We start from the raw sequence: 104,331 nt of genomic DNA on the forward strand, positions 1-104,331 counted from the left end.
CTAAACAAAGTATTTTAAGTGTGGCCTTGTTTCTTAATGTTTGTGGTAAAATGTGATAGGGAAGAGATAAACGTAGGGAAGAACTATTAAACAGAAAAGACCCCAGGACTTTATGATTTGGGAAATTCTTATTCCATCTTAATTGCAAAAGACATTGAAATGAAGTGGTTCATGGTCAAGAAAGCATGTTCTGGAGAAATAGCCAAGGGTGTAGCTGTACAACCTTTTGTAATATCTCAGCAAGATCAAAAGACCAGATTTAGTCACATAAAATTTCTTTGAAGAGATTGTGACTAAGCAGGTCTCAGTATAACCAGAGACCGACCATCTAGGAAGTTTAAAGGCATCCCTTGGCCATCTCAGCAAAAGCCAAAAAAATGGTACGGGATTATCCAGGGGAAAAAAATGTGTGAACCAACCTCTTGTCTGATGGAACGAATCTCTGTGGTATATACAGAAGAACCACAAAGCTCTTGAAAATTCCTTTCTAGTAGAAACACCTTGAATCTTAAAGGGACAGAATATGAATTAGGAACTACAATATTCTGCACACATTGAAACCACCTGAGAAAATTACTAAGCTGCAAACCTTTGTTACCTGTCAGAGAAAAGGAGGTGGAGGACAGAGTAGAACACAGGGTGGGGAGCTGAGAGCCCAGTGGCCAGAGCCCTGAACCATAGAAGGTATTCCCAGGCCTTGATACCTAATGTAGTTTGCTAAACTTGATTTCAAAATTTCTTGGAACTTGTGGCTATTTATTTTTTCATTTTCTCCATTTGAAACAATGTATATAACTATTATCCTAGGTCTCTTCCAGCATTTTATTTTGGGAGGCAATACCTTGTTTTCTATTTTTACAGATCCACAGATGGAGAGCATTGTGTGCCAGGGTGGAGTATATCCAGAGCCTCAGCCATATCCATGTCTGATTTAGACAATTTAGATGATGAGATTTGGGATTTTTGAGCTGGTGAGATTTGGGTGTTGAGTTGATACTGTAATGGAAGGAGACATTTTATGATCTTGGGATGGGTAGCATATATTTTACAAGCAGGTCAGATAGGAATCTGAGGACTAGACAGCAAACTGTAGTAGATGGGATCACTGCTCCCAAAGATGTCCATGCTCTAATCCCCAGAAACTGTGAATGTTCCTATAGATGGCCAATGGGGCTTTGCATATATAATGGACTTTGTCATTAGACTTACCTAGGTGGGCTCAATCTAATCACACGAGTCTTTTTTTTTTTTAATTTTTAATTTTTTTTTTTAAAGATTTTATTTATTTATTTGACAGAGCACAAGCAGGGGGAGCAGCAGGCAGTGGGAGAAGCAGGCTCCCTGCTGAACAAGGAGCCCAATGTGGGGCTCGATCCCAGGACCCTGGGATCATGACCTGAGCTGAAGGCAGATGCTTAACGACTGAGCCACCCAGGCGCCCTTCACACGAGTCTTTAAAAATAGAGAACCTTTGGGGCGCCTGGGTGGCTCAGTCGTTAAGCGTCTGCCTTCGGCTCAGGTCATGATCCCAGGGTCCTGGGATCGAGCCCCGCATCAGGCTCCCTGCTCTGCGGGAAGCCTGCTTCTCTCTCTCCCACTCCCCCTGCTTGTGTTCCCTCTCTCGCTGTGTCTCTCTCTGTCAAATAAATAAATAAAATCTTAAAAAAAGAAAAAATAAAAAAATAAAAATAGAGAACCTTTTCCAGCCGTAGGGAGAAAGAGGCAGAGAGAAGAGTCAGGCGTGGCTGTATCAGGCCCTTGATGCCCCATTGCTGGTCCTGAGATAAAGCTAGGAACTAAGCTGAGCACCACACATCTGACAGCATCTTTAGTTGGGGCTCAGCAAGATCAGAAGGTCAAAGTACTGATCACACACAGAGCCCTTTGAAGAAATTATGTGACTTTGCAGATCACCTCATTACAGAAAGCATCCCAGAAGCTTAGAAACCTCAGTCCTACAACCACATGCAGCTGAATTCTGCGAACAAAGCACACAAGTAGGAATCTGATTTCCCAGAGCTTCCAGGAAGAAACAGCCTGCCAACTTCAGGCACAGGTGGAGCTCCACAGGGGAGAGCTCCACTGGCCGGTGCACTGCATCCAAAGGTATGAGGGAGCTGGGGCCTGCCAGGGTAGGACTGGCCTGCAGAGAGGCTTTGGTTCAGAGGGGAAGGAAGCCAGAGCCTTAAACCCTGAACTGCTGGCTCAGAGGTGGGGTGTCAGGTGGGTACCCAGGCAGAGTCAGAGAGAGCTCTGGTCTAACTGGCTGTACCTCTCTGGGCTTTCTGGCCCCCAGGCACCAGGTTCTGCTGCCTCCCACCTCTGCAGTCCCTGGCAACCCAGGGCTCTCCATGTGCCCTATTGGCCCTAGGAATTCCCTCTTCGCCTAATGGCTCCTTGGCAGCAGCACTGACTTCCTGGACCTCTTGCACTATCAAGACACCCAGCCCTGTGGCTGCCCTGTTCTGCATCCTTGGCAACCCACTCCCTCTATGGCCCGGCCTCTATGCTGGCTTCTGTACCCCCTATCCCCATGCTCTCCTCCTGCCCACCCCCTGCGTCCTCAAGGCTACTTCTCTCACCTGCTTCTGCACTGCTGCCTACTCTGTGCCAGCCCCTATAACCCACCTCCTTCCATCTGGTCTCAGGCTCAAGCTGCAGGCCCCTGTGCCCTATCCCTGGAACCTCGAGGTTTTAGCTTCTCTCTGCCTGCTGAGCCTGCTGCAGAACCACTCCCTCTCTGGGGCGCCTGGGTGGCTCAGTCAGTTAAGCGTCTGCCTTCAGCCCAGGTCATGATCTCATGGTCCTGGGATTGAGCCCCACATCAGGCTCCCTGCTCAGCAGGGAGTCTGCTTGGCCCTCTGCCCTCTCCCCCTCCCCCTGCTCATGCTCTTTCTCCCTCTAAATAAAATCTTTTTACAAAAAATCACTCAGAGGAAACACTGAAATAAGAAGTATAGTCTGGGGTGAGAGGAGGTATTCCAAAGGGCCCAGGAAGCTGTGGACCTCCTCTGGGGGTGAGATCATACTGGGGTTTGAGGGAAACCCTAGCGTGTGCAGTACAGTGTGAACAAGAGGGGTGCTTCTCAGCCAGGGGGCACCTGGGTGGCTCAGACCGTTAAGCATCTGCCTTCAACTTAGGTCATGATCCTGGAGTTCCAGGATTGAGCCCCAGATGGGGCTTCCTGCTCAGCAGGGAGTCTGCTTCTCCCTCCTTGCCTCCCCCTGGTTGTACTCTCTCTCAAATAAATAAAATCTTAAATACATAAACAAATATCCTGCATTTGTTCTTGGAAGGATGGGAAAAAACAAGAACTTGATTAAAAGAGAAATAGATGTAAAAACTGATACATGGCAGAATCTTTAGGGTTTTCTATATATTGTATCATGTCATTTGCAAATAGTTTTCCTTACCAATTTGGATGCCTTTTATTTCTTTGTGTTGTCTAATTACTGTGGCTAGGACTTCTAGTACTATGTTGAATAAAAGTGGTGAGTCGACATCCTTGTCTTATTCCTGACCTTAGGGGAAAAGCTCTGTGTTTTCACCATTGAGTATAATGTTGGCTGTGGATATTTCATATAAGGCCTTTATTGTGTTGAGATTTGTTCCCTGTAGACCTACTTTGTGGAGGGTTTTTATCATGAATGGATGTTGTATTTTGTCAAATGTTTTTTCTTCATCTATTGAAATGGTCATGTAGTTATTATCTTTCTCTTATTGATGTGATGTGTCATGTTGATTGTTTTGCAAATATTGATCCACCCTTGCATCTCAGGAATAAATCCAACATGATTGTGGTGTAAGATTTTTTTAAGGTATTGTTGGATTTGGTTTGCTAATAATTTGATGAGGATTTTGCGTCTTTATTCATGAGAAATATTGGCCTGTTCTTTTTTTTTTTTTTTTTTTTTTGTGTGTGGTGTCTGTCTGGTTTTGGTATCAGGGTGATACTGGCTTCACAGAATAAATTTGGAAGATTTTCTTCCTCTTGCATTTTTTGGAATAGTTTGAGAAGAATGGGTGTTAACTCCTTTAAATGTTTTGTAGAATTCATCTATGAAGCCATCTCTTGTAGGCAGCATATAGGTGGGTCTTGTCTTTTTTTATCCACTCTGTCACCCTATGTCTTTTGATTAGAGTATTTAGTCCATTTACATTCAAAGTAATTATTATTATTTTTTTTATTATTATTTATTTATTTATTTGAAGAGAGAGAGAGAACAAGTAGGCAGAGAGGCAGGCAGAGGGAGAGGGAGAAGCAGGCTCCCCACCGAGCAGGGAGCCCGATGCAGGGCTCGATCCCAGGGTCCTGGGATCATGACCTGAGTCAAAGGCAGCCGCTTAACCGACTGAGCCACTCAGGTACCCCACATTCAAAGTAATTATTGATAGGTATGTATTTATTTCCATTTTGTTACTGTTTTGTCGTTGTTCCTATAGATTTTCTCCGATCCTTTTTTCTCCTGCTCTCTTTCTTGGTTTGTTGGCTTTCTTTAGCGATATCCTTGGAATTCTTTCTCTTTATTCTTTGCGCATCTATTACTGGTTTTTGATTTGCAGTTACCATTAGGTTTGTGTATAACATCTGCATATAGCAATCTATGTTAAGTTGATGGTTGCTTAAGTTTAAACGTATTCTTTACTTCTTTCCCCCTCACATTTTGGGTGTACTGTCTCATATTTTACATACTTTTATTTTATGGATCCTTGGGCTGATTTTTACAGAAATATTTATATTTGCTGCTTTTGTGTTTTTTACTTTTCATACTCTCACTTACGGTCTTTCTTTCCAGTCAGAGAGTCCCCTTTAATATTTCTTATAGGTCTGGTTTAGTGGTCATGAACTCCTTTAGTTTTTATTTGTTTGAGAAACTCTTTATCTCTCCTTCTATTCTGAATGGTAGTCTTGCTGGATAGAGTATTCTTGACTGTAGGTTTTTCCCTTTCAGTGCTTTGGATATATCATACCACTCTCTTCTGGCCCGCAGTCTCTGCTGAAAAATATTCTGATAGCTTTATGGGGTTTCCCTTGTATGTAACTATCTTCTTTTCTCTTGCTGCTTTTAAATTTTTTTTTATCACTACTAGTTACAAAACACAAGAAGCAACAGGTGTTGACAAGGATGTGGAGAAAAAGGAACTCTCTTGCACTGTTGGTGGGAATGTAAATTGGTATAGCCACTGTGGAAACAGTATGGAGGTTCCTCAAAAAATTAAAAAGAGAACTACCCTACAATCCAGGAATCACAGTAGTGGGAAAGTGAGAGATTACACTTACTATCATGATAAAAAAATAAAATAAAATAAAATGATTTTAAAACTATCTGAAGCTAGGCAAGAGGCAAGGAAGGAATCCTCCCCAGAGCCTTCAGAAGAAGCATGACCTTACTGACATCTTGGCTTCAGATTTCTAGCCTCTAGAGCTATGATAGAATACATTGCTGTTATTTTATTTTATTTTTTATTTATTTATTTTTTTAAAGATTTTATTTATTTATTTGACAGAGAGAGAGATAGCCAGAGCAGGAACACAAGCAGGGGGAGTGGGAGAGGGAGAAGCAGGCTTCCTGCCGAGCAGGGAGCCCGACATGGGACTCGATCCCAGGACCCCGGGATCATGACCTGAGGCGAAGGCAGACGCTTAACGACTGAGCCACCCAGGCGCCCCACTGCTGTTATTTTAAGCCACTCGGTTTATGATAATTTGTTACATCAGCCATAGGAAACTAACACATTAACCAACTTGGTCTAATGGACATTTAGAGAATCTTCTATGTCCACATAATCTTTATGTCCACAAAGGATCTTCATCAAAATTGACCATAGGCCATAAAATAAATGTCAATAAATGTAGAATGATTAAAACCATGAAACTGTTTTATAAGGGAATTATACTAGGGAATTCTGACCATAAGGGAATTAAACTAGACATCATAAAGGAATACTCTGGGGAAAAAAATGCCCACATATTTGGAAATTTAAAAAAATTGATAATGTTTGAGTCAAAAAAGAAATCACAAGAAAAAGTAGACAATATTTTGAACTGTGTGAAATGAAACCCAATATATCAAGATTTGCTATAGCTGAGATTAGAAGAAAATGTATGGATTTAAATACTTATTTTGGAAATAAATAGGAGATGAATAAATACTTCCAACACTCAAGCTAGGACACTGTAAATATAAAACAAATTAAAAACAAAGTAGGCAAAAGGAAAGAAATATTAAAGAGCAGAAATTAATAAAATATATCATAAGAACAGAAAATCAATGAACTCCAAAGCTGTCATTTAACTAGATCAATAGAGTTGATCTGTAGGTAGATTGTTCAGAAAAAAAGAAGAGACACATAACCAATATATATATGAAATGAAAGATAGTTTAGCACTAGATATATTAAAGACATTAAAAAAGATACATGATAGGGTGCCTAGATGGCTCAGTTGTTAAGCGTCTGCCTTCAGCTCAGGTCTTGATCCCAGGGTCCTGAGATCGAGCCCCACATCGGGCTCCCTGCTCAGCGGGAAGCCTGCTTCTCCCTCTCCCACTCCCCCTGTTTGTGTTCCCTCTCTCGCTGTGTCTCTCTCTGGCAAATAAATAAATAAAACCTTTAAAAAAAAAAAAGATACATGATATTTTAAACAACTCTATGAAAATTAGAAACTGACAAAAAAATTCCCTTGAAATACTTCAACTACTCAGGTTCACTGAAGAAATGAGTAATCTGAAATGCCCTCTATTATATATAGACATTGAATTGGTAGTTTTAAATTTTCCCACCATAATTTCATGCCAAGATGGCTTCACTAGTGAGTTCTTTTAAACATTTAAGGAAGAAATAATTCCAATCCCACTAAAACTATTTTTTAAAAAAAGAGGATGGAACTCTTCCCAACTAGTTTTATGATTTTAGCTTTTTTGTTTAATTTGATACCAAACACAGGTAATACTATTAATAGAAAACTGCAGACCAGTACCCATATGAACACAGATGCAAAACATCCTTAATAAAAATTTAGGAAATAGAATACAATGATGATACATAAATAGAAATTACATTTTAACTCGTGAGGTGATACACACACACACATATACACAGGCATATATATATATATATATATATATATATATATATGTTTCCTAAATAAATGGGAACTATCATAACATCAATACAGTGATCAAAATGAGAAAGTTATGCTGGGTAAGAATAGGATATACACATGAATAGAACAAAAGCATTTGAAATAATAGCATTCTAAAGCTTTGAAGCGTTTGGGAAAAGGGGTTAAAATAATTACTAATTTTAGATACTGACACAACAATGATGAAAGTTAAAATATACAAGGTAAGCTCCAAGGAAAGTAGGAAAAGGGTTTTCTATACAGGTGGGAATTAAATTGATTTTAAACAAGTCAAAAGGTAGAAAGAAAGGACAGAGAGGTACATAAATTTATGACTATGGAAAAATAACAAAAGTTAGAAATTAATCCAACCCTTAAGCATTTAAAAACTAAAGTAGATTGACTTTTTATTTAAAAGTCTCTTGTTAGGGGTGCCTGGGTGGCTCAGATGGTTGGGCGTCTGCCTTTGGCTCGGGTCGTAATCCCAGGGTCCTGGGATCGAGTCCCCCGTTGGGCTTCCTGCTCAGCGGGGAGCCTGTTTCCCCCCTCTGCCTGCTGCTCCCCCTGCTTGTGCTCTCTCTCTAATAAATAAATAAAATCTTTAAAAAAATTTAAAAAAATAAAAGTCTCTTGTTAGACTTGTATGGATAGTAGTGGTCAGATGGGGCTTAATTGCTAAAGAAGCCTCACATGATTCAAAACGACTGACACCAAACGGCAGTTTATTGAAGGGAAAAGAATAAAATATAACAACATTTAAGTAAGAATATCTATTCCAAGCAAGGCCTGTCTCACAGCAAAGGCTAGAGAGGCCAGATGTAGCTCAGGTTGTCTTCCCTCTGTAAGTAGCTCTGCATGACTTTACTCTCAAATCAGGAACCACTAACATGTAGACAGAACACCTGGGAAGCAGGGAACCCAAAATGAAGTTTATACTCTTCTGGTCCTGTAGGCATATTCCCTCTGTATAATCAGCCTCAACAGCAGAGAGCCTCAGGCACTCACAGACCCCTGGCGAAAATCATCAATGTGATAAGTATCAATAAACACTATCAATAAACTTGTAGAAACTGCCCCAATACTCACCTCGAATTTATAAGTACAAAGCAATACCAGTCATCACTATGTGGCATGCTTTGACTATGAGTCACTGTTGTGCACTGTTTTCAGCAAAACAGCTCAGGCTAGTTCAGACCAGCTGGACTGAACTCACAGAATGGTTTACCCATGTAACCCTTGGCCTTTTTATGACAAGACAATCATTCTTTATTTTTTTTTTAAAGATTTTATTTATTTATTTGCCAGAGAGAGACACAGCCAGAGAGGGAACACAAGGGGGGAGTGGGAGAGGGAGAAGCAGGCTTTCCACTGAGCAGGGAGCCCAATGTGGGGCTCGATTGCAGGACCCTGGGATCATGACCTGAGCCGAAGACAGACGCGTAATGACTGAGCCACCCAGGCGCCCCTCATTCTTTATTTTTTTAAAAATTATTTCAAGGGGCGCCTGGGTGGCTCAGTTGGTTGAGCGACTATCTTCAGCTCAGGTCATGATCCTGAAGTCCCGGGATCGAGTCCCGCATCAGGCTCTCTGCTCGGCAGGGAGTCTGCTTCTCCCTCTGACGCTCCTCCCTCTCATGCTCTCTGTCTCTCATTCTCTCTCAAATAAATAAATAAAATCTTAAAAAAAAAATTATTTCAAAATACTTTATCTTTAGGTCAACACTAAACTCTCACCCCATTCAATGTACAAGCTACAAATGCTTGCTCAGCAGCTGAGGGGCACTCTTGAGTAGCATGTTTGAAAAGTGAATAAAAATCCAACAAAAAATCCAAAAAATCCAACAACAACAACAAAATATTCAGATAGTTTCCATAGGAACACAGATAAGCGACCCCATCTCCTAGTCTCCCATATTGTTGCATCCATGCCAACCCTACTTAGGAAGACATTTAGCAGTTATTAAGAAACAGTTAGCAGTAATTAAGTTAAACAGTCCCCCCAAAGCCCATAATTCAAGATAAACTCGAAGTTAACAGCTACAGGAGCGGCACGTCCGTGTTAATGCTAGCTGAAGCACAGATAGCAAGGGGACACTTCATCCCCCTCTTCCAAGCACAGAACACAGGCAGAGTGCTGACATGCTGCTCCTCCACTTCAGGTGAGAAGTCGTGGTTCAGGATTTGCTGCATTAGGTGCCATGTTGGCCCCAACATCACACAGTGGATAATTGGCCTCTGGAACCCATTGAAAGTAGAAGCAGCAGCAACAGCAACAGCGTAAGCACGCATGTTTTCGAAGAGCATCCAATTGCCTACATGCATCTCAGGCAAGTCATAGCATTCAGCAATGCGATCAAGCCTGTCACATGTCTGTCCCCACAAACTGGTTGAATAATTCTCATCACGTGTGCATGGTCAACAACATCGCATAACCAGACAACTAAATGCACAGACTACGCATTTATAATCAATAGCGACTGATCGGTATGGGATTAAATAGAGAACTGAAGCATCAAATATTACCAGCAAAAGCATTTTCCATATTCTGTTCTAATTTCACAATGACTTTGGCCACCTTGCTCTACATCTATCTATACTTTATAGTATGCATATGTGGAGCAGTTAAGAACTGTAACTAATTTATTATTAATTTAAATCCACAGGTCAATGCTCCTGCATAGAGACAGCATCCTATGAAATAACCAAAAAACATAGCCACATCATTATGTTCCATATAGTCATAGTCAAATCAAACAAAATTCTGTCCTATGAGTTTTGAAAGATACTATTAAGCATGAAGGCAGGGGAATCATAAAGCTAAAGGATGGAAATAGCTATACCAGGTAAATATTTACTAGAATATAGCTGTAATATATCATAAAAGAAAAATCCTTCTTTAAAACCCATGTCAGGATAGACATGATTGCTCTCAAGGGATTAAAAATTCAATCTCTTGTGAAAACCTGGTACTATAATACTTGCATGCATCCAGACAGCTCACACAGGAGGTGCACAAGGGATAGAACTTCCAGGAGAAAAGAACCCACCTGAATCTGACCCTGAAGTTGATTGAATCTCTTGGATGATTTGAGCTACCGATGGTGTGTTTTTTTCTTTTACAAGTTGCATTTAAATACTGTCTTCTCCATAAATGATAGTCTCTCCACTGACTCCTTGGATGAATATGCTTCCTGCTTCTTCCGTGTCTCTTACTTCTGTGCAATGGGTTCTCAGGGGCATTTTCTGCACTTCCTGTGTTCATATCCTGAACTCTTATTTCATTTCTGTGGGATCTCGCCCTGGCTTATGGCTGATGTACCATCTGGGAACTAACAGTTTCCAATTTTATGTATTCAGCCTGGTTTCTACTCCCAAATTTCAGACTTAGAGCTAATTCTGCTTGACATCATCCTTAGGTGTCTGGTAGGCACGTGAGACTGAACAGGCTCATGACCAAATTCCTGATCTTCCCTAAAAACCTACTCCCAACTTCACCCTTCCCTATTCCTTTTGATAGCAACTCATATTCAAAGTTGCCCAGGCAAAAATTCTCAGACTCACCCTTGAATCCTCTCTTTCTTACTTTTCACCTCTGTTCCATAGGCTTCCTCTTGGCTTCACCTTCAGAATTTACCAGGGTTTAACCACTTTTCATTGTCAACCCCTCTCTCTCCAAGTCAGAACCATCATCATCTCACACTCAGAATCTTCTTTTTTTTTTTTAAATCTGTTCAATCCAGATTCCTTTTTTTTTTTTAAGATTTTATTTATTTGAGGCCCAGAGATAGAGAGAGAGAAAGAGAGAGCATGAGCAGGGGGAGAGGCAGAGGGAGAGGGAGAAGCAGGCTCCCCTCTGAGCCAGGAGCCCAATGTGGGGCTCAATCCCAGGACCCTGGGATCATGACCTGAGCTGAAGGCAGACGCTTAATTATCTGAGCCACCCAGGCGCCCCAACTCACACTCAGAATCTTCTAAATGGTTTCTGTGCTTCCATGTGGTCCCTTCCACATTATATTCTCAACAGAGCGACTGCATACCACTTCCGGTCAAGGCCTTGTACAGGCTCTGGCTTCTTCTGCAGTGCGCACAATTCAGCACTTGTTGCCCCTCTAACTTTCTCTCCCAACCCTCTCCTCCTAATGGCATGGCTTTAGACGCATCACCCTGCTTGCTCTTCCCTGGACACGCCAGGTCGGCTCTTTATTCTGCCTGAAAACAAGATACACACCTGGCTCAACCCCTTACCCTCATCTTCATCAGGTCTTTGTCAGATACCCTCTAATTTGGGAGACCCCTTCCCCTCCCCTTACTATTCTAGTTACCATGGCCACACATGCCCACCTCCCTATAGCACTCACCGCTCACTCCATATTCATTGTCCACAGCAACATTACTTTTTAGAATGATCACCAAATGATCTCTGTTTCTGTTTGTCATCCTCAACCAGAATGTGAGCTTTATGAGGGATTCTTGGCCTAGTTGGTTTCTTTTTATATCTTGATGGCTTAGAAAAGTATCTGGCACAGAGTAGTTACTTACCACGTGTGTACTAAAGCAAAACATGAGTGGTTTGTGCCCTCTAGCAACTTTTCCTTGCTGCTTTCTCTTGCTCACTTCAAGGCCATTGTGTGGGTTTCTTAGGAGTGAAAAATAATAATTTTGGGGAATGGAATAAAGACACTCAATATAGGGGCACCTGGGTGGCTCAGTCGTTAAGCGTCTGCCTTCAGCTCAGGTCATGATCCCAGGGTCCTGGGATCGAGCCCTGTATCCGGCTTCCTGCTCAGCGGGAAGCCTGCTTCTCCCTCTCCCACTCCCCCTCTGCTTGTGTTCCCTCTCTCGCTGTGTCCCTCTCTGTCAAATAAATAAATAAAATCTTAAAAAAAAAAAGTGTGAAAAAAAAAGACACTCAATATAGGCAGTAAATGAGGCATGGAGTCGTAATCTGCTTCATTCTCTTACTTCTTAAACTTCAGTGTCTCTCCCACTCTTCCTGCTTGTGCATTCTCTCTCTCTGTCAAAAAAATAATAATAATAAATAAATAAATAAATCTTTGTATTTATTTTTAAATTTCTTTCTTTTTAAAGATTTTATTTATTCATTTGAGACACAGATACAGAGAGAGAGAGAGAGAGCATGAGCAGGGGGAGAGGCAGAGGGTGAGGGAGAAGCAAGCTCCCCGCCATGCCAGGAGCTCAATGTGGGGCTCGATCCCAGGACCCTGGGATCATGACCTGAGCCTAAGGCAGACGCTTAGCCATCTGAGCCACCAGGTACCCCTAAACAAATCTTTTTTTTTTTTTTTTAAGATTTTATTCATTTATTTGAGAGAGAGGATGAGAGGAGAGAGAGAGCACATGAGAGGGGGGAGGGTCAGAGGGAGAAGCAGACTCCCCGCCGAGCAGGGAGCCCGATGCGGGACTCGATCCCGGGACTCCAGGATCATGACCTGAGCCGAAGGCAGTCACTTAACCAACTGAGCCACCCAGGCGCCCCCTAAACAAATCTTTTTAAAAAATTAAAAACTTCAGTGTCTTCTGCTGCCCTTCCCGTGACACCTTATCATTTTTGACACCTAAAATAAGACCGTCCTCTAGTTATTTCTGTTCACCTCACCCTCTTGGATAACTTTTTTTTTTTTTATATTTTATTTATTTATTAGAGAGAGAGAGAGCACAAGCAGAGGGGGAGCAGCAGGCAAAGGGAGAGGGAGAAGCAGGCTCCCCCGCTGAGCAGGGAGCCCAACACAGGGCTCAATCCCAGGACCCTGGGATCATGACTTGAGCCGAAGGCAGACGCTTAACCAACTGGGCCACCCCGGGCGCCCCTCTTGGGCAACTTTACAAATAAACGTTAAGAGCTATCAGTGTTATGCACAAATCACAGATGTTTTTCAGAGATAATCTCAAATCCCTGTGCAGATACTGTCAGCGCAGTTAGAGATGAAATGGTGATTATTTCCCGGCAAGGAGGTGAGTGCACTGAGTCTCAAACCTTTATCTTATGGTCCAGAAGACCCCTTTCTACACCTTTGTGAATGCTGCCCCTGCAGTCACTGTCCTGGCATCAACCATCAATTTGGTAAGTAGCTGTTCTTTTCAAATAACTGTTAGACTCTTAGGAGGAATAGAATCCATCTCATCATCCCATATTTCCAGTAGGAAACAGTGTATGGATGAAACCATTCCGCCTGCTGGGGCTGGAACATGGACACATAAACAGAGGCAGGATGGCGGGGTTCTGAGGAATTTAAAGAAATGCTATTGCCAGTGTCCAGCTCCTCTGGGACTGCCAGGCCTTACCCCTCCATCTTTTCTGTGCCCTGAAATCTCCTCCATCTTGTTGCTGACAAACCCACTGACCCTGAAAGTATTTCCCCTAAGACGCTTCTCTGTAGACACACGAAGGGCAAGGAGATACGTTTGTCAGCTCCCAGCCCTGAGGAGACGCCTGGCATCTGCTAATACTTGGTGGTGCTGGCGTTTGGTTTCATCATCTCTGGGAGCCAGTGTGCCTAAGCCTAACTGGTCTGTAACAGAACGTCTCCAGAATTTCTGTCCTCAGTGGACGATAGTACACTTCTAATTCCCCTTTACAGAAATAAGTCTCTTTAAAGGAAAAATGACTCAAAAACTGCAGTTTTAAAATGTGCTTTGATGTTCCTGTTCATTTAGTAATGTATTAACCTATCAGTACTCACAGGACCTCTACATCAAAGGGCACTCTAGGAGTCACGCCACCTGTCCACCCACAATTAATAAGATGGTTTATTATTCCTGCATTAATAATTCTAACCAGCTGGGTGCTTTCCCTTCTTCCCAAGAGCAGGATGCTTTTCATGAAGTTATCCATAGAATACCTGTGAGGAGAGAAGAGCTGAGCTTTATCAGTCCTTAGTGGACAGATGGGATCAGTAACCACAGTAGTTTTAGGATTCACAGGCTCAGTTGAGTTCTAGGTGATGCAAACTTTATTCGTTTTCCCATCAAGTCGATTGACCTGTTTATTGTCTAAATTCATCACGATTTAGAATAATTTTACTCTTTCCCTTCTCCCTTAACTTAGTTTGCCTCATTGATTAATTCGATTTATTTTTATCCTAAATGTGCTTCCCTCTTTCTTTTTAAAGAGTCTATTTATTTATTTATTTATTTATTTATTTATTTATTTATTTATTTGAGAGAGAGGAGGGAGGGACAAGCAGACTCTGCACTGGGCGCGATCCCACGGCTCCTAGATCATGACCTGAGCCCAAATCAAGAGTTGGAGGCTCAACCAACTGAGCCACGCAGATGCCCCTCTTTTTAAGTGCTACTATGTGAATTAAAATATCTTCCACGAAAGTTCTGTATGAGCCGTGTGTGTGTGTGTATGTGTGTGTGTGTGAGAGAGAGACATTGGAGTAGATACTGCTTTCTGAAGCCATCTGCCATTCCGTGTCTCCTCTATATCCATGGGGTGAGTACTCTTGTCAGCAGTGTGGGCTCTCTGAGAAGCATTTGGTTTACTTAGAAATACATGGTGCCGGGCGCCTGGGTGGCTCAGTTGGTTAAGCGGCTGCCTTCAGCTCAAGTCATGATCCTGGAGTCCGGGGATCGAGTCCCCGCATCGGGCTCCCTGCTCAGCGGGGAGTCTGCTTCTCCCTCTGACCCTCCCCCCCTCATGCTTTATCTCATTCTCTCTCTCTCAAATAAATAAATAAAATCTTTAAAAAAAAAAAAAAGAAATACATGGTGCCTTCTCTCTTACTTGCCCTTCTGTCTTAGCTAATCATTTTCTCATTAGCTCTATAAAATACACTCACTGAAGTTCCAGAATGCAAATCATTGCTTGGATGATGTGTTCTCTCATGCCCTCTGTTCCCACCAGAGGGTCTTATGTTTGTCAAAATTCAGTTGATTTCCTTGCCAAATTCTTAATTCTAATGTTACTTTTAAATTTTATCAATGGGGATTAACAAGAATAAAAAATAGATTATTAAAAAAATAAATAAATTTTATCATTTATTTAATATAATGTATACCAGTGGAATGCAATTGCATGTAGAAGTTTCTATTTAAGAGATTCCTTAAAAAAAATAGTGTTCTGGGGGTGGGAGGATGGGTTAGCCTGGTGGTGGGTATTGAGGAGGGCACATTCTGCATGGAGCACTGGGTGTTATGCACAAACAATGAATCATGGAACAATTCATCTAAAACTAATGATGTAATGTATGGGGATTAACATAAGAATAAAAAATTAAAAAAATTAAAATTAAAAAATTTAAAAAATGTTCACTTCATCAGCACATATGCTTAATAAATAAATAAATAAATAAATAAATAAATAAATAAATAAAAATTAAAAATTCCTCACTTTAAAAATTTTAGGTCCTTACAATAAAATTCGACATGAGGGTTAAAACTATAAATGATTAGGATGTAATATATAATCTATGACATTCTGTACTCAGACGATTTGTGAAACATTTTGAAATTTTCAGTCCACTAATTTTTTTTAAGATTTTATTTATTTATTTATTTACTTACTTACTTACTTACTTATTTATGAGAGAGAGAGAAAGAGAGAGGGAGAGCACAGTGGGAGAGTGAGAGGGAGAAGCAGACTCCCCAATGAGCAGAGAGCCTGATGCAGGGCTCCTTCCCAGGACCCTGAGATCGGGACCCCAGCCAAAGGCTTAACCTACTGAGCCACCCAGGTGCCCCTTTAGTTCACTTAAAGAACTCTAGTAGTTAAATAGCAGTTGTATTTAATTCACTTTTTTTTTATAGACACAAAGGATGATATAAAATATTTATCAGGAGATCCATAATAAAAATTGGATCATATGAGAAATTATAGAAAATTAGGTACCTTAATGGTGAAATATCGAATGTCATTTATTTTTTTTTTTTTAAGATTTTATTTATTTATTTGAGAGAGAGAATGAGAGACAGAGAGCATGAGAGGGGGGAGGGTCAGAGGGAGAAGCAGACTCCCCGCCGAGCAGGGAGCCCGATGCGGGACTCGATTCTGGGACTCCAGGATCATGACCTGAGCCGAAGGCAGTCGCTTAACCAACTGAGCCACCCAGGCGCCCTCAAATGTCATTTATTATTTAACTTCTATTTTCATAAACATATATGAGATGAGCATTTAATATGTGTTTATGATTATTTTCCTCCTAAAATACTTTTTTAATAAAATTTGCTCGAATTTTTGTCTTTTATCAAATTGATTAATAGGGGTACTGAAAATTGTCAGGACAGCTTCCTCTATATAATTTATGTATCCAATATTTTAATTGGGTTGCATTAAAAAAAAACTTGTAGTATCTTTTTTTTTTTTTAAGATTTTATTTATTTATTTGAGAGAGAGAGATTGTGCACTAGAGCACAAGAAGGGGAGAGGGAGAAGCAGACTCCCGGCTGAGCAGGGAGCTGGATGAGGGACTCCATCCCAGGACCCTGGGATCATGACCTGAACCAAAGGCAGATGCTTAACCGACTGAGCCACCCAGGCGCCCCTCAAATGATGTATTTCTTTAATTCACTGGAAATATTAGTAGCCAAGTTGGACCTGATACGATTGGTGACCGAAAGTTTCAGAATGCTATTTTATTGACAAATAAATACCAAAAAAGGCCAAATGCTTTTCTTTGTCCCTGACCCAACCGACTGAAGCTCACAAAAATGACTTTAACACGTCAGGCTGCATGTATTTAAAGAGCGGTAAGCTTATTCGCTTCCAGCTACCAGTGGATGTCCACTAGAGTTGGCTTCATAGAGTCTGAAATAATGTGGAAACACTTCAGTGGATCAGTAGCACCAAAGACTTTAAAGGGCACTTAAGACTCCCCAGAAGTTGGCCCGCTGCCCCTTTAAGAAGAACCGAAGTCCTTCCCCCACCCTAGAAGTATAGGAGGGTCATTTCCCTTAGGCCTCGCCTTGCCATTTGATCACTTCTCTGAGAGTTCCTGGTGTTGGGCGCCCCTCTTCCAGGCCTGAAGGACGAAGGAACTACATTACCCAGAAAGCTTTGCGTTGAGCGGCAGCGGTAATAACCCAATGAAAACTCAGAAAGGGAACATTCCCGGCAGGACGAACCGCCTTGAGGCGGTGCTTCCGTCGTTTCCGTGGCGGTCGTTTTAGCGGTTCGGGGGTCTTTGGGCTCGGTCAGAGGACCCGGAACACGGGTTGGAGCCCAGGCGACGGACAGGGAAGGCACGAGAGGAGGCTTTGTCCCCACTGTAGGGAGGCGGGTCTAGGGTCGGGGGTATCGCCGCCTGCGAGGACCGCCTGGAGACCTCGGTGCCCGCGACTGCCCGGGTCGCTCAGCTGTCATCACCTCACTCCGCCCAGAGGCTCCGATGGCGGCGGCCGCGCGCAGGGACCCGGCTCCGGTAAGCGCTCGTCCCCCCACCCAGACCCCCGCGGCCCAGGCCCCGGCGTCCGGGACAGGCAGGCGGCGGCGGGCGGGGGCCCCGTGCGGGAGCGGGCTCCGGGCCGAGGGCGGCCGGGGCCGAGGCTGGAGGGGGGCTGAGGCGGGAGGATTCTGCCCTCGGGGGACAGAGAGCGTGAGGCCGAGTCGCGCCTGGACTGCGGGCCGAGGTGCCGTACCTTCGTTCTGAGGGCCCTGGGACCCGCGGAGAATTTTGAAGAAAAGAGAGACATGGTGTACGCTAGGGCTTGAGAAAGCCTCCACAGTCTGTCCAATAGAACAGATTGTAGGGGGTGATAGGGGGAGCTCGAGTCTTTTTCCAAGGACACACAGCACAGAGGTTGGCCAGTCTGCCCGAGGTTACCTGGCTCTGGTGCCCCCCAGGGACACAGGGAAGGCCTGAGCCCCTGGAAAGTCGCCATGGTCACATCCCTCGAAGACCTGCCTCTTCCCACAGGTTTCCATGGTTGCAGAAGTGCTTTTGGAACCTACACAGGTGAGTGGAGGTGTACCAGTCCCTCACTGGTCCCGTCCCACATTTTGTCCAGATTTGGGGTGTCATGAGACTCTTCACCTGCCATTCTCCCAGCCCTTGAGTTTGGGGGCCCTGAAGAATCCTAGCTGAGGGTCGAGTCTAGGCCAGGGTTTATATGGAGGGATTCTCATTTGGGGCCATCAAAGGAAAGAGATGTGGAAGCTTATTACAAAAACAGGTGTTGGTATGTGGAACTGCTTGGAGGTGAGGCTAAGCTCATTCAGGTAATGGGCCTCCTTTCTTTCTGGTGAGAACAAACTGGGGCAGTGCGCCAGAGTCAAGCTCAGAATGACGGTGAAGTTAAACATCCATCTGGAGGCAAGGGAAGGTCTGGATCGGAGGAAGAATGTGATTTTTTAAAAATTTGATTCATTTATTTGAGAGAGAGAGTGTGAGAGAGAGCATGAGGCCAGGGGTGGGGGAGGGCAGAGGGAGAGGAAGAAGCAGGCTTCCCACGGAGCGGGGAGCCCAAAGCAGGACTGCATCCCAGAACCCTGAGATCTTGACCTGAGCCAAAAGCAGACACTTAACCAACTGAGCCACTCACGTGCCCTAGAAGATGATTTTATCTAGGTCTTAACACACTCCATCTGGTTGCAGAGTGGGGCACAGAGTGAACACAGCGATTAATGGGAGTATAAGGAAAGTGCAGACACCAGTGACACCAGAGTCTGGTATCTCCTCTGATTTGGGGATCTTGGGAGGAGGAGGGACATGGGGTAGATGTGTGGGGATATGGATTATGGGTCTTCAGGAGTGAGGCTCTTCGTGGTTTCATCTTTCTTTATCCTGGCAGGGAAGTGTGACTTTTGAGGACGTGGCCCTATATTTCTCCTGGGAGGAATGGGATCTCCTAGATGAGGCTCAGAGATGCCTGTACCATGATGTGATGCTGGAGAACTTTGCACTCACATCCTCACTAGGTAAGGCCCTCACATCTACCCCTGTGCCCTGGGCAAGGCTCTGCCTTTCTCTTTTCTGTAGGGGCAGCTCTGTCTCACATCAGAACGATGGATACTGTTGCCTTCCCCAATTCCCTGGGTAGGTGCTGTGGTTTCTAGAGCTGTACTGAGTGCATGCCTACTGCTCTTCCTTTATTGCCACAACACCTGCTGTTTCAAACCCTCACAGGAAAGGATTCAGGATCAGTAGCCTTAATGTCAGCCTAATGGATCTTCCCCATTGAATGGTCTAGACTAGAGTCTTGGCCTCCTTGTAGAAAATCATTTGACCATATATGCAAGAGTTTATTTCTGGAGTGTTTATTCTATTGCATTGGTCTATATTTGTCTTTATGATATTATCACAGTGTTTTGACTACTATAGCTTTGGAGTAAAATTTTAAATTAAGAAGTGTGACTCCTTCAACTTTAGTCTTTTTCAAGATTGTTCTGACTATTTGGTGTCCTTGAGATTCCATGTGAATTTTTCTTTTTTTTTTTTTTAAAGATTTTATTTATTTATTTGACAGAGAGAGAACACAGCAGGGGCAGTGGGAGAGGGAGCAGGCTTCCCACAGAGCAGGGAGCTTGATGTGGGGCTCTATTGCAGGACCCTGGAATCATGACCCGAACCAAAGGCAGACGATCAACAACTAAGCCAGACAGGTGCTCCTCCATGTGAATTTTTCTATTACTACAAAAAATTTCGGATTTTGATAGGGATTGTATTGAATCTGTAGATGGTTTGGGGTAGTACTGATATCTTAACAGTATTAAATCTTTCAATCCATGAATATAGATGTCTTTCCACTTATTAATTTCATTAATTCCTTTTAGCAATATTTTGTAGTTTCTTGTGTTCATATCTTTTACTTTCTTGGTTAATTTCTAAGTATTTTATTCTTTTTTTTTTTTTTAAGATTTTTTTATTTTATTTATTTGAGAGAGAGAGAATGAGAGACAGAGAGCATGAGAGGGAGGAAGGTCAGAGGGAGAAGCAGACTCCCTGCTGAGCAGGGAGCCCGATGCGGGACTCGATCCAGGGACTCCAGGATCATGACCTGAGCCAAAGGCAGTCGCTTAACCGACTGAGCCACCCAGGCGCCCGTAGTATTTTATTCTTTTGATACTATCATAAATATAAATGTTTTCTTAGTTTCCTTTTTAGATTGTTCTTTTTTTTTTTAAGATTTTATTTATTTATTTGACAGAGAGAGACACAGTGAGAGAGGGAACACAAGCAGGGGGAGCAGGAGAGGGAGAAGCAGGCTTCCCGCAGAGCAGGGAGCCCAATGTGGGGCTTGATCCCAGGACCCTGGGATCATGACCTGAGCCGAAGGCAGACGCCCAACGACTGAGCCACCCAGGCGCCCCGATTGTTCATTATTGTACAGAAATAAAAATGTTTTTTTTATGTTCTTTTTGTATCCTGTTATTTTGCTGACTTCATTTATTCTAAAAGCTTTTTAAGTCTTTAGGTCTAGTTTTCTGTGTATAATGTATTTACAAGCAAAGATAATTTTACTTATTCCTTTCCCTTTGGATGCCCTTCTTCTCCCTCCTCCTCCCCCCCCCTTTTTTTTCCTGTCTGGAGCTTCCAATACCATTTTGAATAGTAGTAGTGAATGTTGGCATCCTTCTTCCTGATCTTTGAAGAAAAGCTTTCAGTCTTTCACTGTTGAATATATTAGTCATGGGTTGTAATCTTTTACTATGTTAAGGTAGTTTCCTTCTGTTCTTATTTGTTGACTATTTTCATCATGAAAGGGTGTTAAATTTTGATAGATTATTTATTTATTTATTTATTTATTTATTTGACAGAGACACAGCGAGAGAGGGAACACAAGCAGGGGGAGTGGGAGAGAAAGAAGCAGGCCTCTTGCTGAGCGGGGAGCCCGATGCGGGACTCAATCCCAGGACCCTGGGATCATGACCTCAGCCGAAGGCAGATGCTTAACGACTGAGACACCCAGGCACCCCCGATAGATGTTTTTTATGCATCAGTTGAAATGATCATAAAATTTTTTCCTGATTCTGTGAATGTGATGTATTACATTGATTAATTTTTGTATGTTGAACCATCCTTTCGTTCTAGAAATAAATCCCAGTAGGTCATGGTGTATAAGCCTTTACTTTGCTGAATTCAGTTTGCTAGTATTTTGTTGATGATTTTTTACCTTGATGAATTGTCAAGTATATTGGTCTACAGTTTGCTTGTAATGGCTTTGTCTGTTTTTTATAAAAATAGGTGTGTGTTCTTCATTAAGTGGTTGGCAGAACTCACCAGTGAAACCATCAAGTCAGGGCTTTTTCTTTTTTTGCTTTTTCCAAAGGAAAATGGAGTTTATTTTATTTTTAATATTTATTTATTTGAGAGAGAGATATCACGAGCAGGGAGGAAGGGTAGAGGGAGAAGCAGACTCCGCGCTGAGCAGGGAGCCTGATGTGGGACTCAATCCCAGGACCCTGGGATCATGACCTGAGCTGGAGGCAGATGCTTATGTAAACAACCGAGCTATCCAGGGGCCACAGGGCTTTTCTTTGTCAGGAGGTTGTTTTTGTTTTGTTTTGTTTTTTTAAGATTTTATTTATTTATTTGACAGAGAGAGACATAGTGAGAGCAGGAACACAAGCAGGGGGAGTGGGAGAGGGAGAAGCAGGCTTCCCGCGGAGCAGGGAGCCCGATGTGGGACTCGATCCCAGGACCCTGGGATCATGACCTGAGCCGAAGGCAGACGCTTAACGACTGAGCCACCCAGGCGCCCTGTCAGGAGGTTTTTGATTAGTGATTCAGTCTCCTTACTAGTACTCTTATAATCTCTTTTAGTTCTGTAGAATTGGTAGTTATGTTCCCACTGTAATTTTTCATTTTACTATTTTAGTTTTCCTTCTTTTTTTTTTTTTAAGCCAATTTAGGTAAAAGTTTGTCAATTTTCTTTTTTTTTTAGAGATTTTATTTTTAAGTAATGGGGCTCAAGCTCAACTCCAAGATCAAGAGTCATGCTCCACTGACTGAGCCAGCCAGGCACCCCAAAAGTTTGTCTAAATTTTGATAGCAGTTTTCAGTTTCGTTGATTTTTCTTTATTGTTTTTCTTGTCTCTATCTCAGTTCTAATCTTTATTATTTCTTTTTCTGCTAGCTTCGGGTTTCTTGGATCTTTTTGTAGTTCTTTAAGTTGTAAAGTTAAGCTCTTGATTCAAGATCTTCTCCTTTTTAATGTAAGTGTTTATAAGTTTCCCTCTTAGTGCTGCTTTTGCTTCTTCACATAATTTTTGCTGATAGTGTCTTTTCATTTTCATTTGTCTCTAAATCTAAGTATTTTCTAGTTTTCCTTGTGACTCTTCTTTGACCCATTGGTTGTTTAAAAATGATTTAATTTTCATAGGTTTGTGAATTTTCCAGTTTTCCTTCAGTTTTTGATTTCTAACATCACCCATTGTGATTAGAAAGATACTTTGCATGACTTCTGTCTTCTTAAATCCAATAACACTTAATTTGTGGCTGAGCATATGCTTTCTCCTGGAAAATGTCCCATGTGCAATTGAGAAGAATGTATATTCTGTTGCTGTTGGGCAGAATATTCTGTATATTCTGCTAGATCTACTTGGTTTATTGTGTTGTTCAGGTCCTCTATTTCCTTACTTTGGTGTGTTTATTCCATATTATTGAGAGTGGGGCATTGATGTCTTCAACTATTATTTTAGAACTATTTCTCCCTTCAGTTCTGTCAGTTTTTGCTTCATAGGTTTTGATGGTCTGTAATTTAACAGAGGTTTTATCTGGTCAAAGGTGCCTAAATGTTTATAATTATTATCTTTTCTTGTGTCTTGAACCTTTTATTAGTACATAGTGTCTTTCTTTGTTTCATAACCTTTTTTGATGTAGTCTCCGTTGTCTCATATTAGTATAGCCACCCCTGCTCTCTTTGGATTACTATGTGCATGGAATGTGTTTTTCCATTTTTGCTATTTGCTTGCTATATGCCTTGTAGCTTTTTTGTCCCTCATTTTCTGCATTACTGTCTTTTGTATTCGGTTGGCTTTTTGTAGTGAAATGTTCTGATTTGTTGGGTTTTTTTGGGGGAGCGGTTTTGTTTCATTTTGTTTTGGTATACTTTCTAGAGGGCTTTGTTTTTGTTTTTTTTTTTAGTTAATCATGGGGTTCACATTTAACATATAAAATTACAACAATTAATTTGAATTTATGCCAGCTTAGCTTCAATCATATTTTTTTAAACTCTGCTTCTATATGACTCTTGTCCCCATCCCTTTTAGTTATTGATGTCATGAAATTACATCTTGTGTGTGTTGTATGTCCAAAAATTTAGGTCAATAATTGTTATTTATGTGTTAATCTCTTAAATGTAGAAAACAAAAGGTGGAGTTATAAACCCAAGTTACTAGTTTTTATAATTGTCTGTGTATTTAATTTAACAGAGATCTTTATTTGGTCAAATGGCTTTGAGTTACTATCTAGTGTCCTTTCATCTCAACCTGAAGGACCTCCATTAGCATTTCTTGCAGGATACATCTAGTAGTAAAGAACTCCTTGGCTTTTATTTATCTGCAAGGTCTTAATTTCTCTCTCATTTTTGAAGGACAGTTTTGCTTGTTACAGGATTCTTGGTTTTTTTCTTTCAACACTTGGATATATCAACCCACTGCCTCTGGCCTCTGTGGATTCTGATGAGAAATCTGATAATCTTTGGAGATCCATTGTATGTGATGAGTCGCTTCTGTCTTGTTGCTTTCAAGATTTTCTCTTTGCTTTTGCTTTTGACACTTGGGTTATAATGTGCCAAGTGTGAGTCTCAGAGTTTAGCCTGGTTGGAGTTTGAGCTTCTTAGATGTTAATATTTGTGTCTTCCATCAAATTTGGGAAGTTTTCAGGCATTTTTTCTTCAAATAAGCTCTCTGTCCTTTTGTTTCCCTCTTCTTCTTCTAGACTAACACATTGCATATATTGGTTTACTGATGGTATTCCATAGGTTCTTATGTTCTGTTCACTTCTGGTCAATCCTTTGTCTTTCTTTTCTTCAGATTTGATATCTTCAAGTTCACTGATTGTTTCTTCTGACTACTCAAAGCTGTTTTTGTATCCCTCTACTGAGTTCTTTCATTCAGTTATTATACTTTTCAGCTTCAAAATTTCTTTTTGATTATTCTTTATGTTTCCTATCTCTATTGATATTTCTGTTTTGGTCATGCAACATTTTCTTGACTTTGTCCACATTTTCTTTTAGCCCTTTGAGCATCTTTTAGACAAATATTTTAAAGTCTTTGTCTAGGGGCACCTAGGTGGCTCAGTTGGTTAAGCGTCTGCCTTTGGCTCAGGTCATGATCCTGGGTCCTGGGATCAAGCCCCACATCGGGCTCACTGCTCAGTGGGAAGCCTGCTTCTCCCTCTCCTGCTCCCCCTGCTTGTGCTCTCTATCAAATAAAATCTTAAAAAAAAATAAAGTCTTTGTCTAATAAGTACACAATGTGGTCTTTCTCAAGGACAGTTTCTCTTGATTTTTTTTTTTTAGAATGGGTTAACTTTCCTGTTGCTTTGTATGTCCTGTGACTTGTTGTTGTTGTTGTTGTTGAAAACTGGACATTTGGAGGTTGTTTGTTTGTTGAATGGTTGTAGGGTGTCTATACTGGAGATCAGTCTGGGGTGTAAACTTAAGGTCTTCTGTTTTTTTTCTGAGACTGTGCCTGTCCTTGGGCATGTATGATGATTTTCTCTATTCCTCCATGTATGTGATTTTGAATATCCTAGTCCTTGAATTTCTGCCTCCAAAAAGGGGAATAAGAGAAATGTGAAGGGAGGGTGGTAGAGGGATAGACATCTGCCCTTTAAATCCCCTGAGTCAGGGGAGGGAGAGGTTTTGCAACAATGACTGCCCACCTGTATGTCACATCTCCACCATCAGAAGCACATATCTGTGTTACTTGGAGGACAGAGTCCTCATTGCCCACCCTGGCTCCAGCAACCTCCTCCAGGAAAATGTGCATGGCTGCCTGCTGGGGCTCAGAGTTAGACAAGTTGGGACATGGATAACTTACACAATGCTAAGAGCTGATATTGACCCAAATTAAAGCAATTTAGCATGTTGCAAGCCTTCATTAGACTGTAGAGTTGCAAAATAGTTACATCAGATTGATTCTGTCAGTGCATTTGTGATCCAGGTGAGGAGACAGGCTCCAGGTGCTTACTCTCCCACCATCTTCCCTCTAACTCAGCCTGGAGGTACTTTTTGTAGTATCTTTCCTGTGATCCGTTGTGTGCTGAGTTGTTTCAGGCCAATATTAACCACTGACCTGTCCTGTCTTACCCTTAGGATTTAGATCTTCCAGGTCCCATGCAGTTGCTCTGCTGGGGTTAGGGGAAGAGTCCCCTATGCTTCCAGTCTCCACAAGATGGGCCCCCAGAGGGCCTAACCCAGGTGAATGATAGCTGGGGGAGAATGTGATATCAGAGCTTTGTTCAAATCATACCAGGAACCTGTCATGTTTGACTTGTGTTTTGGTGCCATTGCTGGTGGCCAAAATTCACTTCTATCTTCCCTTCTCCATTCTTGACACTTTGCTGACTTGTCATTTTTATTCTTTCTCTAGGCCCAGGCTAATCCCCACCTCTGTGGACCTTTTTTCTCACTCATTCTTCACACTCTTCTCTCCACAGTGATTTTCAACATTGTTGTACTCTAAAATATGCACATATCTTTTAAGAATTCTTTTTTTTTTTTTAAGATTTTATTTTTATTTATTTGACAGAGAGAGGCACAGTGAGAGAGGGAACACAAGCAGGAGGAGTGGGAGAGGGAGAAGCAGGCCTCCCGCCGAGCAGGGAGCCCGATGCGGGGCTCGATCCCAGGACCCTGGGATCATGACCTGAGCCAAAGGCAGATGCTTAACGACTGAGCCACCCAGGCGCCCCAATTCTTTTTTTTTTTTTTTTTTAAGAGAGGGGTGGGGGGCAGAGGTTGAGGGAGAGAAAGAATCTTAAGCAGGTTCCACACGCAGCACGGAGCCTGCCATGGGGCTCGATCTCACTACCCTGAGATCACAACCTTAGCTGAAATCAAGAGTCAGATGCTTAACTGACTAAGCCACCCAGGCACCCCATCTTTTATTTATTCTTAAAACCATTTATTTTTTTCCAGTCAGATTTTCCTACATGTGGACATAGACTTCTGCACAGCATCACATGTTACCAGCAGATGTAATCCTGCTAAAAGCCATTAACATGAGTTGTAAAACATGTGTTTCACCCTGGCCCAACCCTTTCCTTGTATCCTGTGCCCAGTGAGGACTTCCCAATTCTTGACCTTGGGAAACCCAGTAGTACAAAGCAGCTGCTTTCAAAACCTAACCCCAACTTCCTTTTCCTGAAAACAGTTCCGTATACTGGTTCTTTAATGTGTCAGATGTACATTTGTGATGGTTTTTGCTCCTTCCCAATAAAGTCAACATGTATTTCATCATCACTTCTTTGCTTTCAGGTTGTTGGCATGGAGTGGAGGATGAGGATGCACCTTCTGAAGAGAGCATTTCTATAGGAGTGTCACAGATTGGGGCTCTCAAGGCAGTTTCATCTTTCCAGAAGGCCCAGCCCTTTGAACTGCATGGCCCAATCTTGAGAAACATTTTGTACTTGGCTGAGCACCAGGAAACATATCTTGGGGAAGAACCATATACATGTAGGAAACAATTCTGTTTAACTGCCAATCTTCAACAGTTCCAGGGGCAGCACACTAGAGAGATACCCTTCAGAAGTTATGTGGACAGAGCCTCCTTTATAAAGAACTGTACAGTCCACGTGTCAGGGAAGCCCTTTACCTGTGAGGAGACACGGAAGGACTTCTTAGCCAGCGTGGGATTTCTCCAACAACAGGTCACTCACACTGGGAGGAACCCGAACAATGAGTGTGAGGCTGTCTTTCACAGTGGTAGAAGTCATCACAACTGTGGAGAATGCAAGAAAGCCTTCAGCTACACAGACACACTTGCTCAGGACCAGAGAGTTGTCACTAGAGAAGGAATTTATGAGTGTGGCAAATGTGGAAAAGCCTGTACCCGAAGATGTAACCTCATTCAACACCAGAAAGTCCACACTGGAGAAAGACCTTACGAATGCAGTGAATGTGGAAAATTCTTCACCTATTATTCCAGTTTCATTATACATCAGAGAGTTCACACTGGAGAAAGGCCCTATGAGTGCAATGAATGTGGGAAATCCTTTAGCCAAAGCTACAGCCTCAATAGCCATAGGAAAGTTCACACTGGAGAGAAGCCTTATGAGTGCAGGGAATGTGGAAAATCTTTCAGCCAAAGGTCCAACCTCATTCAACATCAGAGAGTTCACACTGGAGAAAGGCCTTATGAGTGCAGTGAATGTGGGAAGTCCTTTAGCCAAAACTTCAGTCTCATTTACCACAGGAGAGTTCACACAGGAGAAAGGCCTCATCAGTGCAGTGAATGTGGGAAATCCTTCAGCCGAAGCTCCAGCCTCATTCACCACAGGAGACTTCACACTGGAGAAAGGCCTTATGAGTGCAGTAAATGTGGGAAATCCTTTAAGCAAAGCTCCAGCTTCAGTTCACATCGGAAAGTCCACACAGGGGAAAGGCCTTATGAGTGTGGGGAATGTGGAAAATCCTTTAGCCATAGCTCCAACCTCAAGAACCACTGGAGAGTTCACACTGGAGAAAGGCCTATTGAGTGCAGTGAGTGTGGAAAGTCCTTTAGCTGCAAATCTAACCTCGTTAAACACCTGAGAGTTCACACTGGAGAAAGGCCTTATGAGTGTGGGGAATGTGGAAAATCCTTTAGCCAAAGCTCCAGCCTCATTCAACATCGGAGAGTTCACACTGGAAAGAGGCCTACTGAGTGCAGAGAATGTGGGAAATCCTTTAGCTCCAAATCTGACCTCATTCAACACCAGAGACTTCATACTAGAGAAAGGCCTTAGATGTACAGGGCTGTGCAGTTTCCTTTTAGATAATTACACTGGAGGAGAGATGTTGTGAGGAAGCCATCTACCTAAATTTAAGCCTGTACATGTTAAAATCCACAATGGGGAGATCTCCCTTTAGTTGAAGTATGTGTGAATCTATAACTGTCTAGGGATCTTGCCTGATTTATGTCACTACCAGTTTCCGTGGAAGAGTTTTGTCACCTCTACCACTCAGCACGTTCATACAGTGTGCATTAGTACATTAGTTAACCACCACAATGTGCTCAGGGAAGCTGCCTCTTTCCCTCCCCTTCTGCTGGAGGAAATCATGATTATTCTTAGCCCTTATAGGGTCTTCATTCTCTTCTCATGTAGAAGTTAGGGCATGGCCCAGTGGACCCAATCTGAGTTCTGCTGGTAACTTGCCAAGAAGGACCGCATTTTCACGGATGTGTTAGTTTTGTGCGACACTCCTCTTGGATTTTCCTATCCTCCAAGTCACCAACCTGGGATCTCCCTGCCTCATATTGCTTTGGATTTTATAGTAATAAAGACATTATTGTTGGGGTTCTATTCACTGTGTGAGGTGATTTGAAAATGGCTGGGCTCTGCCAGCATAAAGGAGTGAACAGCTTTGCTGGGGTTCCCAATGCTTTGTGTGCCTCAGAGATGACAGTCTGATGAAAGAAAATAGCTCTCTTTCCAGCTTTGGCCTAATTTACATGGTTGCCTGAGGTCTCCTAGGAAAGACTGCAGGGCCTTGTCCTAATTTATGGACTGGGTATCAGAATTTTTTTGTGGGCTCAGAGAACACTCCGAAGAGTCAGGAAGTTGTGACAACCTCCAGTGCTTCTGAGAACTACACGAATTGTTTTTCTTTCACAGTGGATGTCATATAATGCTCAGTAGTGTTGAGGGGAATCTCTACCCCATGTCCTGCAAAGGAGCCATGTGCCCTGATACCCAGAATTCTCTAGGCTAGTGTCATGGTGAGAACACAGGGCCCTGGGGGAACTATAATCGGTACAATAACACTGCAGTGGAGAAGACTGCAGCAAAGTAGATGGCATGTGCCCCTTCTAGCATTGCGTCAACAAATGCTCCAGTGACTGACTGTGCAGGCTCAGTGTGCCCAGAAACTCTCAGGACCTCCAGGTATGTGCATCTTTTGTGGCTGAGATCTTTGTCAAAGAAAATAAGCTGTTGGTTTTGTGGATTCCCATAGCCTTTCTGGTAGAGTTCACCTAAAGGCCAATTCTACACAGATAGGAAAACAAGCATACAGAGAAAGGAGATCCCTTAGTCCCTCAGTGTGGCTCTGTGACCTAGCCAAAATTCCTGTTCACTGAGTGCAATGGATTTACTTGCTCATAAATATTTGCTACCACTAAGGCAAGGCTGCTCCTCCAAGGTCATCAGGAAAGAGACAGAGTCAATATAGGGCTGCCAAACCTGATTTTATGAAAAGAGTGGGAGACCTAGGGTTTTGTATTTTTCGTTTGTTTGTTTTTTTGGAACTATTTCATAGAACTTTATTCAGGTATAGTTGACATGCAATATACTGCACCTATTTGAGGTGTACAGTTTGTTAAATTTTGACATACGTATAAACCCACAAAACTTCATCATAATCATGATTATGAACATGTCCGTCACCCCTAATTTGCCTCATGTCATTTTATAATCTGTCTTTCCCGTCCCCAGGCAACCTTTGATTTACCTTCATTTATAATAAATTAGTTTGTATTTTCTAGAATTTTATATGATCTGAGTCATAAAGTGTTTATTTTTTGGTTTCATTCATGATTTATAATTATTTTGAGATTCTTGAATGATGCTTATATAAATATTTCACTCTACTGCTGCATAGTATCTTTTCTATGGATATACCACTTGTTTATCCATTCATCTGTTAGGGACCTTTGGTACTTCGTTTTGTCGATTGCAAATAAAGCTGCTAGAACATTTGTGTATAATTTAATATATATATATATAGTTTTCATTTCTCTTGTGTTAGTAATTCAAAGTAAAATGCCTGAGTCATAAGATAGGTGAATATTTAACTTATTAAGAAACTGCTCAAACTGATCTAAAATGATTTTTTGCTTTTGCATGCTCACCAGGAGTGCATGAGTGTTCCAGTTCTTTCACATCCTTGCCAGTACATGGCATCAGTCTTTTGGTTCAGTCTTTGGAATTTACCCTTTTAACAAGCAAGCAGTAAGTTTAATCGCATTTCCCTAAGGATTTATGATGTTGAACATTTTTTTCTTGTGTTTGTCATCTGTATATCTTCATGATAAAATGTCTATTCATATCTTTTGCCTGTTTTCTTTTTTATGAATTGTGGCTATTTCCTTTTTTATTAACAAAGAAACAGCTTATTTTTGTTCCTCAGGTGTTTTTGTGCTATGTACAAGGTAAGATTACATACACCACACACTTTTAAGTTTAATCTGCATTATTTACATATTTTCCATTACGTTCTGAAGTCTAGACTTTCTGTAATACATGTAAGTCCTGGTTTGTAGTGTCTTTCAAGTTCTCTGGTGTAAATACTCCCACTATGGCCAATTTCAGGCTGTCAATGTGATGTCACTGAGCTCAGTTGGGAAGAGTCACCACAGGCACAGCATTCTATTTCCAGCCTTCTGATCCAGTAGCTGCAAATAACCTGTAGAACATAGACGATAATAAAACATACTAAAATGATTAAGACATGGCAAGTTGAGAAGATTTATTTAAGAGTTATAATTAACAACTATAAACTGCACATAGTTAAGATGTACATTTTCTTTATTATGTTATGTTAATCACCATACATTACATCATTAGTTTTTGATGTAGTATTCCATGATTCATTGTTTGCATATAACACCTAGTGCTCCATGCAGAACATGCCCTCTTTAATACCCATCACCAGGCTAACCCATCCTCCCACCCACCTCCCCTCTAGAACCCTCAGTTTGTTTTTCAGCGTCCATCGTCTCTCATGGTTCATCTCCCCCTCCGATTTCCCCCCTTCATTCTTCCCCTCCTGCTATATTCTTCTTCTTTTTTTTTTTTTTTAACATATAATGTATTATTTGCTTCAGAGGTACAGATCTGTGATTCAACAGTCTTGCATGCTTCACAGTGCTTACCATAGCACATACCCTCCCCAGTGTCTATCACCCAGCCACCCCATCCCTCCCACCCCCCACCACTCCAGCAACCCTCAGTTTGTTTCCTGAGATTAAGAATTCCTCATATCAGTGAGGTCATATGATACATGTCTTTCTCTGATTGACTTACAAGGTACACATTTTAATGTTTTGATATTGATACATCCTTAACATCCCTGAAACCAAAAATTTCATTGAAAACATAAAAGAAGATCTGTAATACTGATGATAATTCAGTTAAATACTTCAACTGTCCAAGAAACAAAATCAAAGCAGGCAAGATATCTGAAATACAGGAAATTCTTGGAAAAAAGTCAAACTTTGGAGATGTTTTTCTCACAAAGGATCAGCAAGAATACAGATTAACAGTTGAGATGCAATTTGCCAACATTTTATTTTGGGGTTAAAGTGTGTTTTTATTATGAGCCCTCTGGAAATTTGTATCTTTGTTTTTGTTGACAGAAAAACCATGAATAATCCAACATAATTCTCAGGTCGGGGTTCCATAAAATGATTGGCGGATTTCAGTAAATTTGAAAACATCCAGAGGGAACATTTAAAGTGTTACTATGCTCTCCACATTCTTGATATTACCACCTATATTTAACTGAGGAACACGTCTTAGCCTCTAATTTCTAAAGTTTTCCAGTACATATAAATTAAGGTTTATTGAAATCTCTCACATTTCGGTTACCCATATTTGGTATGTTTTTAATAACAAGAATACAAGTAGCACTCGTGTTTGGAGAAGATGATAGCTGTCTGTTGTCTCCCTGCCTCAGATCTAGGGCTGGATCTCAGAACACATCTCACTAGCTATAATCACAGCTGTCCATAGGCATCTGGCAGAGGCTAAATGCATTTGTGTAAATATAGCCTCATTTATTTAAATGAAAAATTTAAAGTAAGTTCAAAGATGACATAAGAACAAAAGGAAGTAGTAGGCAAACGTCAGTAGGCAAAACAACAATTGAATCAATTAAATAAAAGAAACTGGAAAAGGGCCAGGAATCATTTTGAAGATGTATCAAGAATATATTTAACATACAAATTAGGTAAGGTTCATTGACATGTAGGAGGTAACCAATTTTGTTAACATCTGAGAAACCACAGTAGATATCTAAGAATCCTCAGAGGAATGTCATTTCATGGTAAGCTACTGCTACCTTGGTCCCACCTATTAAAGTCCTTATACTCACATAATTGAAATGAATGAAGCCATTCATTCGTCTGCTTGCAAATATTTTGCTGTTCTGTGTGCTCTATTCAGTGCCTATTTCAGCAACCTTTCAATCACATTCACTCTCAAAGGTGAATTCAACAGTGTATCACTTTATTCAGTTTCCTGTGGGATACCTCAAGTTCAGCTATCACATACAACCTCTACTGGCAAAACCCTAATTGGTTTTAGCTATCCCCAGGCACCCATGTATAGCACTACATTGATGACATCTTCCTCCGAGAGAACTTACTAGACAAACAGGATATGAAAACAATCACTGTTGCACTTACAGAGAGCAGATGGGCTCTTGCCCCACTCCCCATAAAGTTCAAGGTCATGCCACCTCAGTGAATCTTAGGTTCATCTAGTGTGCCTAAGGGCCACTCTACTCCTGATGTCATTAAGAGGCAACTTCTAATTTTGTCAGCTTCAGTAGGTCTCAAGCAGGCCAAACTGAGTCTTTCTGGCTTCTGAAAGCAACATATTCTCCATGTACAGATACTACTAAGGTTTATTATGCACTCACCCACAAATCAGCCTACTTTGGGGATCTTTACAACAAAAGGCCCTGGATTCAGTTCAGATGGCCATACAACAGGCCCATCTCTTAGTTGCCTACTGGCAGCTACGTGATGGAAGTTCTGGTGCTCACCTCCTATGTTTCTTAGAGTTTCTGGACCACTCATGCTGGCATAATTTACCTATAAGCTTTTCTGGTGCAAAAAGCTGCCTGTTTCAACTCCACATTACATGCCCTTTGAGCAACAACTGCTGGCTGTATGCTGAGCCCTTTTAGAAATGGAGGCTCTCACGGGACCTGAACCTGTGACCCTCTGCACTCAGTTACCCATCATTTCCTGGGTCATGAAGGCAACATCCCATAAGCTTAGCCTGACCATCAAGGCTTTGATAAGGGATGGAGCCAAACCTGGACCCTCTGGTGTATCCCACCTAAAGGAAGAGGGCCTTACCTGTCCTCAGTCTCTGGCCAGAGGCCACATTGCTGAAGGAGGGCACCCTCCTCCTGGACCCTTGATTTCCTGGGGATACCTTTACGATCAACTAAGTGAACAACAAAAGAGGATCACATACTTTATTGATAATATTGCCACCAGTACATGTGATGGAATTCTCTGGAGAGCTGCTTGCTTTTCTTCCTCTAAACAGGACATCCCTGAAAATGGACCCAAGAGTCAATACAAGTGGCTTAACTCCAGGCAGTCATCTTAGCATTGGGGGATGCCTGGCCAACAAATGACTCCAATGACACTTCACAGACTCCTGTGCAATTGCCACTTCTTTGGTGCAACCAAGGGCAATAATTTCTCATTCGAGACTTCCCCTTCTGAGGTGAAGACCTTTACCCCAAAGATGCTAATTAACGTCACCTATGTCTGCCCATGCCAAATTTCATGCTTTTAGGGCCTTGTTTAATTCCCAAGCTGATAGATTGGGATAACTTTCAAAACCTTAGGTGGCATCTTTGTCAGATGACCCTCCAGATCCCATTTGTCTTTCTTTGGCACAATGGACCCATGAAATATCAGTCACAGAGGAACCTCAGCCCTTGAAGCTTGGGCTAAATTCAAAGGGCTTCCCCCACTTTCCTGTCATGGCCAACATGGTGACAAATCAATGCACTCTATATGGGAACACTGTCATTGGCAATACAATGGAGGGGTGCCATCCCAGAGGGATCTCACTCCTATAGTCACCAGCAAATCAGTTTTATTAGGCGTCTGCTTGCCTCTGCCAACGCCACTTATTATGACTTCACATTAGTGAATACCTACCCATACATCTTATTTTCCACCCCACTAAACATGCCACTGATGCAGCTACTATACAAAGCCTTACAAAAACACTCCATTCCCTTTAGATTCCAGACATTACCAACATTGAATGAAGCTCTCACTTTAGAACAAGGCGTTCAACAGATATTTCCCTGTCAGTCCCAGGCTGCTGGTCATATAGAATGCCTCAACACCTTACTTAAATCTTCTGGAAATTACGAACAACAAATGATCTTATAAATGGGTCTCCCTCCTACCACTGGACCTCATTATACTAAATTCCCAGCCCTTGGGTCCCTCTACTCAATATCAGAATGCACTGAAAATCAGTTGCCTTTGCTTTCCTTCTGCAGTGACTCTTCACATATCAGCATCTACAAAGATCATATTGATTAGGCATTCCTCCTTGTTCCTCTTTTTAAAAAAGATTTTATTATTTTTTTATTAACATATAATGTTTTATTTGTTTCAGAGGTACAGGTCTGTGATTATCTGTCTTCTGTCTTTTTTGGTCTTGCCCCAGTCCTGAGTGGGATGGAGGCCAGGTCAAGGCTTGAGTTACTGTGAGATATGATCATCTCACTATCAAATGTCCCTTTGGCTATCTGCCAGAGTTATTTGGCAGCCTAATAAATGTTGATTTGCTTAGCCTACACCACAAGCTTTGCCAAATATTCCTGGCTATAAAAGATACTTAATTTTTAATGCCTGTAATAATCTCACTTAGGAAGTAGAGATCATGTGTCCAGAACTCACACCCACAGCAGTGTGAATAGCAGAGAGGCCAAGAAAGACTAAAACTGGACTTACCTAGTAAGATATTCTACTGAGGAATGCAGGTTCCCTCCAACTACATAGACCTGAAATGGGAACATCACCCAGTCCACCATAAGCCCATGTGGTCAGTGGGCCCTCAGTGCCTCGGGTTATAGCACTCACACAAAACAAATAACTATTGCCCAGCCTTCTGGCTTCTCATAGCTTGGCTATACCTACTTTGGGTAGGTAATAGCATGGGCCTGGAAGACAGCAGGGCATGAGCAGACCCCACCTGGTAATGCAACAGCCATCTGGCTATATTTTGGCACACTCACACCCATCCCCTCTTAAACACCACTGCCATAGCCAACCGCTAGTTAGCACCATAATTTTGTTCCCATCTCACTGGCAAAATTTTGTACAATTGGACATGCCATAAGTTTCCCTTCCAACTGCCCGACCATGTTGAAGCCTACTCAGATGATCTTAAACTTCGGCCACAGCACTACGCACACCCTATTGATCTATTTGGCTGGACACATTTCCATCTCTAAACCTTGATAGTTCTCCTGGCCTTCCCTTTAAGAAACAACTCCCAACTACTCAGGATGGTCATGACCAAAATTCTTACTGACAACATAGAAATTCTTGGTTGCTCATGTCAAATGCTAAGACCAAGATTTTAGCCCCCAAGGACTATTTTTATAAATACCCCTCATTTCTGCAAGCATATATTGCTCCACTTGAGACTTCTCTTAATTTGATTTGCACCATCTCCATTTGGGGGCTAAATATAACCTTTTGAACTCCTGCCAAAAAAAGTTCTGTATCTTGATTGTGGAGGTTGTTAATGAATCTATCTACACATATGATAAAAATGCACAGAACTATACACACACACAAGTACATGTAAAATGGTAACTTTGAAAAAGGTCTGAAGATTGAACCAATGTTAAATTCCTGGTTTTGATAGTAAGATTATGTCAGATGTTACCATAGGGGAAACTAAGTGAAAGGTATTCTGCATTATATTTGCAACTTCTTGTGAATCTATAATTATTTCAAAATAAGACATTTTTAGGGCGCCTGGGTGGCTCAGTTGGTTAAGCGACTGCCTTCGGCTCAGGTCATGATCCTGGAGTCCCTGGATTGAGTCCCGCATCGGGCTCCCTGCTTGGCAGAGAGTCTGCTTCTCCCTCTGACCCTAACCCCTCTCATATGCTCTCTCTCATTGTCTCTCTCTCACATAAATAAATAAAATCTTAAAAAAAAAAAAGACATTTTAAAAAAATCATGTGTCTGTCTTGCTAACTCCTTCCCACAACTTCCCAGAACAGTCAGAATAAAATCCAAATTTCTCATCATAGCCTGTGAAACCAGCCCCTTTCCCCTCATCCCTCTAACCATCACTCTCATCTTCCAGCCCTACTGGCCTTCACTTGATCACAAACAAGCCAAGCTCTCACTAGCTTTGGAGTCTTGGTACATGCTTTTCTCTTTGCCGAGAATCTTTCCTCACCTTTGCACCAGGATCAGGTCTTCACTGGGCTGTATAATATCATCTGTTATTTAATGTCTGCTTCACTTTCTGGGCTGTACAGTTTTATGTCCATTTTTCCACTTTTATAGACATGAATCCTGAAGCCTGGGGAGAGTATACATGACCAAGGTCAGCCAGTTGGTAAGCTGAGCTGGGCACAGCTCAGATGATTTAGAATCCCAGTCTGTCCCCAGACTCAAGCACTTAGCTACTAGCCCCCCTACCCCTCTTCACACATGAACTGGAAGAAGATAAGAAGATAAAGAGCTAAGAAATCCAGTTCTAAGCTTCATCTTTAGTTTTGTTATGAAGACAATAAAATTTTGAGGTTGTTTACTTCAAAAAATAGTGAAATAAAACATATATGGAAATGCAAAAGACCTATAAGAGTCAAAATATTTTCTTTAAAATACAACAAATTTGGACCTTTAAAGATCTGATTTCAAAACTTATTAAAGCTATAACAATGAGTGTGACATTATTCTGAAAAAAAGTGTGATATCCTCATTCACTAAAAAAAAACCAACAAAAACAAAACACAAAAAACCTCAACTCTTACCTCAAAACATTCACAAACTAACCCCAAACGGAACATAGGCCTTAATAAAAGAAACAAAAATATACACCATCTCAAAGATAACATAGGAGGAATGCTTTTCATCCTTGCTTTAGGCCAAGATTTTTTACCTAGGAAAAAACAAACAAACACAAACCATAAAAGAAAAGTATAAACTAGGCAGCAGCTCTTTCTGCCCATGGGTCTTGTCCCTATCCTTTAATAAACCACCATTTTGCACCAAAAAAAAAAAAAAAAGAAAAGAAAAGAAAAATATATGGGGCACCTGGGTGCCTCAGTCGTTAAGCGTCTGCCTTCGGCTCAGATCATGGTCCCAGGGTCCTGGGATCGAGCCCCACATCAGGCTCCCTGGTCTGCGGAGAGCCTGCTTCTCCCTCTCCCTCTGCCTGCTGCTCACCCTGCTTGTGCTCTCTCTATCTCTCTCTCTCTCTCTGTCAAATAAATAAATAAATCTTTAAAAAAAAAAAGGAAAAAAATAAACTAGACTTTAATAAAATTAAACATTTCTTGCAGTTCAAAAGATACTGTCAAGAAAAAGAAAACTACATGGGGCGCCTGGGTGGCTCAGTTGGTTAAGCGACTGCCTTCGGCTCAGGTCATGATCCTGGAGTCCCTGGATCGAGTCCTGCATTGGGCTCCCTGCTCAGCAGGGAGTCTGCTTCTCCCTCTGACCCTCCCCCCCCTCTCATGTGCTCTCTGTCTTTCTCATTCTCTCTGTCTCAAATAAATAAATAAAATCTTTAAAAAAAAAAAAGAAAGAAAGAAAAAGAAAACTACAGCCTACAAAAAAATATTTGCAAAACCTGTATCTGATAATTGGTAGGTATCCAGAACATGTAATAAGATAAACAACACTATTAAAAATTAGGCAAGAGCAAAAAAAAAAAAAAATTAGGCAAGGGCGCCTGGGTGGCTCAGATGGTTAAGCATCTGCCTTCGGCTCAGGTCATGATCCCAGGGTCCTGGGATCGAGTCCCACATCGGGCTCTCTGCTCCTTGGGAGCCTGCTTCTCCCTCTGCCTCTCTCTCTCTGTCTCTCATGAATAAATAAATAAAATCTTTAAAAAAAAAATTAGGCAAAATATTTTAACACATATTTCACTGAAGATGATATATGAATGGTAAATAAGCATATGAAAATAAGTTCAGTATTATTAATATTTAAGGAAATACAAATGAAAACCACTACACATACTCATTTTGATGGGAAACATTAAAAGACTGACAAAACATTAAAAGTTGAAGGTATTAAAAAAAAAGAACTTGGGGCACCTGGGTGGCTCAGTTGTTAAGAGTCTGCCTTTGGCTCAGGTCATGATCCCAGGATCCTGGGATCGAGCCCTGTGTCAGGCTCCCTGCTCAGAGGGAAGCCTGTTTCTCCTTCTCCCACTCCCCCTGCTTATGTTCCCTCTCTCGCTATGTCTCTCTGTCAAATAAATAAATAAATAAATACATAAAATCTAAAAAAAAAAAAAAAGAAAGAAAGAAAACCCAGAACTCTCAGACTATGCTGATGGGAATGCAAAATAATAACAATACATTTGGAAAACACTGGCAGTTAACAAAGTTAATCATCCACTTATTATTTGATGCAAACTTCTTCTTCATAACCACAAGAGAAATGAAAACCTGTATTTGCACATTCCCAGCAAATTTATTCTCAAAGCCAGGCATTAGATAACAAAAACAAACATCCATCCACAGATGAATGGTAAGAAATTATGTTATATTTATAAAAGGAATACTCCTCATCAGTATAAAGAACTACTGATTCAATGAAAAACCCATCAATATCAAAAGCATTGTAATTAGTATGGATGTGTGCATCATCTTTATCAACAACTGTCTTAGAGAGACCAAAAGCCCTCCTACTGAGAGGAGATGTTAACAACTAACAAGAAAACCACAAGTAGCCTGGGATGTGGCCCTGGGTGCCCAGTTTTGATGGGACAGCCTGAGGTGAAAGAATCAAAAATTTGTTCCTCTCCTCTGAGCTGTACTAAATGGAGAAAGATTGAGGACCAATGGGAGTTGGGAGAGAGCTTTTCAATTCACACCATGGTCTCCTCCACCAAAGTATAAATCTTCCTTTCCCCCCTGTCCTGTCACAGACCCTGCCCCATCTGCTTCACTTTAAATGAGCTGCACCATTTCCCAGTGAGGAAATTCTGGCTTCTCTTTGCCATTCCTACCAGCCTCTATACCTATGCCCTCTGGTCACATTGTCATGGTGCCTGCAACAATGGTCACTTGTGCATCCTTCTTGTCCCCTGAGTGACCCATAGTGTGTGTCTTCCTGCCTCATCCCTGAATGTCTTCTGCCACCGCCTCCTACATGCCTCAGAGTCCAGCAACTTCAGGATCTTGTGTCCATGCCCAACTTAAGCCATTGAATCTCCTACCCATGTGTCTTCTACTGGGTCATCACATACTTTCCCCCTCATTTGGGGAATACTTACAGCCAGATTTTGGTAACTCTACTTTCATTTCTTTATATATTCCACAATGATGCTTAGTGGCATTATGTGTTAGCCACTGTTTCAGAAGCATAAAGCAGAAGAATATCCCTTCCCACAAGCTGGATCACGACCTTAGCTCTTTTATGCTTTCTACGTCATTCTTGTGTCCTTTGCCTTTCAGATGTTATCTTCATTCTGATCATCTGACTCACTAACTAATTCTTTAAGTATCTCATTCTATTTATTCTACGCAGTCCTATCTTTATAAATGTTTTCCATGACCAGTATTTTCTTAATTTTTTAGCATATCTTCTTCTTCCTATAGCTTTTGTCTTTCTTCAGCTCCTTATTTTTTTTTAAGATTTATTAATTTATTTTAGAGAGAGAGAGAGCGAGCAAGCAGGGAAAGGAGCAGAGGGAGAGAGAATCACAAAGCAGACTCCCTGCTTTGTGCAGAGCCCGATGCAGGGCTCCATCTCACAGCCCTGAGATCATGACCCAAGCAGAAACCAAGAGTTGTTAACCAACTGAGCCACCCGGGCGGCCCTCCTTGATTATCTTATCTGCTTATTTGAATTTCTTTGTACTCTCTTCCATCACTGTTTTCCAGACGTCAGATGTTGTTTACTATGATTTTTTGTGATTTCTGTGATTTTTCCATATCTAATTACTTTCTCTGGATGTATGAGGTGCTCTGTCTCACATGTGTATGGAGGAAAGGCCAAAGTCAGGCCGTGTGCTCTGGCAGATGCAATGAGTATGAAACAATGGGAGGGGGTTGGGAAAAGAGCCCTGCCCCCCCTTATACTAGGCAGCCAGGTCATCGGTTTTCAGCTTACCTTGGCCCAGGTGCGGGCATCACCTGCACTGTCATCCAAAAGGTCTGTTGGATGAGAGAATATGGCACAACAGCCCAGGGACAGCCGATCAGCCTGACTGACCGCTCCTCCAATCCTCTCGCCCTGATATTGCTGCCTATCCCAGCACCATAGATAGGGGAGGTACATGAGGGTATTGGCTGCCCTAAGGCCCTGTAGGTGATAAATGAAATAGCTTTCTTTAGCTTGTCCTCAGCTCTGGGCTCTCATCCAAACAAGTCTGAGATGGCCTAGATTTCCCCATATTTCGGAACAGTCCTCTGGAAGTTGCTCTTACCTGTGCTTCCCACTAACTTCTAATTTCTCTTCCTTGATTTTGAGTTGTAGGCAGCAGCCCTTGAGAGAGCACCACCTCTCCTGGATCCTGAAGCCATCTTTACGTTTCTGCTCTATACATCCTTCTATGGTTCATCTGATGCTGCCCTCCGTGCAGCTGCCATATCTGTTTAGGCCATACTCTCTCACATCTGGAATATTTATTTCAAACGGACACATATTTAATGAGGACTTCCAAGTGCCCAGCTCTATATAAACCACTCTAGATACAGTATAGACAAAAAATTTTCTGTCTGTGAGTTGGTTAAATTCTATGGGGAGTGACAGATAAGACAAGTAAGAAAAATATAGTTTGTCTGATGAAGATCATTGCTATAGAGAAAAATAAAGCAAAGAGGGTGACTAAAGACTGCCTGGTAGGAGTGGGGCACTGAGATGTGAAGAAACACGTCCAGTGCAGCCCCAGAGAGAAGTTGAGGAGAGCTGTGGGTCCCTTTCCCAGGAGCAAAGGGAAGGGGGAATAAAGACCCAAGGTGGGAGTGAGGCTGCCGGTGGGAACTGTGGGAGCCTGTGAGGCTGTGATCTGAAGCCAGATCAACAGGGTCTCCAGGCCACTGTCAGGAAGCTGGTTTCACACTGTGTCTGTGACACTCAGAGTGGTCCAAGGGCACTGCTGTTCTCCACACTTGCTCCTGTCTTTGGCGAGGAAAGTACCTAAGCAGAAAGTAAGTGTATATAAACTCAGGACAAGTTACAGACATTTTATGTCTGTTGAATCTGATGACATAAAAGCCCTTGCACTTGGAATGCCTTTGTTTTCTTGTTGGTTTTGCATTTCTGTTAATTCATTTTTGTTGCATTTTGTGAAACTGTGAGTCTGTGACATTTTGGGGAGTGGGGAGGTCCTTCACCAAGGGTGGCTTGCACTCTGGCAGAGTGACTCTGGAAGCCATCGGGGAGCTTCTGCAGAGGAGGGACATGGTCCTCGTGAAAGCTGCTTTGAGGATAGAAAACTGGCAGGAGGAGAGGAGGTCAGACAGGAGCCGACCCGACCAATGAGGCATGATGGGGGCTACACAGTAGAAGGTGAAAGTGGTTTGACTCTGGATATGACTTGAAAGTAAAGGACAGACAAACATGGTGTTTGGATTGCCCCGTAGGTCCCTTCCCTCAAAAAAAGCCATTCCTCCTTCCCCAACTTTCCCTCATCTTGTACTGGGTGGTCATTCCCACTACAAAGAGTCAGGAAACAGAAATGCTAAGTTTCCAAAATCTATTCCTGTCACTTTTCCCCAGTGAGTACAGGGTGCCCCTCCCAGTTACATTTCAAACCAGGGATCTCTCACCATTGTAACTCCTCCATCTCTGACAGATGAGTCTCAGACATCATGCACTTTCTCAACATAAGATAAGAAGCCATCTCTCCCTTCCCATTCAAATGATCTTAGTCTCAGCTCCTGTGGTCTTTTTTTTTTGGACTAGAAACCCCTCCTGGAGGTCCAGGTCCCCTCCTCTGGTGGGTCAAATCACCCTCTGACTCACCAGCCTGGGACTTAAACAGGAAGAGAGAACAGTAGCCTTGTTCTCTGCCAAACTTGTAATCCACAAATCTCAGAAAATTAGAAAGTATTAGACAGTTTGTGTGAGAGTCACTTAAGACAAAACTTGGCCACAATTTATGTGAGACTAATGTTAATCTTTGTATTCCCACTCAGTGTGAGTGTTGTTACATGTCACTGCAGAAATAGTGTGTTCCAGGGCACCTGGGTGGCTCAGTCAGTTAAGTGTCTGCCTTCAGATCAGGTCATGATCCCAGGGTCCTGGGATTGAGGCCCGCATCAGGCTCCCTGCTCTGTGGGGAGTCTGCTTCTCCCTCTGCTTCTCCCCCTGGCTTGTGCTCTCTCGCGCGCGTGCTCTCTCCCTCAAATAAATTTTAAAAAGATCTTTTAAAATTTTTATTTTTTATTTTTTTAAAGATTTTATTTATTTATTTGACAGAGAGAGACACAGCGAGAGAGGAAACACAAGCAGGGGGAGTGGGAGAGGGAGAAGCAGACCTCCTGCTGAGCAGGGAGCCCGATGCAGGGCTCGATCCCAGGACCCTGGGATCATGACCTGAGCTGAAGGCAGATGCTTAATGACTGAGCCACCCAGGCACCCCTAAAATTTTTTTGAAAAATAAATATTAGTGTGTTTAGAGAGGATAGTCCATATGGCTGAGGAATAGGAGACCTTAATTTTGTCTGGTCCCAGGAATTCAGCTAGATAGCTATCAAATCATTCTGAACACTTGGGAACTCAAGCAGAGATCTAAGAAAAGAATACCTGCAACTCTACAAATAGAAAAGTGACCACTTTCTGCAAGGTAGGAAGTGCAGAGAAGTGAATCCAAGTTGACATATGGGAAGATAAACTGCAAGGGGGAGGGAGATTCCATAAGCTGGCAGTTCTCAGATGTGCTGACCAAGTGGAGAAAATGCTTTCACCAAATGGCTACAGAGCAAGGAAAGGCTGGTCTGGCTGCCATGGATACGAAGTTGGAGGTGGCTGTGCTACAGGAAAGTGTGGAAAAGACGGGCATCACATCCAGGATGGAGTTTGAGAACTGGTTCACTGCAGAGACCCTGGGTGTTTCTGGCACCCTGTACCTGCTGAACTGGAGAAGCTGCATCAATAGCAGGACCAAGCTCTCCAAGCACCTGGTGGACCCTAACATGCAGACAGGACAGCTGGAGCCTCTGCTGTCACAGTTCACCGAGGAGGAAGAGCTGCAGGTGATGAGGATGCTGCAAAGGATGGACATCCTGGCCAAGGAAGCCACTGAGATGGGCATGCGGCTGACAGTGGACACTGAGCAGCCTACTTCCAACTGGCAATCAGCTGCCTGACACTGGAAATGCAGCACAAGTTCAACGTGGAGAAGCCACTCATCTTCAACACTTACCAGTACTACCTCAAGGATGCCTATGACAATGTCACCCTGTACATGGAGCTGGCTCACCATGAGGGCTGGTGCTTTGGGGCCAAGTTGGTGTGGGGTGCATATATGGCCCAGGAACATACCTGCACCACAGAGATCAGCTATGAGGACCCCATTAACCCTATGTACCAGGCCACCAAGGCCGTGTACCACAGGTGCCTCAACTATGTCCTGGAGGAGCTGAAGCATAACACAAGGCCAACTTGAGGGTGGCCTCACACAATGAGGACACAGTTCACTCCATGCTGTGCAGGATGGAGGAGCTGGACCTGTACCCTGCCAATCGCCAGGTGTACTTTGGACAGCTACTGGGCATGTGTGGCCAGATCAGCTTCCCAGTAGGCCAGGCGGGCTTTCCTGTGTACAAGTATGTGCCCTATGGCCCTGTGATGGAGATGCTGCCATAACTGTTCCGCCGTGCCCTGGAAGACAGTGGTGTCACGAAGGGTGCCTGGTGGGAGCAGCAGCTGCTATGGCAGGAGCTCTAGCAGAGGTTCCGCACAGGCAGCCTAATGGTTCCACCATCCAGCCTAATGTTCCTAGGCTACCATCATCACCCACCTTCAGACTCAGCCTCCGGCCCTTGCCTGGGCTGAGGGCTCCCAAGGCTCTCAGGCTAGGGTGGGACTCTGGTGGCCCCCAGGCCAATGCCACAGCTATAGCCCAACCCCAACCTCACATGGATTCACCTTTTTATGCCCAAAACTGTGAGACCTGCTAGAAGTGGGGCCTTAGTGCCCCTCTGGCCCCTGCTCAGGATGTGGGCACTCGGGCTGTGTCTGATGCCTGCCAGGGCCACTGGGAACTGTCAGGAACTGCCTTTCAACAAGTGGACATGACCCTCATCTCTGTCTGCCCTCATGACCTTGGACCTGAAGGACCACCTTCTGCCAGGGTTCATCCAACCCACACCCCTTGAGCCCCACAGGTGGGCAGTCACCAAACTGGGGCAAGCTGGCCTGGTCAATAAACCACTACTTCTGCAGCCTTCAAAAATAAAAAAGAAGTGAGAGTGATCACATCTGAGAAATGATACAGCAGCGGAGTGCAAAATCAGAACTTTCACTCAGGTGGTGAAGCAGGGTAGAATCCTAGGTGGGACAGTGTGGTCTCGGGAACCTGGGGTCACAGAAAGAACGGGGGTGCCTGAGTGTGGCAGAGATCCCAGACACTGGAGTGGGGAGGCTGGCTACAATCAGCGAGCCCAGGAGTGGGCTTTCAGCTCAGTGTTGCCATAAACCATGAACCAGGGCTCGGACAGGCGACCGCTTTCTGAGCAGGGGCCCAGCAAGCGGCAGAGCCACAGCGAGACCCCCCTCCCTCCCCTGGGAGAAGTGGCTCAGGAGTGCGCCACTGGAGTTTGCAGGGTTTGGAGACTTGAAGCAGGGTGGTGTGCCTGAGATTGAAACGTTACGTCACAGGCTGGGTGAGCACAGAGTGTGGATGGAGACAGGAGTGATTGATGACTTTTCCCTGAGGGTGCACTGAGGAGTGGGGCACTGAGCTTTTGGCCCCAAGCTTTTGGCTCCAGGGCTGCAGGTTGGGAGGCTGCTATTTTCATTCTCATCCTCTAAAGCAGCTTGGAAAGCCTTCAGGGAACAAAAGCCGCATAGAACAATTGGGATGAGCTTGCTTAGCCTGGCCCCCTGGCAAGGGCGGTGCAATTCCGCCTGGGGCAAAGACACCTGGGAATCAGCACAACAGGCCCCTCCCCCAGAAGATCAGCAAGAACATCTGGCTAAGACCAAGTTTACTGATCACACAGAACTACAAAACGAGCATTAGGGGAAAATAGTATATACAATTCATGTTTTTTTCCCCCACAATTCTCTAGTCTTCCAATTTTATTTTTTTTCTCTTCCCCCTTTCAACCAATTTCTTATTTTATCAACTCTTTAAAAAATTTTTTTAATTTATTTTTATTTTTTAAAGATTTTGTTTATTTATTTGACAGAGAGAGACACTGTGAGAGAGGGGACACAAGCAGGGGGATTGGGAGAGGGAGAAGCAGGCTTACTGCTGAGCAAGGAGCCCAATGTGGGGCTCGATCCCAGGACCCTGGGATCATGACCTGAGCCAAAGGCAGATGCTTAACTGGCTGAGCCACCCAGGCACCCCTTAACATTTTTTTAAATTTTCATTTTTACAGTTACATTCTATCCTTTCATTGTATTTAATATTACTGTGTGTAATGTGTGTGTGTGTGTTTTCCTTTACTTAAAATTTGTGTGTGTGTGTGTTTCTTTATTTACAATTTTGAGTTGTAGTTTCTTCTAACAAACAGACCAAAATACACCCAGAATCTAATGTATTGCTCTGTTCTGTTCACCTGTTTATATTCCTTCCTTTCTTTGTCTTTTAATTTTCATTTTTATAGTTACATTTTATCCTTTCATTATATTTAATTTTAGTTTTGTACATATATAAGTTTTTCTTTCTTTACAATTTTGGGATCTAGTTTTCTAACAAACAGACCAAAATACACACAGAATCCACTGTATTGTTCTGTTCTCCTGTGTGATTATATTCTCTCTCTTTTTAATTGTTTTTTTTTTTTTTTTTTTTTCAGTTTCAGGTCTCTTCTGATTTACTTAGTGTATATTTCTCTGGGTCATTGTTGCCATTTTTGCATTTTGTTCTCTCATTTATCTATTCTTCTCTGGACAGAATGACAAGACAGAAAGACTCACCACAAAAAAGAGAACAAGAGGCAGTACTGTCAAGGACCTAATCAGTATGGATATAAGTAAGATGTTGGAACTAGAGTTCAGAATAACGACGATAAAGATACTAGCTGGGCTTGAGAAAAAGCATAGAAGACACTAGAGAATCCCTTTCTGGAGAAATTAAAGAACTAAAATCTAATCAAGTTGAAATAAAAAAGGCTATTAATGAGATGCAATAAAAAATGGAAGCTCTAACTGCTAGAATAAATGAGGCAGAAGAGAGAATTAATGATGTAGAAGACAAAATGATGGAGAATAAAGAAGCTGAGAGAAAGAGAGATAAACAACTACTGGGATCACAAAGGGAGAATTTGAGAGATAAGTGATACCATAAAGTGAAACAATATTAGAATAATTGGGATCCCAGAAGAAGAGGAAAGAGAGGGAGGGGGTAGAGGTATACTGGAGGAAATTACAGTGGAGAACTTCCCTAATCTGGGGAAGAAAACAGGCATTCAAGTCCAGGAGGCACAGAGAACCCCCTGCAAAATCAATAAAAATAGATCAACACCTTGACATATAATAGTGAAACTTGCAAATCTCAGACAAAGAGAAAATCTTCAAAGAAGCCTGGGACAAGAGGTCTGTAACCTACAAGAGTAGAAACATTAGACTGGCAGCAGACCTATCCGCAGAGACTGGCAGGCCAGAAAGGCATAATATATTCAGGGTACTAAATGAGAAAAGTATGCAGCCAAGAATACCGTATCCAGCTAGACTGTCATTCAAAATAGGAGAGATAAAAAGCTTCCAGGACAAACAAACTGAAAGAATTTGTGATCACCAAACCAGCCCTGCAAGAAATACTAAAGAGAATCCTTTAAGCAAAGAGAGAGCCCAAAGTAACATAGGTCAGAAAGGAACAGAGAGAATATACAGTAATAGTAACTTTACAGGTAATACAATGGCACTAAATTCATATCTTTCAATAGTTAGTCTGAATGTAAATGGGCTAAATGCCCCAAACAAAAGACACAGCGTATCAGATTGGATAGACCAATCAATTTGCTGTCTGCAAGAGACTCATTTTAGACCCAAAGACACCTGCAGATTGAAAGTGAGGGGGTGGAAAACCAGTTATCATGCTAATGACATCAAAAGAAAGCTGGGGTGGCAATCTTTATATCAGACAAATTAGATTTTAAACCAAAGACTATAATAAGAGATGAAGAAGGACACTATATCATACTTAGAGGGTCTATCCAACAAGAAGATCTAACAATTTTAAATACCCATGCCCCTAACATGGGAGCAGCCAATTATATGCCAATTAATAACAAAATTAAAGAAACACATTGATAATAATACAGTAATAGTAGAGGACTCTAACACCCCACTCACTGCAATGGACAGGTCATCTAAGAAGAAGATCAATGAAGAAACAAGGTCTTTGAATGACACACTGGGACAGATGGACTTCACAGATATATTCAGAGCATTCTATCCTAAAGCAACAGAATACACATTCTTCTCTAGTGCACACGGAACATTCTCCAGAATAGATCACATACTGGGTCACAAATCAGGTTTCCACTAGTACCAAAAGATTGGGATCACTCCCTGCATAGTTTCAGACCACAATGCTTTGAAACTTGAACTCAACCAGAAGAGGAAATTTGGAAAGAACTCAAATACATGGAGGCTGAAGAGCATCCTACTAAAGAATGAATGGGTCAACCAGGAAATTATAGAAGAATTAAAAAAATTCATGGAAACAAATGAAAATGAAAGCACAACTGTTCAAAACCTTTGGGATGCAGCAAAGGCAGTTCTAAGAGAGAAATATGTAGCAATACAAGCCTTTCTCAAGAAACAAGAAAGGGAGCACCTGGGTGGCTCAGTTGGTTAAGCGACTGCCTTCTGCTCAGGTCATGATCCTGAAGTCCCAGGATCGAGTCCCGCATCGGACTCCCTGCTCAGCAAGAAGAGGAGAGATCACAAACAACACCAAAGAAATACAAACAATTATAAAAAACATATTATGAGCAACTGTATGCCAACAAATTAGGCAATCTGGAAGGAATGATGCATTCCTAGAGGTGTATAAACTACCAAGACTCAAACTGGAAGAAATAGAAACCTTAACAGACCCATAACGAGCAAGGAAATTGAAGCAGTATAATAAAAAATCTCCCAACAAACAAGAGTCCAGGGCTGGATGGCTTCCCAAGGGAATTCTACCAAACATTTAAAGAAAAATTAATACCTATTCTTGTGAAGCTACTTCAAACAAAACAAAACAAAAAAAACACAGAAATGGAAGGAAAACTTCCAAACTCTTTCTACGAGGCCAGCATTCCCTTGATCCCTAAACCAGACAAAGACTCCACCAAAAAGGAGAATTACAGATCAATATCCCTGATGAACATGGATGCAAAAATTCTCACCAAAATACTAGCCAATAGGATTCAACAGTACATTAAAAGGGTTATTCACCACGACCAAGTGGGATTTATTCCTGGGCTGCAAGGGTGGTTCGACATCTGCAAATCAATCAATGTGATACACTACATTAATAAAAGAAAGGACGAGAACCATATGGTCCTCTCAATAGATGCAGAAAAAGCATTTGACAAAGTACAGCAAGCACCCTTTCTTGATTAAAACTCTTCGCAGTGTAGGGATAGAGGGAACATACCTCAATATCATAAAAGCCATATACGAAAAGCCCACAGTGAACATCATTCTCAATGGGGAAAAGCTCTCGGTTTTTCCTGAGGTTCCTAAGGTCAGGAACACGGCAGGGATATCCACTCTCACCACTGATGTTCAACATAGTACTAGAAGTCCTAGCCTCAGCAATCAGACAACAAAAAGAAATAAAAGGCATCCAAATAGGCAAAGAAGAAGTCAAACTCTCACTCTTTGCAGATGACATGATACTCTATGTGGAAAAACCCAAAAGACTCCAGCCCCAAATTTGCTAGAACTCATACAGGAATCCAGCAAAGTGGCAGGCTATAAAATCAATGCACAGAAATCAGTTGCATTTCCATACACTAACAATGAGACAGAAGAAAGAGAAATTAAGGAGTCGATCCCATTTACAATTGCACCCCAAACCGTAAGATACCTAGGAATGAATCTAACCAAAGCAGCAAAGGATCTGTACTCAGAAAACTATAGAACACTCATGAAGGAAACTGAGGAAGACACAAAGAAATGGAAAAACATTCCATGCTCATGGATTGGAAGAACAAATATTGCTAAAATGTCTATGCTACCTAGAGCAATCTATACATTCAGTGCAATCCTATCAAAACACCATCAGCTTTTTCCACAGAGATGGAACAAATCATCCTAAAATTCGTATGGAACCAGAAAAGATCACAGATAGCCAAAGGAATGTTGAAAAAGAAAACCAAAGTGGGTGGCATCACAATTCTGGACTTCAAGCTCTATTACAAAGCTGTCATCATTAAGACAGTATGGTACTGGCACAAAAACAGACAGACAGATCAATGGAACAGAACAGAGAACCCAGAAATGGACCCTCAACTCTAGGGTCAACTAATCTTCGACAAAGCAGGAAAGAACATCCAATGGAAAAAAGACAGTCTCTTCGGGGCGCCTGGGTGGCTCAGATGGTTAAGCGTCTGCCTTCGGCTCAGGTCCTGATCCCAGGGTCCTGGGATCGAGCCCCATATCGGGCTCCTGGCTCAGTGAGGAGACTGCTTCTGCCTCTCTCTCTGCTCATGCTTTCTCTCTCTCTCTCTCTGTATCTCTGTGTCTCAAATGAATAAATAAAATCTTAAAAAAAAAAAAAAAAGACAGTCTCTTCAACAAATGGTGTTGGGAAAATTGGACAGCCACATGCAGAAGAATGAAACTGGACCATTTCCTCACACCATACCCCAAAAATAGACTAAAAATGGATGAAACACCTAAATGTGAGACAGGAATCCATCAAAATCCTAGAGGATTTGCCTAGAGGCACCTCTGTGACCTCGGCCGCAGCAACTTCTTGCTAGACACATCTCCAAAGGCAAGGGAACCAAAGGCAAAAATGAACTATTGGGACTTGGTCAAGATAAAAAGCTTTTGCACGGCAAAGGAAATAGTTGACAAAACCAAAAGATAACCGACAGAATGGGAGAAGATATTTGCAAATATCTTATCAGATGAGGAGCTAGTATCCAAAATCTATCTATCTGCTAGTAACTTCCTTGTCCCACACCTTCTGCCTATAAAGTTTTCCATTTTGTACAGCTCTTTGGAGCTCCTTTCTATTTACTTGATCGGCTGCTGTCTGATTCATGAATTGTTGAATAAAGCCAGTAAGATCTTTAAAACTTACTCAGTTGAATTTTGTTATTTAACAGATCAAAAACCTTAAATGTGTACACAAATGATTTTGTTTAATATTTTATAAACCCATTTAGGATTGAAATGAGACATTTAAGAAATCATGAGTGGAATGAAATATATAATAGACTGGAGCAGTGAAGCAAAATAAAAGGGGAAAGGGAAAGTGTAGGACTAAGTTAGAAATGAAACATAGAATGAATTGAAATAAAGACAGAGAAATCAGTAGATGTGGTGTGGAAATTAATAGTTTATTTGATTCATTCATTATTCATCATCAAATAGTTTATTTGATTCATTCATCATTCATCATCATCATTCATAATGATGTTACCAGACTTGGGTCCTTGGACCCAACGACAGTAGAAATGAGGCTGGACCCACAATTTAAAGGCAGTCAAGGCTTTATTGGGGCACCAGCTGCAGCTGAAGGGAGATACAGCCACAAAAAAGGTGTCAGACTGGCTCCCAGAACAATAGCCCAGTGAAAGTTTTAAAGAACCTGAGGTGGGAAAGGAGTGATGTGTAAGCATGTGGGGTGGGGAAATACAGGGATTTGGGAGCACAGGCGCAGTTGACAGAACATGCTTCTTCATACATTCTGTTTCATTTGCGTGTTAAGTCTCCACCTCTGGGAGTGATTTTTAGCATTGTAAGGAGGGGGAAAGTTGGTGAAAGGTCGAATTTGGCATCCATCACGTCTCATACTAGTTTGAACAGGTCTGAGACTGCTCTTTGGCTGGTGCTTTGCTCTGCAAGAAAAATGATAACAGCCAGCAGGAGGTGTCCTGGGTGCTTGCCTCCAGAACCCCCAGTAGGCCGGGGTCTTAGGAAACCCCCACCATGTTTCTGGGGTTCACAGAAGGCCCCTCGCTGGAATTGCCTCTGGCCATGGGCCCTTATCAGCCCCTCTGGGGCACTCTGAAGTCACATGCCCCCTTCCACTTTGCTGAGGGCCCCCCACTCATATTTTCAGGGGAACCTAGTGCTGATAGGCTCTCTTGAGGATTATCTCATTTAACAGCCCGAAAACCATACTGTGTGGAGGGACTGTTATTCCACTTTTCAAAGGAGAGTTCTATCTCTCAGAGAGGGCAAGGGACTTCCACAAGGCTGCACAGCTGTTATGCAGCTGAGCTGGGAATGGTTAGGCTACACTGTGCTGGACCTACTCACCTTGTTCCCTTCTGTTCTTCTCCAGCGGGAATTGCCCAGGACTCGGACCAGGACGCCCAGACACCTCACCTGCCAGACTGTCCATGGAGCCTGGGACCAAGTAACCCCACCCCGACATCTCCATGTGAGGCTCTCCACATCATCAGTGTCACCATAGACCATCCTGTCCCCTTACCACCATTGCCAACAATTCCTCCCCAAGGAGGGAGGAAGCCTAAATATGGCTTCTGGGTGACCCCTCCACTCTGTGCCCCCATACTGAGCTGTCACCCAGTTATCACCATCACTATTATGGTGTGAGGCCCTGAAAGACTGAGAGTAGCCACTGAGACCCTCACATATCCCTGCCCGCAGCTCTTGCAGGAGACCTTAGTGCTTACAGCTCTTCCTCACCATTGTTAGTAAATTGCAAATTGTTCAAACAATGGCTACTAACCTGCTAGAAATTTCCCATCCCTCCTATAAAGCCCATAAACCTCCCACCTTCCTCTCCTAACCAGACCAAGGCTTCTCGGCCCTAGGGGCAAGTATTTCTGTGTAAAGACTTCTAGGTTCCAGCTGGTTTCCCCCCACCATGTGCCAGTCTTCAAACCTGTGTGAGCCTCCAGGCTGTACCAAGGTGTGCACCCAACACCCATCCCCCTCATCACACTTGGTCCTTGGGGACTGTGCAGTTCTGTGTGTTGTTTGGGTGTCCCTATGACATCCCTGTCTCATGAGTCTCTGTATTTGTGCATTTGTGTTGCCAGGCTATGGTGAGGTCTGGAAGGGTCCCCAGCGCAGGAGTTTCTGTCCCCATGGACAGCCTGGAATGTGGGTGTTCACCAAGTTCTCTAAACTCTGTGTGGTATGACTGATCATTAACTCGATCTCTATCTCCTCTCCAACTCGTGGAGGATGGGGCTGAAAGTTTCAAGGTTCTACTCATGATTTGGTCTTTCTGGTGACCAGTCCCCATCCTGAAGCTATCCAGGAGTTGTCTCACTGAAATGAAAGACATTCCTATCACCCAGAAAATTCCAAATGACTTAGGGGTTCTGTATCAGGAACCAGGGTCAAAGACCAAGTATTAGAACAAAAGATGTTTCTAGTGCTCTCATCACTTAAGAAATTACAAGGGTTTTAGCAGCTCTGTGCCTGGAACTAGGGACAGAGACCAACATATGTTTTCTATTATTTCACAACTCACCTCACAGAGATCTTTCCAAACAAAAGCTTTCCTTTGTACCAAGAGGTATGTGCAAGGATATTCACAATAGCAAACACCTGGAGACAGCTCAGGAAAGAGGACAGATAAATGGGCTTCTCCATACAGTGGAGCATTATCTGCAGCCCCATTATCCTCTGTATTATGGATGCAGTGAGAGAAATGTCATAATTTACCCCACAGAATACCCCCTTCCATGATTCAAGCCATTTCCACATGGTACCTTCTAGTTTCTCAGTGTAAGTGAGCCCTAATTTCCTAGTGGAAACTAGCTCACAAATGTATTCCAAGTAACCAGCGTAAGTGCTTTTTGCCTCTGCTGTGCACAGAATATTTTCATTTCCTCCAAACTGCCCTTTCAAACTAGTTCTGCAAATAAGCTCCTCATCCCCCAATACCTGCCATCTCTGGAAGAAATGAATGGAAAGCATTTGCCCTTTTTTGGTATTTATTTGTCAATAAAATAGCATTCTGAAACTTTCAGTCACCAATCATATCAGGTCCAGTTTAGCTATTAATATTTCCAGTGAATTACAGAAATATATCATTTGAATATAAAGGTTCCCTTTTATAGGCTAAGGCCTATTTCTGGGTTTCTGCCTCTGCTCTCCACCTTTTTAGGTGCATGTGGCCCAGTAAAGATAAACTGTGTGGACAGAGGACAGGGGAGCAGGAGGGAAAGCATCACTTGACCACTGGAAGCTGGTGTTTGTGTCCTGGAGTTGGACATTCCTGGATTTTAAAGAATAAACACCAACATTACACATTCATCCATTTATTGAGCAGATTATTTATTGGTTATTTGAAATTTGTCAACCAAATATCAGTACCTGAGATACTCTAGTGAACAAACTAAGAAATTTCTCCTTAAACTTATATTTTAGCGAAGACAATAGATGGAAAATATAATCAGGAAAGTATATGTTCTAAATAGGGAAGTACTATAGAAATATACATATTTGCATACATATTTATGTATCATTCCATTGGGGCTGCACCCAAGGAAGCTTCTGGTGTGGAGGGAATACCTCTGAAGGCAATTTTCTGGTGAGTTCTCAGGTGGCGGTGGTAGGTGGACGACTGGCGGTACCTTCTATGGCAGAGGGAACATTCATAGGGCTTCTCTCCTGTGTGGATTCTCTCATGTGCCAGAAGGTTGGTTTTGTGGCTGAAGGATTTTTCACACGTGCTGCACGTGAAAGGCTTCTCTTCTGCATGAATCTTCTGATGCACGTGTAGGTCTGATGCTTGGAAGAAGCCTTTGTTACACTCAGCACAAGTAAATGTCCTCTCGTTATCGTGTCTTCTCTGATGGGCTTTTAGCTGAGAGAAATACCTAAAGATCTTGGGACACTTTTCACATCTGTATGAGTTGTGGGCTTCATGGCATCTTCCTTGGTGTCCCCCACATGTGGAGCTCCCCTCAGTTCTCTGGTGGGTAGGAACAGGCTCAGGGATGACCTGGATTGACTGAGAGAGAAACCCTGGTCCCCCCTCTATAAGGACATCTTGATATAAGGGTCCCTTCAGGGACCCTTCCTTGGACCTGGATGTGCCTAGACCTGCTCTTCCAGAGCTGAGCAGATTCTTCAAAGAAACACTGTCCTCTTCAAGCCTAGGACAGTCCTCTTCCTGGATAATGAGCAGGGAAGGTATTTCATTGCCTTCACTAGTAATACTGTCATTCATGTGATAAATATAGTCTCCATTTTTTTTATCTTTATCTCCTGTGTGGGGATAAAGTGACTCAGTGAAGTTGTACCCAAGAATGAGTCCACACACAACATCCCTCTAGTACCTTGGCTTACCCCACTCACCTTGTCCTGTTTCCAGGGAAGTTTCTTGGGGAATCCAGGAGGGTGTCCCCATGTTCTCTTCTGTTGGGGTCCTTGCTGGCAACTGTTTCATGAAGTGAACAATGACTTCTCTTAAGGGCATATTCTCAGAAAAGAGGGCTTCCTGCCCCTGCATGTGGACGTGAACCTGTAAACAAAGCCTGATCACTATTGTATATGGATCTGTTGAGTGCCAGAAGCCTTTGTGGAAGACCTGCTTTCATGAGGCTTTCCCAAGATCCCTCTACTACATGCTGTCACACCCACTATTCTGCCCTTATCCCTGCTGGCCTTAAAAATTCATGGTAATTTCTAATTAGTGTGTCATTTTCAATGAGAAAAGACTAATACTAGGGTGTTCTGAGGGAAGAATGAGGTTGTGTGAAGTCATTTCTCCCCATTCTTGAGGTTTCTGCTCTATTGTCAATTTCTTTTTTTTTTTTTAAGATTTTATTTATTTATTTGAGACAGAGAGAATGAGAGAGAAAGAGCACATCAGAGGGGGGAGGGTCAGAGGGAGAAGCAGGCTCCCTGCCGAGCAGGGAGCCCGATGCGGGACTCGATCCCGGGACTCCAGGATCATGACCTGAGCCGAAGGCAGTCGCTTAACCAACTGAGCCACCCAGGCGCCCATCTATTGTCAATTTCTTAGTGAGCCCTCCTACCATCTCACTGGTGAAAATCACTTAATATGTTGGCTCTTATATGTCCTACTGAATAGATGCCTATAAAACATCTGCTTTCATTTTGCTTACTTAGCATGGTAAAGAGTCTCTTTGGTGAGAACTAATAAGTGGGTCTACAATAACCCTTCTTTCTCTACTTCCAGGCAATTCCAACAGGCTGTAATTAATCCTTACACACCTCTGACCCTCACCCCAGGAGTTAAGACCCTCTACTCACTAATCCAGGTGGCTTCATGCCGTCGTCAGTCAGATCTTCCATGAATTTCTCCAGGTTTCTGCCACTTGCATTCCATTTCTCTTTCAACATGGACCTGTCACTGCAGTGGCCATTGATCATAAACTGTTCCAGGACCAAACGAGAAATAATTTCATCCTTGCTGTGTTTTTCTGGCTGCAGCCATGAGTAAAATAACTTATAGAGATTTTGCAGTTCCTGCCTTGCACATGAGTTATTACTGTTTTGTAATAAACTGAGCTGAGTGTTCGGGAACTCATAGATCTCCTCTTCCTCCTGAATGGCTGGTCCTTGACTGGGTTTATGCTCTAGGTTTTCTGACCCAGGATCATTCCTAGATGGTTCTCCCTGAAATGAGATTCTGAGATCTAAAGCCATTCTTAACAGGACTTCTCAGAGAGATTCAACTTTAGATATTCAATTCCTACTGATTTGTTTCTCCGGAGATCTGTTTCACCGGCTCATAGATACCTAAAGAGTGCAAGCTAGAAATAGAAGAGATATATAATTAATTACAGCACTGGCATAATTTTTAAAAATTCAGTATCAGATAAGTTCATGGATTAATTCTACTAGACTTTTAAGAAAGAAAGAATGCTAATCTTACACAAACTCTCCCAGAGCGTAAAAAGTGGGAACACTCCCCTTTTAGTAAATGAGTTCAGCAACTCCCTGATAAGAAAAGTTTACAAGTACATTAAAGAAAGGTACACTATAGGTCAGGGTCTTTCACAAATGGTAGGTGTAGAAATGGAAAGCAAAACATTTGCAAATCAAATCCAGTGACGTATATAGAGAATAATAAATCACAAAACAAGTGGGGTTTACCTTCTTTAAAAAAGATTTTTTTTTAATTTATATATTTGAGAGAGAGAGAGCACAAGCACGGGGAGCAGCAGAGGGAGAGGGAGAAGCAGGCTCCCCGCTGAGCAGGGAGCCCACTGAGGGGCTTGATCCCAGGACCTGAGTGGAAGGCAGATGCTTAGTCAACTGAGCCACCCAGGTGCCCCAATTGGGGTTTACTTTCAAAATGAAAAGTTAGGTTAAAATTTAAAAGTCAGTTACCACATGAATAGAGTTTAGAAAAACACAATATAATCATCTCCTCGGGTACATTAAAAGTGTTTAATGAAAGTCAGTACTCATTACCGAAAGACATTTAGTAAACTAGGGATAATGAGAACTTCCTTGATGTCATAGAGTATACAAAATACAGCAAAACTTATCCTTAAATGTTTTCTCCTTAAAATTGAGAGATGGACGGCCACTGCTAATTCTATGCAACATTGGACTACTCTTTAATCAGTAAAAAAGGCAAGAAAATATATCAAATATCATTATTTATACATGTCCTGATTTTGTTTCCAAGAAAGTATCAAACATTCTACAAATATTAGACAAGGTGAATTTTTGCAAGATGTCTGATCCAAAATCAATTGGATTGAATTATGACACTAGCAGCTGAAAATTAAATTTAAAAAATACTCAACTGTATATATTGCCGTTAAACATCAAATATCTAAGAAAAATCCAATGAAAATGTGCAAGCCCTCTACAGAAATACACAATATTATAAATATTATATGTATAAAGGATAGCCATGTTTGTGGATTGCAAAACTCAATTCCAATTGGAAAATATCAATTATCCCCAAGTTGCTGTATAAACTCAATGCTATGCCATTGGAAATCCAGCAAGTGCTTTGTGTGTGTGTGTGTGTGAACATTGACAGCTGATTCTAAAATTACACAGATATAAACAGGCTAAGAATAGCCAAGACTAACTGAACATAATAAAAAATAAATAAAATAAAATAAAAATAAAAAATAAATTAGAAAAAAAAGAATAGCCAAGAAAATTCTGAAGAATAATAATATTTCAGGATTTATATAACCACAAAACAAAACTGATTATGAAACTATATTCATTAAGACTGTGATCATGGCACAAGGATAGACAAATAAGGCAACAGAACAGAATGTTATCCTGATATAGATTGTTTTCTATATTGTCACTTGTTTTCTATAAAACATGACACTGAAGTGCATGTGCTGACAGGAAAGCTTATTTTTTTCCTTTCAATAAATGGTGCTTGGTCAACTGAATATTCATAAAGGGGAAAATTCATCCTGATCCCCATCCTACCCCATTTACAAAAATTAGTTCTAGATGGGTTTTAAAAATCTCAGAAATGTAAAATAAAGCTCCCAGAAGACCACCTGGAAGAATATATTTAAGAACTTGTAGTAGAAAAAGATATCTCTTATACAATAAGAAAGAAATAAGCAGGAATTTCCTTTTCCAAGGAAAAGACTGACATACTGAACTACATAAAAATGAGAAGTAGTGCTCATCAAGTAAAGTCATTTATTGATTTAAAAAATGCAGCAGAGTAGAGAAGATATTTTCAAGACATATCCAAAACACAGAATGAGTTTGCAAAAACTCTTTCAAATCAATGAAACAGAATATTGATTTCTAGAAAAATGATCAAAAGTACTTGTCAAAAGCAGATATAATAAAACTACCATAACATGCTATGAAATACCTGCCAGAATGACTAAAATCAAAGAGACTGTCAGCATGGATTGGAACACCTAGAACTCTCAGTCACTACTGGTGAGTACTCACTGTGGAAATGTTTTGACTGGTAATTACTGAATCTGTATTTATGTATTCGGGAGGTGACTCATCAGTGTTACTCCAGGGCATTTATTCAACAGAAAAATGTACTCATGTACCTCAAAGAAACATATAAGTGTTTATAACATCGTAATGCATAATATTCTCATTTTGCAAACAATCAAGTGTCCAACATTAAGTGGAAGAGATTATCATTAACTCATTGAGTCATATTTGATAGTAATGAAAGTGAATGAACTGATTCCTGCAACACGGAATAACCATAAATCATAATGTTGAATGAAATAATGCAGAAACCAAAAAATACATTTTGTTGATTCCCATTTATGTTTCAAAGGCATACAGATATTATCAGTATTATTTAGGATGTTGGTTACTTTTGGAAACAAAAGTAGATACTGGGGTAGGTACATATATGGAGGGCTCCATAGGAGAACCCCATCCCAGAATGAAATAGAATTCCTGGGATGTCATACTCCCAGTTTCAGCTGGCAATATTCCATCTCTTGATCTTGGAGGTGGTTATGCAGAAGTGTTTCTCTATAAAAATCCACCTAGCTATCTAATATCACTTTTTCATTTTCTGTATGTGCATTCCACTTCAATAAAAATTTTCAATTTTAAATAGCAAGTGGAGTCTAAAATTGTGATTGGACATGTAATCGAATGAAGGCAATGATCTGGTACAAATATGTTCCCCCAGTTATTGTAAGAAAACAAACTATCAGAAAAAGTTGAGAATCAAGTGAATGAAATAGAAGAGACAGATGGGAATCCATACAAATGATCTCATCCTGTGTTGAAACCCCTCCTACATCAGACACAAGCATTTGTACAATGCACCCACCCCACCCACCACCCTCCAACTATGCCCACTGTGTCAGTCCAATGATAGATTCCTTAGGAAACTTTCTCTTCACTGTTTTTTCTCCTATCAACAATTACCCTTCCTTGTGAAAAACATTTGTTCTTGCTTCACTGCTTTTATCAAAGTTACAATTTTATGTTGATTCATTTCTAATCCCTGTTCTCTTCCACCCAAGTGGAGGATCCAGTAGAGATGAAATTGAGTTTGCATTGCTCAGTATTTATTTCTGACTGCATATCACGTTACCTGGGCAACTGTAGGCACACCACTGGGATGTCAAATGAATAACAGATTTAATTCTACTTCTATATTATTGCTCTATTTTAGTGTCCTTCGCCCATTTTGTATATAGTTAACATTTCGAAGACTTGTATTTTTTTTTCTGTAAAGCAAATTTCAGGGGTGCCTGAGTGGCTCAGTTGGTTAAGCATCTGCCTTTGGCTTAGGTCATGATCCCGGAGTCTGGGATCGAGCCGAGCCCACCAGGGTGTCTGCGTCTCCCTCTTCCTCTGCCCCTCCCCGCCACTCATGCTCTCTCTCGCAAATAAATAAATAAAATCTTTATTTAAAAGAGGAAATTTCCGGGCACCTGGGTGGCTCAGTCATTAAGCGTCTGCCTTCAGCTCAGGTCATGATCCAGGGGTCCTGGGATCGAGCCCCGCATCGGGCTCCCTGCTCAGTGGGAAGCCTGCTTCTTCCTCTCCCACTCCCCCTGCTTGTTGTGTTCCCTTTCTCGCTGTGTCTCTCTCTGTCAAATAAATAAATAAAAGCTTTAAAAAAAATAAATTTAAAAAAATAAAAAAGGAAATTTCATGCCACAAAAATCAGAAAAATATGAGTGGTAGGATTGATATGTGGGCATACAAAGACCTAATTAATTGCTGTTAGTCAATGTCATTTCATGCTTTGTGTCAAGCTCTGATCAGACTACCCACCCTGATCCCCTCAGTTAATGAGGCAGCGAATTCTGGAAAAACTCAAGAGGAGAAAGTTGAACACATTCTTGCCTTTTCCTAATTCATTTATCACAAAGCTTCTAGTCAAACTTTCTAAAATCCGCAGCTGCTCAGGTCACATTCCACTTTACTCCCTCTATGCCTCCCTCTTTTAGCCCTCAAGAAAAATACCAAGTCCTTCCTTGTCTCAGGAGGCCTTCCCAGGGCCATCTCACCCCTCCAGCCCCATCTTAGGTGTTGTGGCTGGTTCTTTATATTCAGGTACATCAGCCTCCCTCCCTCCCTCTCTTTCCTTTCTTCTGTAGAATCCATGCCCTCTTCTTCGTCTAGGCCTCCCCACAAGTTCTCTTTCTGGATTACTCCAGGTACACAGGGGCCACATGCTCACACTTGTAGACATGCACTCAATCCCACACAGAGAATGCTGTGCTTAGCCATAGCATTTTTATGGCTAAGATCTTGGAATTAAAAACCTGACTGTCATGTTAAAAGTTCTCATCAGGGGCGCCTGGGTGGCTCAGTTGGTTAAGCAGCTGCCTTTGGCTCAGGTCATGATCCCAGGGTCCTAGGATTGAGCCCTGCCTCAGGCTCCCTGCTTGGCGGGGAGCCTGCTTCTCCCTCTCCTTCTGCCTGCCGCACTGCCTACTTGTGCTTTCTCTCTCTCTCTGTTAAATTGATAAATTAAATCTTAAAAAAAAAAAAAAGTTCTCATCCCAGGGACCCCTGGGTGGCTCAGTCAGTTAAGCGTCTGCCTTTGACTCTGGTCATGATCCCGGGGTCCTGGTATTGGCCCCAGTCGGGCTCCCTGCTCAGCAGGGAATCTGCTACTCTCTCTGCCCTTCCCTTGTTCATGTTCCCTGTCCCTCTTGAGCACTCTCTCTCTCAAGTAAATAAATAAAATCTTTAAAAAAGAAAGTTCTCATCACAAGAAAAAAAAATTGAAACTATGTAAGGTGACAGATGTTAACCAGACTTACTGTGTCGATCATTTTGCAATATATACAAATATGGAATCATATGTTGTACACCTCTAACATAATGTTATACATCAATTATATCTCAAAACAAAGCCCAGGATGCCAGGGTTCTTAATCTGGAGTCTGGCATTTGCGAGCTGTGTGACCGCAGACACATTACCCATCAGGTCCTTGTCTATGTCATGGGGGGTCTGATCTCTGATGACACCTAGCACCCAGAGTTTTGATGGGAGCTAAAGGAGTTAATACATATGAAGCCTATTGGAGCATTTGCTGGTGCATGATAAACACTCAGTAAAATCTGCTAAATACCTGATACCTCACTTTTAAATTTTAGCTCCTACCCACTCATTCCAATCTACTGTGGGCCAACATGTTCACAAGATGTAATAAAAGTGAATTACTAGAAACATAAAATTCATGAGATAACAGAGCCATATAAAAAAACTTTCACAGGGCGCCTGGGTGGCTCAGTCGTTAAGCGTCTGCCTTCGGCTCAGGTCATGATCCCGGGGTCCTGGGATCGAGTCCCACATCGGGCTCCCTGCTCGGCGGGAAGCCTGCTTCTCCCTCTCCCACTCCCCCTGCTTGTGTTCCTGCTCTCGCTATCTCTCTCTCTGTCAACTAAATAAAATCTTTAAAAAAAAAAAAAAAAGACTTTCACAAGAAGAAGTCTCCTACAATCAGGCGAGGTTTTACAGAGAAGTTGACACAATAGATCATCCCCCACACCATCATAAGTTTGCACCTAGGAATTTCCTCCCCAGAGCTATGCCTACATACACATGCATGCACACTCACACACACAAAATCAGACATTTTCCTTTCATCCTGGAAACTCACCTCAGGAAAACTGAACTTCAAACTGGGCAATTCTGGGCTGAAAGTTGAGCTGCTATGTGACTCACTTTGCACTCTGGATTCATCTGATGGGCCTTCCTAAGACTCCTCCCTTTTTTAGGGTGGGGTCAATGATGCATTTACAGATGTGATTGGATAAAAAGGCTCACTGATGAAATCCTTGATGGAATCTTCATCTGGCTCCAGCTCCACCTCTCCAATAGTTATTACATAACAACCTGGAGGGGCACCTGGGTAGCTCAGTTGGTTAAGTGTCTGACCTCGGCTCAGGTCATGATCTCAGGGTCCTGCGATGGAGCCCCTGCCTGCCTCTGGCCTGTGCCTCGCCCCTGGCCCAAGCTCAGACTCACATGCTCAGTCGGCAGTCTGCTTGTCCCTCTGCTGCTCCCCCAGCTCCTGCTTTCTCTCTCAAATAAATAAATAAATAATCTTTAAAACCCCCAAAACATCCCTGGGGCCGGGGCAATTGACCACAATCAAACACACTTTCTTTTTTTTAATTTTTAATTTAAATTCAATTAATTAACATATAATGTACTATTAGTTTCAGAGGTAGAGGTCAGTGATTCATCAGTCTTATATAATACCCAGTGCTCCATACATCATGTGCCCTCCTTAATGTCCATCACCTAATTTACCCTTCTCCCACCCTCAGCCTCTCCAGCAACCTCAGGTTGTTTCCTATGATTAAGAGTCTCCTACGGGGTCGACTGGGTGGCTCAGTCGGTTAAGTGTCTGCCTTTGGCTCAGGTCATGATCTCAGGGTCCTGGATCGAGCCCTGCATTGGGCTCCCTGGTCAGCAGGGAACCTTCTCCTTCTCCCATTCCCCCCTGCTTGTGTTCTCTCTCTCATATAAATAAAATCTTTAAAAAAAAAAAAAGTCTTTTGTTTGTCTCCCTCTCTGATTTTGTCTTGTTTTATTTTTTCCTCCCTTCCCCTATGATCCTCTGTTTTGTTTCTTAAATTCCACATATGAGTGAGATCATATGATAATTGTCTTTCTCTGATTGACTTATGTTGCTTAGCATAATACCCTCTAGTTCCATCCATGTCATTGCAAATGGCAAGATTTTGTTGGTGGCTGAGTAGTATTCCATTGTGTGCGTGTGTGTGTGTGTGTGTACACATCTTCTTTATCCGTTCATCTGTTGGTGGACATCTGGGCTCTTTCCATAGTTTGGCTATTGTGGACATTGCTGCTTAAAAACACTGGGGAGCAGGTGTTCCTTCAGATCACTACATTTGTATCTCTGGGGTAAATCCCTAGTAGTGCAATTGCTGGGTCGTGGGGTAGCTCTAGTTTCAATTTTCTGAGGAACCTCCATATTGTTTTCCAGAGTGGCTGCACCAGCTTGCATTCCCACCAACAGTGTAAGAGGGTTCCCCTTTCTCTGCATCCTCACCAACATCTGTCATTTCCTGACTCGTTAATTTTAGCCATTCTGATCGGTGTGAGGTGGTATCTCATCGAGGTTTTGATTTGTATTTCCCTGATGCCGAGTAACATTGAGCATTTTTTCATATGTCCGTTCACCATTTGTATGTCTTCTTTGTAGAAATGTCTGTTCATGTCTTCTGCCCATTTCTTGACTGATTTTTTGTTTTTGGGGTGTTGAGTCTGATAAGTTCTTTATAGATTTTGGATACTAGCCCTTCATCTGATAAGATATTTGCAAATATCTTCTCCCATTCTGTCGGTTATCTTTTGGTTTTGTCAACTATTTCCTTTGCCGTGCAAAAGCTTTTTATCTTGACCAAGTCCCAATAGTTCATTTTTGCCTTTGGTTCCCTTGCCTTTGAAGATGTGTCTAGCAAGAAGTTGCTGCGGCCGAGGTCACAGAGGTGCCTCTAGGCAAATCCTCTAGGATTTTGATGGATTCCTGTCTCACATTTAGGTGTTTCATCCATTTTTAGTCTATTTTTGGGGTATGGTGTGAGGAAATGGTCCAGTTTCATTCTTCTGCATGTGGCTGTCCAATTTTCCCAACACCATTTGTTGAAGAGACTGTCTTTTTTTTTTTTTTTAAGATTTTATTTATTCATTTGAGACACAGAGATACAGAGAGAGAGAGAGAGAAAGCATGAGCAGAGAGAGAGGCAGAAGCAGGCTCCTCACTGAGCCAGGAGCCCGATATGGGGCTCGATCCCAGGACCCTGGGATCAGGACCTGAGCCGAAGGCAGACGCTTAACCATCTGAGCCACCCAGGCACCCCGAAGAGACTGTCTTTTTTCCATTGGATGTTCTTTCCTGCTTTGTCGAAGATTAGTTGACCCTAGAGTTGAGGGTCCATTTCTGGGTTCTCTGTTCTGTTCCATTGATCTGTCTGTCTGTTTTTGTGCCAGTACCATACTGTCTTAATGATGACAGCTTTGTAATAGAGCTTGAAGTCCAGAATTGTGATGCCACCCACTTTGGTTTTCTTTTTCAACATTCCTTTGGCTATCTGTGATCTTTTCTGGTTCCATACGAATTTTAGGATGATTTGTTCCATCTCTGTGGAAAAAGCTGATGGTGTTTTGATAGGATTGCACTGAATGTATAGATTGCTCTAGGTAGCATAGACATTTTAGCAATATTTGTTCTTCCAATCCATGAGCATGGAACGTTTTTCCATTTCTTTGTGTCTTCCTCAGTTTCCTTCATGAGTGTTCTATAGTTTTCTGAGTACAGATCCTTTGCTGCTTTGGTTAGATTCATTCCTAGGTATCTTACGGTTTGGGGTGCAATTGTAAATGGGATCAACTCCTTAATTTCTCTTTCTTCTGTCTCATTGTTAGTGTATGGAAATGCAACTGATTTCTGTGCATTGATTTTATAGCCTGCCACTTTGCTGGATTCCTGTATGAGTTCTAGCAAATTTGGGGCTGGAGTCTTTTGGGTTTTCCACATAGAGTATCATGTCATCTGCAAAGAGTGAGAGTTTGACTTCTTCTTTGCCTATTTGGATGCCTTTTATTTCTTTTTGTTGTCTGATTGCTGAGGCTAGGACTTCTAGTACTATGTTGAACATCAGTGGTGAGAGTGGATATCCCTGCCGTGTTCCTGACCTTAGGAACCTCAGGAAAAACCGAGAGCTTTTCCCCATTGAGAATGATGTTCACTGTGGGCTTTTTGTATATGGCTTTTATGATATTGAGGTATGTTCCCTCTATCCCTACACTGCGAAGAGTTTTAATCAAGAAAGGGTGCTTGCTGTACTTTGTCAAATGCTTTTTCTGCATCTATTGAGAGGACCATATGGTTCTCGTCCTTTCTTTTATTAATGTAGTGTATCACATTGATTGATTTGCAGATGTCGAACCACCCTTGCAGCCCAGGAATAAATCCCACTTGGTCGTGGTGAATAACCCTTTTAATGTACTGTTGAATCCTATTGGCTAGTATTTTGGTGAGAATTTTTGCATCCATGTTCATCAGGGATATTGATCTGTAATTCTCCTTTTTGGTGGAGTCTTTGTCTGGTTTAGGGATCAAGGGAATGCCCTCTTGTTTCTTTTTTTAACAGTTCCCTCTGACACACTTACCCACTTCTCCCTCCAACCTCCCAACCCAAGAGAATGAACACTTCTAAATTAGTGAAGATCCACCGGACACATTTCCCCCTTAGTTACAAACATTCAGTAAAATATCCATTGACTCGCCTTTACCTAACCTGTTTGTTGAATTAATTCATTGGCTCCATTTGTTTTAAAAAAACTTACTAGTCAATATGCATGGTATGTAGAAGGATATGTGGGATATGTTCTGCCATATTTGCAATTCTGTTCCTATGGTTATTTATCAAAAGAGAGAGTCTCTTTCTTTCTTTCTTTTTTATTTATTTAATTTTTTAAAAAAGATTTTATTTATTTTTTGAGAGAGAGAGAATGAGAGACAGAGAGCACAAGAGGGAAGAGGGTCAGAAGGAGAAGCAGACCCCCCGCCGAGCAGGGAGCCTGATGTGGGACTCGATCCCGGGACTCCAGGATCATGACCTGAGCCGAAGGCAGTCGCTCAACCAACTGAGCCACCCAGGCGCCCGAGAGAGTCTCTTTCTTTATTCTGGTTATTTATTATGTATAATATACTGAAAATAACTGAAATATAAGAGCAAGAAACCCCTAGTGCTTTGTTTTAAATATTTCTAAATTTAATATCCTGTAAAAACAGTTCCTTAAAATGTTACTGAGTTTTAAAAGGACAATAACACAAGATTATGTAATTGTAGCATATGCATATTTATGTATTCTGTTCTCTGAATGTTTTCAAACATCTTTAAAATTTCTGGCCATTTTTAGTACTGCAAATTGTAGGTTATAAATGGTGAATTATTGTTTCTTTTTTTAGACGAGAATGTTTATGCACAATTTCTTTCAGAGGAAATTAACCCTTAATGAAATTTCAGTAGGGCAATCCTCTTAGGTCCCCTCCCTCTTTGGGAGCTTTGTACTGTTACTCAGTAAACTTTGCTTTGCTCCCCCACGCCCCCAAAAATGAATTTCAGTAAATGACTATATGTTGTATTTGAAACATACAATGTTATTGTAAATCTAATTAGTGTTTTGATCATTTCTGAGAAATTTTACATGTGTTCATCATTATTTTTCCTCTAATAATTACCATTCACATACATTGCCTGTCTTACTTGTTCTTTAACCAATGTGATTAGTGACAGCATTGAGATTGGCACAGTCCATTTCATACCCACACATAAATTTTTTTACATTTTTATTTTCAATTTTTTATTATATTGTGTTATATTCTACCTTTAAGTAAATTTTTACTTTTATGGATTTGAGTATGCCAAGTAAAATTTAAGCCTTCCTAGTCACACTTAATGATGAATTATCCAGTCCAAGATTGTAAAAATCTACTCTACTATATTTATATTAGAGACTTGCCTTTCTTCATGTTTGAACTCTTATTTACTACCTCTAAGATGAGAGCTAAAAATGTTTTTTAAAGATTTATTTATTTGAGGGGCGCCTAGGTGGCTCAGTTATTAAGTGTCTGCCTTCGGCTCTGGTCATGATCCCAGCCTGCTTCTCCCTCTCCCACGTCCCCCTGCTTGTGTTCCCACTCTCACTGTGTCTCTCTCTGTCAAATAAATAAATAAAATCTTAAAAAAAAGATTTATTTATTTGAGAGAGAGAGAGCGTGAATGGGAGGGGCAGGGAGAGAGGGAGAGAGAATCTCAAGCAGACTCTGCACTGAGTATAGAGCCTGACAAGGGGCTCGATCTCACCACCTTGAGCCAAAACCAAGAGTCAGAAACTTTACCAACTGTGCCATTCAGTGCCCCTAAAAATGTTTTTTACTTTATATTAAGTTCTAAGTGGGAGCTGAAATTTCCCCTTTATGTTTTCAGTGAAATCTCCAAATATTTTAATACCCTCATTTAAAAAAATCATTTCCCAACTAATTAACAACTTTTATCATATATCGATTCCTAGAAATTATCTGACATCTACTCCTAAACATGGCTTGTTCTTGGGCTCCCTAATAACCTGTGGTTAATAGAGTGTACAATCAGGGGGCAAGTTTTCTTCATTGCACTTAGTTTTATTTTCTGAAATTTTTGTATTTCTGCAATTAGCAGATGACCTTTAGAAATTTTAACATTTTTATTAGAATGTCATTAAATATAATGCTTATATTTTCAAATCACATCACTTACCATGAAAGACTGCAGTTTGTTTCTGCTATTATTGAAAATAGACCTGGGCGCCTGGGTGGCTCAGTCGTTAGGCGTCTGCCTTCCGCTCGGGTCATGATCCCAGAGTCTTGGGATCGAGCCCCGCATCCGGCTCCCTGCTCCGCGGGAAGCCTGCTTCTCCTTCTCCCACTCCTCCTGCTTGTGTTCCCTCTCTCGCTGTCTCTATCAAATAAATAAAATCTAAAAAAAAAAAAAAAAAGAAAGAAAGAAGAAAAGAAAATAGACCTAATCTAAGGTCATATTGCCCTGAATTTGCCCCATTTCATCCGATCTTGGAAGCTAAGCAGGGCCCATCCTGTTTTAGGACCATCCTGGTAGGACTTGAATGGGAAACCACCTGGTAATACTGAGTACTGTAAACTTTTGGGGAAAAGGGTGAAAAGAAGGAAAAGGGATGGGGAAGAAAAAAAAGAAAAAAAATTAAAAGACAAAAGAAAAAAGGAGAAAAAATAAAACTTATCTAATCTAAAGAGAGTTTTAAAATTTGTTTCCATATCTTCTCCCTATTTCTTAGTTGTATTGAAATTCTACCTCATGATCTAATAGATATCTTAAATGAAATATATATATTTTTAAGTCCTGATAATTCCTCCAAATCTCCTCTACACACAGTCTTAAAATAGCCCATAGAAAAATCCATCCTTCTGGCTGTTTGGCACAAATTTTTTTTTAAAAGATTTTATTTATTGGGCACCTGGGTGGCTCAGTTGGTTAAGCGACTACCTTCGGCTCAGGTCATGATCCTGGAGTCCCGGGATCGAGTCCCGCATCGGGCTCCCTGCTCAGCAGGGAGTCTGCTTCTCCCTCTGACCTTCCTCCTCATGCTCTCTGTCTCTCATTCTCTCTCTCTCAAATAAATAAATAAAATCTTAAAAAAAAAGATTTTATTTATTTATTTGACAGAGAGAGACAGCGAGAGAGGGAACACAAGCAGGGGGAGTGGGAGAGGGAGAAGCAGGCTTCCGTGGAGCAGGGAGCCCGATGCGGGACTCGATCCCAGGACCCTGGGATCATGACCTGAGCCAAAGGCAGATGCTTAATGACTGAGCCACCCAGGCGCCCCTGGGACAAAATTTTTGAGTCATCCCATCTCCTTTTGTATTGTGACCCAAAGAGGCTGCTCTTTGAGAGTAAGCAGGGAAGGGGAGTAAGGAGAAATCTGGAACTGGGCAGATAGAATCTCTATCCTTTTGTAGGACCTGGGTTGGATTCTGCTGAGGCATTGCCACCTCTCATGACCCTCTCTGACCACAAGCTCCCGTGGCAACAGTGGCACCGACAGATAAGCACAGATGAGTGGAGGGTTTCCCAGGCCCTCTTCAACTAGACCTCCACTCCCACCCCCATGTATTTAGTGCTTCAGTATAGAGAAGGGTTTTTCCCAGACACTTCATCTTTTTCCCTCCCTGATGTTGAGTCTGGGGACCTTGGACGGTCACTCCCAACCTAAAGTACTGGATCCAGGCCAGAGATTATATGGGGAGGTTCCCACTTCAGGAATCCAATGGGATGCAGTGTGGAAGTATGAAGTGTAGCTTCTCAGAATCCCACTAACCCTGTGTCATCTGCATGGAGGGAACCGCAGAGAAAAGCAGAGCTGCAGATACCAGAGACCTCAATGTGCGTTCCACCTGGGCCCTTCTCCAGGGCTGTGACCTGAAGCAAGTCTCCTTACTGCCCTTGCTGTCTATTTTCTTAAGTATAGAATGGGAATATTAACAATCTCCCTCGCTGGGTGTCATACTGGAAACTAGGGGAGTTCTCGGGCCCTGAGACCTCAACCACCAGCTGGTGCCAGGTTCTTGATTTTCTCACTAGAAAGAATTCAAGAATGAGTCAGGGTAAAATATAACTGAAAAGCTTTATTGCAACGTGAAAGTTCACACTCCAATTGATATTGAGTGCATTTGCACTCAGGAGGATCTGAGTCTTGCCAGGTGCAAAGGGGCTCTATGTACCTATGTTCTTCTCTTGTTAACGTCTTTTGTTATAAAAGCCTGAGGAGAGAACTTAGGATGTGTAGCGGAAAACATTTTCCTCCCTTATATGTCTACACACAAAAGTGATGAGGTGTGGACATGATTTCCCTGCAGTATGCCTGTGGCCCTTCTAAGAAGGCACAAAGTCCCCAGCCCTCCGCCTCGAAATCTCTACAATTTCCAGCACCCCTCATGGTGCCCAAGACCTCTTCTCCCCCACGTGACACTAAGGACATCCCTTGCAGCAGGCCCCTGCAGTAATTACCCAGAAAACGCTGCTCCGAGGACCGCTGAGTTGCTCCAATGAAAGCCCGGGAGAGGGGCATTTCCGTGCCTGGGAATGATGTTAGCGCAGGACTTCTCCCATTCTCCTCCAGGTCTTCTCCATGGGATCAGAGGCTCCGAAACGCTGGGTAAGGATCGAGGTGATTGACTCCAGGCCAGGACAGGGAACGCCAGGCCCAGGTGCCCCCTCCTCTCCCACCCTGCTCCATCCACGGACTCTGAAGGCTGGTGAGGTAACAAGTGCCAGTACAACCGCAGCAGAGCCATTGGTATCTGAAATCTGATTTAATGCTTGGTAATGATGTTGAAGCAGGAACAGGGAGGGAGGACTTAATCGTAGGACTCAAGGCTGCCTCCGTCAGTGGGGCAATCAGAGTCTAGGATACTACTTGATCCTGTTTGAATGTGGCAAGCATTTTCAGGGCAACGTATGCTGAGTAACAGAGAAGCCGAGGAGATGACTATGATGTAGGACAGGAAGGGGCTGTGGCTGTGGGAGTGCAGTTGTGAGAGGTGTGGCAGAAAGAGTGATGTGCACGTGGAGAGGGAGTATGAACTTATGACCCTGGGCCCTCATAGCCAGCCCATGGACGGTGGTGTCTGGGAAAGGCGATCTGGGGAACCCTAGAAGCATCGCCTGGAAAGAGGGGGTGTTGTGGCCATGCATGGGAGGTCCAGAGCTTAGGTGCCCTCTGTCTGCCCACCTGCCTGTTGTTCAGGGGTGACACAGTCATCAATGGGACCAAGATGAGACACTGACACTAATTATTAGCTTCCACTAGGCGTGCACACATCAGTGTCTGAAAGACTCTATGGAATGATGTGCTTATTTGGTTTGTAGCCTTTGGGAGCATCCAAACAATATTCTTAGCCTCCGGGAGTATGCTGAGCTTCGCTGGGTCTGAAATTTCTCCAAACACTTGGGTGATCAGCTGCAGAGAGCACTGCGCAAAAATATGATTACATTATGTCAAAGAGGAAGCGAATCCCACAGAATCGGCCTTATCCCTACTCCATTCCAACAGGACCTTGGACCTTCCGGGCAGGCTGTCCCTGACTCTGGGCCTTGGGACTGTGGGGACTACTCTGCCCAGAATGCCCGGAGTCGAGCGGCAGCACCGCTGTCCAATGAGAGCTTCAGAAGAGGTTCTTCCGCCTGGGGCCGGACCGCGCAGGCGGGACTTCCGGCTGCCTCCTCAGAGCAGCCGTGAGAGCGGCTCTTAGTTTTGCTTAGTAAGTAAAACAGTTCTGCAACCGTAGCGACTTGACACGAGCGAGAAGGGGCGAGAGGAGACGCGGGCCCTGCGGCACGGTTGCGGGTCCGGGGTTGCGTGACGCTGCCCGGGCTGCCCCGCGCCGAGCCCGGGGGTCCGCTCCGCTCCCCCAGTCCGATGGCGCCGGCCGCGCGCAGGGCCCCGGCTCAGGTAAGCGCTCGTCCCCCGGGCCCTCCCCGCCCGCTCCCCGCCGAGACCCTGAGGGCCGAGCGCGGGGCGCCTGCTCGCGTCCCTGCGGCCCAGGCCCCGGCGTCCGGGCTCCCGTCGAGGGGCACGTCCCAAGGGGCGACACTGAGCGCCGAGGCACAGAGCTTGAACTGCCAGCCCGCCGGCCCGTAGTCTCCAGGGCCGGGCGAGGATCCAGGGAGCTCTGGGTCCGTGGAGCCCGCCGCGGCTTGTTGGTCCAGGGCTGGGCTGGCCTCTCCCCACTTCCCGCCGCCGCGGAAGCGCTGACGGAACCAACACGAGCCAGTGGGAGGTGGCGCAGCCCCGCCCTGGCCCTGCCCCGCCCCCCCGCTCGCCTCTGCCTTGTTGTGTCCCGGGACTCTTCATGCCGTCCCCCAAGTCTTGGGTCTGGAGACCCTGGAGAAACCCCAAGCCCGTGCCAAGCGTTTCTGGCAACCGGTGTGTGCACGGTCATTCCGGACACTCGGAGCGGGGCGCGCACGGGCCGCAGCTGACACGCAGCTGGAACTGTTCTTGCGGGTGGGAGCGAAGAGCAGAGGGACAGCGGCCAGGGCCGGAACGACGGCCTGAGAAGGTGGGTGTCCTTGGGGCGGTAACGGGAGGCTTGGCTGGGAGCAGCCACGCGATGGTCCCGAGGTCCTGACAGGACCCATCCTGTGCGGCGTGAGGCGAAGACGGTGGGCTGAGGGAGGAGGCAGGAAGATCAGGGTGGCGGCTGCCGCCGTAGTCGAGGTGAGGGTCATTGGGCCGGAGTGCTGGCTCGGATGCCATTGGATTCTGGACATGTGTTTCTCAAAAAGTGACCACTGATCTTCCAGTGTGGACTGAGACGGGGTGAAAGGGAGGATTCAGGGATATCTCGAGGGTGTCCGTTCTTGGCAGCTGTGGGAATGGAAGCTCCATGACTGAGATGAGGAAGCTGGGGGTGTGAGTGACGCTGGTGGGAGACGTTCTGGAGAGCACTGACCGGATGCATTAAGTGAGCAGCCAAACACACAGGTCTGGGAATCTGGGGAGGGCTTCAGAAGGGAGACATCTAAATGCACCATGGCCACTGTGTGGGCCCAGGTGCGTGAGCTGTGGGTCACAGTTGTGAGGAACAGTCTTCTGGTTACGCTGGCAAAGCTGGTTCTGGTGCCAGAAAGTTGTGGGAGGAAGGGGGACCAGGACTGGGTACGTAGGTGACGGTGTGACTTCAGAGATGAGGGACGTGGCTGGCCACGGAGGGAGAGTGCGTCGGGGACGGGATACTCGGGCAGGTGGCCAGGGTTTCCAGCGGAAGAGTAGACGTGAGAGGGATCCAGAAGTTTAGGAGTCCTTAAGGCAAGATGAGGACACTCAGGCCTGTGCTGGTGGCGCTTCTCCACTCTGAACTCCACCAGGGTTTTGTGAGGACTTTGGTAGGACCTGGGGTGTTTCATCCTGGAGGAATAAGGTCGTGGGTGACGTGCTGACGTGATCACCCGTGAGCGACACTAAGCCTGGGGTAGGCCACCGAGGAGCCTTGCTTTGGATGAGGGCCAGGGGGACAGAGGAAGACTGTGATTGCTGAGGGGACAACAGGTGCAGCACACGTGGAGGAGAACCTTGTCTGGTGAAAGGTGGAGGAGCTCGTGGCCCGAGTGTAAGATCTCCTCCCACTCTTCTGCTGTTGGGAAGGTCTCCTGATCAAACAACCTTTTCATCAAAGGTGCATTTCCTGCTTTTCCCTTTGTATGGGTTTCAGTGCCCTACCAGCCCACAGAGTTACACATCCTCGTACGGGAACCGGGAGGCACCTCACCCTCTTGATCCTATGAAGCGTGCGTCCTACAGCTCCTGGTCGTTCACTCTTTTTCAGAGTGCCACCCCCATGTGGGCCTGTGTGGGGTGTGGAGTCCTCCTCTCCCAGGCTGTGAATTTCTGTGATGACTAAAGTGCAATCCAACTCATCTGTCCAGTGTTAGGTGTTCTGTGTTTAGCCATCCCCATAATCCTAAGATGGGACTCCCACCCTCCCCAGTGGGGTGAAGCAGAGGTGATTAAAATACCAGTAACATGTGGGGAGGCCAGGGAGGTTTCTGTGGTGTGGGACAGTGAGGTGTGGTGACCACAGGCATGTGGCTGTGGGGTCCAGTCTCAAGAATGATGTGTCCTTGGAGAGGGAGTATGCCTGATTGACGCCAGGGCCCTGGTTTTCAGCAGAATAACCTGGATGGCCAGGGAGATCCCTCTACGCCAGGTCCACAACTTAGATATATACTTGTCCACCTGCCTCTTCTTGTGTCAGCGGGACCCTGCGATCGGTGGGCCACGAGGAGACAGTGGTGCCGTGGCACCCAGGCACTGGGGCCTGGTTTCTCCTCTCGGTTGGGGAGATCAGGGGGAGGATGGGCATAGGGTAGATGTGGGTGGGAAAAGGGATATGGGTTCTTGGGAGAGGGGCTTTTTGTGGTTTCATCTGTCCCCATCCTGCCAGGGCAGGGTGACCTTTGAAGACGTGGCCGTATACTTCTCCTGGGAGGAATGGGGTCTCCTTGATGAGGCTCAGAGATGTCTGTACCAGGATGTGATGCTGGAGAACTTGGCACTTATAACCTCCTTGGGTAAGACCCTCAACCCCACCCCTGTGCCCTGAGCTAGTCTCTGCCCTTCCCTTTGTGCCCAGGAGCAGTTGGTCTTTACATAGGGACCATGAGCACTGCTTCCTTCCCCAGTTCCTGGGGTAGGTGCTGTGGTTGGTAAGGCTGAGGTCAGTGCACTGCCCTCCTTCCTTGAGCAGCCCCAACACCAGCTTTCCTGCTGACTTTCAAGGAAGGGATCAGGGTCAGGAGTCTTGCAGTGAACCTAATGGATAGCCCCTTACCTGCCCTCTCCCTGACTGGGTGACTTTGTCTCGATGCAAGATATCTGCATGCTCCACGTCTGCTTCCTTTCTCTACTGAGGCTTCCCTGTGCCTCCCTGCGCCAGGACTTGCTGTCTGTGACAAAGTTACTACATCTGTGGACCATGGGCTGTTCTCATGAGACCCTCTTCCCGACCTCTCTGGGAACTGTTTAGTTCTCTTTGCCATGGGCTGGCATGTGCTGAGTCGTTCTGGGATACCGATGGCTGCTCATCTGTCCTCTCCTTTCCTTAGCACTTGTATCATGAAGTTGCCATGCACTTGCTGATTGTGGGAGTGGGGTTGGATTGGAGAGCCCAGGGTGGTTCACAGTAGGTACACTGACCTACGCACAACATGATGGCCCAGAGGAAGCCAGGCCCTGCAAAGTGGTACCTGGAGGAAGATGATGTCAGTGCTGTGTTCAGATCAGACCAGAAGCCTCTTCTGTTTGACTGGTATTATGATGCCAGGGGCCACATTTCATTTCCGTCTTCTCTTCCCCTTTCTTGGCACTCTGCCGATTTGTCAACTCTGTTACTTGTCGCTTCTACTCTTACTTCTGGCCTGGGGTTAACCTCACATCTCTGGGATCCACATCTCCCTCGTTTTTCTCACCACTCCACCTACAGTGCTTTGCACATTGGCCGCTCTACAGTACGTCGTGAGGTGTGCCGTTTTCTTAAGCAGTCCTGAACACCCCCTGCCAGGTTACAGTCCTATTTCCTTGGGTCTTGTCACTCCCTTCTGCACGGAAAAGGTGTGTCCATAGGAGATAAGTTCCTTTGGAAAGTTGCTTGCAGAGGAATGCATTGCAGACCGTTTCTCTTCTCTGTGTCACACCACGTGCTTGCATCCTTCTCCTCATGAGGCCTCTCCCATTCTGTGCTCCTTGTAGCCTGCTACTGCTAAGCAGCCCCAGCCTCCACCTGCGCCATCTCCCTGGTCCTGCAAACAATCCCAAGCACTGGTTCCTGGGTTTCTTAGACACACGTTTGTAGCTCGTAGAGTAGCTGCCCCCTCCCACCAAAGGCAGCATGCACTTCACCAGCATTTCTTGCTTTCAGGTTGTAGGCATGGTGTGGAGGATGAGGAGGCACCCGAGCAGAAGGTTTCTGTACAAGGCGTGCCCCAGGTCAGGACTTTCAAGGCAGTCGTGTCTCCCCAGAAGGCCCATCCTTGTGAGGTGTGTGGCCACGACTTGAGAGACCTTTTGCTCTCCACCGAGCACCAGGCAACACTTTGTGGACAGAACCTCTACAAGACTGGGGCATGTGAGAAACAGTTGTGTTTTGATGCAAACCTTCAGCACCAGAAGGAGCACATTGGAGAGAAATGCTTCAGAAGCAACACGGGCAGAGCTGCTTTTGTGAAGGACTACAAATTGTGTGTGTCAGGGAAACCCTTTTCCTGCGGGGAGGTTGTCAGGGACATCTTGGCCACCTCGAGATTCTTCCAGCAGCAGGCCACACACAGCAGGGAGAAGTCATACAGGACGACGGAGTATGGGGCATCCTCTCGTGGAAGGAAAGCGCAACACAACTGGGGAGAAGGCACAGAGGACTTGACTTGCAAACACATGCTTGTTCACCACCAGAGAGACCTCGCTAGAGAGAGATGCTTCATGTGCAGTGAATGTGGGAAATCTTTTAGCAAAAGCTACAGCCTCAGTGACCACTGGAGAGTGCACACTGGGGAAAAGCCTTATGAGTGTGGGGAATGTGGGAAGTCCTTCAGGCAGAGCTCTAGCCTCATTCAGCACCGGAGAGTTCACACTGGAGCAAGGCCTCACGAGTGTGACGAATGTGGCAAACTATTTAGTAACAAGTCTAACCTCATTAAACATCAGAGAATTCACACTGGAGAACGGCCGTATGAGTGCAGCGAATGTGAGAAATCTTTTAGCCAAAGCTCCGCGCTGCTTCAACATCGGAGAGTTCACACTGGAGAAAGGCCTTATGAGTGCAGCGAATGTGGGAAATTCTTTACTTACAGTTCCAGTCTCCTCAAACACCAGAGAGTACATACTGGGTCAAGGCCTTATGAGTGCAGTGAATGTGGGAAATCCTTTACTCAAAACTATAGTCTCATTAAACACAGGAGAATTCACACTGGAGAAAGACCTTACGAGTGCAGCGAATGTGGGAAATCCTTTAGCCACAGTTCTAGCCTCATTAAGCACCGAAAAGTGCACTCTGGAGAAAGGCTTTAGGAGGACAGTGACTTTGGGAAACGCTCACCTCTGTCTTCCATTTCAATGACCATTCACATATTCACACTGAAACAAAAAAACTTTATGAGTATTTGAACGTAGGATATTCTTTACCTATGAGTCCAAGCTCCTAAAACACCACAGTGTCTCCTTAGATGAAGGCCTGTGAATGTGAAGAATGTGGGAAATGGCTAACCAAAGGCTAGCCCCATTGCTCTCCAGAGAACTCACGGTAGTGAAAGGCCTTACAGATGCAGTGAATATGAGAAAGCCTTCATCTGAAGGACTTTACCTCATAGGACTTCACAAATTTCAAATGGGCAGTTATTTAATTGATGAATGTAACCACACGGGAGGAGATCCCTTAGGAAGGTGCCATCTGCCTGTGTTGAAGCTCATACATTCAAACATCTGCATAAATCCCAGGTACGTGGTAGCTGCCTTGCAGTCTTTGAACCTGCCCAGGGGCCATACCTCGGTGTCAGGGCAATTGCTGGATCACTAATGAATAGCCTGAGCGCTTACTCCTTCCCCGTTTTTCCTCTCTGCGGAGAGGGCATGCATGTCACCCAGTTTTGTCCTGCAGGACTGCTGGTGATTTGAAAAGGTGGACAACAGGGGCGCCTGGGTGGCTCAGTCGTTAAGCGTCTGCCTTCGGGCTCAGGTCGTGGTCCCATGGTCCTGGGATCGAGCCCCATGTCGGGCTCCCTGCTCAGCGGGAAGCCGGCTTCTCCCTCTCCCACTCCCCCTGCTTGTGTTCCCTCTCTCGCTGTCTCTCTCTCTCTCTGCCAAAAAATGAATAAAATCTTAAGAAAAAAAAAAGTGGACATTTTTCAGGGATGTTATTATCCTCGTGAGACTCTGTGATGGCATTTCCCAGCCTCCAAATCACCAACCTGGGAACAGTCTGCCTCCCGTTGCTCTTGCTGTATGACAATAAAGATCGTATTGTTTAAGCCATCATTAATCATGGGGATTCTGTTCAGTGTGTGTGTGTGTGTGTGTTGAAATTAACTGTGTTTGCGAGCAAGAAGGGGTGAACAGAGTTGTGTGCCTCAGAAGGGACCGTATGATGGCAGAAGATAACTCTCCAGTTTGGGCCTACTTTGCATGGCTGCTCAAAGCCTTTAAGGAAAGACTGGTGGGCTCTGTGGTCCTAATTTATACTTGGATGCCAAGTGTGGGGTCAGAGTTTCAACCCGAAGAGGGGGCAGTTGTTGGTTGTTGTTTTGACAACCTTCAGTGCTTCTGAGCGGCATGGTCTTGTTCTCTTGTTCACAGGGGATATTGATGGCATGGTACTCGGGGCTGGTGAAGGAAATCTCTTCCCCAGACCCAGCAGCAGAGCCAGGGGCCTTGATGTCCTGAATTCTGTAGAGTAACATCACTGGTTTTAAGATTATAAGGGCCAGGGGAATGATTGTTGGTACAGAAACCCTGAATTAATAGAGAGTGCAGGAGACCAGTGAACGAGTTGGAATGTACCTCTCACAGGGTTTAGGCACTAGGACTGTGAAGGACGAGCAGATCGAGATATTCTCAGGACCTACACAAGGATGTATCTTGTGCAGCTGAGGGCCTGTCAGAAAAAAATAATCTAAAGGTTTTGCGGATTCCTTGTTCCCTCTGGGCTGTTCACCAAAGGCCATGGTTTTGCATGGTAGCAAAGCAAGGACAGAGACGGGAGAGATCTCTTAGTGCAGCCGAGAGGCCTTTTGTGACTCAGCCGGTATCCCTGTTGAATGAACTCGGAATACCTTCATTGCTCACCTATTTTTGCAAATGCCTTCTGATGAGGAGAAAGATGGTGGAGTCAGTATGGTGGCCAAACTTAATTTTCTGAGGCATAGGGAATCCAGACTTAATTTTAACCATATTTTTTTAAGTTTCAGTAAGGTACAAATGACATGCAATGTCCATCATTAAATTGTGCAATTTGACATTTTGACTTTCACATAAACCCATGAAGCCATCAATCATGATAATAAACCTTTCCATCACCCCCACATTTACTTTTTGTTCTTTAATAATCTCCTCGAGGCATCCATTGACTTGCTTTTCATTATAGTAGATGAGTTAGCATTTTCTAGAATTTATACGATTGAAGTCTTAAAAGTGTTTCATCCTCCTTTTCCTTGTGTCCCCTCATGTGACATTTTTTAAAGTTTATCTGTGGTGCTTAAATGAGCAGTTCATTCTTTATATCTTTGAGAAGTAGGTTCTATCGATATAGCACTATTTATTTATGTATTCATCTCTTTATCGTTATTTTAATTGTTTCCAGTTTGGCGGGCTGCAAGTAAAACTGCTGCAGAAGGGGTGCCTGGGTTGTCCTTTGGGTTAAGCATTTGAAATCTTGATTTTAGCTCATGTCATGATCTCAGGGTTGTGAGATCAAGCCCAGTGAGCCCAGCATTGGACTCCACCATGGGTGTGGAGCCTGCTTAACATTCTCTCTCTCTCTCTCCCCCATCCTTCCCCCGCAACTGCCCCCCACTGCCCTGCCTGAGCATGCGCACTGATGCTTTCTGGATAAATAAATATAAATGAATGAATGAATGAATGAATGAATGAATGAATGAATGAATTGCAACAAGCCCAATAATCACTAAAACCCTTTCTTTAAAAAAAAATGCAAAATTTGGATACTGTTCTTCCTGTTGGTATGGTTCCTTTCTATTGTGTTAATACTTGAGTCATAGTGTAGGTGAAAGGTATGACCTCATAAAGGACACCAGATTTTCTTGGAAAATGATTATTCATTTTGTATTCCTACTAGCAGTGTATGGGAGTTCCAGGTCTCTGGTATCTTTGCTAATAGTGCGTATGGTTAGTCTTTTAAAATTTGAACCCTTTTTGTAAAATGTAGCAGTATCTCACTGTGGTCCTGGTTGCATTTCCCTGATGGTTCATGATGTTGAGCAAAGCTAGTGTACAAGAAATGTAGGGGGAGGTGGGGGGACGCCTGGGTGGCTCAGTTATTTAGCGTCTGCCTTTGGCTCAGGTTATGATCCCAGGGTCCTGGGATCAAGTCCTGCATTGGGCTCCTTGCTCAGTGAGGAGCTCTCTCTCTCTCTGTGACAAATAATTAAATTAAAAAAAAAAATCTTAAAAAAAAAAAATGTAGGGGAGGCAGAGCATGAACAAATCAACAAGCCACATCTACACTGTAGCAAATTCTAACAGACAAAAGGCCTGGCAACCTCACCAAGTGAACAATAAAAACCAACAAGTGGTAAGTGGTACGTATAGGTTAATTAAAAGGCTCATAAGAAGGGCAGCTGGCTGGCTCAGTCTGTAGAGCATGGGACTCTTGATCTCAGGGTCATGAGTTCAAGACCCATGTTGAGCATGGAGCCTACTGAATTTAAAAAAAAAAGATGACTTGCAAGATTCACCTAATACTTGCCTATGGCTAAATTTCCCATCCTGATTGAAATCAATTTGTGCTAAATAACCATCACAGCTGATGAAACCCAGCACTTAAAATGACTTTTCATAATTTCAAATATTTTTATTGTAAACAAGTTTTTGGAGTCATATAGGAGTGTTTCCATTTTATAAACACATTCTGAATGGGGTAGGTGTGAATGACATCATGTTTGGGATCATAAACAAACCACTAAGTGCATGGGGGTAGATGAAAGAATTGACCATAAAATGATAAATAATGACAGAATAACAATTTCCTAATAGTCTTTTCCATTTGGGGAATATATTTGAAAATGCCATTACAAAGGGTAGAATATGTCCTGTTCTGAGTAATTTCCTATGGCAAGAGGATAAATTACAAAGGGTAGAAGGAAACTTTTAATACCATAAGCATGTAAATTACAAAATGTTGGGTTTTAAATATTAGCAGCTTAAGTCAATTATGCCTGAATTAAACTGTTTAAAAAATATTGAAAACTTGTAACTTTCTGATCTTTTTATTTTTTTTTAAATATTTATTTATTTGAGAGACAGCACAAGCGGGGGGAGGGGCAGAGGGAGAAGTAGGCTCCACGTGGAGCAGGGAGCCCAGTGGGGGGCTCTGTCCCAGGGTCCTGGGATCACGACCTGAGCCAAAGCAGACTCTTAACCGACTGAGCCACCCAGGTGCCCCTTTCTGATATTTTTAAATAGACATTATTATTTTGTATATGTCCATATTATTCCATTTTATTTGATCTAATAAACAAATCTGCAAAGATTGAGATAGCCCTTTATAGCTTTAAAGTAGAAAGAAACAATTAGTATTGACTACAGAAAGTTGGAACACGAAAAAGGCTTAGAGATCCCAAGGCCCACTTCCTCCCTTTGCTGAAAATTAAATTAGGGCCCAGCTAAGGGAAGTTGCTTGCAGGGCTAGTTAGTGGCAGGATTGGAAGTAAAACCCAGGCTTACTAACGCTTGGCCAATGCGGTCCAATTATATATATATACATATATATATACGTATATATGTATATATATATATGATTTAAGGACTTTGTTTTCTTTTAGGGCAGTTTTAGGTTAATAAGAAAATGAAGAGGAAGGTAGCTATCTCCCATATATCCCTAGCCTGCACACATGCTGCGCCTCCTCCGTTATCAACATCCCCCACCAGAATGGTACCTTTGTTATAACTGAAAATCATTATCACCCAGAGCACATTGCACATATTAGGTGTGCACATTCTGAGTCTAGCAAATTCATAATAATATAATTACAGTATCACATAGATACTGTTTCACTGCCCTAAAAGTCCTCTGATTCCATTCCATCATCACTCCCTTGCTCACTCATTACTGGGGAACCACTGATCCTTTTAATCTCTCCATATCTTTGCTTTTTCTGGAACGCCACATACTTGGAATCATTCAGTATGAAGCCTCTTTAGATGGGCTATTTTCACTGAGTAATATGCACTTAAGGTTCTTCCACGGCTTTTCATGGCTTGATCATTTCCTTTTAGAGCTGAACAGTATTCCATTGTCTGCATGTATCACTGTTTATCCATTCACCCACTAAGGAGACATCTTGGTTGCCTCCAAGTTTTGGCAATTACGAATAAAGCTGCTAGAAACAATTGCGTGCAGATTTTTGCATGGCCCCAAGTTTTCAACTTCTCTGGTAAATACGAAGGAACACAATTGCCAGATATGGTAAGAGTAGGTTTAGTTTTGTAAGAAACTGCCCAAGCGTCTTCCAAAGTGGCTGTAGTGTTCTCACCACCAAGGAATGAGAGTTGGTGTTGTCCCCACATCCTCACCAGCTTATGCTGTTTTCAGTGTTCGAGTTTGGCCATTCTAATAGGTGTGTGGTGGCGTCTCGGTGAGGATTTTCGCACCTATGTTCATGAGAGATAGGGTCTAAAGTTTTCTTTACTTGCCATTGCTTTGTTTGGTTTGGGTGTTAGGGTAGTGCTTGGTTCTTAGGAGGTGGGGCTTACGCTCTGCCTCTACCCTCTGAAACCACCTGAGGTTGCTGGGTTCTGTTTTGGAGGGTTATTATTTATTCAATTTCTTTTGTTGCTTGCTTTCTTCTATTATCCCTATAATTGGTAGTTGACAGCTTTTGTGGTTTTTCCACAGTTGTGGAGTCTGCTTTTTTCAGGCCTTGCCATTTGTTTTTTCCTAGTTTCCCAGGTTTTTCTTTTCCCTTTATAAAGATTTTATTTATTTCTTCATGGGGGGCGGGCAGAGGGAGAAGCAGGCTCCCTGCTGAGCAGGGAGCCCGACAAGGGACCAGATCCCGCAACCCTGGGATCATGACCTGAGCCGAAGGCAGACACTTAAGCAACTGAGCCACCCAGGCGCCCTTCCCAGGTTTTTCTGAGAGAACTTCAAGTCAGATTCTTTTCTTAGCTATGTGTAGTCTGCTGATAAGCCCACCAAAGCATTCTTCATTTCTGTTAGTTTTTGATCTCCAACATTTGTTTTAGAATTCCCTTCTCGGTGCAATGCCTATTCTTGCATGCTGTCTACTTTATCCAGTACAGCCCTTAGCATCTTAATCACATTTGTTTTAAATTCCTAGTCTCATAATTCCACATCCCTGCCTTGTCTGAGTCTGGTTTGAAGGCTTGCTCAGTCTCTGCAAACCTTTTACATTTATTATGCCTTGTGATTTTGTCTTAAGGCCTATGGGTACTCAGTGACTGGAACTGGTATAGATTTGAGTGGTGTTAAGTGTGGGGAGAAGGGGACTGTTATATATCCATGACTAGGTATCAGTTTGTTTTGTTTGGTTTTATGACTGGAACAGTACTATGATTTCTTTTGCATTGTAATTTCCTCTTTAACCTTTGAGTTCTTTAGGGGTGAATTTTTAAAGTTTGTAAGCTTAAGAAGTTTTGCTTGTAGTGTAAAGTTTTATTTTCTTTTTTTTTTAAGATTTTATTTATTTATTTGACAGAGAGATAGAGAGAGAGTACAAGTAGGCAGAGAGGCAGGCAGAGGGAAAGGGAGAAGCAGGCTCTCTGCTGAGCAGGAAGCCTGATGTGGGGCTCGATCCCAGGACCCTGGGATCATGACCCAAGCCAAAGGCAGACGCTCAACTGACTGAGCCACCAAAGTTTTATTTTCTTTTATCAAAAAAAAAATGTATTGACATATAGGTCTCAGTCTTTCAGTGAGTTTGTGCTTCAGGACTGTGAACTTCACACAAGCCTTGTCAGCGTCCCCTCCACCTTGGTGGGGATAGGATAGATAAGAGTGCCTCAGAGCTGGCTGTTTCCCTTCCTTCTGTTCACCTAGGCTCTGGAAACCCGAGCAAGTTAGGTTCTGCTTAAATAGTGTGCATATTGGTTTAATATGATTGAGATCCATTTGTTGATGACAAAGATGAATCTGTTTTTAGAAGTGTTTTGACATCATCTCATCTGTTTTCACCAATAAGAACTGCATAGCTCAGCTGCTGAGAGGTCTTGCTGGAACTTATCAGTAAAAACATACGAAGAAGCAAGTATGGTAAAGGGGCATTTAGACCAAAGCTACCGAGAGCTGGTGAGGACCATCCGAGAGTGTTGGGTCTGGGCAAGGCAACCCTTTGCTTATCTAAATAGCTCTTCAAAGACCTTAGGGCATTAACTCCAGCAGTGGGGAATCCTGCACTGGCCCCGAAGGAGATCCTCTTGCACATTGAGACCGGCATCATCACACCCTAGGAACTTGTTCTGGCAACAGGGGACTTTTTCTTTCGGGCTGGCAGCTGGACATCAGCTATGGGTTGGCTAAACTGTCTCTGCAGAGTACCAACTCAAAAAAAGTTTTGCCTCAACTAAATTTCGACTTCATTCGTTTCATCTTCTTATGCCTGCTACAATAGTATGATTAATCTATCATTGATTTGGATGTTATTTTCTTTATTGGCTTATTAAGAAGTTATCTTGTATGCTATTAGCTTGTGAAATTCCCACTATGAATTTATGTGAAATAAATTGCTGGCAAAGACAAACGCAGTCTCTGAGCATTAATTTGCCCCAAATCAAAACAAATAAGGTTTGCTGCAGGGAGACTTTGTAGAGAACAGTGCTTTGGGGTATTTGAAAATGGTTTCTTTTGGGGAGTCTGGCTGGCTCAGTCAGGAGAGCATGAGGCTCTTAATCTCAGGGTTGTGAGTTCAAGCCCCATGTGGGACATAGACCTTACTTAAAATAAAATAAAAAACAGATAACATTTAAAAAAGAAGAAGAAGGTTTCTTTTCGCCTCTGGAAGCATAACAGATTTTTTTTTTTTTTTTAAAGCAGAAACCAGTTTCTTTTTTTTTTTTTTTTTTGATTTTATTTATTTATTTGACAGAGAGGGAGGGACAGCACAAACAGGGGGAGCAGCAGAGGGAGAGGGAGAAGCAGACTCCCCGCCGAGCAGGGAGCCTGATGCGGGGCTCGATCCCAGGACCCTGAGACCATGACCCGAGCCGAAGGCAGCCGCTTAACCGACTGAGCCACCCAGGCGCCCTGGAAGCATAACAGATTTTTCTCCTGTCACAGGATATCACAGAATATTACAGGATATTCACTGTGAGAACCAGGTAGACCTCTAGGAGATAAAACTCCACAAATGTGTGGGAACTCTCCACAGGACTGGGTTCCCCTGGAGTTTTTATCTCTCAGATTTGTCCCCACTGAGACTTCAGCAATTTGTGACATACAGTTCAGTTTCCCTACTCCGGCACTGGCTCGCACTGGTTTCCACATGTGTGTTTCTGCTTCAGTACGTTGTGATTCTCTGTATTTGCTGGTGTCAATTTGGGGACAGTGGCTTTCCCTGTGACCACACTTCTTTTTGGAATCTAAGAATTTTTTTCAGCTTGTTCAGTTTTTTCCTTGTTGTTAGAATGGAGTGGCGACTTCCAGTTTCTTACATGTTGAACTGACACCAGAAGTACCTTCTTCTCCTTTTTATTTCAACCTTCTCAAAAAAATAAAGTTACTGGGGTGCCTGGCTGGCTCAGTCAGTGGAGTGTGTGACTCTTCATCTTGGGGTCATGAGTTTGAGCCCCATATTGGGTGTAGAGATTAAAGATTGAATAAACAAAATTACTGACATAATGACACTGCTACGGGCCTGAATCTTTGAGTTCCCCCAAAATTCGTATGTTGAAATCCAAACCCACAAAGGTGATGGTATTAAGAGGTGGGGCCCTTGGGAGATGCTTAAGTTATAAGGTGGAGCCCTCATGAATGGGATTAGTGTCCTCATCATAAAAGAGGATGCAACAAATCAGCACCCCAAACGTGGCCCTCACCTGAGCACGCTGGTCCCCTGATCTCCAGCATGCAGTCTCCAGGAATTTAAGAAGCACATTTTTGTTGTGTATAAGCTACCCAGTCTGTGGTACTTTGCTTTAGCTGCCTGAAGAAACCCAAGGCACATTCTATCACTTCTCCTAGCTATTTTCAAACAAATACAAGAAAGGAAAACACTGTGTAATGAAGCAAGGTGAAGACTTCCCCCATCTTCCACTATTATTTTTCGTAGCCATTCTTGTTTGATCTGTCCTCACAAATACTAGTAGGTGATTTAGTCAAGACATTATACTTAATGCATAAGAATTTCCTGAGGATAAATTTTTGAAATGTAGGGCTACTTCATAACCCCAATAGCCATCACCCAACATATTTTTAAATATGACAAAACATCATTAATGCTCCATTTTATCAATTTGACTCAAAAATGTTGTTTCTTGGGGTGCCTGGGTGGCTCAGTTGTTAAGCGTCTGCCTTCGGCTCAGGTCATGATCCCAGCGTCCTGGGATCGAGCCCCGCATCGGGCTCCCTGCTCGGCGGAGGCCTGCTTCTCCCTCTCCCACTTCCCCTGCTTGTGTTCCCTCTCTTGCTGTGTCTCTCTCTGTCAAATAAATAAAATCTTTTTAAAAAAATTTTGTTTCTGGGGCGCCTGGGTGGCTCAGTCGTTAAGCGTCTGCCTTCGGCTCAGGTCATGATCTCAGGGTCCTGGGATCGAGCCCTGCATCGGGCTCCCTGCTAAGCGGGAAGCCTGCTTCTCCCTCTCCCACTCCCCCTGCTTGTGTTCCCTCTCTCGCTATGTCTTTATCTGTCAGATGAATAAATAAAATCTTTAAAAAAAAATTTTTGTTTCTTAAGCCTTTTGTATTACAATTAGGATCCAGAATGTATCCTGACGCCCTACAGTAGCTGTCTCAAATGTCTGTTAACCCACAGGTCTCACTTGCCTTGTGATTATTTGTTGACGTTGCTGAGGCCTTTGTTCATTAGAGATTGCCACGTCCTGGGTGCTGCTTACTGAGTCTCTGACACTGTCCAACTGATCACCCTCACCCATAATCCTGCACACTAACTAGTGAGGAGATGGGTGATGACGTTTGTCCCTGCAGGTGTGTGTGGTGGGGACTGTTGGGGCTGTAAAACAGAATCATCCTCTCCACACTCCATCTGCCTCTATCCACCTGGAGATAACATCATATTGTACAGGTTAAGGGCTCAGTCCCACAGGATGACTGTCCCCTTCAGATGCCAGTCACAAATCCAGGTGGTCCCTGTGCTTCAGACTGGCTGTAAATCAGAGGTTCTCCCGACCCCTCCTCTCACTCGATTATCGTGCTGGGATGGCTCACAGAACCCTGGGAGGTATGTTTACAGGCAGATGAAGAAGTGCATGGGGTGAGGTGCAGAAGGGTCTCTGGTGCAGGGGCTTCTGTCCTCGTGGAACTTCAGTGTGCCACCCCCAGGGATGTTTACAGATCTGGAGGCTCCTCAGCTGTTCTTGTTTAGGAGTTTTTATAGAGCTTCAATCTCTAGCTCCAGCCCCTGGAGGTCACGGTAGGGCTAAAAGTTCCAAGCCTCTAACCCCAATGTTTCTGATGACCACTCCCCATCCTGATTCTATTTAGGGCCCCCACCCTAACACACTTCTTTAGCATAAATTCAGGTGTGCTCAAAAGGGGGCTCCTTATGAATGACACAAGATACTCCTATCACTCAGGAGGTAACAAGGGTTGTAGGCTCTCTGTGCCAGGAACAGGGCACAGGGGACCAAGACCAAATATATTTCTTCTTATACCACATTATTGAGTAAGTATTAAGCCAGACTGTGATGTGCACCGCAAGAAATCAACTAAGAGGGGCACCTGGGTGACTCAGTCGGTTAAGCATCCAACTCTTGATTTCAGCTCAGGTAATTATCTCAGGGTTTGAGACTGATCCTGTGTCGGGCTCAGCAGTCAGCATGGAGTCGGCTTGAGATTCTCTACCTTGCCCCTCCCCCTGCTGGAGCGCTCTCTCTCTCTCTCTCTCTCAAATAAATAAATAAATAAATAAATAAATAAATAAATAAAATCTTTCTCTTAAAAAAAAAGAATCAGCTAAAAAAAAAAAAGAATCAGCTAAAAAATTGCAAAGACATGTGGAAAAAAAATCACTGTTATACAGACAAGCGGACAGAACCCATTACATACATGTTTTCAGATAAACAGATCTAGTCCTCAAGTAAAGCCACTTGACAACATCATTTGTCACACATAGTTTATCCTAACTTTATCTTGTTTGGGGCGATCATGTATGTTAGTTTATTGAGTTTATCCAGAGGTAAAACAAACTTCTTTTATCTGTATGACAGGAAGTAGTTTTTTTGAAACTAAACAAGGCACTCACCAAAGTTAGGTTCCTATCCTCCCATAGGACCTGAAAGATAAACCTGCTATCTCCCTTGATGTCTGCATTTCAAAATGATGGCTCTCAAGATCTTTCCATTTTTTTAAAGTAGGCTCCACACCCAACGTCGGGCAAACACTCATGACCTCAAGATCAAGAGTCGCACACTCTACCCACTGAGCCAACTAGGCACCCAAGATCTTTCATCTTAAAAAAATCAGCTCCCATTTGTTGATGAAAGACAATCCTGGGTCCTGAATCTGGGGGAAAAAGAAGCCCAACTGGCAAAAGGCCTGTATAGTCTTTAAAGAGATGCTTTAAAGAGATAAGGAAGTGTTTGCAAGTTCTCTACGCTAAATGCTGTGACAGAATGGAGGGGGAGTGTCTCTCCCCATTTTCAACAGGGAGAATTAAGCCTCTTATCTTTAATTTGTATTTCACATACTTGAAAACACAGAGTATAGCTGACATTCTAGCAACTGATGGATCTACCTAAGATACCCTACCTAAATAATCTTTCAGGTAGTCAACTTGGAGTCTAAATTGCATTAGGAAGCCTGTTCATAACAAGTATAGAAAGAGGGCCATTAGTGAGCCAGAATTTTATTTCTTTTTTGTCCTCTGTATAAACAGTATTGCAGGGTCCACTTAGGAACTCTGGCGTTAGGTAATTTATGATAAGCTTAATATTTCCTCAACGAATCCTGCTAAATCCTGTCCCTCATTATCCTATTTGTAGCCCTCCTTTCCTTTCTTTTCCTTACCTTTATGGTATTCTGAGTTAGCTGAAATTCCTCAGTGTCCCTTGAGTTTGTAACTTTTTGTGGAGGAGACATATTCCTAGAAAATGGGCATTCAACCGGTTGTGTTAAAATCTGTGGCATTAGGTACTGTCAGTCATGTCTGTAACTCCCAAGAGAATAAGGAATGTCCTTGGAAGGTCTTGTAATGTGGTGATTTTTATTTATATTTTGGGTGTCTGTGAGGTAAGATGGTCCCAAAGTTCTTTACCCTGATACGGACAATTTTTAGGTAATGGCCCAATAGTTTACAATATATGTAAGATAGCATCATTTGTTGACCAGAGTATCCAGTCCTAAGACGACTACCTGATATTTGGCCAAGGTTGGTTGGTTTGTTTGTTTTCCGGTCCTATTCTTACTCAGGAACATCCTAGCTTAGGGGTGGAAAGCAGCAACATTTCACTGAGCTCCACCATATATGATGGCTGGCAGTGCCTTTCATACATCTACAAACTCCCATTACTTTTTGCTCAGTTAATCCAAAGGGGCTCCCTGACTAGCCAAGGTGTCTGAGAGAGAGGTGACCTTCTCCAGCACCATGGCATCTGGCAAGGGACTGAGGACAGAGAACACCTCCCCCGCTGCAGGTGGACACCAGAGAGCTCAGGTTTAGCTTCATCTTATCTTAAGGAGACCTTGGTAGCTGTGCTGAGCTTGTGGAGGTGCTGTTTTCATGACCCAAAGCAATGGGCAGCCCAGTCAGGAGGGTTGCAGGTTTGGGGTCTGTGAGGGGTCTCTTTTTTATCAAGCCATTATTTCCTCTTATTTCCCTGAATCATGCTGAGTTGCTACTAGTTTTAGGTTGTTGTGATGAGTCTTGTAGAGAATTAGCATTCCTTTACAGGCCATCTGCCCCAGGTGGTATTAGCAGAAGAAGGCTAGTCTCTTCAGACACCTGGTAAGAGAGACTCAAGTTAACTTAGAATCCAGATTGTCAGTTTCTTTGCATCCAACCAGATGACCCCCATTCCAGCATTCAGAATCCCCCTTTATCAACCAACACCCTTTCACATGAGAAACATTGTGAGATTGTGTATTCAACAGTCTTGGAACTCAGCAAGTTATAGATTTAATGCTTTGATTTTCAGCAATAGGAATCCTGCAGCTACAGAGTTTCTTTTAGGGCTATCATAGAATCTCTCTTTCTCATATGGAGACTTCAGCTGTGAGATAATGTTCTTGAGCTTACCATTTTCACTTTGTAAGCAATAATGTGAATTCGAATCCCTCCCAGACCAAACTCCTTGTAGTCACCATCACTGCCTTAATACTCATTGCAGCACCCACTTGGTCCCAGGCATGTGCTGCAGTTGCCATTTCATCGTAATCGACCCTAGGTAATGGATTCATTATGCTGTCTATGCATACCATGGGTCATAAGCATCCCATTTCCTACTGGCTAGGTGTTCAGCACTTCATTCAAGCCCAAGGGCTTGGTCAAGTCAATTCCCAAATCCCATCCATAGGGGTTTATCTACTAGGACTACTGCCAGAACTAATCCATTATTAGTTAGGAATCAATCAGGAGAAAGAACCTCCACATTAAATTGAATTGGGAAAATTTAATAAAAGGAGTATTAACTAAGACATTGGAGTATTGAAGAATTTCTAGTAAAAGTAAAGATGACCCTAAAAACATTGGAATAACTCAAAAGATGCTTATTAAAAATTGTAACACGGGGGGGCACCTGGGTGGCTCAGTCATTAAGCGTCTGCCTTTGGCTCAGGTCATGATCCACAGGAAGCCTGCTTCTCCCTCTCCCACTCCCCCTGCTTGTGTTCCCTCTCTCACTGTGTCTCTCTCTGTCAAATAAATAAATAAAATCTTTTAAAAATAAAAATAAATAAATAAATAAAAATAAAAAATAAAAATTGTAACATAGGGGCGCCTGAGTGGCTCAGTCGTTAAGCGTCTGCCTTTGGTTCAGGTCATGATCCGCAGGAAGCCTGCTTCTCCCTCTCCCACTCCCCCTGCTTGTGTTCCCTCTCTTGCTGTGTCTCTCTCTGTCAAATAAATAAATAAAATCTTTAAAAAAAATTGTAACACAGAATGGTAGAAACAAATTTGTGAACATCTAACTGAAGGACCATATATAAAAGAAATCATAGGGCATCTGCCTGGCTCAGATGGTTAAGCATCTGCCTTCCGCTCAGGTCATGATCTCAGGTCCTGGAATTGAGCCCCACGTTGGACTCCCAGCTCAGCGGGAGTCTGCTTCTCTCTCTCCGTCTGCCTCTCCCCCTGCTTGTGCTCTCTCTCAAATGAATAAATAAAAAATCTTTTTAAAAAATCATAGAAATCAATGAGAAAAAGACAAAAAATAAAATAGACAACATATTTGAGCAAAATCTTCATTAAAGAACATTTTTAATGGTCATTAGGCCTAGAAAAGTTATAGAACACTAGTCATTATGAAATTATAAGTTAAAACTACAATGAGAAAGACTACAAATCCACTAGGATGAAATTGATTAAAAAGAATCACAATGCCAAGATTGGACTCAGCTTGGGGATGCCGGGGTGGCTCAGTCAGTTAAGCGTCTGCCTTGGGCTCAGGTCATGATCTCAGGGTCTTGGGATTGAGTCCCACATGGGGCTCTCTGCTCAGTGGGGAGCCTTCTTCTCCCTCTGCCTCCTTCTCCCCCTGCTCTCTCTCTGACAAATAAATAAATAAATAAATCTTTAAAAAAAAAAAAAGATTGGACTCAGCTTAACTCTCTCTCTCTCTCTCTCTCTCTTTTTTTTTTTTTTAGTAAACTCTAGGTCCAACATGGGGCTCAAACTCACAAACCAAAATCAAGAGCCACATGCTTTACTGAGTCATCCAGGCGCTCCAGCTTAACTGTTTCTTCTCAGACTTAAGTGTGTCCTGATAAAAATTATCTGATGTCTTACCTTTTTCACCCTCCACTGATATTTCCCCAGAGCTATTTCTACCACTATCTTTGAGTAATTACATAATCATTATTAATAGCTCTCTGAAATTTGCATTTCACAATTTTTTTTCAGCTATATCATCAATTCCTCAGGCACAACAGTCCCAGCAATCACTTGAAGAAACAATAATCCCTCAGCAAGGAGATGAGACAGTGGTGTTTAGATGACTCTTTTGTACATGCACTCTGCCTCAGAACGCTGTAGCCACTATCACAAAACAAAACAGAATTTAATAGGTTGTTCTCCGTTTGAGATAGATGTCAGATTTCTAAAGGATTTGAATATATCTTAAGATATGAAGAAATATCAAATGAATAAATAGTGTTGCTTTGTGATTTGGACATGATCACTGAATATACAGGCAGGAAAGAGGTTCTCTTTGGGAACCAGATGCAGAGATAACTCCTTGTCCTCTTACTTCAGGGCGGTCTGAACATCACTGTTTCTTCCAAGTCATGGCCCTGACCAAAGATTCAGAGTTACAAAATCGACTAACGCTTCTGACTACATGCATTTGAAGAGCAAGAAAGTGTTTATCACATTCTAGCTAAGAGTGGATGCATTTTGAGTCTGAAAGAGACTGTGTCTGGGGTGCCTGGGTGGCTCAGTCGTTAAGTGTCTGCCTTCGGCTGAGATCATGATCCCAGCATCCTGGGATCGAGCCCCGGGTCGGGCTTCCTGCTCAGCGGGAGCCTGCTTCTCCCTCTCCCACTCCCCCTGGTTGTGTTCCCTCTCTCGCTGTGTCCCTCTCTTTAAGTAAATAAATAACATCTTAAAAAAAAAAAATTAAAGAGACTGTGTCCATTTAAATTTGTAGCATTTGAGAATAACTGAAATACTTTTGGCTTAAGGGACAATTTTGAGCTTCATGGAGTCTGAAATGTCTCTAACAAGGATCAGTTGCAGACAACACTCTCCAGAAGGGGTAAACAGCTTCCTTTCCCTGAAGGCTAGATGACTCTTATTTCTCAGACTCGTGGCACCACGAAACCTTTATTCGCTGAGGTCAAGGACTAGGACACTCTAACCACCCGTGCGGCTGAGGAAACTACATTACCCAGATGGCAATGTGCCTAACGGTGGCGGAGTTGACCAATGAAAGCCCAGGACAGGAGCATTTCCACGCGGACGCACCAGGTCGGGGCGGGACTTCCGGCGTCCTCCTCGTGGCGGTCATTTTGGCTTTTCTGGAGTCTTCACTCTGAGGTTTCGGAGCCCCCGGTCGGCGGCAGAAGCGTTCTCCCCGCTACAAAGGGACGGTCCTAGGGCTTGGAGGCGGCGCACCCCGGGGTGGCCCGCAGCAGGCTGAGCTCAAGATCTCCCTGCCCCACAGCCCTGCTCCGCCCACCGAGTCCTATGGCGGCGGCCGCGCCCAGGGACCCGGCTCAGGTAAGCGCTCGTCCGCCGGGCCCTCCCCCGACCCACATCCTAAAGTCCCGAGCGCGGGGCGCCGGCTCGCGTCCCTGCGCCCAGGCCCCGGTGTCCGGCACAGGGAGGCGCCGGCGGGCGGGGGCCGCGGGCGGGAGCGGGCCCCGGGGTGGGACAGCTTCGTGCAAAGACTTGAGGTGCGACTGAGCCGGGAGCACTGGGGAAACCCAGGGTCTTGTGTCTACAGGCACCAGAGAGTGTGAGGCGAAGTTGTGCCTCAGGAGTTTTACCTTCATTCTCAGAACGGTGGAAGCCAGGGAGACTTGGGAACAGGGAGGGACAGTGTCTGAAATCGGGTTCTCACAAGTTTCCTGAAGCTGCTCACAGGATGAGCGGACGGGAAGAGGGGTGATAATAGGCACGGAAGGCTGAGTTCTGTAAAGATCACCTAACTAGCGGGAGTGCACTGAGGACTGAAGCCCAGACGTAATGCGTTCCTCTGTAGGTCACCAGATCCTGGGCTGGGCTGGGTACTTAGCCCATGAGATGCGGAAGGTGGTCCCAAGCATAGGTAACAGGACGTGCAAAGGCTTGAGGGCTCAGGGGCCTGCAGGTGTCCTTTCTTTTTCGTGGGAACTGGGAGGACTGGGGCAGGAGTCAGGTCTGGACACCCTGGTGATGGCTGTTATGGGAGGTTTGGAGGAGTAAAGGCAGGTGATCTGACCGAGGTCTTACCAGGCTCTCTGGGGCTGCAGCATGGAGAAGAGTAAAAGTGTGAAGTTGGTGGTAGGAAGAGAAGAGAGGAGGCTACTGTAATAGTCTGGGTGAGTGTGATGGTAGCCGGAGCAGGGTGGTGGCCATGGAGAAGTGGCTGGACTCCGCATTAGTGTTTTAGGTGTGGCTTCCAGGGTTTTCTAATTTTGAGGTGGAGAGAGGTGGGAGTCAGGGGTGACTTGAAGGTTTGGCTTTAGCAATTGGAAGGATGGAAGCTCCCATCAGTTGAGATGGGGAAGTTCATAGAGTAATTTTCATTGGAGATATCAGAAGATTTCTTTTTGGTCCATTAAGGGTAGGAGATGTTTCAGAGAACAGTTTGTGGGCCTCTGGAACTCTGAGGAAGAGTTCGGGATGTAGACTTCTCCAAAAGGTAGTGGAGAGTGTGTAGACGAGGGAGGAGCTGTGGATCACTTAATATGGGGAATCCTGGTCAGGATAATGGTAATAGTAGCCCAGGAAGAAGAGGGTGGATCTGAGGACTAGGTTTCCTGCTTGGCTCCCTGGTTGTGGGATGTGGGTGTCCCGACACAGATCAGGGAGAGAAGTGATCATAGAGAAGGTAGGGGAGAATGTGTGGTTTGGTATGTGGCCAGGGGCTCCAGGGGACTAGTGGACATGAGATGGATGTGGGGGGGCATAGGAGTAATTCAAACAAGATGACGCTGAGGTGGAAGCTGGTGCTTATTCTCTGTTCTACAGACTCACCAGGATTTCATTGTATTCCATGGTGGGGCCTAAGTGTTCAGGTTAGGCTGGTGGATTAGCTTAGGGGCACAAGTGGTCATTTATGAGACTAATTGGGGGTAGGGTATAAGGACATACGGGGCCACTGGAGCTGAGTGCTGAATGAGGGTTAGATGGAGAGAGGACAGCTGTGACTGGAGAGGGGACGTCAAATGCATGTGGCACACAGGTGGAGGAGAGCCATGTGTATCTGAAATCTGGTATTTCAGAATATAAATTTTCTTGGTAGTGAGGTTCAAGCAAGGAACAGGGAGGGAGGTCTTCATAGTAGCACCAAAGGCTGCCTCTGTCAGTGGAAACCATCAGTCTGGAGTAGTATTTGATCCTGTTTGAACTGCCAGGCATTTTCTGGGCCACGTATGCCGAATAACATGTGGAAAAGCCACGGAGATGACTGTGGTGTAGGGTGGGAGGGGGCTGTAGCTGTGGGAGTGCAGTTGTGAGAAGTGTGGCAGAAAGAGTGAGTGTGAAAGCATGACCACAGGACACTAGAATTGGGGTCATAAGGCTGAAGGATAAGGCCACATTTTTTGCATCTTGGAGGGATGATCTGGGGACTTTGGTGGTATTGCCTGATAAGACCAGAGTCAGATCATGCACGCCCTCCCTAGAGCTAGCTTCTCTCCCTAACCTGTGTTTGTGACACCGACTATGCTGATAAGAGGCATCGTGACTACCAGGCCAGGTCCACCGTTCAGATAGCCTCTATCTGCCCATCTGCTTGTTACTGTTGTGGGAAGACACAGTATCAGTAGGAACGTGAGGAGAGAGTGGCTCCAAGGACACCCAGGCCTGGTATCTCCTCTGAGGTGTGGAGTAGACTGAGCTGAGGATGGATGTGGGGGGTGGGGGTTCTAATGAAAGTGGACTCCTAGGAGAGATGTTGATCATAGAATGAACTGTCCGCATTATGACAGGGTATGGATTTTGAGGACGTGGCCATTGACTTCTCCCAGGAGGAATGGGGGCTCCTTGATGAAACTCAGAGACTCCTGTACTGCGATGTGATGCTGGAGAACTTTGCACTTGTAGCATCGCTGGGTAAGATTGTCACATTGCTCCTTGTGTCCTGAGGTGACGTCCTGCCTTTCCTTTCTTCCCCAGAGTTGGCTCTTTCTTTCCCACAGCTGGACCACGGGCTCTCCTAATTTCCACCACTTTCTTGTTATGTGTGCTGTGGGTGCTCGTGCTGAGCTGTGTATAGTGCCCCGAGCAATGGACTGCCCAAGCATCCCTGACACCTGTTAGCTCAAAAAGTACACGGGAGCGGGCGCCTGGGTGGCTCAGTTGTTAAGCAACTGCCTTCGGCTCAGGTCATGATCCCAGGGTCCTGGGATCGAGTCCCACATTGGGCTCCCTGCTCCGCAGGAAGCCTGCTTCTCCCTCTCCCACTCCCCCCGCTTGTGTTCCCTCTCTCGCTGTCTCTCTCTCTGTCAAATAAATAAATAAAATCTTAAAAAAAAAAAAAAAAGTACACGTAAGGAGGGTCTGGGAGTCAGGAGTCTTGAAGTTAACTTAATGGATCCCACCTTGCCTTCTCCCTGGCAGGGTGACTGTGTCCAGATCCCTGGCTTCTAGTTTTGCCCCCTTCCTCTAGCTGACAGTTCTTTGTGACTGCCTGTGCCAGGTCATGGTCATTATTCACATGGACCATGGGCTGTTCTTGTAAGACCCTCCTTCGATTGTATTTTACATTTTCTTTCCGGAATATTACTGCATGACAAGTTGCACAGGGCCGGCGGTGGCTGCTCACTGTGCGTCTTTCATTAAAACTCGCGTCATGCAGGTTCTGAGGGGTTACACAGTGGAGAGTGCAGGGAAAACACTGGTTTTACAGGGTGGACATGGCAAGATGGTCTCAGAGGAGGTCTGGCCCTTGTGAGTGGCAGCTGGGGGAGGGCATGACGTCAGGGCCTTGTTCAGATCATCCAGGAACTTGCCATGGGTTCGGTAGTGTTTTGGTACAGGTACCACCAGCCATGTATTGTTTCTACCTTTTCTTCTGCATACTTAACAGTTGGCTGACTTGTCATTTCATCCGAGACTTCTGGCTCTTTCCACTTTTGTGGCCTTCCCGGGCCACCAGTTCCTCTGCACTGCTCCCTTTACGATATCCTCCAACATTGACCTGCACATGGTGTCATGAGGGGTGCACATATCCTTACACAGTCCTTAAACCAGCTACTCAGGTCCAGTTGAATTTTATTGGGACAGGCCACAACCAGCCTCCCACACAGCATGCCCATGTTGCCAGCACATAAGGTCCTACTGAAGGAGGAGTGAGGAGGCAGGGACCTCTCCTCCATGTGGTGCACCTTATGCTTGTGTATTGTCTGTTGAGGTCTCTCCTATTCTGGTCTCTCCAGAGGCCCAATACCACCAAGCAGCCCCTACCTCAACCTGCCCCCAGCTGCCTTGTTCTCATAACAATCACATGGATGCAACTTGTTGTGTCAGACACACATTTGAAATGGGGCTTCCCCCTCCCACCGAAGTCAATATGCATTTCTTCAGCATTTCTGCTTTCAGGTTTTAGGCATGGGATGGAAGATGAGGAGGCCCCTTCTGAGCAAACTATGTCTGTAGGAGAGTCCCAGGTCAGGGCTTTTCAGGCAGGTCTGTCCACACAGAAGATCCACCCCTGTGAGATGTGTATCCCAGCCTTGAAAGATATTTTGCACCATGCTCAGCACCAACAATATACCCTTGGTAGAAACCATACTTGGGTGCCACATGTGTGAGATGCTTCTCTTTCCATGCAGACCTTCACCAGGAACAGAGGCATGGCAGTTGGGAGAAGCCCTGGAAAAGAGATGTGGACAGGGCCTCGTATGTGACAAGCTGCAACTTCTGTGTGTCAGGGCAGCCTTTCACATGTAGGAAGGTTGGAGAGGACTTCCCAGCGACCTCGGTACATCTTCAGCTCCAGACCAATCCCAACAGTGAGGAGCCACACCGTGGCAACCAGAGTGGAGAGGCCTTTCACAGTGGAAAAAGTCAGTACAACGGGGGTGAATGTGAAAAAGCTGCCAGCCACAACCATGGACTTGATCAACATCAGAGTGTTTGCCACAACCATGGACTTGATCAACATCAGAGTGTTTGCTCTGGAGAAGGGCTTTATGAGTGTGGCAAAGGTGGGAAAGCCTTCAGCTCGAACTACAGCCTTGTGCAGCACCAACAAATTCACATTGGACAAAGGCCATATGAGTGTGGTGAATGTGGGAAATTCTTGAGCCAAATCTCTGGCCTTATTAAAGACTGGAGAATTCACAGTGATAAAGAGGCTTATGGATGCAGAAATTGTGGACAATTTCTTACCCATAACTTCAGTTTCATAGAACACTGGAGAATTCACACTAGAGAAAGAACTTACGAATGCAGTGAATGTGGAAAAGTCTTTATCCACAGATCTAAACTCATTCACCATCAGAGACTACACACTAGAGGAATGCATTATGGCTGTGGTGAATGTGGGAAGTCTTTCAGCTACAAATCCAACCTCATCGAACACCATAGAGTTCACACTAGAGAAAGGCCTTATGAGTGTAGTGAATGTGGGAAATCCTTTAGACAAAGCTCTAGCCTTTTCCGACACCGGAGAGTTCACACTGGAGAAAGGCCATATAATTGCAGCGAATGTGGGAAATCCTTTAGACAAATCTTTAACCTCATTCGACATGGGAGAGTTCACACTGGAGAAGTGCCTTACAAGTGTAGTGATTGTGGGAAATCTTTTAGCTGCAAATCTGAACTCATTCAGCACCAGAGAATTCACAGTGGAGAAAGGCCTTATGAGTGCAGTGAATGTGGGAAGTCCTTTAGACAGTTCTCTAACCTCATTCGACACCGGAGTGTTCATACTGGAGAAAGGCCTTATGAGTGCAGTGTTTGTGGGAAATCCTTTAGCCGTAAATTTATCCTTATTCAACATGAGAGAGTTCACACTGGAGAAAGACCTTATGAATGCAGTGAATGTGGAAAATCCTTTACCCGAAAATCTGACCTCATTCAACACCAGAGGATTCATACTGGCACAAGACCTTATGAGTGCAGCGAATGTGAGAAATCTTTTAGGCAGCGCTCTGGTCTTATTCAACACCGGAGAGTTCATTCTGGAGAAAAGCCATATGAGTGTGGGGAGTGTGGGAAATCCTTTAGCCAAAGTGCTAGCCTTATTCAACACCAGAGAGTTCACACTGGAGAAAGGCCTTATGAATGCAGTGAATGTGGGAAGACCTTTAGCCAAAGTTCTAGCCTCATTCAACACCAGAGAGGTCACACTGGTGAAAGGCCTTATGAGTGCAGTGAATGTGGGAAGCCCTTTACCCACAAATCTGACCTCATTCAACACCAGAGAGTTCACACTGGGGAAAGACCTTATGAATGCAGTGAATGTGGGAAATCTTTTAGCCGCAAATCTAACCTCCTTAGACACAGGAGAGTACACACTGGAGAAAACCCTTAAATGTGAGAAATGTTAGAATTCTGTGTATTATTGATGAGTAGCATTCTATTTTGTCGATAATGACTTTATCCACGCATCTGTTCTGGACATACAGGTTATTTCCAGGTTTGGGGTATTTACAAATAAAGCTGCTATGAATATTTACATTCACTTCTTTATGTGGATATATGTTTTATTTCTCTTGTTGTAATAACTGAAACAGAGTGGAGGTGAATGTTTCACATTTTAAGAAATGGGAAACTGTGATCTATAATGGTTATTCTCTCTTGCCTTCCCACCATTAGCACATGAAAAGTCAAGTTCCGTGACATCCTTGAAATAAGTGTGTAGTGGTAAGTCACTTTGGTTTTAATTCCATTTCCCAAAGTGTTCATGATGTTGAGCATTTGTCATTTATTTGCTCTGTGTTTATCTTCCGTGATAAAATGTATGCCCATAATCTTTGCCTATTTTCTTTTTATGTACTTAAGTATTATATGGAACAATTCTTTTTGAGTACTAGAAGATTTTCAAATTTTTGTCCTCCCAATTGAAAGCCCACATGCACCAGACTTATGCGTTTAATCTGCATTAACATATTCTTTGCTATCTTAATAACACATTAAATCAAGCCTAGATTTTAGTTTTTGGCAATCCCTGTTATTCTCATGGTAAATGTCAAATTGCCAAGGTGATGTCACTGAACATGGAGTTGGTAAGATATTCCAGTAGCACCTCATTAAATTCTATTCCCAAAGTACTGATACAGTAGCCACAGATAACTTTAATAGGTAATAAAACCATAAAATGACCAGTAAGTGGCAAGTTTTAAGTATTTGTGGGTGGTTTTGTTTTTGTTCTTGTACTTGTTTTGTTTTTTAAAGATTTATTTGAGAGAGAATGTGCACAAGTGGGGGGGGGGGAAGGGCAGAGGGAGAGCGAGGGGGGAAGCAGACTCCCTGCTAAGTACAGAGCCCAACAGGCTCGATCCCACGATCCTGAGATCACAACCTGAACGGAAACCAAGAATTGGATGCTTAACTAACTGAGCCATCCAGGCGCCCCTAAATATTTGTTTTGTAAAAAGTGTGTGATTTAAATATGCTTGACTTAGGGGCTCCTGGGTGGCTCAGTCGTTAAGCATCTGCCTTCAGCTCAGGTCATGATCCCAGGTCCTGGGATCAAGCCCTGCATTGGGCTCCCTGCTCAGCAGGAAGCCTGCTTCTGCCTCTCCCACTCCCCCTGCTTGTGTTCCCTCTCTCGCTGGTCTCTCTCTGTCAAATAAATAAATAATAAATAAATATGCTTGACTTAAACTGCACATATTTTAAATATACATTTTGATGTTTTCATACATGCTTGCATCCCTGAAGCTAAGTTCCTCCTGCCCTTTCATCTTTTTCAACATATATAATTTTATTATATGACGCCACCCAGGCGTCTCAGTCGGTTAAGCATCTGCCTTCGGCTCAGGTCATGATCCCAGGGTCCTGGGATCGAGTCCTGCATCGGGTTCCCTGCTCCGCGGGGAGCCTGCTTCTCCCTCTGCCTCTGTCTCTCTCTCTGTCTCTCATGAATAAATAAAAAAAAAAATAAAATCTTAAAAAAAAATTAAAATTATATAAGGAGATATTCTAGCTTTTGTAATGGCTATTTACATATATATCTGTGAATAAGACTGTTAAGAAGTCCCATTAACCCTATCACAGTCTTCCATCATTATAATTTTCATGGTTGGTCTTGAATCCCCATGCATACTACTGGGTGTCAGTGCATAACCTCTTAATTTCCAAAATGTCTGGGGCGCCTGGGTGGCTCAGTCGTTAAGCGTCTGCCTTCGGCTCAGGTCATGATCCCAGGGTCCTGGGATCAAGCCCCGCATCGGGCTCCCTGCTCCGCGGGAAGCCTGCTTCTCTCTCTCCTACTCCCCCTGCTTGTGTTCCCTCTCCCTGTCAAATAAATAAATAAAATCTTTTTTTAAAAAAAATTTTTTTTTTTAAATTTTATTTATTTATTTGACAGAGAAAGACACAGCGAGAGAGGGAACACAAACGGGGAGTGGGAGAGGGAGAAGCAGACTCCCCGCCGAGCAGGGAGCCCGATGCGGGACTCGATCCCGGGACTCCAGGATCATGACCTGAGCCGAAGGCAGTCGCTTAACCAACTGAGCCACCCAGGCGCCCAATAAATAAAATCTTTAAAAAAAAAAAAAAGAATTTCCAAAATGTCAGGACTCTAATAACTCTGATAACTTGAATGCACAAAAAATATTTTTAAATATAAATGTTAGTGCTAAATTTTATTCATGGAATTAGCTGTTGAAGGCAGATTGAATGCAATCATGATACCAGTTGTATGGCTTTTATTACATGAGTCTTTTGAGTATTCACCTTACCTCTTTTGTTCACTGAAGAATTAGTTAAGGTGTTAATATTTTTATATAGTTTAATATTTCTTCTGTAATTTGAAATCCTGAGTTGCCCTTGAATAATGCAGATGTCTATTTACAGTACTAACATGTATCAACTATACCTCCTGATACTTAACACAGACTTCTCTACCTTCCATTTGTCAAATAAAACATTAATGTTTCAAAGTTACTTCTTCAGAAGTTTACAAATCCCAATTTCTCTGCATTTTAAAATTTTTTAACTTTTTTTAAAGATTTTATTTATTTACTTGACAAAAGAAACACAGCAGGGAGAGTGGGAGAGGGAGAAGCAGGCTTCCCACTGGGCAGGGAGCCCGATGCAGGACTCGATCCTGGAACTCCAGGATCATGACAGGAGCTGAAGGCAGTTGCTTAACCAACTGAGCTACCCAGGCACCCAATATGTTCACCTTTTAAAAATCTTTCCTGCATGCCTAGTAGCTTTAGCACAATTTTTTTAAAAAGCTAAAGTCTGTAAGCCTTTGGGTACACAGTCTGTAAGCCTACATCTATACAAATTATTACAAAATTTAAATTACTATAAATGCTGGAAGGGCAACTAGGTGAATATGATCAAGTACAAGAAGAACTAGTCTGAGGGTGATGAAAACATTCCTTGAGAATATATTTTTTTTATGTCTGGAATGATTATTGTGCAGTAATTTACTAAGTCTAGTATTGGGAAGAACATTACAAAGAGAAAGTTCCTGAGAAGGGTGGTGCTTATTTAATGATCTAGAAGTAAGGCGATGATTCAGAATCACAGCTTAAGAATTTTTTCTTGTGGGGCGCCTGGGTGGCTCAGATGGTTAAGCGTCTGCCTTCGGCTCAGGTCATGATCCCAGGGTCCTGGGATCGAGTCCCGCATCGGGCTCTCTGCTCCTTGGGAGCCTGCTTCTCCCTCTGCCTCTCTCTCTCATGAATAAATAAATAAAATCTTTAAAAAAAAAAAAGAATTTTTTCTTGTAAAACAACTGTGAGCCTGATTCTTCTCTTTGGCAGTATAAAGAGCTCATCCCTTGTAAAGCATTAGAAAATTAGTAGTTACCTTTCTTTTATGCTATGTTAAGGTGCTCCTTTTTTATGTTATACTATCAATAAGCAGACTTGTAGTAAGTTTTATTTTTCATTTCATCTTAAGCCTTAAATTTTCATTAACTTTCAAATCCTTTTCAGATTAGGTCTTTATACTTATTCCAATAATGTTTTTGCATCTCTTGGTTCAATCAAAGATGGAGAGATTGATTCCTCTTTTTGTGTGCAGAGGAGAAAAATGAATGATTTAACAAATTTTTCTTTTTTTTTTTTAAGTCTGTTTATTTGAGAGAGAGAGTGAGCACAAGCAGGGAGAGCAGCAGGCAGAGAGGGAGAAGCAGGCTCTCTGCTGAGCGGGAGCCCAGTGCGGGGCTTGATCCCAGGACCCCAAGATCATGACCTGAGCCAAAGGCAGACGCTTAACTGACTGAGCCACCCAGGTGCCCCAGATTTTTCTTTTCCAATGTGGGATTTGAGAAGTCTTTTGACAATTCCACAGATTTTAACAAAACCAAGTTGAGTGTCCATTTTCCAGATATGTGTCTCCTGCACAAAGGTATGTACTCAAGTGACACTTAAGAATTTTAGCCAGCTCAGAATTCTGCAGATGGAAGGAAAGCTAAGGAAAGGACGTCTACAAATAGGATAAAGAGAGACAGAGTTGGGGTGCCTGGGTGGCTCAGTCATTAAGCGTCTGCCTTCAGCTCAGGTCATGATCCAGGGTCCTGGGATCGAACCCTGCATCGGGCTCCCTGCTCCGCGGGAAGCCTGCTTCTCCCTTTCCCACTCCCCCTGCTTGTGTTCCCTCTCTCGCTGTGTCTCTCTCTGTCAAATAAATAAAATCTTAAAAAAAAAAAGAGAGAGAGTTGAAAAGGAAGTACCGGGGAGGAAGTTTTAAGCTTATCATAAAGTACCTAATGCCAGAGTTCCTACGTGGACCCTGCAAATACTGTTTATACACAGGAAAAAAAGAAAAGAAAATTCTCGTTAACCAGTGGCCCTCTTTCTATACTTGTTACAAACAGGCTTCCTAATGCAAATTAGACTCTTAAGTTGCCTACCTGAAAGATTATTTAGGTAGAGTATTTTCTTAGGTAGATGTCAGCTATACTCTGTGTTTTCAGTTATGTGAAATAAAGGTTAGAAATAGGCTTAGGGCGCCTGGGTGGCTCAGTCGTTACACGTCTGCCTTCGGTTCAGGTCATGATCCCAGGGTCCTGGGATCAAGTCCCGCATCGGGCTCCCTGCTAGGCAGGGAGCCTGCTTTTCCCTCTGCCTCTGCCTCTCTCTCTCTCTCTGACTCTCATGAATAAATAAATAAAACATTAAAAAAAAAAAGAAGAGGCTTAATTCTCCCTGTTGATAAAGGGGAGAGACTCCCCCTCCCTTTTGTCACAACATTTACTATAGAGAATCTATAAGCACCTCCTGATCCCTTTGAAGACTACATAGGCCTTTGGCCCCTAGGGCTCCGTTACTCCTGCGTTCATGACCTATATTGTTTAATTCCAAAAAGTACTGTCATGCAAGTAAGTTTCTTTTTCCTCTGGATAATGTCAATAAACTAACACACATAGTCACCCCAATTACAAACATAAAGTTAGGATAAACTCTGTGTGACAAATGATGCTTTCAGGTGACCTTACTAGAGAACAGGTTCTATTTATCTTCTAAATATGTATATAATGGGTTCTATCTGCTTTCTGTATAATAGGGTGAGATTTTTTTCCTGCAAGTCTTTGTAATTTCTTAGCTAGCTGATTTCTGATGCACATCACAGTCTGGCTTAATACTTACTCAATAATGTGGTATAAAAAGAAATATATTTGGTCTTGGTCCCCTGTGCCCTGTTCCTGGCACAGAGAGCCTACAACCCTTGTTACCTCCTGAGTGATAGGAGTATCTTGTGTCATTCATAAGGAGCCCCCTTTTGAGCACACCTGAATTTATGCTAAAGAAGTGTGTTAGGGTGGGGGCCCTAAATAGAATCAGGATGGGGAGTGGTCATCAGAAACATTGGGGTTAGAGGCTTGGAACTTTTAGCCCTACCACTGACCTCCGGGGGCTGGAGCTAGAGATTGAAGCTCTATAAAAACTCCTAAACA

The 104,331-nt window shown here is 43.4% G+C and overlaps 4 protein-coding genes and 1 pseudogene across 7 annotated transcripts; 4 read left to right on the plus strand and 1 right to left on the minus strand.

The window, feature by feature from the left end:
- The first annotated feature begins 17,329 nt into the window (after positions 1 to 17,329).
- LOC123856197 (zinc finger protein 211-like) lies at positions 17,330 to 55,323 on the plus strand. 4 transcript variants are annotated; one of them, XR_006793640.3, is made up of 5 exons: positions 17,330 to 17,506; positions 18,002 to 18,040; positions 18,876 to 19,002; positions 26,511 to 29,119; positions 51,845 to 55,323. XR_006793640.3 is itself a non-coding variant. In XM_045892435.3 (4 exons), the coding sequence occupies exons 1-4, from the start codon at positions 17,474 to 17,476 to the stop codon at positions 27,977 to 27,979; spliced, it is 1,668 nt and encodes a 555-aa protein (XP_045748391.1). In that variant the 5' UTR covers positions 17,330 to 17,473; the 3' UTR covers positions 27,980 to 29,725. The 4 variants fall into 4 exon arrangements, 2 of the variants coding, with proteins under 2 accessions (XP_045748391.1, XP_045748392.1); XR_006793641.3 differs by lacking the exon at positions 51,845 to 55,323 and adding an exon at positions 30,088 to 30,827; XM_045892435.3 differs by lacking the exon at positions 51,845 to 55,323 and having other exon boundaries at positions 26,511 to 29,725.
- On the plus strand, positions 36,563 to 45,593 carry LOC123855130 (proline dehydrogenase 1, mitochondrial-like; annotated as a pseudogene).
- On the minus strand, positions 54,005 to 56,160 carry LOC123855132 (zinc finger and SCAN domain-containing protein 4). Its single transcript, XM_064580623.1, has 3 exons — positions 55,765 to 56,160; positions 54,844 to 55,009; positions 54,005 to 54,753 (listed from the first exon to the last, which is right to left on the minus strand). Exons 1-3 carry the CDS (start codon positions 56,158 to 56,160, stop codon positions 54,005 to 54,007), a joined length of 1,311 nt encoding a protein of 436 aa, XP_064436693.1.
- Positions 56,161 to 71,207: 15,047 nt separating this feature from the next.
- Positions 71,208 to 77,543, plus strand: LOC123856208 (zinc finger protein 256-like). Its single transcript, XM_045892465.3, has 3 exons — positions 71,208 to 72,083; positions 73,968 to 74,094; positions 75,441 to 77,543. The coding sequence occupies exons 1-3, from the start codon at positions 71,874 to 71,876 to the stop codon at positions 76,583 to 76,585; spliced, it is 1,482 nt and encodes a 493-aa protein (XP_045748421.2). The 5' UTR covers positions 71,208 to 71,873; the 3' UTR covers positions 76,586 to 77,543.
- A 15,159-nt stretch (positions 77,544 to 92,702) lies between these two features.
- LOC123856188 (zinc finger protein 551-like) lies at positions 92,703 to 100,645 on the plus strand. The gene is made up of 3 exons (XM_045892405.3): positions 92,703 to 92,813; positions 95,231 to 95,354; positions 97,076 to 100,645. The coding sequence occupies exons 1-3, from the start codon at positions 92,781 to 92,783 to the stop codon at positions 98,779 to 98,781; spliced, it is 1,863 nt and encodes a 620-aa protein (XP_045748361.1). The 5' UTR covers positions 92,703 to 92,780; the 3' UTR covers positions 98,782 to 100,645.
- Positions 100,646 to 104,331: the final 3,686 nt, after the last annotated feature.

Source organism: Mirounga angustirostris, unplaced genomic scaffold, assembly GCF_029215605.1.
Source record: "Mirounga angustirostris isolate CCGP_5_RB_7025 unplaced genomic scaffold, mMirAng1.0.hap1 SCAF_16, whole genome shotgun sequence".
Classification (NCBI taxonomy): Eukaryota; Metazoa; Chordata; class Mammalia; order Carnivora; family Phocidae; genus Mirounga; species Mirounga angustirostris.

Coding starts and splice junctions, on each gene's coding strand:
- LOC123855132 (XM_064580623.1), bottom strand. CDS start 56,160: ATGGCTTTAGATCTCAGAATCTCATTTCAGGGAGAACCATCTAGGAAT. Junction 55,010..55,764: donor GCATGAAGCCACCTGGATTA/GTGAGTAGAGGG, acceptor CTTTGTTTACAG/GTTCACGTCCACATGCAGGG. Junction 54,754..54,843: donor TTCCCTGGAAACAGGACAAG/GTGAGTGGGGTA, acceptor ATCCCCACACAG/GAGATAAAGATAAAAAAAAT.
- LOC123856188 (XM_045892405.3), top strand. CDS start 92,781: ATGGCGGCGGCCGCGCCCAGGGACCCGGCTCAG. Junction 92,814..95,230: donor CGCCCAGGGACCCGGCTCAG/GTAAGCGCTCGT, acceptor GCATTATGACAG/GGTATGGATTTTGAGGACGT. Junction 95,355..97,075: donor TGCACTTGTAGCATCGCTGG/GTAAGATTGTCA, acceptor CTTTCCATGCAG/ACCTTCACCAGGAACAGAGG.
- LOC123856197 (XM_045892435.3), top strand. CDS start 17,474: ATGGCGGCGGCCGCGCGCAGGGACCCGGCTCCG. Junction 17,507..18,001: donor CGCGCAGGGACCCGGCTCCG/GTAAGCGCTCGT, acceptor CTCTTCCCACAG/GTTTCCATGGTTGCAGAAGT. Junction 18,041..18,875: donor TGCTTTTGGAACCTACACAG/GTGAGTGGAGGT, acceptor TTATCCTGGCAG/GGAAGTGTGACTTTTGAGGA.
- LOC123856208 (XM_045892465.3), top strand. CDS start 71,874: ATGCCGTCCCCCAAGTCTTGGGTCTGGAGACCCTGGAGAAACCCCAAG. Junction 72,084..73,967: donor CGGAACGACGGCCTGAGAAG/GTGGGTGTCCTT, acceptor CCATCCTGCCAG/GGCAGGGTGACCTTTGAAGA. Junction 74,095..75,440: donor GGCACTTATAACCTCCTTGG/GTAAGACCCTCA, acceptor TCTTGCTTTCAG/GTTGTAGGCATGGTGTGGAG.